General features: G+C 42.4%; 1 protein-coding gene and 1 pseudogene across 3 annotated transcripts; one reads left to right on the top strand and one right to left on the bottom strand.

Annotated features, from left to right (window-relative positions):
• The first annotated feature begins 9,748 nt into the window (after nucleotides 1-9,748).
• Nucleotides 9,749-65,108, top strand: USP18 (ubiquitin specific peptidase 18). 3 transcript variants are annotated; one of them, XM_019757220.2, is made up of 11 exons: nucleotides 9,749-9,887; nucleotides 23,516-23,621; nucleotides 24,815-24,911; nucleotides 25,902-26,047; nucleotides 56,446-56,525; nucleotides 56,818-56,967; nucleotides 57,340-57,435; nucleotides 57,910-58,077; nucleotides 61,493-61,624; nucleotides 62,194-62,243; nucleotides 64,431-65,108. In XM_019757220.2, the coding sequence occupies exons 2-11, from the start codon at nucleotides 23,618-23,620 to the stop codon at nucleotides 64,474-64,476; spliced, it is 969 nt and encodes a 322-aa protein (XP_019612779.1). In that variant the 5' UTR covers nucleotides 9,749-9,887; nucleotides 23,516-23,617; the 3' UTR covers nucleotides 64,477-65,108. The 3 variants fall into 3 exon arrangements, with proteins under 3 accessions (XP_019612779.1, XP_019612778.1, XP_074181191.1); XM_019757219.2 differs by having other exon boundaries at nucleotides 23,516-23,780; XM_074325090.1 differs by lacking the exon at nucleotides 23,516-23,621 and having other exon boundaries at nucleotides 9,753-9,887.
• Nucleotides 65,109-67,538: 2,430 nt separating this feature from the next.
• On the bottom strand, nucleotides 67,539-69,256 carry LOC109461198 (60 kDa heat shock protein, mitochondrial; annotated as a pseudogene).
• Nucleotides 69,257-126,948: the final 57,692 nt, after the last annotated feature.

The raw sequence follows: 126,948 nt of genomic DNA, 5'->3' as shown, positions 1-126,948 counted from the left end.
TTCTCACTGTGGAAGCAGGGATATACAATTATGGAATGGGATAGAGCAAGGAAGACTCCTGTAATATTGGACAATATTGTAACATTGGAGGCTTCAGTATATTTGCTTCTTATTCTTGTGCTTCTCCCTCTTTCTCTTTCTCTTATTTTCTTTCTCATTCTTCCGCTCCTTCTCTGTCTTCTTAGCTCTGCCATTGAAAGGACCTAGAAGCAATGACACCCCAGTAGCCCAGTAACAATGAGAACATCTAGAGCAGGGGTGTCCAAACTTTTTTCAATGATTTTACCAAGGGCCATATGCGGTAAAATACACAAACAGCCGGGCCACTCACTCGCAGTGAAGTACGTATTGCCTCACCTGGTTTATTTAAGTAAACTAAATATATTTTTGGAATTTGCTGCGGGCCAATAAAAAATGGATCATGGTCTGCAGTTGGTCCGCGGGCCGCAGTTTGGACACCCCTGATCTAGAGCCTGAATCTTGGTTTCTAAATACCATTCCCCTCTAAAAGGAACCATGATTCATTTCAGAACTGTCGGATTTCAGGACTGAAGCAGGAAAGGCACAAGATGAACCTGGAACATCCTGTGCAAGATGGTAAGGAAGTGCTCAAAAAATGATGGGGGACATGTCCTAAGTACACAAGTGGCAGTCAGATAGAGCTTTTATCAGCCAGATGAGCAGCAGAATTAATAATGTCAGTACATATTGAACACAAAAAAATTCTTGAGTCCATAATGATAGGAAGAAACAAACAAGCAGAGAGGAAAGGATAAGGGAAAGTGCTTCCTTTAGTAGAACGTCACCTAGTAAACCTAGAAGGATCACGATAGAATCATTAGGAAAAGCTAAAATCATTAGGTAAAAGTTTCTTGGGTGAAGATAAACAAAGCCAGATATTAGCTAAGACTGTGAAAACAGATTTTACTCAGTAACTACTGACAGTGGGAAAAAGAGCTGAGCTCCATTCTGATTTGCACTGAGATGACATGGCATTTCAGAGGGAGAATGAGGGTATAGGGAGGTCCGGGACCTAGTGGGGAGCTCAAGTGAAAAGTTACAAAGGTCTGGTTAGTGTAAATGTGATTAGGCCAGCTGTGTCTGCTGCTGGCAATTATCAGGATTCTATCCCACAGAGGGAGAGGAAGCCCTATTCTTCCTGATAATTGTATTTCAATTTCACATCCTTGAGAAAGACACTCTGGAGTTGTCAGAGATACATTTACAGCTTGAAGGGACAGAAGAACGAGTCATAATGATTAGCCCTTTTTAGTAATGCTGTAAAGGTGTAGTTACACAACAGCCTAGCCAACTGTCCCCCCCGTGTCTTTCCTTAAGGAAAAAAGAGTCTGTGAGACTGTGCCTTTCTGGGTCTTTGTTCCATCCTTATGTTTACACCTTATGTCTCTCTGTCTGGTCCCCAAAAGATGGTTTGCAGCCAAAGACGGGTAAGATATCTCACGAGAGATACAACCTAAGCCAGGCGGAACCGAGTGGGGACCCCCAATGAGCTGCCTTAGGAAAATATGGGAAGGGGCCTTGCCTCCCCTTCCCCCTGCCTGGGAAAAGCTGTTGCTGGCTCTGCCTTTTCCCTGGCACCTATTTGTGAGAGAAGTTACAAAAACAATAAAGATCAGTTCTCTCCACTTAGCTCAACGGAACTTACAAAATAAGAGACTTGACCCTTCTGACCCTGAGAAGGTACATACCTTAATTAGGACACTGTGGGACCTTGTGCTTCAGCTGTTGACTGACAAAGGGTGATTGAGATAAATATTTTTCTGTTATGATGTGTGAGTTTCAGAGACCGTGTACGAAACAATGTTGCTTTCTCTTGTTTTTGCATACCTATTCAATAAAAACCCCCAGCCGGCCATATTCTGGGCTCCAGTCCTCTGAGACCCCTGGCCTTCGGAGAGATTTAACTGCATTAAGTCTCTGTTTGTTTCTTTCTAAAAAACTTAACCCAAACCGCCCCCCTTCTCGCACCCTCACTGCCCATGTTGTGCTGCACGCGACATAAAGGTAGGTCAGGGGGCCTATGCCAGACGTTGGTTAGAACAAACAGGAAATTATCTGGACAGCCCTAAGCTTTTCTGAACAGGAGCTGAAAATGAAGCTGGGTTGTCCTAGCATGCAGCTTTAGGCAGCTAGAAGCCATATTCAAGTCAAGTGCAGGGGTCTGAATAGAGTGTTCATGCGAGAAGCTTCTGCAGTTCTCATGGATTAAAAGAATATTTAACATTCTCAAAGTATCTCCCCTCAGATTACTTATTAAATGGGAGGGAGGGAGGGGGAAGTACCTATATAGTGGAGAAATCTGGTAGGCACCCCCTAACCAAGTGATGAAAGTTATCATCATTAATAATAAGACAAACTGATGTCAGGTGGCTCCTAATATGATGCTCAGAGGACACAATGTCATATATAGCACTATTGTCAAACATGTGTAACCTGAAGGAAATCATGAGGAAAAGGCCAACAAACCCAAATTAAGGGACATTTTAGGAAACAGCAGGCCTGTGATATTTAAAAATGCCAGTATCATGAGAGACAATAAAAAGTCAACTCCAAATGAAAGAGACATTTTAAAGTTAAATGAAAAACAATGAGATATTACTACACACTTAGCAGAATGGCTACAATAAAAAAGTAGTGATAACACTAAATGCTGGCAGGGATGGAGTGAAATTGATTCCCATATACACTGCTGGTGAGAATGGAGAATGGCACAGTCACTCTGGAAAAGAATTAGACACTTTCTTAAAAATAAGCATGCACTACTATACCATCTAGAAATTGCCTTCCTGGGCATTTATCCCAGAAAAATAAAAACTTATGTTTCCACACAAAAAATCTTGTATACTTGCAGTTTTATTTGTAAGAGACAAAAATTGGGAATAACCCAGATATTCTTTAATAGACAAATTGTTAAACAAACTATGGTACATTCATACCATGGAATAATACTCAGCAATAAAAACGAACAAACTATTGATATTCTCAACAATCTGGATAAATCTCCAGAGAATTATGCTATGTGAAAAAAGTCAATCCCAGAAGGTTACATACTGTGTGATTCCATTTACATAATATTTTTGAAATGAGAACGTTATAGAAATCAACAACAGATTAGTGGTTGCCAGAAGTTAAGGGGCGGGGGCAGGAAGAAAGTGGGTGTGGCTATAAAAGGGGCATAGGAGGGGTACTTGTGTAGTTGGAAATGCTCTTTGTTGACACTGACTCAATGCCAGAATTCGGTTGTGGTGTGTATTAGACATTTTACCAGTCGGCAAAACTCGAATCTTTCTGCATTATTTCTTACGAGTGCATGTGGCTCTATAATTATCTCAAAATAAAAAGTTTAATAATAAAAAAACCTAAATGAATGAGATTATGGCTTGGATTATGCACTGAAAAAAAAGTTGATATAAAAGACAATATTGGAATAATTGGCAAACCTTGAATATTGTGGGGACAGAGCCCCAGAGAGTAGTTTACAGGCTCTCGGCCTCATGTGGAAGGGTGCTGCCTCGGGTGGTGGATGGCCGTCGGCTGTGGCTGATTGGCCGTCGGCTGTGGCTGATTGGCCGTCGGCTGTGTCCGGTTAGCCGATTGGCCACTGGTATAACTGCTGCGGCTACGAGGATTGCCGAGGAGCCGAGCAGAGCCGAGGAAAGTGGAAGAGGAGAGCCGAGAGAGAGGAACAGAGGAGAGAGTGGAGGAGAGTCGTCGGTCGGTCGGTTGGCGGAAAGGCAGACGGCAGGTCGCACGTCCGGTGAACCCAGCCTCCAGTGAGACCATAGTGGTATGACTCCCCTACCTATGGCTCCGTGGGTGTTCCTTTTTGGCCTCACCATATCCTGCGTTCTTGTGTGTGGAGCGGGAGCAGAGACCCCACAGGCCGCCCCGCCTGAAAGATGGCGCGGTGAGAAGGCCTCCGCGCACGACAAATGGCACAGCGAGCAGGGTCTCCCGCACGACAAATATTGACTATACATGTTAGAAAATTATATTGCATCAGTATAAATTTCCTGAATTTGATAATAATCGCAATGGAGTTATGTAAAAAAAATATTTTTGACACTATCAAATACACTGGGTTATTTAGGGCTGAAGAATCTTTTTTTTTTTTTTAATTGGGGAATGTTGGGGTACATTGTGTTTTTCCAGGGCTCTTCAGCTCCAGGTCAAGTTGTTGTCCTTCAGTCTAGTCATGAAGGGCGCAGCTCAGCTCCAAGTCCAGTCGCAGTTTTCAATCTTTAGTTGCAGGGGGCACAGCCCACCATCCTATGTGGGAATTGAACCGGCAACCTTGTTGTTGAGAGCTCGCGCTCTAACCAACTGAGCCATCCGGCCACCCTAGGTCTGAAGAATCTTAACCCAAGCAATTTCTTCTCAAATAGTTTGGCAACCCCCCACCCCCCACAAAACTGATTTAACACGTTGCGAGCGGCGGGGTTTAAATCCCTCATACCCCTCTGTTCCGGCAGGTTTTTAAAAGAAACTACTTTAAAATGCACTCTTCTCTTTAAAGCGTAAATGCTTCTATGTCATTTATTATTTTTCTATGGAATTTTTTAGGATTTACTCACCTATGATGTTAGTAATCCCTCCTGGTGTGATACTGCAGAAAGCAGCTTCCTTTGTGCAGTGGGACACGGAAAAAACGAAGATTCTTGTGATCTGTATGCAACGTGTTAATATGTATACCTAGAGGTGTGTGTGTGTGCGCATGCGTGTGTGTATGTGTGTGTGTGTGTGTGTGTGTGTGTGTGAGAGAGAGAGAGAGAGAGAAAGAGAGAGAGAGAGAGAAAGAGAGAGAGAGAGAAGCAATAAAGCAACTGTGCCAAAATGTTAATGAGTGAAGAGTATATGGGGTCATTGTAATATTCTGGTAACTTTCTGTATGTCTAAAATTTATTTTCCAAAATAAAACATTTAATTTAAAAAGTCCTCCATTAAGACAATAAATTGCTAGAGGATAGAGAATGATTAGAAAAGGTAATAGATGCCAAGTCATAGTCTACCCTGAAACCCATGCCAGGAAAATGAAACTTAGAGTTCTGTTTGACTGTTTCAGTTTATCACCACCCTCTCCTTCTTAAGATAGTGTGTTTAATCTGTGAGGCAGATTCAATCAACATGCCTTTAAAGCAAATAACATTATTTATTTTTGGAACCATACCAAATAAAGTAAAATTTAAAATAAAAAAAGCACATATTGACAAAATGCAGAGAGGAAAATAGGCAAGAGAAAAAGTTGTGGAGAGGGAATGAACAAACAAGTCACATGAACTACATGTGTTTATAAAGAAATGTGCTTTTTAGAAAGTACTAATACTTTACCAGTTGCTGATTTACCCCCCACCCCCATTTCTTAAAGCACCATTTGCCCTTATTTCATGCAACAAACCCTCCCCTTTTCCTAGAACAAGAATTAGCATCAGGTTCTATAAATTGTTCCTCACCTCGGACAAATAGCTTTTCTCTAAAGTAGCTTTCCTCTGTGAAGGAGAACCAGATTATCTCAGAGTCAGCCAAGCATCTTCCTCTGTGACCAGTTTTTAGGCAGAATTTTCAAGTGAGGCAGTTAGGTGGGGCTTCTTGCCTCACACTTCAAATTTATATTTTTTTAAAAAAGGAAAAATAGAAAGAAATTCAGCTAATGAGAATTTCAGTGACACTGAAAACATTCCAAATAGGCAGAAATATTATGCAAGCTACAGAAAACACTACTCAGGGCCCAAACTTTCTTTTGAAACAAATATTATGCAGATTCATTTCAAACTCTTTCTTGCAAGGTTTTGAGAAATCCTTCAACCAACACTTTCAAAGAGTACCATCTTAATAATCTTCTGACAAAACTATTAACTCATACTATTTTTTTACTTAAAAAATTTTGAAACATTAAATTTACATAAAAGTTGCAAGTACGGTATAATTTTTTTCTTGAACTATTTGAAAGTAAATTTTCTGCACGATAGGTCATTCCCTCCTAACACCCTAGTATGAAATTACTGCTCCTTAATTTTCAAACCCCATTCAAGTCGCACCAATTGTCCCAATATTGTCCATTATAGCAAAAGGATCCAGTTCAGGGGCTTCTGTTGCATCTAGTTGTAATTATCTTTTAGGTCTGGAACAGTTTCTCAAGTCTTTCTTTGATTTTTCATGACCTTGACACTGTTGAAGATTACAGGCCAGCTATTCTGTAGAGCGTGCCTCAATATGGGTGAGTCCCATGTTTCCTGGTGAATGGATTTAGATCCTGCACATTGGACAACAAAGCACAGAAGTGATGCTGTGTTCTTTTCATTTCATCCTAACAGGTGGCACATAATTTCAACTTTCCTATCACTGTTGGTGTCCAATGCTACTGTGAAAGTATATCGTTTACCCTTTGTAATTAATATTTAAATTAATTGTAATTATAATGTAATATTAATAATATGTATTTTGTGGGAAAGAATTTTGAAGTTGTATAAATATTCTATTCCTCATGAAACTTTGAATTGATTCAATTATTTTTATTGGTATGGACTATGGTTTCCTATTTTCCTTAGTGGGTTATAATCTGTTACTATCATTATTTATGTTGATGCTCAGATTGTTTCATATTTGGCTGATGGGAATGCCCTTAAGTTGGCTTCCATGTCCTTTTGACATATTCTCATCTTTTTCTGAGCATTTCCTTACCTTCTGGCAGAACAAGGTGTCTTAGGCTCATCTTGTCATTCATCTGGAAACAGCCATTGCGTTAAGCAACTCTGGTTCCTTTTATTAGAGGATGGTAATTAGGAGCCAAGATCTGGGAGCTATACGTGCTCATGGCCACAGAGGTGTCACTGCTTCGAGCCCCTCTCTGTGGACAGTTAGGGAATACATGTGTGTGTACACATATTTGCCTCCACATTGATACCTTTACCTGTCTCTGTAAACATACTGAAAATCGTGAATTCACACTGACAACTCCAGTTCCTATTCAACACTACAGGGGTCATCTTCCCTTTCTTTATTTGCAACTCCCTTCTCTGACAGTCACAAACCTGGCCCATTATCCTTAATATAGCTACTTATTTGATAATCCCTCAGTATATAACCAGTCTCTCGTCTCCCCAAGCACCTCTCCTAGATGGACACCCTCCTGCTCCTGCCAATGTTCCAACACCTCGCATTGCATTCCCATGGACAGAAGCCCACCTCAGACCACTAGCCCAGGCTGCACCCCCTGCCCGTGTGGATGTTTTCGGCACCCGTGTGGGTTCTGACACCCAGGCTGGGCAGCCTGCCTGTGCTGACACCCTCCTCACCCTGCTTGGGCTCTGACATTATGTGCTGGGCTGTCCCCCAGGCACGTGTGGACAGCCACCTTCCTCTCCTACTTGGAGGCCAGAACCCTGCTCAGGCAGCTCTTCCATGTGGACGCAATTCTCATCCTGCTCTGGGCCACTGAGGAAGCCTACTGCATGAGGCCTACATTGTTTGTCCCACCCAGTGGCTTTAGCACTGAATCGTTTAGGAAGGTAAGGTAAAGAAAGGGAAGGGAAGAGAAAGAGCCCTCATAATAATTAATGGATCCTTAGGCAGTCTAGTCTCTGGCCCCAAGACTGACTTGTGTCCATTCTCCAGGGGCAGCGATGCCAATTACTTTGCTCTACTATATGATAAGATTCAAGTAGAATGAACCGATTGACTAGAAATAGCCATCCGCCAATATCACTGGAAGCAAATACAACCTGTTCCTTAGAATCCTACGAACTTGAAATATTAGGCAAACTGTATCACACTGTACTACATCCTCCCCCATTTCCCTCACCTCAGAATGTATGAGTTTCCTGTTTATTGACAAGGCTTGACAGAGATATAATGTTGGTTATACAATTGATTAGTCAGCAAATATACTGAGGACCCACTCTGTGCTCACCACTGTGTACCTGTGTAAACATCATGTACCAGCAAGAACATGCTGGGCTGTGCATGGTACTGCTTTCCGTTCAGACTACAAGGAAGGGCGCCTTAGCATAGATGAGTTACAAACGCAGGCACGCACATGGATGTATATACACAGCATGTGCACACATCTGGGCTCATGCTTCTAATGTCCACCTCCACATATATTATGGGTATGTATATCTTCATGCCGTGAGAGTCTCAACAGAATACGTACCTTACTGCAGGCCCTACCAGCACGTCACGAAGTCCTGGCAGCTTTGGGTTTCTGGAGCCTCTCACCCTCACATCTGGCCAGTGGATGGCTCTCAGAAAGAATGAGCTTGTGAGGAGATCTCATGCTGCTTCCCTGCACGAATTTACCCCTGCCCAGCAGCTAGAACCTGAGGCAGGTAACCCTGTGCCCCCCCACCCCCCGCCCAGAAGGCTCCATACATGAGGTAATAAGCATTTCACACATGCGTGTTACAGACCCTTTAACCTTATATATATCTGATGCCCACCTGGTGAGCCCCTAGTTTCACTGAGCTTGTATTTTACATGAAGGGTGAAATTAAATTTAGTTGGTGGCAGTGGTGGTTAAGACCAAAGTTCTGAAATCAGACCCCTTTGGAATCCTGGCTCTGCCACTTGTAATCTTCTGACTTTGGGCAGGTCACTTAACCTTTATTTATTTTTGTTTATTCTTTATTATTAGTTTCAGGTGTACAAAACAATGTACTATTTAGACATTTCACCCCTCACAAAGTGATAACCCCCCCAATCTATTGCTCTCTTGCATCGTATATATCTAATACAGTTCCACTGACTCTATTCCCCATGCTGTACACCACATCCCATGACTATGGATATATTAAATTACGGTTGACATTATTATTCAGCTTCAGCTTCAGGTGTACAGCGCAGTGGTCAGGCATCTACACTGTCCATGAAGTGGTCTCCCTAATAAGACATGTGCCCATCTGACAACCTACAAAGTCTTTACAGCATTATTGATTATATTCCCAAAATTGTCTTTCATTTCCCCTTGGCAATATTGTAGTTGCCAATTTAGAAGGGGAAGGGATTAGACAGCACTTAAGCTTTTTGAAATTTAATATTCCCACCTATAAAATTGGGATAAAAATAGGGTTTACATTAAGAAGCTGTTGTCTAGATTACATTAGGTTTACAGTTTAGAAGAGAGCCTCGCACATCTCAGGGATCCAGTGAACATTAAGTCTAAAAGTTAGACCTTGCATTATAAGTTCTACTGAGGAATATAAACAGTTCACTGTTTTTTCCCGTTCTGCTCTACCATTCACCACGTGGATCCTATTCTGGGGCTCTGCAGAGCAGCTGGACAAAAAAATAACGGCTTTATTATACCTATGTGCCATATTTCATCGAATCTACAAACCATCGAGTTTAAGATACACACTTTAAGAAATTGTATTATGGTATTAAGAAAGAAAAAAAAAATGCTGTCATGTCTCCTACGAAAGGCCAAGAGATTGTACGAGTCATACTAATTGCAGGGATCTTAAAATGTCAAATAAAAAGAAGCGTGTCTTCTTGGAATCATGGACAAAATGCATATATTGAAAACATAGCATACATCTGAAATGCTAAAATGCACAGTGCAGATGCACGAGCTCCGCGGAGCGGCTGCCTTTGGGGTAGTCAGGCTCACCTTCTCCAGCGCAGAACTTCGCGCCCGGCCTCCCGCTGAGTTTCACTTTCCTTTCGGTGGGAAACGAAAGCCGGCGGCGGGCGGGGCGCGGTGGGCGGGGCCAGGGGCGGCAGCGCGGAGAGCGCAGCCAGATGAGTGGAGGACACGGCCAGGCTCCATCTCCCTGGCGCGTCCTCCGCAAAGCTCAGCGACTGCCGCACAGAAAGCCTCGTCGGAGTTTCCAACTCAGCAGTCGAGATTTGACGCTGGCTCGCCGATTAAGGCAAGTTCGGTGCTAATTTGGAAGTTTTCTTTCCAGGAGAGATATCTCATGGGGCTCTGCTCGTATGCCATCTGAATAATTTAGGAATTTACTGGGGCTCTGCAAATTTCAATATGGTCTGTAGTCATTACACAAATATATTGGACCAATGATTTTTTTTTCAAGCTGATATATTTATTTGGACTTTTTGCGTGACTGTGTTTAGTTAAAAACACAAGCTTGTAAAAAATTCAGACCATGCAGACAAATGTGTAATGTAGAAACAAAAGTTTCTCTTACATCTCAACTCAGTATCATTTTTATGTATATACCTTACCAGAAATTTTCCTATGTGCAAGTCTTTAAAATTGTTTTATAATTTGGTTTTTCCTTCTTAACAGTATGTTAGGGACATCTTTTCATGGCAAGACATATAGATATCTCCACCTAATTTTTCAAGATTTGTACATAATATGAGAAGAATATCATTTGTTTAAACAACCTGAGGGCATTTCGGTTGTTTCCAGTTTTTATTGCTGTAGATGATACAGCGATGACTGTCATTTCATGTGAATACACAGATGTATTTGTGCAGAGCCCCATGGAGTATCTCTTCTGGAAATTCCTAGTAGTGGATTGCTGGGTCGGGCATACTCACTGAGAAATTTGAAAGATTTTGTCAAATTGTGCAAATTAGAGTATTTTAGTCTTTGTCCCCCTTTTTACTTCTTCCCCCTTTTTCCTGGAAGAAAGATAAATTTAGATCTTTAAACATAAAACTCCACTTACGACTCCTGAAAATTTCTGTTCAAAGCATTTGAAAATTAAATCAGAGGCATACTTTACAGCACTGAGGTGGTTACACTTTGAATTGTTCCAGAAAACCAGGCAGATATTTAAAAACATTTCAGTGTTATATTGTACAGAGTGAGGCAGAGAGTTAAATCTGGATATCTAGGTTATCTGTGTTCATTGGAAAAAGTGCGTAGGAGACTAAACCAGGTATACAGCTCCATCTTGATTTATGGTGTTCTATCAAAGAACTACAGGAAAGGCTTTTTTCACCATTAAAAGATGTGTTGCCCAGTTTGGGCACTTTTGCACAATGAGGGGCTTGCAAAGGGGAAAATGTTTAACACATACACAGGCTCCAAGAAGGTAAGTCCGAATGCTTTTTGCACGGGCCGGTTTTTTTTTTTTTTTTTTTTTTGAATAGCCCCAAGATTCCCTCTTACTTTGGGTTTTATGTGGTATGTTCTAATCTGCCTGCCCAGCACATAACCATTCTTCAAGAAGCACTTAGCAAATGGTTAAGAATGACATGCTCTTGCCATTATGGGTTGGATTAGGAAGACTGCGAGGCAGCTCATGTCATGTTACAGGCATGTTAATTTTTTTCCTTAGGGCATTTAAAGACAGAGTCAATTTTTCTTGCAGAGAGTCTAGTTGTGAGTGAACAGCCTAGTTAGAGCCCGGAACCACACTAGGTTTCCTGCATCGTGACGTTTATTATTTCTCTAAGACTCTGATTGGTTCTGTGGCTACAGTGATGGTGGGCCTAAGCCAGCTGCTTCTATATCATTCACATCTCCTACTTAATTTAAGGATAAAAATTTCAGAAAGAGTGGGAGCTAAGTTGTTTTAGCTCTTTGAAATATATATTTTAAATAATAGACTCTATTTTTTAGAGAAATTTAGGTTCACAGCAAAATTGTGTGAGAAGTACAGAGACTTCCCATACACTCCCTCCTGCCCAGCCTCATTACTGACAGTCCCCACCAGACGGTACATTTCTTACAATTGATGAATCTACATGGACACATCATTATCATTCCAAGTTCATACTTTACATTAGGGTCACTCTTGGTGTTATACATTCTATGAGTTTTGACAAATGTATAATGCCATGTATACACTATTATAGATCGGACCGAATAGTTTCATTGCCCTAAAACATGCTCTGTTGGAGCCAATTTTTTGGGTCAAGGATTGAGTTTAAAAATTCAACTTCCATCCTCTTTTCTCTGGTGGGTGCTTGTCGCCATCTGCTTAGCTCAACTGCATGCTGTCTGCCTACTCTGCCTTTCCCCATCCTTCTTAGATCTCTGAGTGTCACTTGCCTTCCTTTTGTTGCCCCACCTACCTTTCTCCCATTTGTGATCAGCTCTGAAGGTTGCTGCCTTTTTCTGTTGCCCTTTGGGATCTGGCCTGCCAGCCTGCCCAAATGATACACTTCAGTGGGTTTTACTGTCCTGTTTGGCTGGTAAACATTTTCAAGGTCTTGGCAGACTGTAGAACAGTGTCTCTGGAAAACACAGGCTGGTCCCTTTCTACTCTGTCAAATGCTTTTTCTGTGTCTATTGATGTGATGATATGATTTTTATCTTTCATTTTGTATATGTGGTGTATCATGTTAGTTGTTTTGTGGATATTGAGCCAACCTTGAATCCTGGGAATAAATCCCATTTGATCATGGTTTCTTGACCTTTCTAATGTATTGCTGAATTTGGTTTGCTAATATTTTGTTAAGGATTTTTGCATCTACGTCATCAGGGATATTGGCCTATAATTTTCTTTTCTTTTCTTTCCTTCCTTCCTTCCTTCCTTCCTTCTTCCTTCCTTCCTTCCTTGTCTGGTTTTGGAATCAGGGCAATGCTGGCCTCGTAAAATGAGCTTGGGATCCTTCCCTTCTCTTGAATTTTTTGGAATAGTTTGAGAAGAATCAGTGTTAATTCTTCTTTGAATGTTTGGTAAACTTTACTTTTGAAAGCATCGGTCCAGGACTTTTATTTGATGAGAGGTTTTTGATTACTGATTCAATTTCAGTCTTGGAAGATTGTATGTTTGTTGGAATTTATCCATTTCTTCCAGATTGTCCAATTTGTTGGCATATAATTGTTCATAGTATTTTCTTATAATGTGAAAATCTGGCTATTGCTGCTAGACCTGGACCAAGAGATTTCTACCTTCCAAATAAGAACATGAGTTTGCACTAACGACTCCATTAAATGGAAGTAAAGCACCTGGGAAATCATGCACCTTTAGGGGGACTAACACTGAAAACAGTCTTCACGAAACTAACTGAAGGTGCTTCCTGAGCATGTACTGTAAGGATGTGAACAAAACACTTCATGCAAGACAGGCTATGTAATTTGCGGGTGCTGTGGTAAAATAAAGACATGGGGCTCCTTATTAAAAAAATGAAGAATTCAAGACTGTAACAGGAGAGCATTAAACCAAGCCTGGGCACACTTCTAAGTGCTGGTCTCTCTAACTACACAAGTCAAACACTCATGAAACCAGCCCTGACTGTAAGTTTGTGATTCCTAAACCACTCATAGCCTTCATCTTGTTTGTTCTACTACTGATGACAATTGTATGGTATTGCTGTTTTAAAAACTGGTTTTCCAGTCTGTAAATATTTCCTCAATCAGATTTGCAAGGAGAGAATCCTGCTAAATTCATCATTAATCCATCATGCTGTTAAGTTTAAAAGAGACTCTGGTTGTTTCTGCTGTTCAGATGCCTAATGTACATGATATAGAAGTAGCACATCTAGAATTATCACTGTGGGTGTGTGTGCATGTGCACACAGCAGAATACAACTCAGGAAAATTATTTTTAAGAACATATTTTCCAGAGCAATGATTCATAGTTTGGGCAGCTCTAGAAAGCTGAGCCGTTTGTTTCCAATTATTGAATTGAGTGACAATCTAAAGCCATCATTTGGACAATCATTTTTAGCCTCCAGAAATAGACTATACACTACAAAGATGTATGCTTGATCCATTTGTGCAGTTTGTGATTTTTGAAGTTTGGCTGAGAACAAACTGTGTTTTGGGTACTTTGTTTTTCTCTAAACATTTTTTTTCAGATTATTTTTATATTCTTTATTACACTTGAATTGAATGATATTTATTATTTTATTTTTAATATATATGTTTGGAGTTTTTCCTCATGATAATTTGAGGTGATGAAGTTTCACTTTAATTCTTCTTCACAAGATGTGACGAATTCATAAATAGGATTTTTTTCCCCTCAAAGACTCATGGCTTAATTGGGACTAAATAATTAACACTTAAATGCAATTCTTAAAGATTATTTTGTTTAATATTATGAATGCCGGTGTACCAAACAATATTAAAAAGCATAGAACTGATACAAACTTAACTCTGTTATTCTAAATTACTTTTTAAATTCAATAAATAAATTTAATAGTCATAAGCCCCAAAGATATAATATTCTTCACAAACTGCTTACAAAATTTATTCGCTCTTTAATATATATATATTAATTTTCAATTTTTTAAATAAGATTTTAAAATAATAGTTTTATATGTAAAATAAAAGGCCCAAACCGTTAATCATTTCAGGATCTTACTTTTGCAGTAAAATTATGCATTTATATCTCAACATATAAAGTATATGAGATTTTCTACCCTAAGTTATACGTGGAATATTTGTAACTGGCTATTGAGATAATCACAGTTAACCCGAGTGACCTCCCCTTTTGTTACAGTGATTATGTGTGGTGGTAACCAAAGTGATCACTCAGTCATGCCCAAGTGCAGGGACAGAGGAATTGCCACTGAAGTGGGCATTTGCTGACTTGGCCTTTCAAGGGCTAAGGCAGAGTTGAAGCCAAGGAGCAGGTCTTGGCTAAACAATAATGTCAAAGCCACACTCGGGGGCTTTCCTGCTTCATCTGAAAAATTTAAATCTTCACACAAGGTGTAGAATGCATTCGGGGGCAGCACCACTCACATTATGGGCCTTCCACGTGATTCAAGGTTTTCATACTGTGTCTTTTGTTATTTGTTGTTTAATGTGTACTCATTTTTATTTACTTGGTACAGTGCTTGGCAGTCTTCCTTCAACTCATTTCAACCTGGATGTTCTTCATATATCCCACTAGGGGACAGTGCCGCCATGCCCAACTTGGTTTGGCTGCTCCTTTTCTCCACTAGGAGACGCTACAAGTGAGAGCTTTGTGAAGGACTTCTGTCGTTAAGGACTCCTCGCCACCTTCAGTTCAAACTGTTGTTTGGGGAAAATCCACAAGGCGATTTGTAATTGAGATGTCATCAATTGTGTGAGCTCTGCCTTAACTGCTTGAGCTGAGCATGTGCTCTGCTCAGAGAGAAGAATGATTCCTGTGTTAGTCCCTGTCTGTTTTCCTCGGGCCATTGGCCTTGACTCCAAGTTCCAATTCATTGATTAACTAGTTAATCACAAAATATACACTTATCAAACCCCTTCACCCCCAAACTGGAACATTACTAGCAACTATATGTTCTCCACTTGTCTCATACCTCTGACTCCCCATAAGGTAATCACATGATCTTTGTGATTTTCATGATTGATTTAAGCTTTATTTCTCTCTCTTTCTCTCTCTGTCTCTCTGTCTCTCTGTCTCTCTGTCTCTCTCTGTCTCTCTGTCTCTCTGTCTCTCTCTCTCTCTCTCTCTCTCACACACACACACACACACACATTGATGCCTAAACAAGATAAGGTTCTATTTTTGAGTTTGAATATACACAAAGAAATATTCTATATTGTTGTCATGCAGGGGATCCTGCTGACTACGCCATGTGTTGTGCGGGGCGGCCTGTGGGGTCTCTGCTCCCGCTCCCCACACAACAACGCAGGATATGGTGAGGCCAAAAAGGAACACCCATGGAGCCATAGGTAGGGGAGTCATACCACTATATTCTCGCTGCCGGCATCCGCCTCTCTGTAATCCGCCCTTGTTAGCTCAGCCACCATCTTCTTGCTAGCCCCCATCATTTTTTTGCTAGCGTAGCCACAGCAGTTATATTACTGGCCAATGGCTCACTGGTTACAGCTGACGGCCAACTAGCCACAGCTGATGGCCATGCAATCACAGTTGATGGCCATTTACTACCTGAGTGAGCACCTTTCCATGTGAGGCCAAGAGCCTGGAAACTACTTTCTGGGGCTCTGCCCCCACAATTGTCTTCTAAGAATTGCTTTTTGACTCAACATTTTGTTTCTAAGATTCACCATACTGTGACATACGCTGTATATAGGTCACTCACATGCTGCTGCTGAATATTATTTTTGTGTGTGTAAATTTATTACAGCTTATACACCCATTCTTCCATCAGTTGGGCTGAGCACTTGGATTGTTTCCATGTTGTTGCTATTACAAACTGTGCCACTCTGAACATTCTTGTATGTGTCTTCAAGTACATGTGTAAGAATTTCTCTTGGGATTTTTGGGTTGAAGTTAAGTTACTCTTTAACTTTACAAGATGATGCCAAATTGTTTTCCAATGTGGTTGCCCACATCTCCTCCAACACTTGGTTCAATCAGAACTCTTAATTGTTGCCAATTGAATAGTGTAAAATGGTATCTCATTGTGGTCATGACTTGCATTTCCCTGACACTAGTGGCCAGTTACTTCTTACAAATATTAAAATTCTGGAACTTTCACATTTTATTCCAGTGCTATTATTCACCTGTGGAAATCTGCTTGCAGTCTTATGCACACTCTTCCCTGCATCCTCCTCCCTCAGCCACTAATCTTTTCTTGCCCCTCACCTGCCTTCCCTCAAGATGCCCCTTATTTCAAACCATGCCCTTTCCTCTTTAATAAACTTAGTTCCAAACTTACCTGTTCCATAAAAATCTGTCCTTGTAAACATCAATGAACTTAGGCTACTTCATTTAACCACTGAGCCCTGACAGGCCTCTCACATCCTAGTGGTCAGAGTATAAACCGGTGCAAGGCATTTAGCAACATACGAGTATATTAAGAACCTTAAACTTTTTACACTTTGACTTTGTGATTATAATTCTAAGAATATCTCCTGTACCTTGATTTGGTGTCTGGTTGTATCTGATGGTTGGGTAAGTTAGAGGGCCGCAGATTTATTTGCATGTGGACAGGGGGACAATTGAGAAAGTCTTGCTTATATGCCCCTGAGTGGAGAGAACAAAGACAGAGAGAAGATAGTATGGTTTATGCTCTCCAGCTTAGACCTGGGGACAGGACTGAGAACTCTGGAGAGAGCACAGCTGCAGGCAGAAGTTAGAGCACTTTCAGAAGGAACCTGGTGAAATCAAAAGGCACAATGCAGTGGGAGGAGCTGGGCTTGTTTCCCACTTCCACGTGGAGATGTGAGGGAACCTTGGCGGCTGATTGCTGAGTCTGGCTGTGCCCTGCAGACACTCTGAGTGGAGAATGGCAGGGTACAGTGGTTGCGACCTTGTTCCAAAACACATGAGAAACTCCTGAGATTTCAGAACACACTTGGGGAGAAATTTTAGGCAGCTGAAGTCTGTGTTGTCAGGGAGAAGTAAAAGACTGGGGAAGTTGGGCATTGTGGCTAACATGACCTCATTTATAGCTACAGTGTTGTGTCCGTGGGCTTTTGGTTTGCATGAGGAAAAATCAAACAGGTAGAGAAAAAAATTTTGCCTAAATATATTCACGATTGTATTTTTTATAATTGTAAAAAATTGAAAAAGAACCAGAATATTCCACAATGTTTTGTTGCTATATCAGGTATCAAAAAATATTTAGAAAGAGCTTGTAATACTTTGGAAAATTCTTGTTATAGTGCAAAATAAGCAACACAATATAATATCAAGCACGTCAAAAATACGTAGGAGAAAAGATTGAGGAGATACATACCAGTGCTGGTTATCCCTAGGTGCTGAGATTAATTTATACTTTCTGCATTATACATTTGTGCACTTTGCAAATTTTCTTCATAAGTTAGTCATTTGAAAAAAATATTTAAAAAATTTTTAAAAAATATATTTTCCTCAGGGGGAGTGTGTGTGCAAGGGTCCTGTCCTGTTTACTCCAGGACTAGCAGTGACTTATCTTTCCAACTGCCACGGTAATTCTCCAGAATATGAATTTCAATGGGACACATTTGAATGCTTCTAGTTGAATTAAAATGACTGTCAAGATAGAAGAATCAGTCAGAGGCTTCAGGTTTGGAAGGAAAACGAAAGATCTCACACTCCCCCCACCGCTCCCCAACTGTTCAATCCCTTTCTACACTCACCTTCCTTCAGGGCTGGCCTCGCAGCCTCTGCTTAAACACGTCCATGCGGGACACATTAGTGCTGCGGGAGCTGGCTCACTGGCTATGAGAAAGTTTTTGTTTTATAATGAAACCTGCTTCTTTGTAATTTTCACACATTTGGTAGTTTGATCCCCCTACTCCCCAGGTCCCAAAGACAAGAAGTCTAATTGTGTCTCTCCCACATGATAGCCTTTTAGTTATTTGGAGACAATTGTTTTGTTCCCCATAAGACCTTATTCATTCATTTATTCTTTCATTCATTCATTGAATGCTTGCTATACACTGTGCAAGGTGTAACGGAAGCAGGTGAAAATACACAGTGCTCACTGTTTAGGGTCTCCGGTCAGACACTAAGACTCTGAGACATGCATGCAGGATGTTTATTGGGCAGTACCCTTGGGAATAACAACTGGGAGGGGTGAGCAAAGCAGGGATGGTAGAGGGAGGAGGTGACCTGCCAGACAATTGCAGGAGAGGCCTCAGCCACTCTTAACATGTTGCGTATGGATCACGAGAATCTTCACGAGGGATTTAAACCCCGCCGTACGCAACGTGTTACGGGGAGCTCTGGGGCTGGATGACCCATCAGAGCCCTTTCACCGTGAGGAAGGCGGTAACGCCTTTATATCCTCTCATTGTATGGTCACTGGCTAAGGATTGGGCCAGCTTTCTTCACTGGGATAAATTCCTGGATGGACTCAGTTGTGAGTTGTCACCACTAACTCTCCCCTCAGCCTGGGGAATAGGATCTGTCCTGCAGGAATCTGAGTGGCACTCATTTAGTTGCCACACAAGCATGTAATGAGCCAAATACTTGAATAGCTCTGTGCACAAAATGCCTGGGGCGTAGACAACACTCAGGCCTGCCTGTGAGCCAGGACAGGCTTCCCCAGTATTAACCTAAAATAAAAGGCCAAAGTGAGAGATAACAACATTTCTTTGCAATAAAAAAGAACAGCTATTGAGGAAGCACTGATTCAGGCAGAAACCCAGCTAGTGTTCTGATTAGGAGACAAAGACAAGGGATATGTATGAGGCAGGGGAGGGGCAGCTCCCGTGAGCCAGCTCCCGCAGCAGTAATGTGTCCCGCATGGAGGTGTTTAAGCAGAGGCTGCAAGGCCAGCCCTGAAGGAAGGAGAGTGTAGAAAGGGATTGAACACTTGGGGGTGGGGTGAGGTCTTTCGTTTCCCTTCCAATTACATCAATAGAAGGAAGATATTTATTTTTCCGCTAATATTTGTAGTGTGTTTTGAAATTTACAAAGTGCATATTTTTGACATTCAGTATTATTTTATATTAGTTTCCAGTATACAGCATAGTGGTTAGACATTTATATAATTTAAGAAGTGATCCCACTGACTAGTCTAATACCAACTGGCACTATACATAGTTATTACAATATTATTGACTATATTCCCTATGCTGTACTTTACATCCCCATGACTATTTTGTAACTACCGATTTATACTTCTTAATCCCTTCGCCTTTTTCACCACCCTTTCAATCTGGCAACCACCAGTTTGTGTTTTGTATCTATGAGTGTGTTTCTGTTTGTTTATTTATTTTGTTCTTTAGATTCCATATATAAGTGAAATCCTATGGTTTTTGTCTCTGTCTGACTTATTTCACTTAGCATAATATCCTCTAGGTCCATCTATGTTGTTGGAAATGGTAAGATTTTATTCTTTTTTATGGCTGCGTAATAGTCCATTGTATATATGTACCACATCTTTTTTATCCAGTCATCTGTTGAGGGACTTTTAGGTTGCTTCCATATTTTGGCTGTTGCAAATAGTGCTACAGTGAACATAGGGGTACATACGTCTTTTTGAATTAGTGTTTTGGATTTCTTTGGATAAATACCCAAAAGTGGAATTGCTGGGTCATAAGGTAGTTCTATATTTAATTTTGTTAAGACTCTCCAAACCATTTCCCATAGTGGCTGCATCAATTTGCAATCCCACCAACAGTGCACGAGGGTTATCTTTTCTCCAACACTTTTTTTGATATATCCTCACCAACACTTGTTTTTGATATATTGATGATAGTCATTCTGACAGCTGTGAGGTGATATTGTGGTTTTAATTTGCATTTCTCTGATGATTAGAGACATTGAGCGTCTTTTCATAATTCTGTTGACCACCTGTATGTCCTCTTTGGAGACATGTCTGTTTAGGTCCTCTGCCCATTTTCTCATTGGGTTGTTCTTTGTTTATTTGTTTGTTTGTTTAGTGTTACATTGTATGAGTTCTTTATAAATTCTGGCTATTAACCCCTTATCAGATGTGTCATTGAAGAATATCTTCTCCCAATCGGTAGGTTGCTGTGCAAAAATTTTTTAGTTTGATGTCATCCTATTTATTTAGTTTTTCTTTTGTTTCCCTTGCCAGAAGAGATGTATCAACAAAAATATTACTAAGAACAATGTCAGAGAATTTACTGTCTGTGTTTTCTTCTAGGAGTTTTGTGGTTCTAGGTCTTACATTTAAGTATTTAATCCATTTTGAGTTTATTTTTGTATGTGGTATAAGAAGGTCGTCCAGATTTTTTTTTGGCGTATATCTGTCCAGTTTTCCCAACACCATTTATTGAACAGACTATCTTTCCTCCATTGTATATTCTTGCCTTCTCTTTCATAGATTAATTGACCATATGGGCGTGGGTTTATTTCTGGGCTCTCTATTATATTCCATTGATCTATATGTCTGTTTTTATGCCAGCACCATGCTGTTTTGATCACTATAGACTTGAAATATAGTTTGATATCAGGAAGCATGATACCTCTAACTATTTTCTTCTTTCTCAAGATTGTTTTCGCTATTTGGGGATCTTTTGTGATTCCATATAAATGTTAGGATTATTTGTTCTAGTACTGTGAAAAATGCCGTTGGTATTTTGATAGAGATTGCATTAACTCTATGGCTTGATTTGGGTCGTATGGACATTTTAACTATATTAATTCTTCCTATCCATGAGCATGGGATATATTTCCATTTATTTGTATCTTCTTTAATTTCTCTCTTCAGTATCTTATCATTTTCTGAGTGCAGGTCATTTAACTCCTTGGTTAAATTTATTCCTAGGTATTTTTTGTTTGATGCAATTGTCAATGGTATTATTTTCTTAATTTCTCTTTTTGATAGTTTGTTATTGGTGTATAAAAATGCAGCCAATTTCTGAACATTAACTTTGTATTCTGCTACTTTACTGAATTGACTTATCAGTTATAATAGTTTTTGGTGGAGTCTTTAGGGTTCTCTCTATATAATATCATGTCATCTGCAAATAATGACAGTTTTTATTCTTCCTTTCCAATTTGGATGTCTTTTATTTGTTTATGTTTTCTGTTGTGGCTACAACTTCTAATACTATGTTGAATAATACTATCCTTGTCTTGTTCCTGATCTTAAGGAAAATGCTTTTAGATTTTCCCTGTTGAGTATGATGTTAGTTGTGGGTTTGTCATATATGGCCTCTATTATGTTGAGGTATATTCACTCTATTTCCACTTTGCTGAGAGTTTTTAATCATAAATGTATGCTAGATTTTGTCAAATGCCTTTTCTGTATCTACTGATATGATCATGTGATTTTTATCCTTCATTGTGTTTATGTGGTGTATCACGTTAATTGATGTACAGACATCAAACCAACCTTGCATCCTGGGAATAAATCCCACTTGATCATGGTGTATGATCTTTTTAACGTATTGCTGAATTTGGTTTGTTGATATTTTGTTGAGGATTTTTGCATCTATGTTCATCAGGATATTGGCCTATAATTTTCTTTTTTTGTAGTGTTTTTGTCTGGTTTTGGAACCAGGATAATGGTGGCCTCGTAAAATGAGCTTGGGAGCCTTCCCCTCTCTTGAATTTTTGGGAATAGTTTGAGGAGGATAGGTGTTAATTCTTTGAATGATTGGTAAAATTTACTTTGAAGCCATCTGGTCCAGGACGTTTGCTTGTTGGGAGTTTTTTGACTAATGATTTGATTTTGTTTTTGGTTATCAGTCTGTTCAGATTTTCTGTTTTTCTTCACTCATCTTGGAAGATTCTTTGCTTGTAGGATTTTATCCATTTCTTCCAGATTGTCTATTTGATGGCATATAATTGTTTACAGTATTTTCTTAAAATCCTTTGTATTTTTGTGTTGTCAGTTGTCACTTTACCTCTTTCATTTCAGATTTTATTTATTTGCATGCTCTCTTTTTTTTCTTCATGAGTCTGGTTAAAGGTTTATCAATTTTGTTTATCTTTTCAAAGAACCAGCTCTTGGTTTCATTGATCTTTTGTATTTTTGTTTAGACTCTATTTCATTTATTACCACTCTCATCTTTATTATTCCTTTCCTTCTACTCACTTTGGGCTTGATTGTTGTTGTTTTTTTACTAGTTTCTTTATGTGTTAGATTAGATTATTTACTTGAAATTTGTCTTGTTTTTTGAAGTAGGGCTGTATTGCTATGAATTTCCTTCTTAGAACTGCTTTGGTTGTATCCCGTAGATTTTGGGTCATTTTCTCAAAGTATTTTTTGATTTCTTCCTTTAGCTCATCATTAACCCGTTCATTTTTTAGCAGCATGATACTTAGCATCCATGTGTTTGTGTGTTTTTCAGTTTTTTTCTTGTAATTGATTTTTAATTTCATACCCTTGTGGTGGGAGAAGATGCTTGATATGATTTCAATCTTTTTAAATTTATTGAAACTTGTTTTGTAACTTAATATGTCGTCTATCCTGGAAAATGTTCCATGTGTGTTTGAAAAGAAAGTATATTCTGCTACTTTGGGGTGAAGTGCTCTAATAATATTAATTAAATCCATCTGGTCTAATTATCATTTAAGGCCATTGTTTCCTTGTTCATTTTTGGCCTGAATGATCTATCCATTGATGTTAATGGGAGAAGGAAGACATTTCTATTGGTGTGCCTAAGCTAACACAGTGAGGCTAAATTTAAACAATGTTTTTAATTTTTAGTCCAAGTAATCAGCAGTCCCTTAGTTATAATATCTGCTTTCTTGTTTCTTTGCCAATAGTTCTTTGAGACACAATGTTGCTTTAGGCCCAGTCCGAAGGTTATTTTGCCCAGTTTTAACATTCCAAAGTTTTGATGCATAAAACATGCAAGGCAGTTCCTCTGGAATTGCAGCACTGACTCCATTTTAAAGTGGCTCCATTTATATTATTTGTTTCCACCAGGAAGTTAGGGCATGGATAGCAAGGAAAGTTCTTGTGAGGAGCCTTTAGGCAGTAGAATTTAACAGCCCTCATGGTTGTTTGGGCCTGGGAGCAAGGACACACTAGGCTTCTGGTCTGAACCTATTGGTGAATGCTGTGCCATTTACCAGAATAGAGAACTTGGAGGGAAGAAGATATGGCAGTCTACTCTGATAAAATAAAAGTGGAGGCATGTGGGACGAAGGAGAGGGGGTGTCTAGCCTAGTTCTCTTTTCTAGCCCCAGAGCTTTTTGAGTCAGTCTCTCCAAGCATTTATCTCCCTCCCAGACTTGGCTGTTTGGAAGTAGAACTGATCACATGAATACTTGTTCTCCTTCTCTTATCCTTAACTGCCTATGGTGTATTTTCACAGAAGTCCTACCAAGGCTGTCTCATGAGAGCTCTTCCCGGAAGTGGGGTCTGCAGTCCTGAAGACTGGCCAGCCAACTGTCTGGAAATTTTGGAGTGATCACTAATGGGCAAGTGTGTTTGGGTTCCTGAGAAAATTTGCTAGTCAATCCTGACTGAGTCTCGGCAGTTCTCCACAGACCCTGTTGAGAAGAAGGAAGAAAACAGCAGCATGAAGAAGAAGAGGAATCAGCTACCAGAACGCCTCACGGCCTGGGACTGCCCTCAGGGTCATTACCTCCCTCCCATCGTTCTCTTCTTGACTGTGTAGAAGTGCTTTGCTCACCCACTATACTCTGAAGCTGTAGAGCTTTGTGGCTAATGACTCCTGATCTTTGTGTGTCCATTTCTTCTCCTTTAAATGGGAATAATCATAGTACTGAGTGCATAGGATTGTTGGGAAGAATAAATGAGATAATCTGTGGAAACTGCTTTAAACTGGTGTTCAGCATATAGTAGCACTCAGCATTAGTTTCTTTCTCTGTTGTTGTATCTGTGTGCTAGTATATCTAGAGGCAAGTGGAAGTCTGTGCTTACCCGCCATCCTGGATTCTTACATTCTTGTTACCCTGCCTCATGTACACCAAAGCCCTTTCCCCAGGAACCTGAGATTAGTGGTACTCTTCCCCCTTCTCCACTTAAATAACTCACCTTATGGGGTCTGCAGAGCTAAGTCTGGGTTGGAAAAGGAGAGGTTGGTTGCTAGTGGGTCAGAGAGATGTTATCCTTTGGTTTTCTCACCTCATCATAAGTTCCTTCTGGCTTACAGCCTCTCAAGGCGAGTTTAGATTAGTGGATCTTCCCTAAAGGTTTCTTTTGATTACTCCAGCCGTATGGTAGGAACTGAGTAGGGCCTTTCCACTGGAGTCTGAAATTCCTTTTATCCCTGAGCCCATAGTTGCCCATTCTGACTCAAGTCTTTAAGGAACTCATAATTCTCCCAGTTCCACTTTCTATAATGTTCTTCTTTTCCTTTGTTCTTGCAACAATTGCTTGTACTACACATTTGACAATGAGTAATACAATTTCTTGTGACATCTCTTTTTTTCCTAATTGACTACTAAAACTTGTATTACTATTTCACTTTTCAGAGGTTCATGCTTTATGTCTCCTCTTGAATTTGTTGCAAGCTCCTTAGTGAATTTTTTGTACTTCTGAGAGTACTTTACAGGATTTCATGTCCTTTGTAGATTCTAGAAAAGCATGATTTTTGTTAAATCCCTTAGCTCGGCCTTCCCTCAGTGTTTTTTCTCTTCCTTTATAGGCCCAGTTGGCTTACACAACATTGGACAGACCTGCTGCCTTAACTCCCTAATCCAGGTATTCATTATGAATGTGGGCTTCACCCAGATACTGAAGAGGTAAGACTGTTATGCAGGCTGGCAAACATGTATATTACTTTACATTTTCAAATGTTCAGTTATTCACAGTGACTTGGACTTCTAGAAGTGTTCTTTCAAAAGTTGCCAGAGAAAAGTCTTGTTCTGCACAATCTGGACTACACATTCTAATCATCTAATAAGTTTTAAAAAATGCCTGGTCCTACCCCCAGATATTTGGTTTCAGTTGGTTTAGGGTGGGCTCTAGGCATTGGTATTTTTTTTTTTTAAAGATGCCCAAAGTGATTGAAAACTGCAGTCAGGATTGACAACCACTGATTTGATTAAAAGGAAATTGAGACTAGATCAATGTCAAAGGAGGAGTAAACCAGTGTGTAGGTGCATGAGTCTATTGATTTTTCTCAAACAAAACACACACACACATACACACACACACACACACACACACACTTAAAAAACACTGGTGTGTGATGTATGTATTTTATCAAACATTCTTTTCTGCCCTGTGCTTTCTATTTTTTCCCTTCTACTGGCATGGGCAATTGAAAGATGCCTGTAATTAAATAAATCGTTGCCAAAAGGCACTGACATCCCTCCCTGTTTCCCTTTCTTCCCAAGACCTGGATGAGTGCTGCTTTTTCATTTTGGAGAGCTTCAGGGTGGGTGTGGTGCTGCTTGGCCACTTTGCTGTGGGCCCAGGACCTACTGCATCTGCCCTTCATTTTAGTGTGACTGTCGGGCAGGGTGGGGAGAGAGGCGAGGCAGCGGTTGTGCTGATCCCCTCTCAGCAGGGTTCTCTCTATAGTTGATTTGCTCATATGGTGGTTCTCCACCTTGTCCGTACAGTTAAATCATCCAGGAAACTTAAAAATTCTGTCCCACCCTCAGAAATTCTGACTTAGTGTGAAGAGTGGCCTGTACATGGAGATTTTGAAAGTTCCCTCGAGTTGATTCCTGTATGCAATTAACATTGAGAAGAATAAGGAGGTTCGTGGTGTTCTTACTTGGCAGGATAACAGTGCCAAGGGGCGTAGAAGAGCAGAGGAGAAGTGTCCCCTTCCAGCTGCTCTTGCTGCTGGAGAAGATGCAGGACAGCCGGCAGAAAGCAGTGCGACCCATGGAGCTTGTCTACTGTCTCCAGAAGTACAATGTACCATGTAAGACAGTCCTCCTAGCTCTGGCTCCTGATCCAGTGCTCTTAAGGAGGTGGGAGGTTGGAAGAGGGGGGAGGAACGTGAGAGGAGAGGGCAAGGGGAGTGATTAATGTCATGAGTGAACAAGGATGTTAGGTAGACTATGGACCCCTTATATGAGAAGCATTTATATAGATCTGAAATATTTTTAAAAGCCCACATTTTTACAGGCACAGAATTGGTATTATTTATGCATATGTTATTTTCACACTCACTGTTTTTCTGTCTCTCAGAATAAGTAAGCCTAAGAGTCCTCAGAGCTAATTCAGCTGCAGATAAAGAATTCCAGGAAAACAGAATAAAGGATTAATAAGGAGAAACCATATTCTGCATAAGAAAACTCATAAATTAGTTAGTTTAAAAAAACCTGTTTTATTGAGATCTACATCACATAACCATAAAATTGACCCATTTAAAAATATGTAATTCAGAGGGTATTAGTATATTCACAGAGTGCAGGTCAGTGACAGATGTCAGGTTGGATTTAGTCCCACCGGCAGCTCTGGGGCCTTGGCTGTTGGCAAGCACTTATGCGACGGTAGGGGCTTGCTGTGGGCACACACATGCAGTGGAAGAGGTGACAGGATTCAGGCTAGCTGGTGCAGGAGCACAGCTTCAGGGACTAGCCTCGAGTGTGCGACGGGTGGTGGGGGCCAGCTGGCACCGTGCACTGTGCAGCTGCAGAGGCCAAGGCATGCTTCCATTGTGGATCGTGGGCTCTGGGAGATGGGAATATTGTGCAGAGGGACGTAGGTACTGGTGTCTGTAAACACAAACCTCTCAGCAGTGAAATCTGCAGGGTGTCTGGTGGCTGTGCTGGCCATTGGTTTCTTCAGTGGCAAAAGCTGATGCGGTCCTCAGTAGAGCAGGCCACGGGAAGCCATGGCTGTTCCTGCTGCATGGAGGATACTGGGACCACCTGCTCTTCTTCCTTGTTCCCAGCCATCTGTAGCCACCCAGCTTTGCCAGTCTGTAGGTGGGGTGAAAGGAAAATGGGCCCTTCATACAGTGCCCTGACAGAGTGGGGAAGCTGGTCACTCATCCGTCTTCCCTTTCCTGGTGAAGGGAATTCTTTTGAGCTGGGGAGTTCCCTCTTGGGACTGAGCAGTGTTGGCCTGGGGGATGGGATGATGCAGGCAAAATGAAGCTGTTCTTACTACGCTTTTTGTGTGTTTAGTCTCAGATTTTTGTTCCACCGTATTGCTGAAGTTTCTTAAGTGAACTACTAGGCTCTCCAGGAGCTATTTTCATTCATGGATAGCTGTCTAATTGTTGATCATTGTGGGGGCTCAGAGGCTGAGGTCTCCTACTCTTGGTGATATGAGTCTCTCAATCCCAGTGCCTTTTATTTCTTCGTGTGGATTTGAGTTGCCACGCAGTTACCATCTAGTTTCATTTCAGCTGGAAGGACTTCCTTCAGTATTTCTTGTAGGGCCAGTCAATGTCTAAATGTCTCCTCACACTTTTGAAGAGTTTTGCTGGATATGTAATTCTTGCTTGACAGCACCCCCTACCCCAGCACTTTGAATATGTCATCCTGTCACCTTCTGTTCTCCATGGTTTTTAATGAGATGTAAGGTGTCTTATTGAGGATCCTTTGTACTATCATCTAGATATTCATGTCTCCTCAAAATTCATACATTGCAATGTAATCCGCAAGGTGATGGTAGTAGTAGATGGGACCTTAGGGAGTTGATTAGATCACAAAGGCAGAGTCCTCATGAATGGGATTAATGTTCTTATAAAAGTGGCCCGAAAAAGCTGCTTTGCCCTTCTGCAGTGTGAGTACACAATGAGGTGTTGTCTATGAACATGAAAGTGGGCTCTCGCTACCAGAATCTACCGACATCTTGAACATGGACTCCCCAGCCTCCAGAACTGTGAGAAATAAATTTCTGATTTTTATAAAATACCCAGTTTATGGTATTTTTGTTATAGCAGCCTGAGCAGACTAAGACACTTTTATATGGTGAGTCATTTTCTCTTGCAGATTTCAAGGTTTTCTCTTTTATTTGACTTTTGACAGTTTGACTATGATGTGTCTAGGTACTTGGAGTTTATTGCATTTGGAATTTGTTGAGCTTCTTAAATGTGCAGATTAATGTCTTTCAACAAATTTGGGAGGTTATCGGTCATTATTTCTTCAAAAATTTTTTCCTGGCCTTTGTCTTTCTCTGCTCCTTCTGGGACTCCCATTTTGTGTAGCTGGTGTATCTGATGTATCCCACAGATCCGAAGCTCTACTCATTTTTTCCCCCAGATTAACTAGCTGTTTCTTTCTTTCTTTATTTTTTTAAATTAAAGTTTATTGGGGTGACAATTGTTAGTAAAGTTACATAGATTTCAGGTGTACAATTCTGTATTACATCATCTATAAATCCCATTGTGTGTTCACCACCCAGAGTCAGTTCTCCTTCCATCACCATATATTTGATCCCCCTTACATTCATCTCCCCCCCCACCCCCCTTACCCTCTGGTAACCACTAAACTATTGTCTGTGTCTATGAGTTTCTGTTTCTCATTTGTTTGTCTTGTTCTTTTGTTGTTTTTGGTGTATATACCACATATCAGTGAAATCTTATGGTTCTCTGCTTTTTCATGAGTTCCTTGTATATTTTGGATATTAGCCCCTTATCAGAGGCACTGTTTGCAAAAATCTTCTCTCATTCAGTTGGTTGCCTCTTTATTTTGTCGATGGTTTCTTTTGCTGTGCAGAAGCTTTTAAGTTTCATATAGTCCCATTCATTTATTTTAGCTTTTACTTCCATTGCCTTTGGAGTCAAGTTCATAAAATGCTCTTTGAACCCAAGGTCCATAAGTTTAGTGCCTATGTTTTATTCCATGCAGTTTATTGTGTCAGGTCTTATGCTTAAGTCTTTGATCCATTTTGAATTAACTTTGGTACATGGTGACAGATAGCAGTCCAGTTTCATTCTTTTGCACGTGGCTCTCCAATTCTCCCAGCACCATTTATTGAAGAGGCTGTCTTTGCTCCATTGTATGTTTTTAGCTTTTTTGTCAAAAATTATCTGTCCATATTTATGTGGTTTTATTTCTGGGTTCTCAATTCTATTCCATTGGTCTATGTGTCTGTTTTTCTGCCAATACCATGCTGTTTTGATTATTGTAGCCCTGTAGTACAAGCCAAAGTCAGGAAGTGTGATACCTCCATTATTGTTCTTTTTTCTTAAGATTGCTTTGGTTATTCGGGGTATTTTGTGGTTCCAAACAAATCTGATGATTTTTTGTTCTATGTCTTTAAAATAGATGATGGGGATTGCATTGAATCTGTATATTGCTTTGGGTAATATGGCCATTTTAACTATGTTGATTCTTCCAATCCATGAGCATGGAATGTCTTTCCATTCCTTTGTGTCTTCTTCAATTTCTTTCAAAAATGTCTTATAGTTTTCAGCATATAGGTCTTTCACGTCCTTGGTTAAGTTTATTCCTAGGTATTTTATTCTTTTTGCTGCAATTGCAAAAGGAATTGTTTTTTGTATTTTTTTTTTCTGAGATTTCATTGTTAGTATATAGGAAAGCAATGGACTTTTGTGCGTTGATTTTGTAGCCAGCAACTTTACTGTATTCGTTGATTGTTTCTAATAGCTTTTTGGTGGAGTCTTTAGGGTTTTCTATATATAGCATCATGTCATCTGCAAAGAGTGATAATTTAACTTCTTCATTCCCAATTTGGATGCCTTTTATTTCTTTCTCTTGCCTGATTGCTCTGGCAAGGACTTCCAACACTATGTTGAAAAGCAGAGGTGATAGGGGACAGCCCTGTCGTGTTCCTGAACGTAGAGCAAAGGGCTTCAGTTTTTCACCATTAATTATGAGATTAGCAGAGGGCTTGTCATATATGGCCTTTATTATGTTAAGGTATTTTCCTTCTATACCTATTTTATTAAGTGTTTTAATCATAAATGGATGTTGTATCTTGTCAAATGCTTTTTCTGCATCAATTGATATAATCATATGATTTTTGTCCTTTATTTTGTTTATGTGATGTATCACATTGATGGATTTGGATGTTGAACCATCCTTGTACCCGGGATGAACCCCACTTGGTCGTGATGAATAATCTTTTTAATGCATTGTTGTATTCGATTTGCTAGAATTTTGTTTAGGATTTTTGCATCTGTATTCATCAGAGATATTGGTCTGTAGTTTTCTTTTATTGTGTTGTCCTTACCAGGTTTTGGTATCAGGGTAATGTTGGCCTCATAAAATGAGTTAGGGAGTACTGTCTCTTCTTCAATATTTTGGAAGAGTTTGAGCAGGATTGGTATTAGATCCTCTTTGAAGGTTTGGTAGAATTCACTAGTGAAGCCATCTGGTCCCGGACTTTTGCTTTTGGGAAGGTTTTGGATGACTGATTCAATTTCCTTACTGGTGATCGGTCTGTTTAGATTTTCCAGTTCTTCATGGTTCAGCCTTGGAAGGCTATATGTTTCTAAGAACTTGTCCATTTCTTCTAGGTTATTGAATTTGGTGGCATATAGTCCTTCATAGTATTCTTGGATGATCCTTTGTATTTCTGTGGTGTCCGTGATAACTTCCCCTTTTTCGTTTCTGATTTTGTTAATTAGTGTCTTCTCTCTTTTTATCTTAGTGAGTCTAGCCAAGGGTTTGTCAATTTTGTTAATCTTTTCAAAGAACCAGCTCTTTGTCACATTAATTTTTTCTATTGTCTTTTTGTTCTCTATTTCATTTAGTTCTGCTCTGATTTTTGTTATTTCCTTTCTTCTGCTGACCTTGGGTTTCACTTGTTCTTCTTTTTCTAGTTCTTTAAGGTGTAACATGAGGTTATTTATTTGGGATTTTTCCTTGTTTCGTGAGATAGGCCTGTAGTGATATAAATTTCCCTCTTAAAACTGCTTGACCTGCATCCCAAAAATTTTGGTAGGATGTATTTTCATTGTCATTTGTTTCTATGTATCTTTTGCTCTCTCCTCTAATTTCTTCTTTGACCCAGTCGTTCTTTAAAAGTATGTTGTTTAATCTCCATGTATTTGTGTTTTTTCTTGCTTTCTTTTTGCAGTTGATATCCAATTTCAAAGCCTTGTAATCAGAGATTATGCTTGGTATGATTTCAATCTTCTTTTTGCTGAGGCTGATTTTATGTCCCAATATATGGTCCATCCTTGAGAATGTTCCATGTACACTAGAAAAGAATGTATAGTCTGATGTTTTAGGATGAAGTGCTCTATATATGTCAATTATGTCCATTTCATCTAATGTGTCATTTAGGGCTGCTATTTCGTTATTTATTTTCTGTTTGGATGATCTATCCATAGCCGTCAGTGATGTATTTAAGTCCCCTAGTATAATTGTGTTTTGGTCAATTTCTCCCTTTAGTTCTGTTAGTAGTTGCTTGGTATATTTTGGTGCTCCCTGATTGGGGGCATAAATATTGATGACTGTTATGTCTTCTTGTTGTATAGTCCCCTTACCATTATGAAATGTCCATCTTTGTCTCTTGTTATCTTTTTCACCCTGAAGTCTGTTTCATCTGATATCATTATGGCTACACCTGATTTTCTCTGGGTACCATTTGCTTGGAGTGTCAATTTCCACCCTTTCACTTTGAGTCTATGCTTGTCCTTGTAGCTGAGATGTGTCTCTTGGAGACAGCATATGGTTGGGTTTAGTTTTTTGATCCAATCTGCTACTCTGTGCCTTTTTATTGGTGAGTTCAGTCCATTTACATTTAGGGTGATTATTGATATGTGAGGATTTCCTGTCATTCTATCTTTAGTTTTCTGGTAAGGCTGTGTCTCCATTGTTTCTTTGCCTTTTTGTTGTTGTCTATTATTTCTGTGTGGTGGTATTCTATGATGTTTCCCTCTGTTTCTTCTTTTGTTACAGTATATATTTCAGTTCTGGATTTTTTTTTAAGTGGTTACCCTTAAGTTTATGTAAAATAAAATTTGATATTTAGAGTATTCCATTTTCTTCAGCATGCTTACTTTCTCCATTCCCATATTCCAGTTCAGGCCTTTACTCTACCCCTATTTATGTTTTGGTTGCCACAAATTGTCTCTGTTGATGGTGGTCAAATAGCCTCTTTTAGTATTTCTTGTAGTGCAGGTCGTGTATTAGAAAATTCCCTCAGCTTCTGTATGTCTTGAGAGGTCTTCATTCCTCCTTCATATTTAAAGGATATCTTTGCTGGATATATTATTCTTGGCTCATAATTTCTCTTTTTCAATAGTTTGAATATTTGGTTCCACTCCCTCCTGGCTTGTAGAGTTTCTGCTGAAAAATCTGCTGATAATCTAATGGGCTTTCCTTTGTAGGTTACCGTCTTCTTTTCCCTGGCTGCCTTGAGGATTCTTTCTTTGTCGTTGATTTTAGACAGCTTCAATACAATGTGCCTTGGAGAAGGCCTGTTGGGATTGAGGTAATTAGGTGTTCTATTTGCTTCTTGGATTCGAGGATCCAGTTCTATCCCCAAGTTTGGGAAGTTCTCATTGACAATTTGTTTGAATATATTCTCTGTTCCCTTCTCTCTTTCTTCTCCTTCCAGTATGCCCATTATTCTTATATTGCTCTTTCTGATGGAGTCAGAAAGTTCTTGTAGAGTTCTTTCATTTCTTTTAAGTCTCAAGTCTCTTTCTTCTTCCATCTGTGTAATTTCTATGTTTCTGTCTTTGATGTCACTGATTCTTTCCTCCATCTGGTCAACTCTACTACCTAAGCTGGTTATTTCATTCTTAATTTCTTCTATTGAGTTCTTAATCTCCAGAAATTCTATTTGGTTCTTTTTTAAAATTTCTATCTCTTTCGTAAAATGCTCATGTTGTTCTTGATTGTGTTTCTGAGTTCATTAAACTGCCTGTATGTGTTTTTTTGCATCTCGTTGAGTTTTTTTAGAACTGCAATCTTGAATTCTCTGTCATTTAAGTCACATATTTCCATGTCTTTAAGTTCATTTCCTGGAGAATTTTCATTTTCTTTCTGAGCTGACTTGTTTCTTAGTTATTCATGGCAATTGATTAATTATTATTTCTCTTCCTAGGCATCTAGAGGAGTGGGTTCTGCAACAGGTTGATAGGAAGGGGCTTTCTTTTCTTTCTGGTAGGTGTTGGTGGAATGTTTTATTTTCCCTCTGACTGCAGCCTTCTATTCTCTCTCATGCTGCAGTGATATTTTTTCTGCACTGTTCCAGCTTCTCACACAATGGGGGGATTCCCTGGAAGGCAGGCTTCTCCTCTGTGAACAGGTTGCCTGGGTCACAAGGCACCGCCTCCCTGCAGGGTGCGGAGAGCTTTTGAAGTTCCAAAGCTTGTCCTGCACCAGTTTCAGAGCCCATGTGTTTCAGCAGCTCTGTTTATCCCTGCATGGATCCACCCAGATTGGTGGAGGCTCGCGTGGATTGGGTTGTGAGAGGTGGCCCAGAGCAATGGCGGCAATCACCACCACAGCCAGTCCTGCACCCAAGGCTCCCTCCTCTTTACCCGAACTGGTTGGGCTGTGAGTCCATGGCTGCGGGCTGCAGTTCTCAGAACTGCAAATATTCTGTTCTTTTAATCTGACACTGCTACCGTTCTGCTTCTAGCGCTGAGATGGTGGGTTAGGGCGAGCTCAGGGAGGTTGGGAAGGGGTCAGCTAGGCTCTGTGCCTATATGTCTTCTGTCCTCTGCTTGGCAGTGAGGGCTTTAACTACCATTTTCACCCTTCTGTTCTCAGTCTTTGCTCCGAGGTCTCTGCCTTGAGCATTGGGTTCAGCTGTATTATATGGTGATCCCTCAGGCGGGACTGTGGGCCGTTAGGGGAGCACTAGCAGTCCAAATTCTTTCCTTTCCAGCGACTGTGGTAGCTCCTGAATGCAGGGAGCTGGGATCTCCGGTCTGCATTCTGTGCCTGCGTGGCCCATGTCCCCGCATTTCCCCATTCCCTTCTCCCCCGCTCACCCAATTTGCCCACCTTTAGATAATTCCAGTTGTGTGTCTCTTAGTCTTGCCTGTCTGCTGCGCAGGGAGTCTTTTGTGGAATTACAGCTGTTCAATTTGTTGTGAATTCCAGGGGAGATTTCAACAGGTTCACCTCACGCCGCCATTTCTATGACATAATCCTGTGGGTTGTTTTTTATTCTGTGGATAGTGTCTTCTGATGCACAAAATTTAAAAAAAATTTGTTTGAAGTCTAATTTGTCTATGTTTTTCTTTGGTTACCTGTGCCTTTGGTGTCGTATCCAAGAGTCATTGCCAAATCTATTGTCTTGCGCTTTCGTCCTATGTTTTCTTTTAAGAGTTTGATTTAGGTCTTACATTTAGGTCTTTGATCCATTTTGAGTAATTTTTGTATATGGAGTTATGTAAGGGTCCAGTTTTCTCCCTTTGAATGTGGATAGAAATGTTTTCCAGCATCATTTATTAAAGAGACTATCCTTTCCTCATTGAGTGTTCTTGACTCCCTTGTCAAAAATCATTTGACCATATACCTAAGGGTTTATTTCTGGGTCCTATTCTATTCTATTCTATTCTATTCTATTCTATTCTATTCTATTCTTCTATATCTCTGTCTTTATGCTAATTATACACTATTTTGATTACTGTAGCTTTGTAGTACATTTTGAAATGAGAAAGTGTGAGTTTTGCAGTTTTTTTTTTTTTTTTTCAGAACTGTTTTGGCTATTTGGGGACCCTTGAGTTTCCTTATGAATTTTAGGATGGGGTTTTTTACTTCTGCACATGTTTTATTGGGATTTCGATAGGGATTGCATTGAATGTGTAGAATGTGCTTTGGGTATAATTTACATTTACACAATATTAAGTCATTCAGTTCATAAACATGTAATGTATTTCCATTTATTTATGCCTTCTTTACTTCTTTTAGCAATGTTTTGTAGTTTTCATTGTACAAGTCTTTCACTTGTTAATTCCTAAGTATTTTGTTCATTTTGATGCTATTGTAAATGGATTTTTGTGATTTTTTCTTTTTCAGATTGTTTACTGTTTGTATGTATACAAATACAATTGATTTTTGTGTGTTGACTTTATGTCTGAGTATTTTTGATTTCCTTTATTAGATCTATTTGTGGAGTCTTTAGGTTTTTCTTTTTTTTTTTTTCCTAACATAAAAGATTATGGAATCTGAAAACAGACATTTTTACCTTCCTTCCCAATTTGAATACCTTTTCTTTCTTTCTTTTTTCTTTTTCTGTCTAATTGCTCTGTCTAGAGCTTCCAGTAGTATATTGAATAGAAGTGGTCAAAGTGGGCATTCTTGCCGTGTTCCTGATCTTAGAGGAAGCGCTTTCTGTCTTTCACAATTGAGTATGCTGTCTGCTGTGGGTTTGTCATATGTGGCTTTTATATGTTGTTGTAATTTCCTTCTATTCCTATTTGTTGGGTGTTTTTAATCATGAAAAAGTGTTGAATTTTGTGAAGTATTTTTTTCTGTGTCAATTGTGATGATCATGTGTTTTTATTTTTATTTTTTGTTGATGTAACATACTACACTTATTGATTTTCGTGTGTGGCCCTCCTTTGCAGGAATAAATCTCAGTTGATCATGGTATACAATCCTTTTAATATGCTACTCAATTCTGTTTCCTAATATTTTGTTGAGGATTTTTTCGTAAATGTTGATAAGGGATATTGATTTGTAGTTTTCTTATTGCATAGTATCTCTGTCAGACTTTGGCATCAGGTGTATGCTGACTTTATAAAATGAGTTAGGAAAGTTTTCTCCTATTAAATTTTTGGGAAAACTGAGCAGGATTGGTATTAGCTCATTTGAAATGTTTGGTAGAATTCACCAGTGAAGCCATCAGCACCATGACTTTTCTTTCTTGGGACATTTTGGATTTCTGATTCATCTCCTTACTAGTTATAGTTCTATTACATTTTCTATTTCTTCATGATTTAGTCTTGGTAGGTTCTTTTCCCCTAGGAAGGTTTGTCCATTTCATCTAGGTTTATCCAATTGTTCATAGTAGTCTCTTATAATCCTTTTTATTTCTGTGGAAGTGATAGTAATGTCCCACTTTCATGTCCAATTTGAGTCTTCTTTCTCTTTTAGTCCATCTGGCTAAAGACTTGTCAGTTTGTTGATCTTTTCAAAGAACCAACTTTTAGTTTCATTTTCTCTATTGTTTTTGTAGTCTCTATTTAGTTTACCTCTGTCCTAATGTTTATTATTTCTTTTTTCCTGCTAACTTTGGGTTAGTTTGTTCTTTTTCATTTCCTTAAGTCATAAGTTAGGTTGTTAATTTGAAATCTTTCTTGTTTTTCACTGTAGGCAGTTATAGCTGTGAATTTCCCCCTCAGTTTTGCTTTGACTGCATCCCATAAGTTTTGATATGTTATGTTTTCATTTTTATTCATCGCTAAGTATTTTCTAAATTCCCTTGTTATTTCTTTGATCTATTGGTTGTTAAAGGTGTATTGTTTAACTTCCACAAGTTTGTGAATTTTCCAGTTTTACCTTTGTTATTGATATTTACCTTCATCTTGTGGTCAGGATGACATTTATCTTTAAAATCTATTGAGACTTACTATGTGTACTAATATGTGGTTAGGTATCCTGGAAAACGTCCCATATGCACTTGAGAAGAATGTATATGCTGTTGTTGGCTAGAGTGTTTTATATATTTCTGTTATATGTAGTTGGTTTATTGTGTTGTTTAAGTCCTCTTTTTTTTCCCCTTATGTTTTGTGTGGTTGTTCTGTCTATTATTGTGAATGGAGTTTTGAAGTGTCTAACTTTAATTGTAGGAATGTCTTTTTTCCCTTCAATTATGTCAGCTTTTGCCTCATATATTTTGATGATCTGTCATAGGTGCATAAATGTTTATAATTGTTACATCTTTTTTGCTGTATCTGCTTCTAGTGAAAATTTCATTTCAGTTATTGTACTTTTCAGCTCCAGAAGTTCTTTTTGCTTCTTTTTAAGTTTTCTATATCTTTACTGATATTTTCATTTTGTTTAAATATCGATTTATTGACTTTCTGTTTTTTTTTTTTTCTAAACAACTTCCTTTAGTTTCTTGAGCAACTTTAAGACAGTTGTTTTAAAGTCTTTGTCTAGAATATCTGCCATTAGGTGTTTTTCAGAGGCAATTTCTGATTATTTTACCTTTGAATGGGACATATTTTCCTGTTTTTTTTTTTGAATGCCTTGTGATAGTTTTGTTGAACACTGGCATTTGAATATACTAATATGGTAACTGAAAGTAAGTTCTTTCACTTCCTTAGGATTTGCTGTTTGTTGTTGTTGTTATTGTTCATTGCTTTGTAAAAAATCATGTAAAAATGCTTTTTGAATTATTTATTTTTCTCAGTTACAGTTGACATTCAATATTATTTTATATTATTTTTAGGTGTACAGCATAGTGGTTAGACATTTCTATAATTTATGCAGTGATCCTCTTAATTAGTTTAGCACCCACTTGGCACTATACAGGTGTTACAACGTTGTTGACTATATTCTCTATGCTTTACATCCTTGTGACTATTTTGTAACTACCAATTTGTATTTCTAAATCCCTTCATCTTTTTCACCCAGCTCCCCAACCCACTTTCCCTCTGGCAACTATCAGTTCTCTGTATCTATGATCCTGTGTCTCTTTTGTTTATTTTGTTCTCTAGATTCCACATATAACTGAGATCATATGGTATTTTCTTTCTCAGTCTGACATATGTCACTTACAGTAATACCCTCTAGTTCCATTCATGTTGTTGCAAATGGTAAGATTTAATTCTTCTTTATGGCTGAGTAATATTCCATTGTATAGATGTACCACTCCTTTATTCAGTTGTCTGTTGAGGGGCACTTGGGTTGCTACCATATCATGGCTATTGTAAATAATGCTGCAATGACCATAGGGATGCATATATCTTTTCCAATTAGTGTTTTGGATTTCTTCAGATAAATGCCCAGAAATGGAATTGCTGGGTCATAAGGTACTTCTATTTTTAATTTTTTGAAGAACCTCCAAACTGTTTCCCTTAGTGGCTACATCAGTTTGCAGTCCTATCAACAGTGCCTGAAAGATCTCTTTTCTTCGCATCCTAACCAACACTTGTTGTTTGTTAATTTATTGATGATAGCCATCTGACAGGCTATCTGATGATAGTCATCTGATTGTGGTTTTAATTTGCATTTATCTGTTGATTAGTGGCATTGAGCATCTTTTCATATGTCTATTGGCCACGTGTATGTTCTCTTTGGAGAAATGTCTCTTTGGGTCCTCTCCCTATTTTTTAATTGGATTGGACTTTTTTTGGTGTTGCATTATATGAGTTCTTCATAAATTTTGGGTATTAACCCATTATCAGATGTACTATTGGAGAATATCTTTTCCCATTCAGTAGCCTGTCTTTTCATTTGTTGATGGTTTCTTTTGCTGTGCAAAGCCTTTTTAGTTTGATGTAGTCTTATTTGTTTATTTTTTCTTTTGTTTCCCTTGCCCAAGGAGATATATCAGTAAAAATATTACAAGGATAATGTCAGAGAGTTTACTGCCTATATTTTTGTCTAGGAGCTTTATGGTTTCTGGTCTTACATTTAAGTCTTTAATCCATTTGGAGTTTATTCTTGTATGAGGTCTGACAGTTAAGTTCGTGAACTTGTTGCAACAATGTTGCTAACCTTTTCTGATATCAGAGAAATTATTCATTATGAATTGGTACCAACTGGACAAACAGTTAACCAAGTTGACTATTTGGAAGTGCTGAAAAGGCCACGTGAAAAAGTGAGACGACCTCAACGTTTCGCCAACAAATCATGGCTCTTGCATCACGATAATGCACCAGCTCCCACAGCACTGTCTGTGAGGGAGTTTGTAGTCAGTAAATAAATAACTGTATTGGAATACCCTCCCTACTCACCTGATATGTTCCCCAATGACTTCTTTCCTTACCCGAAGGTAAAGGAAACATTGAAAGGAAGACATTTTGATGACATTCAGGACATCAAGGGAAATACAACAACAGCTCTAATGGCCATTCCAGAAAAAGAGTTCCAAAATTGCCTTGAAGGGTAGACTAGGCTCTAGCATTGGTGCATACCTTCCCAAGGGGAGGACTTTGAAGCTGAACATAGTGATATTCAGCAATGAGGTGTGTAGCACTTTTTCTAGAATGAGTTTGTGAAGTTAATTGTCCGACCTTGTATAATCCATGACAGTGATCCAGTTTCATGTTTTTGCATGTATCTGTAGAGTTTTCCCAGCACCATTTATTAAATAGACTGTCTTTACCCCAATGTAAATCTTTGCTTCTTTCGTCATAGATTAAATGATCATATGATCATATAGGCATGCATTTATTTCTGGGCTCTCTGTTTGTTCCATTGATCTATGTGTCTGTTTTTATGTCAGTACTATGCTGTTTTGATTTCTATAGCCTTGCAGTATAATTTGATATCAGGTAGCATGGTACTTCCAGCTTTGTTCTTTCTCAGGATTGCTGTGGCTATTCATGTCTTTTATGGTTCCATATAAGTTTTAGGCTTATTTATTCTAGTTCTGTGAAAATGCCATTGGTGTTTTGATAGGGATTGCATTGAATCTACGAGGCTGGACAATTAAGTTTGTGAACTTATCCTAGAAAAAGTGCTACATACCTCATTGCTGAATATCATTATGGTCACATTTGAAGTATGCCCCTTGGGAAGCTGTGTACCAATGCCAGTGCCAAATCCACCCTTCAAAGCAATTTTGGAACTTTTTTTCTGGAATGGCCATCAGAGCTGTCGTCATATTACCCTTGATGTCCTGAATGTCATCAAAATGTCTTCCTTTCAATGTTTCCTTTACCTTCAGGTAAAGAAAGAAGTCAGTGGGGGCCAGATCAGTTGAGTAGGGAGGGTATTCCAATACAGTTATTTGTTTACTGGCCCCTAAGTACTCCCTCATAGACAGTGCCGTGTGAGTTGGTGCATTGTTGTGATGCAAAAGCCATGAATTGTTGGCGAAACGTTCAGGTCGTCTAACTTCTTCAAGCAGCCTTTTCAGCATTTCCAAATAGTCAACTTAGTTAACTGTTTGTCCAGTTGGTACAAATTCATAATGAATAATTCCTCCGGTATCAAAAAAGGTTAGCAACATCGTTGCAACAAGTTCACGAATTTAATTATCAGACCTCGTACAGATTGCTTTGGGAAGTATGGACAGTTTATATTAATTCTTCTTATCCATGAGTATGGTATTTGCATCTTCTTTAATTTCTCTCTTCAATGTCTTATAAGTTTCTGAGTACAGGTCTTTTATTTCCTAGGTTAAATTAATTCCTGAGTATTTTATTTATTTATTTATTTGATGCAATTGTCAATAGGATTGTTTTCTTAGTTTCTCTTTTTGATAGTTTGATATTGGTGTATAAAAATGCAACTGATTCCTGAATATCAATTTTGTATTCTGCCACTTTACTAAGTTCATTTATCAGTTCTATAGTTTTTTGGTGAAATCTTTGGGGTTTTCTATATATAATATCATGTCATCTGCAAATAATGACAATTTTACTTCTTTCTTTTCTATTTGGATACATTTTATTTCTTTCTGTTGTCTGATTGCTATGGCTAGGACTTCCAATACTCTGTTGAATAAAAGTAGTTGAAAGTGAACATCCTTGTCTTGTTTCTGATCTTAAGGGGAATGCTTTTAGCTTTTCCCCATTGAGTATGATATAAGCTGTGGGTTTGTCATATATGGGCTTTGTTATGTTGAATTACGTTCCCTCTATTCCCACTTTGCTGAGAATTTTTATCATAAATATATACTAGATTTGGTCAAATGCTTTTTTTACATCTATTGATATGACCATATGATTTTTATTTTTCATTTTGTTTATGTAGTGTATCACATTAATTGATTTGAGGATATTGAACCAGTCTTGCATACCAGGAATGAATCCCACTTGATCATGGTGTATGATCTTTTTAATGTGTTTCTGAATTTGGTTTGCTAATATTTTGTTGGAGATTTTTCCATCTATATTCATTAGGGATATTGGCCTATAGTTTTCTTTTTTTGTAATGTCTTTGGTTTCGGAATCAGGGTAATGGTGGCCTCGTAAAATGAGCTTGGGAGCCTTCCCTCTTATTGGAAATTTTGGAATAGTTTGAGAAGAATAGGTTTAAATTCTTATTTGCATGTTTGGTAAAATTCACCTGTGAAGCCATCTGGTCCAGGAGTTTTGTTTGTTGGGAGCTTGTTTATTACTGATTCAATTTCATTGGTAGTAATCAGTCTGTTCAGATTTTCTGTTTCTTCTTGATTCAGCCATGGAAGACTGTATTTTTCTAGGAATTTATCCATTTCTTCCAGATTGTCTAGTCTGTTGGTGTATAGTTGTTTGTAGTATTTTCTTAAATTTTTTTTTGAATTTCTGTGGTGTCTGTTGTCACTTCTCTTTCATTTTTTATTTTATTTATTTAGGTCCTGTCTCTTTTTTTCTTGAGTCTGGTTAAAGTTTTGTCAATTTTGTTTATCTTTTCAAAAAACCAGTTCTTGGTTTCATTGATCTTTCATATATATATATATATATATATATATATATATATATATATATATATATATAATTTTTTTTTTTATTTTTTTTTCCTATTTTGTTTATTTTCCCTGTGATCTTTATTATTTCCTTCCTTGTACTCACTTTGGACTTCGTGTGTTGTTCTTTTTCCAGTTCCCTTAGGTGTGAAGTTAGACTGTTGATTTGAGATTTTTCTTGTTTCTTGAGGTAGGCCTGCATTGCTACGAATTTCCCTTTTAGTTCTGCTTTTGATGTGTTCATAGATTTTGGGTTGTTGTCTTTTCATTGTTGTTTGTCTCAAGGTATCTTTTGATTTCTTCCTTGCTCTCATTGTTTACTCATTCGTTATTTAGAGCATGTTATTTAGTCTCCATGTGTTTGTATGTTTTCAGGTTTTTTTTTCTTGTAATCAGTTTCTAGTTTCATACCATTGTGGTCAGAGAAGACTCTTGATATGATTTCAATTTTCTTAAATTTATTGAGACTTGTTTTGTGGCCTAACACATGGTCTGTCTTGGAAAATGTTCCATGTGCACTTGAGTGTATATTCTGCTGTTTTGAGGTTAAATGCTCTAAAAAATGTCAATTAAATCCGTTTCATCTAGTGTGTCATTTAAGGCTGCTGTTTCCATGTTGATTTTCTGTCTGGAAGACCTGTCCATCAGTGTCAGTCTTGTAGCATTAAAGTCTTCTAATATGATTCTATTACTGTTGATCTTTGCCTTTATGTCAGTCAATGTTTGCTTTATATATTTAGGTGCTTCTGTGTTGGGGCATAAATGTTTACAAGGGTTATATCCTCTTGTTGAATTGATCCCTTTATCATTATGTAATGTTCCTCTTTGTCTCTTATTATAGCTTTTGTTTTAAAGTCTGTTTTGTGTCAGTATTGCTGCTCCAGATATTTTTAGTTTCCATTTGCATGAACTATCTTTATCCATCCCTTTACTCTCAGTCTGTGCATGTCTTTCGATCTGAAATGGGTCTCCCCGGTCACCTGTACCAGGTGCTCCAAGAATGTCCCTTGTGTGCCTATAACACCCTTCCTGTTATAGTTGAGCCTTTATTGCTGTTGGCCCTTCCGTGAATGGGGTTGACCTACAGGCTGGCTGGTTGTGAGGATTGGCTTAGCGCTGCTGTGTTGGGGCTGACTCCATGGAGCAGGATTTGCCCCAGTGGGCTCTGGTGCCTGCTGAGACTGCCCTTTGAGTATGCCACTTATTGGGCTAATTGTTTTGGTGCTTTGCTGTGATTCAGAGCCGATCTTCAAGTATATTGTTTCCAGAGCATCCTGGGAGAGGTTCTGGTGCACGCCCAGGTCAGCCATTGCCGGTGATCACCTGGTAGGAACTACATAGCAATACACAATTGGTCGATTCCTGTGCTGGAACTGGAGGCACACGGGAGTGGCCACACGAACTGAGAATGACTGCCACCAGTATCAGGCCTGGAGTAGCTTCACAAAAAGCCAAGGCACCCCAAGGCCTTCTGCCACCTGCTGGCTCCTGTTAGGCTCAGCTGCTGATAGAGCCTTGTGTGGTATGTGAATTGGGTGAGGCAGGGTCCCAGAGAGTCACTAGGGTGGGACAAGTGGTATTCACCATGTTAATGTACATTCTGGTTTGGTGCCAGTGCTGAGCCTGGAGCTACTTTGCAAAAATCTTGGAGCACATCTCTGCGCTGTGAACGCCTGAGAATTGTTCATGAAAGTGCAACGCTGGGGGTGGGCTGGCTGCTGGCTGAAAAATAGCCTTCGTGTTGCCTGAGTTGGGTGGGGTAGGGTTCTAGGGAGTCACCCGAGTGGAGCAAGTGGAGCTCACCAGACCAATGCTGATTCAGATTCGGCCTGTGGGGGAGGGCTCAACACAGGAAAGATGGTACCCCCCTGCTGGCCGCACAGGAGGAGGGTTCTACACAGGGAAAATGGCAATTGCCCCTCTGGTCCTCACCCTGAGGCCACACAACTCTGTCTCCCTGTATGTCTCTGATGCCTTCTGACTTACTTTGCCTTTACCAGAGTCCAGAGTGAGTGCCTGTGAGTGAGTGAGTCTGTATGTGGGCCCTTTAAGAGAACACCTGTGTTTCCCACAGCCTTCCATCCCATCCGAACAGTCAGAATCCCCACTGTTTTTCACAGCCAGATGTTGTGGGGTCTCCCCTTTCTGGCCCTGGTACTCCTGGCTGAGGAGCCTGGTGTGGGGCTGGGGTCCCTCACTCCTTGGGGGATGGGGTGACTCTATGGCTGAGATATCCCTCCTGATTCTCAACTGCCACATGCAGGTGTGGGACCAGCTGTTTCATGAACCGCCCCTCCTACTAGTCTCGACATGGTTTCTTCTTTATATCTCCAGTTATAGGACTTCTGTTCAGCTAGTTCTCCAGGTTGATTGTTTTATAATTTATTTGTAATTTTAATATGGTCATAGAAGAAGGCAATCACAGTGTTTATTTTGCCATCTTGGGTCCTCCCTGCTTTTTTGATTGTTGGAGGCTGTGCCCAGAATCAGCTGAAGGTGTTAATTTCTTATCAGGCCTTTTTTGAGCTTTTCCCTTTGCATGCATGGTTATTTTCTAATTTTCCCTGTGTATGCAGTTGTTTTGGGATGTCATAGTCTTTAATGTCTGGCTCCTGAAAGGGGAAAAGTGAAAAATTAAGGGGTGGATATTAGGATGCTGGCATTTTAAGCCTCTGGAAATCACTTGAGCCAGAGGGGTAGGGGCATGCAACAAGGGGAGTGGTTCAACGACAGTGGCTGCCCACCTCTTTGTCTGAACCCTGTGATCAGAAGGATCAATGAACAATCAGAACACAGATCTTCAATATTTGGAGGATAGTCATTTTTGCCCAACCCAGCTTTGACATGCTATATGCAAACTGCCCCAGGAACATGTGCACAGCTGGCTCTCATGTGGCTGGTGGTGGAAAATGTGTAGCTGCTACTATGCTAAGAACTGAAATTAACCACAATTTATCTTCTAAATCTTCCACTGGAAATTGTAAGCCTTCAATAGACTCTAAAGTTCCAAAATAGTTAGATCAGGCAGATTGTGTCAGTTGAAATTGTTGTCTACATGGGTTTTTTTGGTGTTTCCTACTCTTCCATATTGCTAGAGTTGTCTCCAGCTAATTTTTTTGTAACACTGAATAATATTCCATTGTCTGGATGTACCATAGTTCATTAATCCATCCACCTACTAAAGGACATCTTTGTTGCTTCCAAGTTTTGGCAATTATGAATAAAGCTGCAATGAGCATGTGTGTGCAGGTTTTCATATGGATATAAGTCTTCAACTCCTTTGAGTAAATGCTAAGTAGTGCAATTGCTGGATGTTATTTAAGAATGTGTTTAGTTTTGTAAGAAACCACCAAATTGTCTTCCAAATCAGCTGTACCATTTTGTTTTCCTAACAGCTATGAATGAGAAGTTCCTGTTCTCCATACTCCTGTTCTCAGCAGTATTTGCTGTTGTCAGTGTTTTGAATTTTGACCCTTCTGATAGGTGTGTAGAGGTATTTTGTTGTTGTTTTAGTTTGCCGTTCCCTAGTTGACATATGATGTTGACCATCTTTTCAAATGCCTATTGGCCATCTGTATATCTTCTTTGGTGATGTGTCTGTTCAGGTTTATTACTCACTTTTTAATCAAGTTGTTTGTTTTCTTATTAAGTTTGAAGAGTTTTTGGTATATTTTGGATAATGGTTATTTATCCAATATGTCTTTTGTAAATATTTTCTGTCAGTATGTGGCTTGTCTTTTCACGCCCTTGACGGTGTCCTTCATAGAGCAGAGATTTTTAATTTCAATGAATTTTGGCTTATCAATTCTTTCTTTCATTTATTGCACATTAGTGTTATATCTAAAAAGTATTCGTCAAACCCAAGGTCATCTAGATTTTCTCCTGTATTATTTTTAGGAGTTTTGTGGTTTTGCATTTTACATTTAGGTCTATTACCTATTTTTAATTAGTTTCTTTTTTTAAAGATTTTATTGGGGAAGGGGAACAGGACTTTATTGGGGAACAATGTATACTTCCAGGACTTTTCCCAAGTCAGGTTGTTGTCATTTCAATCTTAGTTGTGGAGGGCACAGCTCAGCTCCAGGTCCGGTTGCTGTTGTTAGTTGCAGGGGGCACAGCCCGCCATCTCTTGCGGGACTCGAGGAGTCAAACCTGCAACCTTGTGGTTGAGAGCCCACTGGCCCATGTGGGAATCGAACTGGCAGCCTTTGGCATTAGGAGCAGGGAGTTCCAACCGCCTGAGCCACCGGGCTGGCCCTAATTAGTTTTTTTAAGAATGTAAGGTCTATGCCTAGATTCTTTTATTTATTTATTTATTTATTTATTTATTTATTTATTTTTTAAAAATTAAATTTATTGGGGTGACAATTGTTAGTAAAATTACATAGATTTCAGGTGTACAATTCTGTATTACATCATCTATAAATCCCATTGTGTGTTCATCACCCAGAGTCAGTTCTCCTTCCATCACCATATATTCGATCCCCCTTACCCTCATCTCCCACCCCCCACCCCCTTACCCTCTGGTAACCACTAAACTATTGTCTGTGTCTATGAGTTTCTGTTTCTCATTTGTTTGTCTTGTTCTTTTGTTGTTTTTGGTTTATATACCACATATCAGTGAAATCACATGGTTCTCTGCTTTTTCTGTCTGACTTATTTCGCTCAGCATTACTCTCTCAAGATCCATCCATGTTGTCACAAATGTTCCTATATCATCTTTTCTCACTGCCGAATAGTATTCCATTGTGTATATATACCACAACTTCTTTATCCATTCATCTATCGAAGGACATTTTGGTTGTTTCCATGTCTTGGCCACCGTAAACAAAGCTGCAATGAACATTGGAGCACACGTGTCTTTATCTCTAAATGTTTTCAGATTTTTTGGGTAGATACCCAGGAGAGGGATTGCTGGGTCATACGGCAATTCTATTCGTAATTCTTTGAGGAACCTCCACACTGCCTTCCATAACGGCTGCACCAGTCTGCATTCCCACCAACAGTGTATGAGGGTTCCTCCACAGCCTCTCCAACATTTGTTACTATTTGTCTTGTTGATGATAGCCATTCTGACTGGGGTGAGGTGATATCTCATTGTGGTTTTGATTTGCATTTCTCTGATGATTAGTGATGTTGAGCATTTTTTCATATGTCTATTTGCCATTTGTATGTCCTCTTTGGAGAAATGTCTCTTCAAGTCCTCTGCCCATTTTTCAATTGGGTTGTTTGATTTTTGTTGTTGAGTTGCATGAGTTCCTTGTATATTCTGGATACTAGCCCCTTATCGGAGGCACTGTTTGCAAAAATCTTCTCCCATTCAGTTGGTGGCCTCTTTATTTTGTCAATGGTTTCTTTTGCTGTGCAGAAGCTTTTAAGTTTCATATAGTCCCATTCGTTTATTTTAGCTTTTACTTCCATTGCCTTTGGAGTCAAGTTCATAAAATGCTCTTTGAACCCAAGGTCCATAAGTTTAGTACCTATGTTTTCTTCTATGCAGTTTATTGTGTCAGGTCTTATGCTTAAGTCTTTGATCCATTTTGAATTAACTTTGGTACATGGTGACAAATAGCAGTCCAGTTTCATTCTTTTGCACGTGGCTATCCAATTCTCCCAGCACCATTTATTGAAGAGGCTGTCTTTGCTCCATTGTATGTTTTTAGCTTCTTTGTCAAAAATTATCTGTCCATATTTATGTGGTTTTATTTCTGGGTTCTCAATTCTATTCCATTGGTCTATGTGTCTGTTTTTCTGCCAATACCATGCTGTTTTGATTATTGTAGCCCTGTAGTACAAGCCAAAGTCAGGAAGTGTGATACCTCCATTACAGTTCTGTTTTCTTAAGATTGCTTTGGCTATTCGGGGTCTTTTGTGGTTCCAAACAAATCTGATGATTTTTGTTCTATTTCTTTAAAATATGCCATTGGGATTTTGATGGGGATTGCATTGAATCTGTATATTGCTTTGGGTAATATGGCCATTTTAACTATGTTGATTCTTCCAATCCATGAGCACGGAATGTCTTTCCATTTCTTTGTGTCTTCTTCAATTTCTTTCAAAAATGTCTTATAGTTTTCAGCATATAGGTCTTTCACATCCTTGGTTAAGTTTATTCCTAGGTATTTTATTCTTTTTGCTGCAATTGCAAAAGGAATTGTGTTTTTTATAATTTCTTTTTCTGAGATTTCATTGTTAGTATATAGGAAGGCAATGGACTTTTGTGCGTTGATTTTGTAGCCGGCAACTTTACTGTATTCGTTGATTGTTTCTAATAGCTTTTTGGTGGAGTCTTTAGGGTTTTCTATATATAGCATCATGTCATCTGCAAAGAGTGATAATTTAACTTCTTCATTCCCAATTTGGATGCCTTTTATTTCTTTCTCTTGCCTGATTGCTCTGGCAAGGACTTTAACACTATGTTGAAAAGCAGAGGTGATAGGGGACATCCCTGTCGTGTTCCTGAACGTAGAGCAAAGGGCTTCAGTTTTTCTCCATTAATTATGAGATTAGCAGAGGGCTTGTCATATATGGCCTTTATTATGTTAAGGTATTTTCCTTCTATACCCATTTTATTAAGTGTTTTAATCATAAATGGATGTTGTATCTTGTCAAATGCTTTTTCTGCATCAATTGATATAATCATATGATTTTTGTCCTTTATTTTGTTTATGTGATGTATCACATTGATGGATTCTTGGATGTTGAACCATCCTTGTGCCCCGGGATGAACCCCACTTGGTCGTGATGAATAATCTTTTTAATGCATTGTTGTATTCGATTTGCTAGAATTTTATTTAGGATTTTTGCATCGGTATTCATTAGAGATATTGGTCTGTAGTTTTCTTGTTTTGTGCTGTCCTTACCAGGTTTTGGTATCAGGGTAATGTTGGCCTCATAAAATGAGTTAGGGAGTACTGTCTCTTCTTCAATTTTTTGGAAGAGTTTGTGCAGAATTGGTATTAGATCCTCTTTGAAGGTTTGGTAGAATTCACTAGTGAAGCCATCTGGTCCCGGACTTTTGCTTTTGGGAAGGTTTTGGATGACTGATTCAATTTCGTTACTGGTGATCGGTCTGTTTAGATTTTCCAGTTCTTCATGGTTCAGCCTTGGAAGGCTATATGTTTCTAAGAACTTGTCCATTTCTTCTAGGTTGTTGAATTTGGTGGCATATAGTCCTTCATAGTATTCTTGGATGATCCTTTGTATTTCTGTGGTGTCCGTGATAACTTCCCCTTTTACGTTTCTGATTTTGTTAATCAGTGTCTTCTCTCTTTTATCTTAGTAAGTCTAGCCAAGGGTTTGTCAATTTTGTTAATCTTTTCAAAGAACCAGCTCTTTGTCACATTAATTTTTTCTATTGTCTTTTTGTTCTCTATTTCATTTAGTTCTGCTCTAATTTTTATTATTTCCTTTCTTCTGCTGACCTTGGGTTTTACTTGTTCTTCTTTTTCTAGTTCTTTAAGGTGTAACATGAGGTTATTTATTTGGGAGTTTTCTTGTTTCTTGAGATAGGCCTGTAATGAGATAAATTTCCCTCTTAAAACTGCTTTCGCTGCATCCCAAAATTTTGGTAGGATGCATTTTCATTGTCATTTGTTTCTATGTATCTTTTGATGTCTCCTCTAATTTCTTCTTTGACTCAGTCCTTCTTTAAACGTATGTTGTTTAGTCTCCATGTATTTGTGTTTTTTTCTGCTTTCTTTTTACAGTTGATATCCAATTTCAAAGCCTTGTGATCTGAGAATATGCATGGTATGATTTCAATCTTCTTAAATTTGTTGAGACTGATTTTATGTCCCAATATATGGTCTATCCTTGAGAATGTTCCATGTACACTAGAAAAGAATGTATAGTCTGATGTTTTAGGATGAAGTGCTCTATAAATGTCAACTATGTCCATTTCATCTAATGTGTCATTTAGGGCTACTGTTTCATTATTTATTTTTCTGTTTGGATGATCTATCCATAGCTGTCAATGATGTATTTAAGTCCGCTAGTATAATTGTGTTTTGGTCAATTTCTCCCTTTAGTTCTGTTAGTAGTTGCTTGGTGTATTTCGGTGCTCCCTGATTGGGGGCATAAATATTGATGACTGTTATGTCTTCTTGTTGTACAGTCCCTTCACCATTATGAAATGTCCATCTTTGTCTCTTGTTATCTTTTTCACCTTGAAGTCTGTTTCATCTGATATCATTATGGCTACACCTGATTTTCTCTGGGTACCATTTGCTTGGAGTGTCAATTTCCACCCTTTCACTTTGAGTCTATGCTTGTCCTTGTAGCTGAGATGTGTCTCTTGGAGACAGCATATGGTTGGGTTTAGTTTTTTGATCCAATCTGCTACTCTGTGCCTTTTTATTGGTGAGTTCAGTCCATTTACATTTAGGGTGATTATTGATATGTGAGGATTTCCTGTCATTCTATCTTTAGTTTTCTGGTAAGGCTGTGTCTCCATTGTTTCTTTGCCTTTTTGTTGTTGTCTATTATTTCTGTGTGGTGGTATTCTATGATGTTTCCCTCTGTTTCTTCTTTTATTTCAGTATATATTTCAATTCTGGATTTATTTTGAGTGGTTACCCTTAAGTTTATGTAAAAGAAAGTTTGATATTTAGAGTATTCCATTTTCTTCAGCACGCTTACTTTCTCCATTCCCATATTCGGTTCAGGCCTTTACTCTCCCCTTTTTGAGTTTTGGTTGCCACAAATTGTCCCTGTTGATGGTGGTCGAATAGCCTCCTTTAGTATTTCTTGTAGTGCAGGTCGTGTATTAGAAAATTCCCTCAGCTTCTGTATGTCTGGAAAGGTCTTTATTCCTCCTTCATATCTAAAGGATATCTTTGCTGGATATATTATTCTTGGCTCATGATTTCTCTCTTTCAATAGTTTGAATATTTGGTTCCACTCCCTCCTGGCTTGTAGAGTTTCTGCTGAAAAATCTGATGATAATCTAATGGGCTTTCCTTTGTAAGTTACCGTCTTCTTTTCCCTGGCTGCCTTGAGGATTCTTTCTTTGTCGTTGATTTTAGACAGCTTCAATACAATATGCCTTGGAGAAGGCCTGTTGGGATTGAGGTAACTAGGTGTTCTATTTGCTTCTTGGATTCGAGGGTCCAGTTCTGTCCACAAATTTGGGAAGTTCTCATCGACAATTTGTTTGAATATATTCTCTGTTCCCTTCTCTCTTTCTTCTCCTTCTGGTATGCCCATTATTCTTATATTGCTCTTTCTGATGGAGTCAGAAAGTTCTTGTAGACTTCTTTCATTGCTTTTAAGTCTCAAGTCTCTTTCTTTTTCTATCTGTGTCATTTCCAGGTTTCTATCTTCGATGTCACTGATTCTTTCCTCCATCTGGGCAACTCTACTACCTAAGCTGGTTATTTCATTCTTAGTTTCTTCTATTGAGTTCTTAATCTCCAGAAATTCTATTTGGTTCTTTTTTAAGATTTCAATCTCTTTCGTAAAATGCTCATACTGTTCTTTGATTGAGTTTCTGAGTTCATTTAACTGCCTATCTGTGTTTTCTTGTATCTCATTGAGTTTTTTCAGAACTGCAATCTTGAATTCTCTGTCATTTAAGTCACATATTTCTGTATCTTTAAGTGCCTTCTCTGGAGATTTTTCACTTTCTTTCTGAGCTATCTTGTTGCCTTGGTTATTCATGGCGATTACTGGTTTACTATTTCTCTTCCTAGACATCTACAGGAGTGACTTCTGCAACAGGTTGATAGAAAGCGGTCTTTCTTTTGTTTGCCAGTACTTGTTGGTAGAATGTTTTATTATTTCTCCAACTGCAACTTATTTTTCTCCCTCACACTGTAGTGCTATGTTTTCTCTGCACTATTCCAGCTTCTCACACAATGGGGGATTCCCTGGGAGACGGGCTTCTCATCTGTTAATAGTTTGTCTAGGTCACAGGGCGCAGTGTCCGTGTGGGTATGTGGAGAGCTTCTGAAGTTCCAAAGCTCTTCCTGCACAAGATTTAGAGCCCGTGTGTTTCAGCAGTTCTGTTTACTCCTGCAGGGATCCGCCCAGATAGGTGGGGTCAGGGGCGGGGTGAGTTGTGAGAGGTGGCCCAGAGCAATGGCGGCGACCACCAGCACAGCCGATCCTGCTTCCACAGGTCTCTCCCCTTTGCCGGAACTAGTTGGGCTGTGAATTTGTGTCTGCGGTACACAGTTCTCAAAATAGCAAATTTTCTGTTGTTTTGATCTGACACTGCTACTGTTTCGCTTCTAGCACCGGGCAGGTGGGGGCGGGGCGAGCTCTGGGAGGGGAGGGAGGGGGCGGCTAGTCTCAGTGCCTAAGGCTCCGTTCTCTGCTCGGCAGTGCGGCTTAAACTACCGTTTTCAGCCTTTTTCCCTCAGTCTTTTCTCCGAGGTCTCTGCCGTGAGCGTTGGGTTCAGCCGTGTTATATGCTGTCCCCTCAGCCCCGTGGGCCACAAGCGGAGCCCTAGCAGTCCGAGTTCTTCCCTCTCCCGCAGGTGCGGTAGCTCCGGGAAGCAGCGAGCTCGGTGCACTGAGCTGGGTCTGCGTCCTGTGCTCACGCGGCTCCCTCTCCGCACTTCTCCCTTTCCTCCTCCCTCCACTCGCGCGAATCTCCCACCTGTGGGTGATTTCAGTCGGTAGTGGGCCTCTTCGTCTTGCCTGTCTGCTGTGCAGGGAGTCCTTTGTGGAGTTTTTGTTGTTCGATTCTTTGTAGATTCCAGGGGAGCTTTACAGAGGCTCACCTCACTCCGCCATTTTTCCGGAACTCTATTTATTTTTTGCATGTGGATGTTTAGGTGTTCCAACACAGTTTGGTGAAGACTGTCTTTGCTCCATAGTATTGCTTTTGCTTTTTATGTTTATTTTGGTGTATTTCTGGGCTCTCTGTTCTGTTCCATTGGTCTGTTTTTCTGTTCTGCAATACCACATTGTCTTGATTACTGAAGCTTTATAATAAATTTGAAATTAGTCCTCTGACTTTGTGCTTTTCTTTCAATATTGTTTTGGCTATTCTGGGTCTTTTGCTTCTCTAAATAAACTTTAGAATCAATTTGTCAATATCCACAAAAGAACTTGGTGTGATCTTGATTGGAATTGCATTGAGTCTATGGATCAAGTTGGGAAGAGCTGACATCTTGAAAATACTGAGTCTTTCTATCCATGAACATGGGAGATCTCTCCATTTATATAGTTATTCTGATTTCCTTCATCAGAATTTGTGGCTTTCCTCATATAGATCTTGTACATATTTGGTTAGATCTATACTTAAGTATTTCATTTTCCTGAGTTCTAATGTAAATGGTGTTGTGTTTTTTATTTAAAATATTACTTGTTCATTGCTGATATATAGGAAAGTGACTGACTTTTATATATTTACCTTTTATTCTGCAACCTTGTTATAATCGCCTATTAGTTCCAAGAGCTTTTTGTTGACTCTTTTGGATTCTCTACATGAATGATCATGTCGTCTGCAAACAAGGACACTCTTAGTTCTTCTTTTCCAATCAGGATGATTTTATTTCCTCTTCTTGTCATAATGCATTAGCCAGGACTTCTAATACGATGTTGGAAAGGAGTGTTGAGAGGGACTTTCTTGCCTTTTTCCTGATCTTATTGGGAAAGCTTCTAATTTCTCACCATTAAGTGTGATTAGCTGTAGGTTTCTTTGAAAATGTTCCTTATCAAACTTCAGAAGTTCCTCTCAGTTCCTTGACTGAAAGTTATTATCAAAAATGAGTGTTGAGTTTTGTCAAATGCTTTTTCTGTATCTATTAAAATGATCATGTGAATTTTCTTTTTAGCCTGTTGATGAGATAGATTATATTAATTTATTTTCAAATGTTGAAATAACCTTGCATACCTGGGATAAATCTCACTTGGTTGTGGTGTATACTTTTATATTTTGTTGGATTCTATTTGCTAATATTTTCTTGTGGATTTTGAATCTATGTTGTTTACGAGAAATATCAATCTATAGTTTTCTTGTAATGTCTTTGTCTGATTTTGGTATTAGGGTAATGCTGGCCTTATGGAATGAGTTAAGAAGTATTCCCTCTGCTTCTATCTTGTGAAGATATTTCTGAGAATTGGTATATGTCTTACATAAATGTTTGGTAAAATTTATTACTGAACCCATTGGATACTCTATTCATTTTTCCTTTCATTTCCAGACTGTATAATCTCAATTGACCTATTATCAAATTTGATGATTCTTTCTTCTGCTTAAATCTGCTGCTGACTTCTTCATTTCTGTCATTGCACTCAACTCAAGAATTTCTATTTGGTCCTTCTAAATAATTTTCTCTTTATTGATATTCTTTATTTAGTGAGACATTATTTTCATACTTTAGTTATTTTTAACATGGTTTTCTTTAGTTCTCTGAAGATATTATATTAAATAATCTGAACTCTTTGTCTACTAATGCTAACATGTGGGGCTCTGTGTGACAATTTCTACTAATTGCTTTTTTCCTGTTTGTGGACCATACTTCTGTGTTTCATTGTGTGTCTGGTAATTTTTTTGTAAAAAACTAAATATTTTAGATAAAACAATGTGACAACAGTGAAAATCAGAAAACCCCACAGTAGGGTTTGTTGTTGCTGCTGTTGGTTTTGTTGTTGGTCTTTGGATTAATTCTGTAAAGTCTATATTTCCCGTAGTGTGTGGCCACTGAAGTTTGTTTGGTTAACTTCATGTCAGCTAATGACTGGTCAGAGATTTCTTTAAATGCTTTGAACCAATATGTTTTCCAGTCTTTGCTGAGTGGCTCTGTACTTACTGGGACACACCTTGAAAGATCAGGCAGTTTATGACACTTTTAACCTTCATTTCTTGCTTGCACAGGGCCTCAAAGTCAGCCAGATCTAAGAGACTGGGGACCAATCAGGTCTTACCTGGACATGCAAATGGTCTTCTAGATCATCAGGAATATGTTGCAGCTTTTAAAAGTCCCCTTCGGACAACTCATTCCCCAGATCTTTGTTTTAAGTTTTTGGCCTGGCTCTTTTTTGCCTCAGCTGGTAGTGCAGCCTTAGGTAACTGCAATATTAACTGTCACTGATTGTTTTCCACAAATGCCCTGGGGAGAGGGCTTTGAGCTCTGAGTCAGGTCAAATAATGATGTCCTTCAAATGGGGCTTTTGCACAGAGCTGCAAGACAGATCAAACAATGAAAACGCCCTCCTGATGGGACTTTCTGAACATCCCCAGGCCTAGTCCACTCCTCTGGCAAGGCTTCTGGTTCTCATAGCTTCTATGGTTGCAAGGTTTCTGGTTGTGAAGGCTACTGCAGAGCTGTGTAGAAGGAAATGGGAATAGGCCAAGTTGAAATAGCCTTAAATCCTGCTCTTCTTACTTAGATTCTACAGTTTTTCTTGAATAAACATTCCTAAGATTTTTGTCAACTTTTGGTTAATTTCCAGAGTTCTGAAAAAATTTATTTTGACAAATTTTGCCAGTATATCTATTGCTTTTATGGAGGAATAGATTAATGGAGACCTTCAACCTATCATTCTAGTTGTATTCTCACTTTCCTTTAACTTTCCATAGCAGTTTGTACACCTGTATGAAATTTCCTTATTCTTCTTTGAATTATGATTACATGGATACTTGTCCTCCACTAGAATGTAGGTTTCTTTGGGACAGGAGCTTTCTCTGGCATGTGCAAGGCTTTGCACATAGCAGGTATTAAGTCAACTATGGGCTGGGCAAATATCTCTGTATTCCTTAGATGAATTGGGACTTTGGTTCTGGTATGGTCAGATTAGGCAAAATACCTCTACATGGCAAGGTGATCCAACTTCCTTTATGTCCAGTGTTGGCTCTGTAGCAGGCAGCCATCTTTAAACAATTCCCTGGAGACAACATCAGTTTAACACTGCTGTTTGTCTGTATGTTTTGGGATTATTATCTTAGAATATTTAATCCATTTAACTAACATAAAATATTCACCTGTTATATGCCAGGTATTGTGCTGGTGCTGTAGATGAGGGAATAAGAGTAATAAGAAGCTTTGCCTCTGTGGAGCTTACAGTTCAGAGGGGAGACAGGCCAAAACAAAAATAAAACAAAATAAAACCCCAAAACACTAAGTACAAAGATGCTAAGTATCATGAAGGGAATAAAGTGATATTGAGATAGCAGATATGAATATTTAGTACATTTACAATAACCAGCCTTTTTTGCAATGTCTTTGCATATAGGCAGACATCTGTCCTTTTGTAAAATAGTCCTCAGTGTGTTTTCATTTTCTTTGTCTTCTAGGTTTCTTTCCGGTGTCTGTACACACCGTTTTAGCCATACATCTACTTATATAACATATGTGGAATTCACGGCTTAATTCTTGCCTCTCAGTTAGCATCATCTATTACTGCGATGGTCCTTTCCCTCTTGTTCTCGTAGACCCCTTTGGGGAAGACCTGAGTCAGATGTGAGTGTTGGGAAACTGCTCAAATTTTAGGGGAGTGAATAAAGAAAATACATAAAGGAACAGAGAAATGAGTGGCCATAGGAGTTCATTAGAGTGTTGTCTTGGCATAGACATGGAAGGGAATCCCCTATTGACTGTTGGTTTTGTCTAACTATGTCTCCCAATGGAGGCCAGTAGGGTGGGTGGCAAGTCAGAGGACAGAAAACTTGTGAGATGCAATGGGACTGGATTTGAAGTTTTAAGAGGAGCACACAAAAGTCAATACCAAGCTTATTTTCCACTTCTGACACCCAGCATCTAGTGGAAACAGCCTGGAAATGAGACGAAGGCTAGGAAAATGCAAAGTGGTGAGTGTTCATGTGCATGTAGGTAACTAGGGCACCAGGGCATGACAAGTGTCCCTGGTGACCTCACTAATTGGGCTGTTACTTTTCTCTTTGGCCAGTGTTTATCCAGCATGATGCTGCTCAGCTCTACCTTACAGTCTGGAACCTAATTAAGGACCAAATCACTGATGTGGACTTGGTAAGATTCAAGCACTAGAGAACTCAGAAGTTTAAGATGCTGCTCATGGAACTCATTCAGCGATTGTTAATGTAGTATGTAGAGAAGAGGAAAAGAGAAAATCACATAAACTGCTTCTCATACTGTTTCATACTATCATTGTTATTTTGCACCTTGTTGAGTAGAGCAAAGAACTTTAGTGCTGCCATTTCTGGAGATTCTGTCCAGTGGCTCCAATTTCTGGAAATTGTCCTGACCTGATCTGTTTGTGGCTTGGCACCCTTTTTACCTCTCCCCGCTCTTCCTCTTGCAGGTGGAGAGGCTGCAGGCCCTGTACGTTATCCAGATGAAGGAGTCCTTGATTTGCCTTGAATGCACCACGGAAAGTAGCAGAAACAATAGTAGCATGCTGACCCTCTCTCTTCCTCTTTTTGATATGGACTCAAAGCCCCTAAAAACACTGGTGAGGGATTCCTTTTGGTGAATTTGCTATTCCTACACAACCCAGTACCTCCAGTGCCCCCTTGCTTCTTTAGTCCACCCTGGGCTTTTAAAATATTATTTCTATCTCCTTTACGTGGCTCTGGCTAAGTTCTCCTATGTTTTGGCAAACAAATGTTTTTCCTCCTATTTCCTCTTTCAGGTGCCCCCTCCTGTTTTTTTCTCCAATCAGCAGGCACTTTTTGAGATCCTGCCCTGTGCACCACTCTGGGCAAGACATTCAGGGGGACATAGAGAGAAGCAGAAGAGAAGCTGCAATCCCTGTCTACAGGGTGATGGGCTATACTCTAGGTGGGAAGTGCCAACCCTGCTTCTTCCTTGTTCTCCTGCACAGGAGGACGCCCTGCACTGTTTCTTCCAGCCCAGGGAGTTGTCAGGCAAGAGCAAGTGCTTCTGTGAGAACTGTGGCAAGAAGACCTGTGGGAAACAGGTACACAGTCCCCAAAACCAGATTCTTGCCCCTTGTGAGTTTCCTGGTGGACTCTTCCCAGAGCCCCCAGGGCAGCTCATGACTGTTGATGGAGGGATCCTGGTCAGGCTAGATCCTGATCTGATGGGATCCTGGGACTCCTCAGATCACATCAAGAGAAGGGCAGAGCCTTTTAAAGGTAAGAAGAGAAGGTCCAAGATCAGGGGCCAGAGTTTTTCCCCTCAGGGCTACACCAGCTCCTTAGAGCAGATTCCATTGCTCACCTGGCATCCAGGGCCCGTGTAGGACCAGGGCTGCTCAGGCCTTGGATAGGAGGGCTCAGTTGATGCAGCAGATGGGGGCTGTCCACTGTGTGTTGCATCATTCTGTTCCCTTTGTGGGAAGAAACACATATTGCTGGCCCTGGTATTGCTCTGAATCTGCCCATTTGAAGTGCCTTAGGACTTCATCTCCACAGTGATTTTGCTTTTGTAGGTCTTGAAGCTGACCGATTTGCCCCAGACCTTGACAATCCACCTAATGCGGTTCTCCATGAGGAATTCACGGACAGAAAAAATCTGCCACCCACTGTATTTCCCCCAGAGCTTGGATTTAAATCAGGTCCTTCTGACTGAGAACAACCTCTGCAATGCTGAGGACCAGGTGAGACACGCCTCACCTTCAGTCCCTCCTCACCTCATCGGACACCACGTCCTTTTGAGTTTTGCCTCCCTTTCCCCCTAAGCTACTTGAAGTCACCCAGTCATCAGAGATGGCATGTTTGGGATGCCTTGTTTGTATCGTTCTCTCATCTCATAAAGTATGTCCTCTGCTGGCTATACTTAGGATATGCAAAGGGAGGAAAACTCACCAGCAGCTGGGTGTGGTTCATAGAAACATTTTCATGTATTCAAGAAACATTCATTTTTTTAAAAACAGTGTTTTAATGATGGAAACCTGTGTGTTCCCGAATAACAATGATGAGTTGTTACCTACACCACCATTTGCTCTTTGTAGCTGCTTTTCTTCCCTTTTAAGATTCAAAAGACTATTTCTAAATATTGGGTCTGTACTCATATGCCTCACAGCACTGACTGGGTGAAGGAACCCATAATTCAGGACCTTCCTTTTAAATGAGATGTGTGATACTTACTTGTACATAGATAAACACAACAGCTTGGGTTCTAAATATAATATCAACCAAACCTTCTTAAAACAGCTTATGCCCACTTTGAGGATAATAAGGAAGTAACCAGTTCATTGGGCCAAATTTAATCAAAGTCAAGTTGCATTCAGTTGTCCTGAGTTAATAACTTATTGGAAGTTTCTGAGGAAAAGTGACATAAATATTTTTTCTCCATGTACTAGAAATTCTACATTTAGCAATATATATATATATATATATATATATATATATATATATATATATATATGCATTTTTGAACTGTTTTGTTTCATTGGTCTATTTACTATTCATGCTCTAGTATTTTAAATATTGAGGCCTGATAATATGTTAGAATAGCTCCTATTATAATATAGTTTCTTTACCAGTTCAGGGCATATACACTCATAAGAGTGTCATTTTTCTCTCCTGGTTTTCCTTATTTCTACTTGCACAGTCTACCTGATGAAGTATATCTTAATTTTTTTCCACTTAAAAATGACTTTGTTATGGAAAACTTTGAATATATACCAAAGTAGTGAGGGATTATGCAATAAATCCCCACATCCATCAAGGAGCGTAAACCATTATCGAAACTCCCGGCCAGTCTTGCTTTATCTACAGCACCTTCTCTTCTTTCCTTGACCCTCTACTGAATTATTTGGGAGCAAATCCCAGACATCAAACCATTTCATTACGTCACTCTAAAGAAAAAGCACTTTTTCTAAATGTAATCAATTCTGTCTCGTATTTCTTTAGTGTCATCTAATATCCAGTCAATATTCAGAGTCCCCTGACTGTCCTATAATTTCTTTGGCTTGAATCTAATCCAAACAAGGTCTACACTTGCATTTGCTTAAGTTGGTTCCCTCCCTCCCTCCCTCCCTCCCTCCCTCCCTCCCTCCCTTTCATCACTTAGGTTAAGTGTCTTTTATGTTTCTTCTCTTTTTCTTTTCATTGCAATTCATTTGGTTGAAGGTATTTTTTTTACATACTCATATATTTAGAAGTGGCTGGTTGGTGTTACTTAACATGTTGTTCTTCTAAGCCCTTGTATTTCTTCTAAATTAGATAATTAGATCTGGGTGTTGCACTGTATTTTTAAAATCCAGCGTTAAGTCCACAAATGAAAATAGAAAATGCCGTGAGCTCTCCCTTTTGGGTGACCTAGCTTCATTTGCACTGCCCTCACCCCGGTCCTTTCTCCTTGGTCCTGTCTCAAAGTCTCAGGTTAGGAACATTATTTCACGGTGTTGGGAAAATAGTATATTCCTGACTAATGTGGAGATCCTGCTCACAGTTAGTCAAAGCTCTGTCTCTCCCTTCACTATTCTTTTTTTCACAGAGAATGATTTCTTATCTTCACTTTCTAAGATTTTAGGGAGTAGAATAACTTACTGCCAAATCTAATGGATACTTTCTGGGCTTTCTCTCTTACTTGATCTTTCTGTGCTAGTCTGTGTTACTGATTCTACTCTACTTCAAAATTGGTCTACCCTCGGTTTCTCTTTTGCTGGATCCTTTCCTGCCTATCTTTTGTTGGTATATAGTTTTAATACCATTCTTTCTTCTCCCCTTTTTTCATATGTCGTCTTATTAATACTCGTGGTTTCAATGATCACCTCAAACTAAAGACTTGCAAATACGTATCTCCTGTCCAGGTCTTTTCCCTTGACCTCCAAACAAGTATACTCATCTCATAGTGAATATTGTCACAGTCCCAAATTCATTATCTTCATTCCCAGCAGCTCCGCTCAGTATTAACTTTTTAGTGCCGACATCTCCCTAAATCTCCAACCCAGAAACCTGGGATTCACCCTTACAGTGCCCTCTACTTACTCTCCCACCTCTGCCTCCAGTCAGTTACAACGTGTGTACCTTTCATTATTTCTCCCTAATTTTGCACAAATCTGTCCCCTCACCTTACATTCACCCTCGCTTCCTCAGTACAGTAGAGGGGTTAAGAGCTTGAGCTTTGAAGGCAGACAGGCTGACCCATTTATAAGCCCTGACCCATGGGTAGATTACTTTACCTCCCTGAGCTCAGATTCAATCTCTGTAAAGTAGGATTTATACTTGCACCCAGCTTCCAGGTTTGTGTGAATCTTAAATGACACAATGCACATAAAGTCTTGGCCAAATGCATAGTGAATGCTAAAAGTTAACTAATAATTATGTTAATAATGATAATTATCGTTTTATTGATTACTACTGATAGTAATTATTCAAGTTACCACCACTTCTTCCTTGCACTATTGTGGTACCTAATTTATCACACTGGCTTCTGTCTCAATTGAACTCTCCATCCAGTTTTCAAGCCACATTATTTCAGTGTGTTTCTCAAACACAAATCTGATGATGTTCCTCTGCTGAAAACTTTCTGAGGGCTCCGCACTACTCATGAGACAAAGTTCTAATTCCTGACTTGGCCTCGGAGCCTGATCGCTAATGACTTCACAGCACGCTCCCTGACTTCATTTCCTCCGTGTGCTCTGCTCTGTTATGCTGCCGAGCCTTTGCAGTTTCGGGATCCACATTCAAGGATACACCTTTTCCACAGCTTGTCTGCCAATCTTGTTCATTCTGCAGGAGCAATTCAAGCATGTCTTCTCTGGGGAGCGTTCCTGGCTCCTCAGCCATTCCTCAGCTGGTTGCTCCTCTCCTTTTTGGGGGCAAAAGTTAGGTCTTCCCAAATTTACCTGTAAATTCACCTGGAATAAAACATGGCATTCTAATTATGGCTTACCTTGCTTTGAAATTCTTGAAGTCAGGGACTGTTTGCTGGTCCTGTCGAAGCACCAGTGCCTGGCATGGAGTAGGCACTGAATAAAGGTGGTGAGATGTTTCCTTTTTCTAAAGTAGGCTTAGGAAAGGAGGGATGATGGGCAAATCATGCTATGCCTTGTGTTCTTCCAGCTCGGGGGACAGTATGAACTCTTTGCCGTGATTGCCCACCTGGGGCTGGCTGACTTCGGCCATTACTGTGCCTACGTTCGGAATTCTGTGGATGGAAAGTGGTTCTGCTTCAATGACTCCAGTGTTTGTTGGGTGAGGAACATCATCCAAAATTGCCTCTTGCCCTGGATTAGCTGCCTTTAATATATTCTGAGCCCAGGCCCGGATGGGTCCTCAAGGTTAAGCCACATTATGGTCCTGTTCTCTGTGGGTGGGTGGGACTTTTATGAGGTTTAAAGCTGTTTTCTGTATGAAGTCCCCATCTGGTTTACAGTTCTATAATACCACATAGCTCAGTGTCTAGGTTTTTGGTGTTCTAGGCTCAGTGTCCTGCAGCTTCATGCTTTATGGGAAACTGTACTTGATCTTAGCCAAAAGACCCAGAAGCAATGCTTTATGGGAAACTTATGGAAAAGGAAGAAGAGTTAGAAATACGTAAGTTAGAACTCTGGGCTGAGCATAGCCAAGTTTAAACAGAGGGACAAGGGTACTGAATAAGATTTCATGTACATGGCATCTGTCACTAAATGCTGCAGGTCTTGAGGATTCCTAGGGGTGGGTTTTTCTGTGGAGTGAGGGAGGGCAAATTAGCAGCCTGGATTCTCTCTGGATGCTTAACGAAGGTCAGCTGGATGCTTCACTTTATGTTTATGTACTTCTAGGTATCCTGGGAAGACATCCGGTGTACCTATGGAAATCATAACAGCCGCTGGTAAGAGAAGTGTTTGAGTGACAGAAACCCTGTCAGCTGGCACAGGGGTTTTATTGCTGTATGAAACTTTCATGGATTCAGCTGCCACTAATATTTGCATAGCTCCCCTGTGACTCACTGTTCATCCTCATCTTTTAGTACCCATCCCACTGCACCATGATTTTCTCACAATTTATACTCCAAAAGTACTGAGTGTAAGTAGCTCCCCAAACATTAGGTCCTCTCTGAGGCTTTGCACATGCAGCTCCTGGCTGGTGTTACCCTCTCTTATAGTCAAGGCGAAGTCCCATCATACGCCAGTATCTCTGCTCAGGGCCTTTTCCTGCTCTGTAAAGCTTCACTGATGCACCCAGGTGCACCTGTAGTGGCTTCTCATGTGCTTTCACTGCATTTTGAGCATACCTTTTTTATAGAAAGGATCACACTGTTTTGTAATTGTTTGCTTATATAACTTTCATGTTAGACCATGAAGTCTTTTGGGTCAAGAATCACTCTTTTCCTCTTTCTTTGTCTGGTAGAGTGGTGTCGTGCGGGGGACCCTGCTCGCTGCACCATTTGTCGTGCGGGGCGTCCGGCGGGGTCTCTGCTCCCGCTCCCCATACAAGAACGCAGGATATGGTGAGGCCAAAAAGGAACACCCACGGAGCCATAGGTAGGGGAGTCATACCGCTATATTCCCGCTGGCGGCACTATACTCTCACTGGAGGCTGGATCCACACTGTCTGCAAACCGCCATCCACACTTGCCAGCCCAGCCGCCATCTTCTTGCTAGCCCCCATTCTTCCTCTCTTTCCTCTCTCTCTGCTAGCGTAGCCACAGCAGTTATATTAGTGGCCAAGGCTCACTGGTTACAGCTGATGGCCAACTAGCCACAGCTGATGGCCATGCAATCACAGTTGATGGCCATTTACTACCTGAGCCAGCACCTGTCTATGTGAGGCCGAGAGCCTGGAAACTACTTTCTGGGGCTCTGCCCCCACAAGTGGCTTGTATTTATAAATAAATATCAATAAATTTATCAGTAAATATCAATAACTGTATTTTTAAAAATCAGTACAGAGGGAAAGCTGGAAAGAAAAAGGCTGGGTGAAGTTAAATCACAGATTTTGTAAGTTGTTGTAGGGACAGAGCCAGGAGTGCAGTTTCCAGGCTCTCGGCCTCACGTGGAAAAGTGCTGGCTCAGGTAGTAAATGGCCATCAACTGTGATTGGATGGCCATCAGCTGTGGTTAGTTGGCCATCAGCTGTAACCAGTGAGCCATTAGCCACTAATATAACTGCCGTGACTACGCTAGCAGTAAATGGGGTGCTAGCAAGAAGATGGTGGCTGAGCTAGCAAGAGCGGATTGCAGCTAGCAAGTGGGATTGGTTGATTGGCAGAGAAGTGGACGGCAGATTGCACATTGTGTGGCTCCTGCTTCCTGTATCTCCATCCCAGCCGCCAGCGAGAACATAGTGGTATGACTCCCTTATCTACGGCTCTGTGGGTGTTCCTTTTTGGCCTCACCATGTCCTGCGTTCTTATGTGGGGAGCGGGACCAGAGACCCTGCCTGAGTCCCTGCATGACAGTTGTCCCAGCTGAGTTTCTGGGTTAGGGGTGACATTGTATATCACAGTGATATTTGAGATGATTTCAGCTGCAGAAGCAGGCCTGATAATTTGAAAAAATAATGAATTAGGTAAAATTTGTGTTTGAAATTTTCCTCTAACCTACTTTTTCTCTTTCTTCTAAGCATCTCCCTTTGTCACTTTCTGGTTGTCAGTGATTTCCCCCATTATTTAGGTCGTGGCTGGCAAACGTTTTCTGTAAAGGGCCAGGGAACAGATACATTGGGCTTTGGGACACAGTCTGTGCTGCAACTGTGCCCTTGTAGCCAAAAGCAGCCACTCACACATGAGTGAATGAGTGTGGCTGTGCTCCAGTTAAATGTGTTTGCAAAAGCAGGGTTGGATTTGGCTCATAGGTTTGTAGTTTGTCGGCCTCTGATTTAGATGTTAACTAACAGCAGCTTAGCGATTACTTTTCCAGGTTACCTGTCTTGTTCTCCTCGGAGGTGATGGGTAGATGAACACTTGAGCCAGCAATTTGGAAAGTTTGCTGATGTTTGTCCTATCATGAATTAATAATGTGTCAATTAGCTATGAATGTTTCCTATATGCTGTCATGTTGCATTTTTTTCTTTCTAGGCGGGAAACTGCATATCTTCTGGTGTACATGAAGACTGAGTCCTAATGGATATACCCCAAATCTGGGGTATATATCCCATATCCTAATGGATATACCCCAAAAATGACAAAGTATCATTTTCTTTTTCTATTCCTGAATCTGCTCTTTAAGAGATTTTGCAATTAAGAGAAGTACTATTTTCAAATTGTATAATTTAACTTTATTTATAATCAGGGGTGATTATCAAAATACTGAACAGTGAGATACTGCATAGGTCTTGATCAATCAGAATGGACACTTCCACCAGTGGACCCCAGCCAGATGGTTGGAGCAGGGTCCTGAGTGCTCCTTGCTGTACAAGCCATTGACCCTTTAGTTGCGAGATTGTGGGAATCCAGATGTTTTCAGAGGAGGAGAGAGCTTGCCAGCAATGGTAGCGGGAAGCATTCGGGTGGCAAGGGGCAGTGGTAGGGAAGGAAGTACTTCAATATTTTACAACTAGTATGACCATACTGGTATGTACTGGCTGAATATCATTTCTGTCTATAATTATTTTATTTTTAGAACCCATATTAATTCCATAAAACTCAAGTGTTTTATCATTGTTATTCATTTATTTGACGAATATGTATTGATCACCTACTCGCCATAAGATAATGTGCTAGGCACAATGATGAATAAAATTATTTCTCTCAAAAGGTGTTTGCAGTTTAATGAGTAATTAAAATACATAAGATACAGAGGGTTTGTGTTACAGAATTCAAAGGAAAGTGAAAGTACTTCCATTGTGTGGCCATGGGAGCAGCCTTCAGACTGGAAAGGGGCTTAGGGTGGAAGACAATCCACTTACAGGGAAAAGCACATTCAGTGACATGGTTGAAAAGGGCAAGGCTCAAGGTTCGAAGATTGCCTACAAACCTGGCTTCTCTCTACTTAGGAAGAAAGTGCTGAGTGACAGTGATGGCAGGTAGTTTGGGCTCTGAATGTAGAGAGTCTTGAACTAAGCTAGAGTTTGGATCTAATTTAACAGGTGATGGATGAGGAGCTGTTGAAGGGCTTCAAAAAGGAAAGGAACATGTAGTGGTACTTTGGTAAAATGAATCTGCTGGCGGCTGGGGACATGGATTGGAGACATGGTAGGGTGAATAGAAAGGCGTTCACAGTCACTAGAGCCATTTTGGAGGTAGAACAGATGTGGACAGTGAAAGAAGAGGGCCCAGGGAGACTCCCAGTACCAACCTGGGAAGTGAGCAGGGTAGGTGTTCAGATCCCCATTTTCCAGACGAAGCGATTGAAACCTGCATATATTTAATGACTTGCTCAAGATTTCATACTTGATAAGAGCCAAAACTTCCAAAATAAAATGTGGGTAATTTCTTTATCAATTTATTTGGCAAAAAATTAGCCAAGAAAGAATAAATTCTTACTGTAAAATAGTCAAACAATTTAGAAGTATATAGACTGTCTTCCTTAGAGCTAACCATTGTTAAACAGGTGTGTATTAGTTTTCTACAGCTGTTTTAACAAATTATCACAAAATGAGCGACCTAAAACAACAGCGATGTATTTTCTCACAATTCAGGAGGTGGAAAGTCTGAAATCGAGGTGTCAGCAGTGTTGGTTCTTTCTGGAATCTGCGGAGAATATGTCCCATGCCTCTTTCCTAGTTTCTGGTGGTTGCCAGCAATCCTTGTCATTCCTTGGCATGGAGCTGTGTCACTCCAGCCTGGGCTTCCATCTTCATGTGACCTTCTTCCCTATGTGTCTTCACATGGCCTTTGTATAAGGACACCACCAGTCATTGGATTTAGGGCCCGTCCTAATCCAATATGACCTATTTTCACTTGGCTAATCACATCTGCAAAGACTCCAAATAATGTCACATTCTGAAGTTCCAGGTAGACGTGAATTTTGGGGGGACACTATTCAATGCAGTAAAAGATGTGCATCCCTCTAGGCCTTTTTGTGTGCATTTGCATGCACATCTATCACAGATATAAATAATTTTTGCATCTGTCAAAGAACTCAGAAGGAGTCTGGAAACTTTGCCAGAAATAAATCATTGAGACTTACTCGTTTTCAAAGATTTTAGAGTTTACAAACTGGAAACAGCTAGGCAAAAACCCAGAAGTGTCCAAAGAAGAGAGAAAAGTTAAAAGTTCTAATAGTAAAATGTGCATTCCTGAGAATTATCAGTCCTGCATTCTTAGCCCTAGGGTAGGTCCAGGACGTTTATCAGTCAGGATGATGAATGCCAGGTGGTCCAGAAGATGGACGCCAGGAGGTCTGGTCATATCCAGCAGTCTGGATAATGGATGTCAGGTGGATGTATGTGTCAATCCTCTAGGGGTAATTTGAGTGTTACCTGGCGGTCCAGATGTATATATCCAGGCATTGATGCAGGACTAGAGAGTTCAAAAATTTAAGTTCCTAGGCTAGTGAGAACAAGGATGGAGTCTTTCCTCATGCCTCAAACTTCAAAATGTTAACAATTTTAGCAGCTCGGTTAAAGTGACCCCATTTTATATATTTCTTATCTTTACTCTTTCCTAACATCATAAATTATACTGTACCAATTCTGCTCATTGTGTTTTTCATTTTAAAATGTCTTAGAATAATTTCCAAGTTTGTGTATAGGTAGATAGTATTCATTTATTTAACACATTTTTTAAACTTTAAACAAATTTTTGTGACACAAAGGTTGTCATATAATTGGATATTACTACTTTGTACACAGTTCTTACTCTCCACATATAGGCTGCTTCTTAACTTCTCATCGGGTGATAGCAAGTACTGAAATCCTGTTTTAACAGAATAGTGAAATAGTAAAAATGACTCAGTGACTTAAGTTGAAAACAGTACATTGGTACATGGCTCTTGCACTTGGTTATCAGGAATGTACAAATGTCTTTATTCAAAAATACAAAATAAATTATCTATAGGCATGGACAGTAGTAAACCATTGTATGTTGTCAACTGAAACCAGTAACTGATGGTCATAGTGATTTTCTTAAACGTCAGCCTTTTCTCTAGTCATTTCCTTCAGCTGACTTCTCTGAAGTTATAGGTGAGGCGCACTGCCTTGAACTCCCTCTCACAGTTCCCATTAGTAATGGTAAAGCACTGCTCTAGGAATTAGAACACGCCGCTTCCCATACATGCCGCTGCCCATGCATACCACCTCCCATTCCATCCATTCCACCAACTCCAGGGTCTTTCTCTTTAGGAATTTCTGTGACTACAACTTCTGCTGCAGTTAACAGGCCACTCCAGCAGTGTCCAATAAAGCAATTCTTACAACGTTAGTTGGTTCAATGGTTCCTTTTCCCACTATATTCACCAAACACATCATTATAACCAACTTCTGAGGAACTTTGCATAGCTTTTCTCAACTATCAATGATCCCTCAACACCTGCATTCTTAAGCAATGGTCGTTGCAGGAATTTTGAGTGGTTTTAAGAAATAATTTGTATACCGATATGTTTTATTTTCATTAGCTGGAGTTAATGAGTCCAAGGCTGGAATGCACCGAAGCAGGGCACGACCCCCTCCCAGAAGAACACCTTCCTGAACAGCAGCTCGTGTGGCATTGAGGGCAATTGTTACTCTTTCTTTTCATTCACTTCAGCATCGCTTGTCCCACCAACCTTCAGCACAGCTACTTCATCTGATAGTTTTGCCAGATGTTCATTTAGTTTTTCCTTTTCATATTCACTAGTTGTGATATCTAACTGCTCGATGATTTCTTGAATACGTCTTTCAGTTTGAGCCTTGTCTCCTTTTCCTTTCAAGAGCATGACATCATCTTTGGTCACAGTGACTTCAACTTTTTGTAAGTCATGAGGCTGAATGTCCTCAAGATTTAGAATCAGTTCTTCTCCAAACATTGCACCATCAGTAGCAATAGCCATGTCTTTAAACTGGTTCTTTCTATTGTTACCAAAACCTGGAGCTTTGACTGCTACAACCTAAAGACCAACTTGTAGCCTGTTCAAAACGAGTGTACTTAGCCCCTCTCCTTTGACATCTCCCCCAATTATGACCGAGGACTTACGGGAGCCCGGGAAATTTCCAGGGCAGGTACAATGGACTGGACACTTGAAATTTTCTTTTCACTCAGTAGAACACAGGAATCTTGGAATTCACATTTCCAACCTTTTGCTGTATTAATAAAGTATGGATAAATATAACCTTGATCAAACTTTATGTCCTCAGTAATTTCTAATTCATTATACAGGGTTTTTCTATCCTTTACCGTGATGATGTCCTTTCTTACAACCTTTTTCATTGCATCACAAATGATGTCGACAATTTCTTTATCTCCATTTGCAGATCATAGCAACCTGAGCATTTTCTTCAGGAGTTGTCATAGGTGTGGACTGCTTCTCAAGTTCAGTTATAGCATCAGCAGCTGGCGTACACCCCTCCTGATCTCCATTGGATTAGCACCTTTGCTAATCTTCTCGAAGCCTTCCTTGGCAGTAGAGCATGCAGCACTGTAGCAGTAGTGGTGCCAGCCCCATTCTTCTGTTGTATTCTTGGCAACATCTTGAACAAGTTTAGTGCCAATATTTTTATATTTATCTTTTAAGTAAATGGACTTTGCAACAGTCACATCATCTTTTGGTACTTGGGGACTTCCCCGCTCTGTTCAATAATCACTGTCCTTCCCTTAGGCTCCATAGTAATGGCTACAGCATCAGCTAAAAGGTCTACACCTTAAAGCATTAAGGCTTGGGCATCTGCACCAAATTTTACATCTTTGGCATAAACCCACGTGAGATGAGGAGCCAGTGCCCTGGATACTGGCCTCATCTGGTGAAGGACTTCGTATAATTGAAGCATTTCTGTGGGTCAGCTACAGGTGTGCAGGCGGTGAGGCAGGCCATTCCGAGCAAGTGAGGGACAGAGCGCAGGGCACATACATCAATGAACTCGTGACCCCCAGGTGAATAGTATTCTTTTAAATTGTGGCATTTAATTCCATAGATAGACTATTTTTTTATATTCTGATATTGATAAATATTTAGCGCATTTCATTTTTTTACTATTTTAAAAATGCAGAATGAATGAACACCGCTAGACATAATTTTGTGCATGAGCAAATATTTCTCTAGGTACTAGGAAACAAAATTATTGGGTGTCTGAAAATTGTGGTAGGTACTGCTAAATTGGCTTCAGTTAGCACCAATTACATTCCAAGTTTTAACTTTGGTAAGTTTGATAGATAAAAATATGTGATGATTAAATTTGATCTTTACAGGTTATTAACACAGTTGAACATCTTTCCAGTTTTGACTATGACTATTTCATCTATGAATTTCCTATCTTGTCCTTTGTTCTTGTTGTGGTGTTTGACTTTTTCTTACTGGTTTGTAGAAGTTTTTATATATTTTGGATAATTTTATCACATATGTGGTGAATATTTCCTCACAGGCTGTTGCTTGCTTTAACTTAACTATTATTATTACTTTAAGGTGCAGAAATGAAAATTTTACCTAGTTATATCTGCTAGTGGGTGGAGTCACTGTGGGGAGTTCAAAGTTAGTGTGCATGTACCTATGGTCTTTTTGGACGATTTCATGGCTAGACAAGATGTTGGAGGCAGCTCCCTTCTGGGAGTCTGTCTGTCCTTCATACCAGGGTTGGGGCAAACTTGCTGTTTATCTGTCCCTCTTCCTTTTGGGTCTAGTAGATTGATAAGAACTGAGATTGGACATCAGGGTGGACATAACAGAGCAGCCTCTGACCTTCTTTGAACAGTGGATATGGAGACCTGTCTGATTGTGGAAAAATGAGTCCTCCACGTAGCTTGGCTTCGTTCACTGGAGTCCCATACTGGTGTTTGGGACCAAAGCTCCAGCTAATAGTGAAATGTTACTTTGCCTTGTTCATTTTGCGTAAATTTCTTTTGGGGTCCTTGAGAGGTGGCTGGATCCAGGTATTCAGGAGTCCCTGGTCAGATACCATCAAAATATCACCCTTTACCTTTTAATAGCATCCTGTTATCTTTATTACACTCAATGGAAATAGCATCAAAGGAATAATTTATAGTAGGGGGAGTGAGAGTCTGTAGCAAGGTAAGGACTCCTTAGAAAGGAATAGAAGGAAGGAAATGGACGCTAGTTGTTGGAACAAGGGACTTGGAGAAAACAGGAAGGAAAGTAGTTAAAGCACCTGTGGGAGTAATTATCTTGGAAGAGATGGGAGCAAGGAATAGGAGACAGAGACAGAAGGGAACTGAAGATGGGAAACATTACATAGAGATTCCAAGTTAAAGAGGAAGAATAATAATAGATATTTTTTAATGTACTGGATGGAAGGAGAAGGAAAAGAAATCAACGACTGAGTTTTCAGATGAAGCTGATTTATCCTGGAAGAGGATGGTGTCATCATCATCATCATCCTTCATGATTACAGTGGCAGCTTCCCCTTAGTCTGCCCTGTCTCAAGCACTCTACACTTGAGTCAATAAGCCATGGCCCACAGGCCTTGTTAGGCCCACCATCTGGTTTTGTAAGTTTTTGTTGAAACAGCCACACCCATCATTTACATATCATTGATGCACAACTGGGGAGGAAGGCAGGTGCAAAACAAGCTCTTTTTGTCTCTGGAAGATGATAGGCTTGAGGGCCTGGTTTTGGGCAGTGCCAGCTACAGTGCAGGATGAGAATGGAGCTAGCAGTGCCCAGGCCACAGGAAGGAGGCGCTCCACCACACAAATGCTGAATCAGTGGAGCACCCGCCAGGGCTGGGCCCTGGGCCAGGCCTGCTGAGCTGCAGGTTCCCACACTGAGGGAACAGAGCAGGGGCTGCCTCAGGAGCTGGGTGTGTACAGCAGAGCACAATCCTCTGGAACTGCCCCAGCCTCAAGGCACTGCTGAGGAATAGGAGACTGAAAGGGGCCCCCCATCTGGGCTCAAATCTCAGGTCATTGATCGACCTGCTGAGTGACCCTGAGCAAGTCACACAATAGTCCTAAGGCTTGGCTTTCTCCTAAAATGGGCATAGAAACAGCATCTCCTTATGGGGTTGTGAGGACTCTCAATGAAACGCTTAGACCAGCGCCTGGTGCATCACAAGGCTGTGGAAGTGAGCTGTTGTCATCATCACTGCCATCGTCATAGGGCATGGGTCAGAGCCACTGCAGGAGCCTCAAAGGCTCCAGCAGCCTTTCCCTGGGCAAGATTGTACAGGGTCTGCCCTCGCTGACCCTGAAGGAGCCTGGGAGCCAGACGGGTCAGGCGGTGAGGGGAGCTGGAGCAAGTGCCTGCTACTGGTCAGGGAGGGGCGGCTACCTCACTTCTAGGCTCAAGACCTCAGAGTGGTGCTTAGGTCAAGGGCCCAGGAGGTAGGGATGAGCTGAGGTGTGTAATCAGAGCCCACAACTCTGTAGCCCCACAGCATGGGTGGAGCTTTATTGGCAAGGACAGACTCTCTGTTTTGGGCTTGAGGGTGATGGTGTGCTGCTCCCACAGTTCTTTCTCCTCACTACCAGGCGAGGAGCTGGTGGGGAATGCGAGGAGGAGTATATTAAACCACAGATACTTCATCATTGAAATGACACCAGGAGGGATGAGGTCAGGGAATGAAAAGCAGGAGCAGTAAATGCCTTTCAAGCCTTTAGGAGAAACGTGCCAGAATGGTCTTCATGATGTCTCAGCAGAGCCCATAGGAGGGAAATGGAATGCAGGCTATCGGGTCTGATCTCTCCACCACCAGCTCCAGGGCCCTACTATGCACAGTCAGACACTGAGAGGAAGGGTCACAGACATTGCGCTCGGTGAGTCCCCGCCAGACTCCATGTCAGGGTCACCCCAGCATGATGATTACAGACAGCCCCTCCTCTGTGATTGCATTTCCTTATCCTCCCAAAACCATCCTTGGGTTGCTACCTGGGTCTCCTGAGGTGTGCACATACCAGACATCACAATGGTAAAAAAAGAGAGAAGGGCAGAAGACAGACAAAAGGCATGACTGCAGGGTACTCTACAAATACCAAAGATCTAAAAGCCTCATTACTTATGATTTTTAAAAAGGCTTCTAAATATGTGACTTAGAAAAGGAGGCCCATTTAGTGAATGGAGCTGGAACAATTGGGTATCCATACGGAAAAATGAAGTTGGATCCCTACCTCACACTACATCCCCAAACCAATTGCAGGCACACTAAAAACCTACATTTGAAAGGGAAAACTTTAAAAAGAATTTTTATAAGGGACTATCTGTTCAAATTGTCATCATCATTATCATCATCATAGAGTATGAGTCAGAGCCACAGTAGGAATCTAAAAGACTGATAGCCTTTTAACAGCACTCCATCACCTTCAAGCCCGGAACAGGACACCAAGTCCTTGCCAATAAGGCTCCACCCCTGCTGTGGGGGTGCAGAGTTGTGGGCTGGGAACAACGTCTTAAACAAGAAACAAAAAGCTCACTAAGCATAAAAAAGTTGGTAGATTTGACTTCAGTAAAACAAATAATTACTTTTTACCAAAAGACAGGTGAAAAGACAAACTACAAACAACAAGAAGACACTTGGAATATGCAGAACCAGCAAAGCATTAGTATCCAGAATACATAAAGATCTCCTACAAATCTATAGGAAAAAGAAGCATTGAGCAAAAAGACTGGAGCAGGCATTTCTTAGAGGAGGAGGCAGGTACACAGATGAACATACCATGTTTCCCCAAAAATAAGACCTAGCTGGACCATCACCTGTAATGCATCTTTTGGGGCAAAAATTAATATAAGACACAGTCTTATTTTAATACAAGACTGGGTCTTATATAATATGATATGATGTATGATGTGATATGATATAATACAGGGTCTTATATTAAGTTTTGCTCCAAAAGACACACTAGAGCTGATGGTCTGGCTAGGTCTTATTTTCGGGGAAACATGGTAGCAAAAGATGCTTAACTTCAGTAGTTCACAGGGAAATGCAAACTAAGATCCCAATGAGATGTCATTTTGTGCCCACTAGACTGGAAAAAGGAAGACATCTGGACAGTACCAAGGGTTTGAGAGGGTACAAATAAACTGGAATACATCAATACTGTTGGTGAGAGTGTTAACTGGTACCACCACTTTATAAATCACTGGCATTTTCTTGTTAGGTTGACTGTTCACATACCTTATAACCCTGCAAGTCCACACAAGGCACATACAAGAAGATCTCATAGCAGCATTGTTAATAATCGGGGGGGGGGGGGGACAACAACCCAAAACAGAAATCATCCAAATACTTATTGACAGAAGAGTGCAAAAATAAATTGTGGAGGGGGCAGCCAATTGGCCCAGTTGGTTAGAGCACGAGTGAGCTCTCAACAAGGTTGCCGGTTCAATTCCCGCATGGGACGGTGGACTGCGCCCCCTGCAACTAAAGATTGAAAATGGCAACTGGACTTGGAGCTGAGCTGTGCCCTCCACCACTAGATTGAAGGACAACGACTTGGAGCTGATGGGCCCTGGAGAAACACACTGTTCTCCAATATTCCCCAATAAAATTAAAAAAAAAAAAAAAAGCAATTTAGAGAATTTCATGAGAAAACTCATGAAATTAAAAAATAAAAATAAATAAATTGTGGAATAGTCACACAATTTATCATCACACTAGTGAAAATAAACTACAGCTACATATGACAACATGAATAAAGCTTAGAATTGTAAAATGCTGAGTAAAAATTACAAATCTTAGAAGCCCACACATAGTATAGCATTTTTATAAAGCTCAAGAACAAACAAAACAATACATTGTTTAGACATACGTAGTAAACCTATGAGCAAGAGAATTACAAACAAACACAAAATTTAGAATTGTGGCGACCTCCAGGGTAGGACAAGATGCAAACACACCAATTCAAGTTATTGAGAAGGTTCTAGTTCGGGAGTTGAGTGGTGGGTTCACAGATGCTCATTATCTTATTATTCTTTATAATGTATAAAACACATTAAATATTAAAAAGATATCGGCAAAGGAGAAAAAAAGAGGAGGAACAGTGTGTGGATCCAGACAGACCCACCATGACTTCCCTGTCACACAATTCACTGCTTTCACTTTGTGTCACAGTGGGTACCTAGTGATCTGGAGAGGCCAGACCAGGAAGTGAAAGAACTGAAAATTGGATCAGGGCATTCCTCCTCCTAGGCCTCAGTTTCTCCAAATGCAAAATAAGGGTGTCCCAGGAATAAGACATGGCTGGCATGCATAACACAATGTCCCCTGCCTCGCCCACTTCAGACATTACTAGTGGATTGCAGCACTCTTTCACGCTGAGCACACAGTACACGGCTTTGGACTCCTCAGCTTGGCACTGCAGACTGCCAGGGACAGTCGGTCAGAGGTGGCACACTATGATACCTACTTGCTGACACTATGAGACCTACTTGCTGACCTGGAGAGCCCATTCAGCTCTGGCCTGGGAGTTTTGAAGCCAGCTAGCAGGTACTAGGTACTCTGTAAGGCAGTGCCTCTCAAGGAGCAGCCCACTGGCCTTGGAGCTGGCCCTGGCCAGACTCTGGCAGCACGAGACCTCAACTTCTACAGTGCCCACCCCTGTGGCTGCCAGTGTCCTGGAGCCTCTCACTGCCCACCCACCTTCCTTCCGGGGCTCCGTTCTCCCACCTGTCTGGGGCAGGCTTGTGACTACTCTATGCTGGTGAGCTTAGGACTGAAGAACAGCCAGACAGCCAGCACAGAGGGCCAGGCAGGAGCTCATCATCACTAACGCAGAGGGCAGCCAGGAAATGGCCCTTTGAGCCTTATCAGACCCGCCTCCCTGAGGCAGAAGGACAGCATTCCTTCACCACCTTTGCCTACTCAGGCCTGCAGGCCTTTGCTCTTGGGACACCCGCTGCCTGGAGGGTCCCCCTCTCCTTCCCTTATGCCGAGGCTGCAGTGTCCTAGCCCTTTCCTCCCCAGCAGGAGTTCAGGACCCCTCCTCTAGGTGTCCATGACACAGAGGTCAGCTTTGTCATAGAGAACTTGTGCACTGAGTCAGGATGCAGGTTCTGTGGGTGTCTGTCCCCCATTTCAGGGAGCCCTCAGAGACTACCTCTCAACTGGCACGAAAATAATAATACCATCAGAAACAACAATTCCTTGGAATAAATAGACTTTTCCAAGCACTCTCCAGTAAAGTTGGCAGTGAGGATAGGGCTTCACTCCCCACTATCACAATGAGAAAATCAAGGGCCACAAAGGACAGTGACTTTTTAGCATCACTGCCCACTTTCCCACCTTCTGGGAGACTGGAGGATCTTTTGCGACGTTCCATCACAGCCCTGAAACCCCAGTCCTGTGTGGACACGCCTTCTCCCCCAAAGCAGGGAACTGCTGAGTGACCACAGTCCATCACTGAGCAGCAGGACTCATTTGGCCTTATCCTGCTACCCACAGATCATTTTAATAACAAAATAATACTGAGAGATTATATCTAGTGACATGGTGTTTTTGCTGATTCATCTTTCTTCCATTTTATTTATCTCATGCAAATTTTAAATGACTGCTGGGGCTGTGTGAGCAGGAAGTCTTGATTTACTAGAAAGAACTGACTATGGTGGGCTCTTGAAAACAAGGACAGGAACTTAAGGCATGAGACATCTCCAATGAGCAGAGTGGAGACAAAGCTGTCTCACTGCTTCCTGCCGGAACAAAGCTCCAGCAGGCACCCAGAGGTGGCCCACCAGACTCCCAGATCACAGTCTGTCACTGACACCCATTGTGTGGAAGGCCTGGCACCTGCTATTATCATCACTGTCTACAGACCCTGAGAACCAAACACCACAAGCCACTTTTCACTGCAAAGGCGCTGAAACAAAAACACTTGTGTTCACAGGAATACAGATGCCAGATGTTCACTCTGGTCCCACTGCTCCTGAGCTCATCCGCTTTCAAGCCTTGGCAACTTTGGACACACTGCATCTTGCTCTATAATCCCCCCCCCCCACTTTCCCCCTGAAAGCTCCCCACTTGGACAACTCCAGCTCTTCCTCAAAACCCACTCTGACACCACCTCCTCCTCCAGGCAGTCTCCCTGGCCTTCCCTCCAGCCTCTTTTATACTAACTTCCTGCTAGAACAATCACAGTGGGTTCAAATGCTGCTGTTTGCCTGTCTCTCTGCCCTACCATGGGGCAGGTTTGTGGAGCAGTGCCCTGACATGGTGGAGATGGAGCAGGGTCTCAAAAGAGCAGGGGCTAAATTCCTAGGCTCTGCCTTCATGGAACTCACAGTTTAGTGAAAGAGAACTAATGACAAAGAGGGTAAATTCAACGTACTTGAACACAGGTCAGACAATCCTTTCCTGAGTAGTTCACATTTAAGCTGAGATCTCACTGGTGAGTAAATATGGACTGAGCAAAAGAGGGTGTCAGGAACTTCCCTAGGAGAGAGAACAAGAGACACGTTCTGAGGTGGGAGGGAGTAACTTGTGAAGTCCTGAAAGGCAGTGGGCTCAGCAAAGACATGGACATGAGTGACAGAGCGTGGGCCATGTGTATCGAAGGACAGGCTGGTCATGCTGAGTAACAGGGGGCTCCCCAGAGCTCAGTGGCCTATAGTGGGCCTTATTTATCCCTCACGCTTCCTGTCCACATGGCTCTGCCTCGTGTCACTTCCCTGGGACTCAGGCTGCCACAGCCATCTCTATCTGGACTACTGCCATTGCCCGGGAAGAAGGAAAAGGTAGTAAATCACACTCTGGTTCTTAAAGTGAGTGCTCACATTTCTGTCACCGTACATTAGCCCCTTTGCCACACCTGAGAGTAATGGGGGCAAAGGTGTGTATAATGCCAATGAGACAGGTGCCACAGCAAGGCCACTGAATGGGGATGAATGGTAACCTGGTTCCACACCACACTTAAGATTTGGATGTTCACCCTTGGAGCAATGGAAAACCATTGAGTACAATTTCCATTTTCAATAAATCACTCTGGTCGTAGTGAGGAGAACAGATTATAAATGGGCAAGAGGCCATTTTCAGTTTTACAGGCAGGAAAACTGAGAGAAACTGAGAGAAACCAATAGATTTAAAGGACAGGAGGATCTAGTGGTGGTGTGCAGAGAAGTAGACAGCGATTCTGTGGCACTGGCTGATGAAGAAAGGCAACAGACTTGGTGTCTCATGTCTTACGAGTTGCTGGCTTCAATGTTTTGAGAAGTCCAGCTACTCTAGGCTCTGCTTTTTGGTCCCCTCTGTTTCCTAATAAATCTTCCCCTCACTTTAAAAAAAAAAAAAAAAAAAAAGGGACGTCATAAAAATGGCAGCGTGAGGTGAGCCTCTTGAAATCTCCCCTGGAATTTATAACAAATTGAACAGCTATAATTCCACAAAGGACTCACTGCACAGCAGACAGGCAAGAGTAAGAGACACGCAATTGAAATCATCTAAAGTTGGGCAAATTGGGTGGGTGGGGGAGGAGGGAAGGGGGAAATGTGGAAACGGGGCTGCGGGGGCTCAGGATGCAAACTTAGCTGGGAGCTCCGAGCTCACTGCATTCCCAACTACTTCAGTTTCGGGAGAGGGAAGAATTCGTACTGCTAGGGCTCCGCTTACAGCCCACAGGGCTGAGGGGCAGCATATAACATGGCTAAACCCAATGCTCACAGCAGAGACCTCGGAGCAAAGACTGAGGGAAGAAGGCTGAAAACGGTGGTTTAAGCCCTCACTGCTGAGCAGAGAACGGAGCCTTAGGCACTGATACTAGCCGACCCCTACCTAACCTTCCAGAGCTCGCCCCGCCCCTACTTGCCCAGTGCTAAATGTGCAACAGTAGCAGTGTCAGATCAAAAGAACAGAATATTTGCAGCTCTGAGAACTGTGGTCTGCAGAAACGGAGTTGCGGCCCAACTACTTCTGGGAAAGGGGAGGGAGTTGTGGAAGCAGGACTGGCTGTGGTGGTGGTCGCAGCCATTGCTCTGGGCCACAACACATTACCCACCCTGCATCTGTCCCCACCTAGCTGAGCAAATCCGTGCAGGAGTAAACAGAGCTGCTGAAACACACGGGTTCTGAATTAGTGTAGGAAGAGCTTCAAAAGTTCTCCACATCCCCCCACGGAGGCGGCACCCTATAACCCAGGTAAACTGTTCACAAGGACCAGCCCGTCTTCCGGGGAATCTCCCCATTGTGTGAGAAGGCGGAATAGTGCAGAAAAATATAACACTACAGTGTGAGAGAGAATGAGGGGCTGCAGACGGAGAGAAAATAAAACATTCTACCAACACCTACTGGAAAAAAAAAAAGAAAGACCTCTTTCTATCAACCTGTTGCAGAAGCCACTCCTGTAGATGTCTAGGAAGAGAAACAATAAATCATCAATTGCCATGAATAACCAAGGTAGCAAGACAGTTCAGAAAGAAAATGAAGTCTCCAGAAAATGAACTTAAGACATGTGACTTAAATGACAGAGAATTCAAGATTGCAATTGTTGAAAAACTCAATGAGATGCAAGAAAACACAGTTTTATGAACTAAAAACACAATCAAAGAACAAAATGAACATTTTACCAAAGAGACTGAAATTTTAAAAAAGAACCAAATAGAATTTCTGGAGATTAAAATTCAATAAAAGAAATGAAGAATGAAATAGCCAGCTTAGGTAGTAGAGTTGACCAGTGGAGGAAAGAATCAGTGACATCGAAGATAGGAATCTGGAAATGACACAGATGGAAGAAGAAAGAGACTTGAGACTTAAAAGAAATGAAAGAACTCTACAAGAACTTTCTGACTCCATCAGAAAGAGCAATATAAGAATAATGGGCATACCAGAAGAAGATAAAAGAGAGAAGGCAACAGAGAGTATATTCAAACAAATAGTCGATGAGAACTTCCCAAACTTTTGGAAAGAACTGGGTCTTCGAATCCAAGAAGCAAATAGAACACCTAATTACCTCAACCCAACAGGCCCTCTCCAAGGCACATTGTATTGAAACTGTCAACAATTAACGACAAAGAAAGAATCCTCAAGGCAACCTGGGAAAAGAAGACGGTAACTTACAGAGGAAAACCCATTAGATTACCATCAGATTTTTCAGCAGAAACTCTACAAGCCAGGAGGGAGTGGAATCAAATATTCCCACTATTGAAAAAGAGAAATTATGAGCCAAGAATAATATATCCAGCAAAGATATCCTTTAGACATGAAGGAGGAATAAAGATCTTTCCTGACATACAGAAGCTGAAGGAATTTTCTAATACACGACCTGCACTACAAGAAATACTAAAGGAGGCTATTCGACCAGCATAAATAAGGATAATTTGTGACAACCAGAGCATAAAAGGGGGAAGAGTAAAGGCCTGAACCGGAATATGAGAATGGAGAAAGTAAGTGTGCTGAAGAAAATGGAATACTCTAAATATCAAACTTTCTTTTACATAAACTTAATGGTAACCACACAAAAATATTCCAGAACTGAAATATATAAAACAATAAAAGAAGAAACAGAGGGAAACATCATAGAATACCACCACACAGAAATTATAGACAAAAACAAAGAGGCAAAGAAACAATGGAGACACAGTCTTACCAGAAAACCAAAGATAAAATGATAGGAAATCCTCACATATCAATAATCACCATAAATGTAAATGGACTGAACTCACCAATAAAAAGGCACAGAATAGCAGATTGGATCAAAAAACTAAACCCATCCATATGCTGCCTCCAAGAGACACATCTCAGCTACAAGGACAAATATAACCTCAAAGTGAAAGGGTGGAAATTGACACTCCAAGCAAATGGTATCCAGAGAAAATCAGGTGTAGCCATACTGATATCAGATGAAACAGACTTCAGGGTGAAAAAGATAACAAGAGACAAAGATGGACATTTCATAATGGTGAAGGGGACTGTACAACAAGAAGACATAACAGTCATCAATATTTATGCCCCCAATCAGGGAATATACCAAGCAACTACTAACAGAACTAAAGGGAGAAATTGACCAAAGCACAATTATACTAGGGGACTTAAATACATCATTGACAGCAATGGATAGATCACCCAAACAGAAAATAAATAACGAAATAGCAGCCCTAAATGACACATTAGATGAAATGGACATAATTGACATTTATGGAGCACTTCATCCTAGAATATCAGACTATACATTTTTTCTAGTGTATATGGAACATTCTCAAGGATAGACCATATATTGGGACATAAAATCAGCCTCAGCAAATTTAAGAAGATTGAAATCATACCACGCATATTCTCTGACGACAAGGCTTTGACATTGGAGATCAACTGCAAAAAGAAAGAAGGAAAACCCACAAATATGTGGAGATTAAACAACATACTTTTAAAGAACGACTGAGTCAAAGAAGAAATAAGAGGAGAGATCAAAAGATAGATAGAAACAAATAACAATCAAAATACATCCTACCAAAATTTTTGGGAAGTAGTGAAAGTAGTTTTAAGATGGAAACTTATATCATTACAGGTCTATCTCAAGAAACAAGAAAAATCCCAGATAAATAACCTCACGTTACACCTTAAAGAACTAGAAAACGGAAGAACAAATAAAACCCAAGGTCAGCAGAAGAAAGGAAATGATAAAAATCAGAGTAGAACTAAATGAAATAGAGAACAAAATGACAATAGAAAAAATTAACGTGACAAAGAGCTGGTTCTTTGAAAAGATTAATAAAACTGACAAACCCTTGGCTCCCAAAGATAAAAAGAGAAAAGACACTAATAAACAAAATCAGAAATGAAAGAGGAAAAGTTATCATGGATGCCACGGAAATACAAAGGATCATCCAAGAATACTATGAAGAACTATATGCCACCAAATTCAATAACCTAGAAGAAATGGACAAGTTCTTAGAAACATATAGCCTTCCTAGGCTGAATCATGAAGAATTGGAAAATCTAAATAGACCTATCACCAGTAAGGAAATAGAATCAGTCATCTGAAACCTTCCCAAAAGCAAAAGTCTGGGACCAGATGGTTTCACTAGTGAATTGTACCAAACCTTCAAAGAGGATCTAATACCTGTCCTACTCAAACTCTTCCGAAAAATTGAAGAAGAGACAATACTCCCAAACTCATTTTATGAGGCCAACATTACCCTGATACCAAAACCTAGTAAGGATAACACAATAAAAGAAAACTACAGACCAATATCTCTGATGAATACCGATGCAAAAATCCTAAACAAAATTCTAGCAAATCGAACTGAACAATGCATTGAAAAGATTATTCATCACGACCAAGTGGGGTTCATCCCAGGGGTACAGGGATGGTTCAACATACACAAATCCATCAATGTGATACATCACATAAACAAAATAAAGGACAAAAATCATATGATTATATCAATTGATGCAGAAAAAGTGTTTGAGAAGATACAACATCCATTTATGATTAAAACACATAATAAAATAGTTACAGAAGGAAAACACTTTGACATAATAAAGGCCATATGTGACAAACCCTCAGCTAATCTTGTAATTAATGGTGAAAAACTGAAGCCCTTTGCTCTACGTTTAGGAACATGACAGGGCTGTCCCCTATCACCTCTGCTTTTCAACGTAGTGTTGGAAGTCCTCGCCAGAGCCATTAGAAGAGAAAGAAATAAAAGGCATACAAATTGGGAATGAAAAGTTAAATTGTCACGCTTTGCAGATGACATGATGCTACATATAGAAAACCCTAAAGACTCCACCAAAAAGCAATTAGAAACAATCAACGAATACAGTAAAGTTGCCGGCTACAAAATCAACATACAGAAGTCCATTGCATTCCTATATACTAACAATGAAATCTCAGAAAAAGAAATATAAAACAATTCCTTTTGCAATTGCAACAAAAAGGATAAAATACCTAGGAATAAACTTAACCAGGGATGTGAAAGACCTATATGCTGAAAACCATAAGACATTTTTAAAAAGAAATTGAAGAAGACACAAAAAAATGGAAATACAGTCCATGCTCATGGATTGGAAAAATCAACATAGTTAAAATGGCCATATTACCCAAAGCAATATACAGATTTAATGCAATGACCATCAAAATCCTAATGGCATTTTTAAAAGAAATAGAACCAAAAATCATCAGATTTGTTTGGAACCACAAAAGACCCTGAATAGCCAAAGCAATCCTAAGAAAAAAGAACAATGCTGGAGTTATCACACTCCCTGACTTTAGCTTGTACTACAGGGCAATAATAATCAAAACAACAAGGCATTGGCAGAAAAATAGACACACAGACCAATGGAACAGAATTGAGAACACAGAAATAAACCCACATAAATATGGACAGATAATTTTTGACAAAGAAGCAAAAAACATTCAATGGAGAAAAGACAGCCTCTTCAATAAATGGTGCTGGCAGAATTGGAAAGCCACGTGTAAAAGAATGAAGCCGGACTGCTATCTCTCACCACGTACCAAAATTAATTCAAAATGGATCAAAGACCATTTTGCATAAGCATAAGACCTGAAACAATAAACTGTGTAGAGGAAAACATAGGTATTAATCTTATGGACCTTGGGTTCAAAGAGCATTTTATGAATTTGACTCCAAGGGCATGGAAGTAAAAACTAAAATAAACGAATGGGACTATAGCAAACTTAAAAGCTTCTACACAGCAAAAGAAACCATTGACAAAATAAAGAGGCAACCAACTGAATGGGAGAAGATATTTGCAAACAATGCCTCTGATAAGGGGCTAATATCCAAAATATATAAGGAACTCATACAACTCAGTAACAAAAAACCAACAACCCAATTAAAAAATGGGCAGAGGACCTGAAGAGACATTTCTCCAAAGAGGACATACAAATGGCAAATAGACATATGATAAAATGCTCAACATCACTAATCATCAGAGAAATGCAAATAAAAACCACACTGAGATATCGCCTCACCCCAGTCAGGATGGCTATCATCAACAAGACAAATAGTAACAAGTGTTGGAGAGGCTGTGGAGAAAAAGGAACCCTCATACACTGTTGGTGGGAATGCAGACTGGTGCAGCCGTTATGGAAGGCAGTGTGGAGGTCCCTCAAAAAATTATGAATAGAATTACCATATGACCCAGCAATCCCTCTCCTGGGGTATCTACCCAAAAAATCTGAAAACATTTGTCCATAAAGACACGTGTGCTCCAATGTTCATTGCAGCTTTGTTTACGGTGGCCAAGACATGGAAACAACCAAAATGTCCTTTGATAGATGAATGGATAAGGAAGTTGTGGTATATATACACAATGGAATACTATTTGTCAATAAGAAAAGATGAAACGGTACCATTTGTGACAACATGGATGGATCCTGAGATTATAGTGCTAAGTGAAATAAATCAGACAGAAAAAGCAGAGAACCATATGATTTCACTGATATGTGGTATATAAACCAAAAACAACAAAAGAACAAGACAAACAAATGAAGGAACAAAAATTCATAGACATGGACAATAGTTAGGGGTTACCAGAGTATGAAGGGGGGAGGGGCTCTAGAAGAGGGTAAATGGGGTCTATTATATGGTGATGGAAAGAGAACTGACTCTGGGAGCTATGTAACTTTACTAACAATTTTCACCCCAATAAACTTTAATAAAAAAAACACAAAACATGACCTAAGTAAAGGAGCTAAATGAATTAATGAGGTGACGCGGGGCTAAGTGAACTGACAAATGAGTGACAGAGTGACCTGGGGAATTAATTCATGTCCCCAAATATTGAAAGAGTGAAGAGAAACTAGACTCAACCAGAAAAAAAGGAAAGTCCTCTCACTGGGTGTGCCTCAAAGGGATCCCTCCCTACCCTACCAACACATCAGGGGTCACTACTCTTTGGGGAGCCAGGACCACTTTCAGGTGCCACTGAGAAAGAGGGTTGGGGTAGAGGAAGAGGGGACGGAGGGAGGTACTTGACGGATGGGCCTGTGGAAGCTCTGCACCGTCCTCTCCTCCCCTCCATGAGGCCTCCCAACACCTCCCTTTCAGAGTCCCAAACTTGACTTTCAGTCAAGGCCTTGGGATTCACAAAACACCCCCAAAAGAGATTTTGGGTAGCAGTAGCAGCATTGGCAACCTCACAGGAACTTGGAACCTGGGGTCCGATGTGGGGAGCCATGGTTACAGGAAACTCTGAGCTTTGCAGAATGGCTCAGTTTATGCTACCTGTTTCCTCCCCCTGAGGCAATTGTCTCTTCCTGCACCTGAGGGGAGATTGAGCTTGTAAGCTGCTGAGGAATTTGGTGGGAGTGGCCAGTTCCCAGACACAGAAGGCTGATGCCTATCAGGGCAATTGATAAGATAATTACTTGTGAGTTTCGGTGAATTTTGTATCCTCTATGTGAAAGCTAAAGAATTTACATTTGTTATGTTAATACATACTTGCACGTGCTCAAACTGCTTATATGGGTGCAGTAAAATAAACTTAGTGTCTTCAGGATCACTGAAGTCCCGCGATCGCCATCATATGTGAGAGTGTCTTTTATTCATTCCCACTCCCCCATTCGGGAACCCATCGACTCATGACGGCTGGCCCGTCACAGTCCTCCCAGACCGGAAAGCCCCAGCTCCTCCTTGGCCCTGGGCTGACTCCCAGCTGGAGAGCTGTTCTAAGATCAAACCACAGTACGTCAGAGCTGAGGGGGTTCCAAGATCTCATTTTCCCCAGTGCCTTGCTTTGCAAATGAGAAAGCAGAAGGCCAGAGAGGGGGAGGAATTCTTTCAGGGCCACACGAGGAGTGGCAGATGGGACTGGAAGTACCTCCTGATATTTGCTCAGATGAAAATAATTTCCTTTGAAAGACTCCTGGGTGATGCCCATTCTCGGGATGATTACCAGTCCTGAAAACTCATAGTAGCATATAGAAGATCTCGGTGGATGTTTGTTGACTGAACAAATGATTAAAATTGGACACTAAAAAGCAGACCTTGAAGCTGGGAAGGGACCCCAAATCCTATCTTTAAACAGGAGGTTTTGCTCCTTATTGCTCTGGGTGAAATGGGGCTTGGAAAGGGAAGAGGTGCCACCATGAATTCTTTTGTAAACAAGACGTGAGTGGGGTGTGGGAAGAGGATGTGACCAGGTTCATCCCAGGAACTTAAGCCCAGAGGAATGCAGCAGCTGGACGCTTAGCACTGTTCTCTCAGGCATCACACTATCCCCCACCCTAGAAATAGGGTGAACAGCTCATAGGCTTCCTTGGACAGGGTGGTCACATGACCTTGAGCTGGCCAATCAGCATATTCCATGGCCACAGTGATTGTTCAGGGCTGGGCATGTGACTAATCAGGTCTCAAGGGTCAGGCCTTACTGCTGAAATCATGGGGGAAGAGAACCTCTTTTTCTCTTGGGGAGTTGAGAGGGTATGACATCACCCTGTGTCTGTTGGTGGCCATCTTGCCTTCATAAAGGGGAGAATGACACCAGCACAGAGGGAAGGAAGCAAAGCCAAGAGGTGAGGAGAGATGGTTCCTGCTGACATTATAGAGCGCCAGGTACAGCTTTGCCTGAAGCCATCTGCCTTTTAAGCTTCTTAGTTTTATAAATTATTTCCTCCTGCTTTGATTGTTTACTTGTTTAAGCCACTTAGGGTTTTCTGTCACTGGCTATCAAAAAAGTTTTGGCTGTTCCTTCCAGCTGGCTACATGGAGCATGCTGGAATTACAACAGTATGGATACAGGCCAGATTCTAGGAAGAAGTTACAGATAACACTGCCAGTCTCCAATCTAATCTGGCAATCCAAATGGATTTCAGCAGGGTCTGTTGAGGGCCAGCTACAGGCTGGGCCACTCATATTACCCAAATTAACCCTCATGGGATTAACCCTGTTAAGATAGAAACTGATATCCCCCTTTTAGAGGACAAGACTAAGGCTCAGAGAAGGGACATAACTGGGCCATGGTGAGGAAGTGTGAAGCCGACTGCACCCCCAGATTCTGCTGCTCATACTCTGGGAGCCACGTGATGTGGCTTGTCCACGTGATAGGAGCTAAGGCACCCAGGCCACACCCAGATTGCTGTGGGAGCCTGAGACTTGGTAACTGACATGTGGCCCTTAGGTGACCCCCAAAAGCAATTTGCACTGAAGGGAAGAAGGGGACCTGTCTTCGTCAGCACCACCACATCCTTCCAGCTCCCCCACACCCAGCGTCCGTTTCGCTTGCTTTGCTTGGCAATTACAGAGTCATGCTCATGTGACCACAGGGGCAGTCCCCCATTCACAGTCTGGCATCTGGAGTTCGTACCGGGGAAGAGCCTTTACCCCCACCATACCTGGAAACACCTTCTTTTGGGCCTTGGGAGACCCTACTCCTCACTTGCTCACTAGCAGCCTTTTCCAGACATTCAGAGAACCTCAATCAGTTTGGAATGGGGTGGTCTGTCACTGCCCTTCCCACATCTCCCTTGAAACTCAGCTCATGAACTCCTTCCTGTATTGTGGCCTCCTGTGTCTGTGGCAGGAGAAAGAGCTGACAATAAACCAACAGCTCAGCACTTGAAGGCATGTGTGAGGTGGAATCTGACAGCTGGGCCTTCCCACCTCTCACTGCATGCTCAAGAGGCTGCAGAAACCCCCAGGGTCCAGAAGCAGTGTTTGGGCCAAAGTGAATCTGAAGGCTTTTTGATGGCTGGAGGCTTCTGGCCATGGAGGGGAGGTGTGGTGAGGTCCCTGAGGTGTCCTGAAGACCCACTGTGTGCAGGCTTAGAGGACATGCAGGAGAAAAGTCAGATGCCTGGCCCAGGGGTGTTCACAGACCAAATATAGACAAGTCAGTCAGACAGAGCACCATAGCTCATGAGTGTCTTTCGTGGGTGAAGGGCAAGGGGACAGAGGGAGAGACCCAAGTTGGCTGGGTCACTAGTTAAGGACAGAGAATTTTCAACTGAGACTTGAAGGCTGAATCAATTAGATATGTGTTTGGCTGAAGTAACAGAAAACTCTACTAAAGGAGGCCAAAATTACTGCATCTGATGCTTAACAGATGGCCCAACAATGTCATCAGTGACTCACATGCTACCCACCTCTCTACTTCACCATTAACAGAATGTTGGTGTCACCCCCTCTTGGTTGCACTATGGCTGCCTCCACTCCAGCCATCACATCTGCATAGCTAGCCTCAAGCCGGAAGCAAGGGGGCACCTTCTTCCCTGCCATCTCTTTCTTTTCAAGAAGAAAAATCTCTCACAGAAACCCCTGTAGACTTCTAATATCTCATTGTCCAGAACTGAATCACAAGTCCTTGCTCCAACCCATCACTGGGGGTGAGGGGTCGTTGCTATGCCTGTCTTGGACCAACCGTGATTCCTCCAAATTGAGCAGGAAAACGGTGGGGTAGGCAAAGGCTGCTGTGTGAGCAACCAACATTATCCTGCCATAAAGGAGAAATGGACAGGCTACGGTAGCTGAGGGTTTAAAGCCAAGGGAACAGAACAGGAAGAACAGCACATGCAAATGTGCAGAGGTGTGGCAGACACCCCAATGCTCTGGGTTACCGGTGGTTCATTACTGCACGAATGCAACACATGTGGGGAAATGTGGGCAGAGCCTCACATTCCACGAGACACGTTGTGCAGGAGCAGATGGAAAAGAGCAGGTGTGTGGATGTCCCCTGTATATTAGAAACTGAGCACAGCTGCTAATAAACTCTGGAGGCTTCTGTTCAAAGAGATGGTTATAATTGACTAGGGAGAGGAAACATGAATTTGCTGATGGCAGCTACCTGTTTCTGGATATCAGAACACACACACTCAGCCCAGTTCTTTAGACAGCTATGCTGTCGCATTTGTGATGTCCGTACTTCACCTCTCCCACCTGCCCTGGGCCCGGCCTTTGCGCCCCCACACTCCCAGAGCACCCAAAACAGCCCAGTACTTTGTGCTGTAATTTACACAGGATGGCCCCACCTCTGAGGGTGGGGGTGACTGTGTCCTGGTTTACAGAGGAGAAAAGAGAGGCTGGAGTGGCTAAGGGGCTTGCCAGTGAGCTGTGGGGGTGGGATTTGAACCCAGAGCCTGTCTTTCCCAATCCACCATGCTGCTTTATGACTCCAGAGCGGGCACCCCTCCAAAGCCCCAGCCAGGATGTTTGCTAAACCCAGGGGGGCTCAGAACTCCTGCTGTCTCCAGCACTCCCCCAGGGGTGAGCTGGGGGAGGATAAGGGCTCTTCCCTATGAACTGCTCATGGAGAGGGACACACACATGACCCCACAGACATGTCATTCGTTGCCTATGACCTGGGGCCTCCTGGGCCAGACACAAGGAGTGCCCTGCACCGGCATCCATGGGGTGCACACGTGGGCAGGTGAGCAGCTAGTGAGGCCCCCACAGCCCTGACCTTGACAGATAGGTAGCACTCCCAGTTAAGGCCCCCCATGCCCAATCACATCCTGGAACTGAGGGGCACCTGGGGGTCAGGTTGGCCAATTCCAGCCTTAAATGGCAAACTGTTATCCAGCAGGCTGATTTTTAAAAATTAAATTATACATTTCCAACCCATTAGTCAAGTCCCTTCCCCCACTCCCTTGTAGCCCTCAGCCTCTCAGCTTGTATTTCTCCCAGGGACCAAATTCTTAGCTTCGAATCAAGTCCCATATGGACATATATGCTGTTCTTTTCATGTGTCAACTTCAGTGTAAGAGGCCACTCCAACTTTCCCTCCCTTCCCACTGTCCGTGCATGCAGACCCTGTCAGCAGGCTCTTTTAATGCAGTGCTGCAAATTTAGGAGCTTAAGATTTTGAATGATGAAGCTTGGAGGGGCCAGGCCCACACGGCAGGGGAGGCAGGTGGTGAAGACCCACCTATAACACCTCAGTTGCTGAAGTGTGGGGCAGCAAAGAGAGCTGCAGTCAAGGGCCCAGTGAACAACTAGATTAAATGTGTTCCTCCAGCCACCTCTGGGATGGTGGGCCTTGGAGCATGGCTGTAAGTGTGAACGATGGAGGGCCCCAAGTGCCCGGGCCCCTCTATCCAGAAAGCAGGGGTTGAGATGTGAGGGCTTTGAAATCAGAACACAGGGGTTCAAAGCTGGCTCCCCCACCTGCTTTAACTAAGAGCAAAATAAGCCTCAGTTTTCTCATCTGTAAAATGGGCATATTGAAATTGCTTCTCACTGGGGAGGGGAGAGTGGGATTAAATAACTAACAGGAAGAGCAGGAAGCCTGCGTGGGCTAAGCCCTGCACCAGGTCCGCTGTGGCCGCTGCTGTGGTTCCTGCCTTCCAGGGCTGGGTCAGCACACTTTGTTTATAAAGGCCCAAGAGTAAATAGGCTTTGAAGGACTATGGTTTCTGTCACAACTAGGGGACTCTGCTGTCATTGTGCAAAAGCAGCATCAAGGATAGGTGGTCCATGCTCTCTAACCTGCTGTCTGCATGATGGGAGTCCAGGCATTCGGGACCCTTCATCTTGTACAGTTGTGTTTCCAATAGTGGGTGGAGCTGTGATCCCATAAACTCAAACTTGGGCCTGGATCGCTAACCCTGTTCAGAGCCTGGCTAAGAGGAGGTATGCAAGGGGTGGAAGGCATGCAGTGGGTGTGAGCCCCCTGAAGTCACTGGGCAGATGGTCACGTGCTCTGGATTCACATCTCCCAGACCATCAATCACTCTCAGCAACTGTGTGCCTAACTAGGGGGGTCTCTGACCACCCTCTGCAAAATCAGATAGGCTGCCCCACCAATTCATCCCTCTCAAAGCAGCCTGCCTGTTCCCCAGTCTGCCCCTTATGTTTCTTTGATTAATGGTTTTATTTGTTAAACACACAAAAAAATTTAACTTTCATGGCTGAAAGACTTTTTGTAAATAAAGTTTTTATCGAGCCAAAAATGCTAGCCAAAAAGAAGATGGGTCTTGGGGCATGGAGTCTAAACCACTAACAGGATGGCTAGGTAGAAAAGACAACATGTCCATTGCCCCAGAGTTTTGCAAGCGTTTTTATTTTTATCTTTTTTGTTTATTTATTTTTTAATTAATTTATTTTTATTTTTTATTTTTTTAAGGAGGGCACAGCTCACAGTGGTCCATGCGGGGATCGAACTGGCAACTTTGGTGTTATTAGCACCACGCTCCAATTGAGCTGACCGGCCACCCGTGCAAGCATTTTTATACATCAAGTGGGGGTGGGGGGAGAAAGTGGTGGTCTGAAAGAATTTACATGAGCTATAGGCCAGGGGTGGGAGAAGGGGAAGTGGGGCCAGCTCTGGGATGGGTACAGAGTCCGCATAAACAAATGTACGCTCTTGTGGTTTGGCTGGGGAAGCATCCAGAACACCCCCATGCAGACAAAAAGTGGAGGCTCCTGGAGTTAGATGGGACCTGGCTAAGATAATCTACAGATACAGATGATGTAATACAGAATTGTACACCTGAAATCTATCTAATTTTACTAACAATTGTCACCCCAATAAATTAAAAAAAAAAAAAAAAAAAGATAATCTACAGAAACAGCCACCTGGAAATTCATCTGAAGTTCCAACAGGCAAAACATGAATGTGACGCCTTTTGACCCAGAAGTTCTGCTCCTCGGTGTAAACATGTGAAGTATGTGACACAGCCTGGGGCTGTGTGCTCCTAAAGCCAGAGCTGGGATGGGCCCAGTGTGTCTAACAGGAGGGTGGATGAATGTGGCCCATCCACACAAAGAACACTAACCAGCCATGGCAACACATGAGCCCCAGCAACCCCTAGCAGCAGGGTGAGCCGCCCAGGCAGCCAGTCCCCAAAGAGGGCACACATTACAATCCATCTAAATACAGTAAAAACAGTCATACTCAACGCTCCAGCTGAGAGGTGCCCACTTGGGGGTTAAACTATGAGGACCTGTCCCAAAAGTGAGGGCACTGGTCACCCTGGGGAGAGGCTTGTTGTCAGGAGGGACACCAGTGGCTCTAGGCTGCTGGGAATGTCCCACGTACTGACTTGAGTCGTGAATACAGGGGTCTAGCTTATACCGTGTTTCCCTGAAAATAAGACCTAGCCAGACAGTCAGCTCTAATGCATCTTTATAAGACCTGGTCTTATTTTACTATAATATAAGACCCGATCTTTTATAACTTTTGTTCCAAAAGATGCATTAGGGCTGATTGTCTGGCTAGGTCTTATTTTCGGGGAAACATGATAGCAAACCTTTAAATTGTGTACATACACATACATACACATATGTATGTATATATATTTTGCATGTATCTTCTGTGAGTATAAACCACGGTTTTAAAATGGAAAAAATGAGCAGTTTTTCAACAAAGTAACAAATTATTTTAAAAGACGGGACAGAATCCCCACTATGCTCCTCAAACATCCAGGACAATTGTCACAGACGAATCCAGACCTCTCCTGGCAGCACCCAACCTCCCCCATGCTCTCGCCAGTAGCGAATGAGTCGAAAAGCAGGTAGTTCTCAGTACCACGTGTTTCCACTGCCTAAAAGTAAATCCCTTGCCCTAGAACAGGGGTGTCCAAACTTTTTTCAACGGTTTTCACCAAGGGCCATATGTGGTAAAATACACAAACAGCCGGGCCACTCACTCAAGGTGAAGTACGTATTGCCTCACCTGGTTTATTTAAGTAAACTAAATATATTTTTGGAATTTCTGGGGGCCAATTAACAATGGATTGCGAGCTGCAGTTGGCCCGCGGGCTGCAGTTTGGACACTCCTGCCCTAGAAGGACACTGGGTGCCCTGTCCAGCTGTCCCAAGCAGGCATCAGCGCATGCCAACACAGGCCTCACTGATGGAAGACCAGAATGGCTACAGAAACCTGTCCTATCTCCCTGCCCAGGGGACAGGGACAAGGGACAGATGAGGCCCCTGTCAGCTGAGAGACTCTGCAAAGCCATTGTCAGGAAGCCTGCAGCCAAAGCCCGCCAGAGCCGGGTGAGCAGTAACAGAGAGTTCCTGTCCTTGTTCCGTTTATCATAGCCATGACAGAAAGGACAACAGACGGGTCCTGCATGTGTGTGCATCTCAGTGCACATGTCAGTCTCTCACCTGGGGAAGCCAGCTGCCATGTCCCACCATGTCCCCCAATGAGCAGCCCTGTGGAGAGGCCCATGTGGCGAGGACCTGACATCTCCTGCTACCAGCCACGTGAGTCAGCTCAGAAATAGATTTCCCAGCTCCTCAGATGAGGTGGCCTCAGCCAACCTCTTGACCATGACCTCCTGGGAAACCGTGCGCCAGAACCACCCAGCCACGTTGCTCCCGGGTTCCTGACCCACAGAGACCCAGACAATAAACATTTGCTCCTGTAAGCTGCTTAGTGTTGGGGTCGTCTTTTACGCAGTGATAGATGACCAACCTATAACTCCTGCTCAATGCCTTTCCATCACGCCTCCCTGCGTGGTAGCCTTCACTTGGTACCACTTTGAAGTGGTCTTATGGATGCCTGTCTACTGTCTGTGTCTCCCTCATGAGAAGGAAAAGCAATGAGGACAAGGGATTTGTTAGGTTCACTGCAGGGTCCCCAGGGCTGAGACCATGTAGAGGCTCCTTGTTAAGTGGCTGAAGCAGTGCAGCCATGCCAGGAACCCCATCATTCTGGTATGTCCCTTGTCTGAGATGCCACACCAGGAACAAGCATGGACCCTGAGCCAGACCATTCTGGTCCCAGCCCAGCCCTGATCCTTATGGCCCATCAAGTGGCCTTAGAATGTCACTCAATCTCTGTGAACCTCAGTTTCCTCATCTGTGGCTTGGGAATGATAGTAACAGCCCTCAAGAATGCTGTAAGGAGACAAGGCACACACCTGGCACAGTGTAAATGGGTCAGTAAGCTGCCTCTCTCACCTCTGCCTGAAGGTGTAATTTGAGGATGTGAGCTTCCCGCCACTGAGCGGCCGGGCTGCTACTGGCAGAGTTGCGGTACCAGCAGAAGGCTGACTTCCGCAGCTGACGCCGCACCTCTGCGTCTGCCGGCATGGGGCCTGGCCCGAGCAGGCCGCGGGGAACCCATGACAGACTTGGTGCAAACCCCTCGTGCCAACAGCAGCACACAGCAGAGTCCACTTTTGTACAAGGATGGCACATTCAGGGGATGCCCTTAAATCCCATGGCAGATCATCACCGGTGGGTGGGGGCGGAAGCAGAAATGAAGGACGCAGGGACAAGCAGAGAAGTGTTGGCAGAACTCTGGGGCGGAGGACGCCTGTGTGTGCCCATTGTCAGGAGGTCAGTGTGGACGAGGTAGCAGGCAACTGGGAGCATCCTGGAGCCCTCTGGTTTCCTGCCAGTGAGCACATGAACCAGGAACAGGATGGCTCTCTGAACTGGTGTGAACAGATGTGAGGTCACAGAAGCACCCCCACTCCTAACCCACACCCAGGGCACTGTCCCGAGCAGGTCTTCCAGAGCCAGGGCAAGGCTTTATGTGAGTGCATGCGTAGGCTCCCGTGCCTTAGTCTGGGCTGCCCCAGACATTCCTGGTGCAAGGAGTTTATCTGGAAGGTGAAGACAGGAGAGAGGGAGGTGAGAGGAAGGAGAGAAGGCCTGCCCACTGCAGTGGAACCCATCACCGGGGGGAGCCTGCCACTGTGGCCATAGGCGCGTGGTACCAGGGCCCTGTGAGCCAGTGCAGAGCTATCCCACCCAAGGGGCGAGGCAGCTGTCAGGGGGACCAGAAGCCTCCACACTTCAGCCTGCAGCACAAGCGGCCAAGGATCTTCAGCAGTAAGGAAAGGCCCCAGGGCAGCAGTGCTGGCAGCTGAAATCAGGCTGGTGTGCACTCAGGGGACTAAGACTAGGGGCTCAGAGAGCCAGCGCTCCCTGGACAAAGAGAGCCTTCTTGTAACGGAACAGGTGACTGAGCTTTCATGTGGCCTTCAAAAGGTTAAAGGATCGTTTTTGTCACTCTTGCTTCACTTCTCTGGTGAATCCTGCAGATGGACTCATTCCACATGTGTGCCAACCTCTCCTTCCACGCCTTGCTTGTAAATTAATCTCTGGAAAATTGAAAGCGATGTTTTACTTGTAGCTAGGGTTCTGCCAGTGGCCTCCGCTCCTCTGGACAGATACCTGCCTGAGATCTAACACAGGTGGAGGAGGGATGAGACTCCGGGCCGGGAGCAGACGGGTTTGCTTCTCCCCCAGCAGCAGGCTCCGGTGTCCAGGCCTGAGTTGCACAGGCAGTGGGGTTTCCAGGGCAACATTTTTGGATTGAGTTAGGTGATTTTGCAGACTGTGTTGTCCCTGGCTATGGGGCATCAGCTTGGTGCCCTGGGAGTCCTGGAATCTCAGCTGGAACACCCTGGAATAAATAAATCCCCCTCTGCTCAAAACAGAAAGGGTGATTTCTGTCACCTGCAGCTAAGCACTGTGACTGTTACAAAGTCAGATTCTGAAATCACCTTTATTGTTTTCCCTGTGTGGAGAAATACAGAAAAGCATAAAAAAAGCAAGTAAAAATCATATGCAGTCCCACCACCTGGAGGTAATTGCTGTATTACTTTTGCATGTTTATTTCTAGGTTTAAATTCATATTTTATCTAGTCAAAATGACAGCTTATATCATTCTGTGCCAGTTTTGCTCACTTAACACCGATTATAAATATGTGCCAGAGACCTTGTCCACGAGGCCTTTAGCTCCCTAGACAAAATCAGTTTCCATTCTATCCACTCTGTTTTTAAAACCACACTATTGCATTAGAGTTGACATACAAAAAGCTGTAGCTGTTTAATGTACGCAGCTTGATGACTTTGGAGATAAGTACACAGCTGTGAAACCATCACCACAATCTGTGTCATATACAGACCCATCATCTCCAAAAGTTTCTTCCATGCTTTTTATTTATTATTATTTTATTTTTGTGATAACAAACTTAACATAAGATCTACCACCTTAGCCAAGTTTTAAGACTATAATACAGCATTTTTAGTCATAGTCAAAGCCACCGGCCCTCTTTAAATGCTTCTGTTCTCCCCTTGGCAAGAATTACAAACTCTTTTGGACACATCATTTTCAGAGAGGGAGGATGGGTTTAAAGTAAGAATTATGTATCCAAAGATGCTCCATTAGGTCCTGAGCAAGCATTACGTCTTCAAGGGCACTGATTTAATCATCGCACATCAGGCCTCCTGGTGTGTCCGTGGGCTGATCTGCTGGAAACTCTCCCCACAGTCCTCACTCACTACTGCATTGGGAAGGCTGTGGGAATGGGTCCCTGTCAGTGCCATCTGGACATCTAGAGGCTTCATTCCCCCAAGTCATTTTCTTAGCCATCAAAATGAGCCCAGCACAGAGCTCATTATCTTTCCTGCCCCCAAATTGCGATTGGTCAGGTCTCAGGTGGTGGCAGGATCAGCGTGTGTCCTGTGGAGACCCCTAGCCCAGTGGGGAGTGGCTAGGGGCTGCTCCCTAGTCTCGGCCAGGCAGCCTCAGGGCAAGGGAGCATGTGCAGTCAGGGCCCCACTGGGGGAGGCAGAGATCGTGGCTCCCCATGGCCAGGTCTGTTGAATAACTACAGGCAGCTCAAGCTGGAATGGTTGTGCCTAAAACAGAGCTCCCTGTCTTTGGAGGAATGTAAGAGTGAGTTGATGGAGAGGGTATGCAGAATTAAACGAGGTACTGGACTGTCTCCGCAGTCCCTTCGGCCACCAGGAGATGCCAGGATGCTAAGATGTGACTATTCCTCCCTGTTAAAACAAATACAGAAACTCATCCTGGCTAGTCGGCTGAGAGCAAATTGTGTTTAAGAGGTAAATTAGTCCACATTGCATGCACTCTGTTTGTGGGGCCTTATCAGTTCACAGGAAGCATTTGCAAAGCCCAGCTCGGTGCTTGGTCCTGGGACAGATGTCATTAAAGAACAGCAGAGAGCCGCCTACTCAGGGCCCTGAGTGTATGAGGCTCCATGAGGGGGACAAAGAGGGGGGTCAAGTGTCCCAAGCTGAAAGGGCCGGGGAGGCAATCAGAGAGGCAATGGGAGAACTGAGGGCGACCCCCCCTGGGCAAGAGCACAAAACCTATCTTCGCTCCTCCAGAACCCAGGTGGGCTACACAGGCCCTACCCCATATGCCTGCAGGCAGGGAGGGTTGCCACTCACCCATAGTGGCTCCTACGCAGGAAGCACTGTATAGAAACTGTCTCTGTGTGTTGGACACACCCTTCCTGTACAAATTAAATTTTAGGGAAAAAGTGTTTGACATTTTCTTTTTCCCTCCTTCCCCAGCCAAGTCCCTGGAGGACAGCAGGGTCTCAGCTTCCAGCCTGCCAAGCTGGGCTGCGGGGAGGGGCTGGGACCAGATGCTGGAGCAGGGCCAGAGACAGCTGTGGAATGAAGGAAAGAAGTGAGGAGAGCAAAGCTGTTTGAGGGGGGTCTAAACAGAGCATGCTAAGAAAGAATGGGGGTACTGTGGGCTGGGGGGTTGGGTTTGTCCAGGCAGTAGGGAGCCATGGCAGGATCTTGAGCAGAGGAGTGACAGGATAAAAATGACATTTCAGAAGGGGTACTTTAGCTATCTAGCAGTGCTGTGCAAAGCAGACTAGGATGGGTGTGAAAATAACAGAACTCATATGACCAGCACTTACTGGGAGTGGGAGAAGTGCCAACATATTCTGAGCTCTTTGTATTAATTACTTCCTTCTTTCCTCACATGGTAACTCTATGCGGTGGGGACAGCCATTGTCCCTTGTACAGATGAGCAAAGTGACCCGCTGAGGACACAGGAAGGATAAGTGGTGGCACTGGGACTCCATGCCTGGGATGGTCTGTTCCAGGGCATGGTGTGTTCCAGGGCATGGTCTGTTCAAGGATGGTGTGCTCTGCTGCTTCCTGGTGTAAAAAATTATATGAACGGAGCTACTTTAAAATGGAACTGGAGCTGCCATCCCAGATGAACTGCCTTGCATGTCTTATGCCTCAAACCTTTGGAATGTTAAAACTGGGCAAAATAACCTTTGGACTGAGCCTAAAGCAACATTTTGTCCAAAAGAACTGTTTGCAAAGATAACAAAAAAGCAGATATTATGACTACAGGACTACCTGACTAAAAATTAAAAACATTGTTTAGAATTAGTGTCACTATGTTTGCTTTACTGCACCAGTAAAAATGCTTTCCTTCTACTGATGTGATTGTTCTCCTTTCCTTTCTATAAACACCCCTGGCCTTCGCCTCCTAATCAGAGCACTATTTGGGTTTCTGCCTGAGTCAGTGCTTCCCGAACAGCAATTCTCACTGATTTCAAATAAATGCTTGTTGCCTCTCACTTTTAAAAGCTTTTATTTTTAGGTCAACACTGGTGTGTCTCTGGGGAAGTTCCTCAGCCTTCTGGGCCTCAGTTTCCCCTCTGTGAACTGGGAGTATTTAGGGCCCACCTCTCAGGGTGGTTCTCTCTGATCCCAAAGACTACGTAAGGTCTTTCCACTGCTCTGCAGGCCAAGACAGTCTTGGAAAAACATGCTCCTTATTTTCAGAAGGAAGAAAAACACTTCAAATCATTTCCTTGAAAGACCACTGAAACCCAACTGGCTGGTATTTTGATTTTTTTTCCCCCTAAGAAGAGTCTGAAAGGAACTATCTAGTGCTGACGAAATTAGGGAAACGTCTGAGCACTTTAGGATTCAATTCTTGATCAGTCAGTCACCTCAAAACAAAGTCCAATACTCTCTTCCGATGGGCACTCTTGGGGAATTTTTAATGTACTTCAGCCATGTTAAGTGTGTGAGGAAGAGGGGCTGACCCCCTGGCTCCATGCTCCTGCATCCCCTCCAACTGGCATGGTGAAGCCACTGACACTCACCAACTCCCACAAACCGAGCCCTGACAGAGGGTGACGGCCTTGGGCCCTCCCTGCCTTTGGGCGCTGGCACTGTGTGAGGCAGACATAGTCTCAGCCTCCATGTCGACCCTGTCATCTAAGGCCCTGGGGACTGGACCCCAGCAGCCTAGCCCAGCTGCACGGAGGCCCTCATGCTCCCAGAAGGGAGCAAACTCCTGGAGTGAACCCTCCTCTGGGCTGAAGATGGCCCTTGGGCATTTCTGAGGGCTCCAGTGCAATCCCAGAGCCCTGTGCTGTCAGCCTGGCTGGGTGCTCTCATCTAGGGCCACCTGGCCCCTGCCCTACTCCAGGAAGGCTCTGTATCCATTTCAACAATAGGTTTCAATCTCCCAAGAGAATCGACATGGGTTGAAAACTAAACATACGTGATTGCCCCCTGCTATCTCCCAAACTTGAGACTGGCTTGTCCACTGACCTCGGTACACCCACTTACATGTCTGACAAAGGTCTCAAACTCACCTGGCCAAAGCTGAACCCACCATGGCCTTCCCATCTCAGTTGGGGGCCTGTCCACCTTTCTAGGTGCTCAGGCCAAACATCTAGGGCTTTGTTCTTCCCTATATCTTGCAAGTGCATCTCATCCATCAGCCAATCCCAGCAGCTCTACCTTCAGTATCTCCCAGGACCCCCTCCCTCCCCTCCCCTCCAATGCCCCACCTGGGCCACACCACCCACTGCCAGCCGTCCCTCTCATGATTGTGGTCCCCCGCCTTGCCCTCACCTCCACGGTCTGCTCTCCACACACATCTAGATGGATCCCATTCAGACCAAGTCAGGTGGCATCCCTCCTGTGCTGCCCCTGAGGCAAAGCCAGGCCTTAATGACAGGCTGACCTCATTTCTTGCCACCACTCTCCCTCTTGCCAACCCCACTCCCCATCTTCTCTCATACACCAGGGCTATTTCTGCCCTTGCTCTTGCTGCCTCCTCCTCATAGAACATTCTTCCCAGGGTCCACATGGCTTCTTCACCTCCTTCAGGTCTTTACTGAAATGTTGCCTTCTCAGTGAAGCTTTCCCTGACTCCCTCTCACCACCCTGACACCTAGCTGGTCTCTGTCTGCATGCGACATGCTCTCCCAACCATTTGTGAGCCATCCAGGAGCTGTCTAGAGTGCCAGGGTTTGAATCCTGTCTCTGCTACTTCCCAGCTATATGACTCTGGGCAAGGTACTAACCTCTCTGTGCCTCCATTTTTTCATTTGTAAAATGGAACTTCACACTAGGTTGTGTGGGAATTAAATGAGTTAATATGTACAAACTGTCTGGAACACAGCAGGTGTCCAATGAGCTATTATTAGAATCATTATTACATACTATGAGCCAAGGGTTCCTGGCCAGCATTCAGGAGACCTGGGCGCCAGCATTCAGGAGACCTGGGCTCTCGTCCACCTCTGCCTCCCTTTTCCTTGTGACTTTGGGAAAGTCCCTTTCTCTAAGTGTCATTTCCTATAGCTGCAAAATACAGGGATTAGCCAAGAAGTGGTCTGAGCGCCTATGTGGTTTTAAAATATGCCCACAAAATGTTAGACACTCCTTTTTTTCAAAAGGTGGGGCTGAATTCCCCCTTTTTTGGATGTAGGTTAGACTCAGTGACTTGTTTATAATGAACAGAATATGGCAGAGGTGACGATGGATGATTTCTGGTCACGACAGACACTGCAGTCCCGCCTTGCTCTCTGGGATCACTCACTCTGGGGAAGCCAGCCGCCATAGTGTGAGACACTCGAGCAGCCTATGAAGAGGCCAGCGTGGGGAGAACTGCCTCCTGCCGACAACCACGAGCTCCGAGGAGGCTCCTCCCACCCTAGTCAGGTCTTCAGGAACTGGGCTGCAGTCTCAGGGAGACTCTCAGCCAGGCCCCCTCAGGAACTGTGAGCATAGTAGATGTCCATGAAGGTTTTGTACCACTCAGTTTAGGTCGTTTGTAATGCAGCAAAAGACTGCAATATGGCCCCTTCCCTGGACATTCCAGACCCTTGAAAGCCCCTTTTGTACTCACAGCCCCAGCCTGAGCACCGGGGTCTCTGCTTAATGCCACTTTGTGAGATCAATTGGGATACCTGAAAACCTGTAATGGGCTCTCTCTGACTAACCTGTAAAGCAGCACAAAAAATTTGTTTTTCTTGCTAAGGACAGCTTTAACGTTCTCATTCCTGAAGCAAGCCCCAAACAAGCCCCAGGTCCTGGAGTGGGGCCCACTGGACAGGATGTCCCTCCCAGAAGGGCTGTGTGAAACACTCCTGCAGCGCCAGGAAGCATGGGGAGAATAAAGCCAGAGCAAAGTGGACAAAGTGGGAGCCCAGGGCAACCCAGAGGCCCGAGAGCAAAACACAGATGGTTAGATCTTTTAAAATGCATGTTTGAGCTATCACAAAATTAAGGAAATAGTTGAGACAAAAACAAGTAAACTGATGAATGGATAAACATGTGGTCTAGCCATATAATGGAATATTATTCAGTCATAAAATGGAATGAAGTGCTGACCCAGGCTACAACATGGTGAACCCTGAAAACATTGTGCTCAGTGAAAGAAGCCAGTCACAAAGGACCACGTATTGTCTGATTCCATTTATGTGGAATGTCTAGAATAGGCACATCTACAGACACAAAAAGTAGATTAGTGGTTGCCAGGGGCTGGGGAAAGGGTGGAAAGAGGAGTGAGTGCTAACGGTACAGAGTTTCTTTTTGGGGTGATGAAGCCCACCCTGGGAGGATCTGCCTAACTGGGCAGAACAAGTTACAAGGCTCTTTCTTCCTCTCCGCCTTCAGGTCTGCACGAAAGGCCAACTGAACAGCTTCCTTGGCCCTTCTCCATTCGGCCTATCTGGATCTTGTCCCCATGTGTCCCAGTGCTCTGGGGTAAGAAATACACAGAGAGATGAAGCCAGACAACTGGCTGAAGTGGTCTACTGAATTCCGTCTTCCTGCCAGTCCCTCTCACAATCTAGCTCGGTGAAGGGACCCTCCTCAGCAGGAGGCAGCCCCAGATATTATTAAATACCACGGAAAACAAAAGATTGACAAAAGCAGGAATCCAAATGAGAGTGGTCTCACTCAAGAAAAGCTTATTATATAGTGTGGCTCTGCTAGAGTAGGAGCCCAATGTTTCTTGCCTTGATTTGCTTCAGAGGTCCTCTTCCCTGGGAGTGGAGAGGAGTGGGGACTTTTAACTTCCCTTGTGGGTTAGACTGCACTCCAGTGATGTTTGCCTACTTAAAGAAGGCTATGAATTCTATAGACTACGAGGATATGTAGGGTCTGGTTAAGTAAGAATCTCTCCATATTACTTAAAAAACAAAAGATCCAAAAGAGAAACATATAAATTCCCTCAGAGCCCATTGCTTCTGGGCTGAGAGTTTGACATCCATGTAAGAGTCAGCCCCAGGGTCCCGGCAGACCTGAGTGTCAGGTGGGACTGCGTGGAAAGGAGCCAAGTGTGCTGCGACCTGGTTGTAGGTATAGGTGAGTGTCATAAAGGGGTACTCACCCCCAGAAGAGTGGGATCCACCCTGAGAGGCGAAACAGTGAGAAGAGGTCTCACATTTGAGAAAAGTTCTCACCAGGAAGTGCCTGTTCCAACTTACGCGTAGGTCAGAGCCATGGGGTGAGTGGTTGCACCGATGATGAGGGAGTAGACAGCTCCTTGAAGGGTTCTTTGCAGGCTTGTGGTAAAAGCAAAGGATGCTGCTAAAGATAAGGATCATGGCACCTAAGATATTAACAAGAAACAAGAAGACAGACCAGGAAGAAAAGTGGCCCCATGTATAAAAGAACTACAGGGCAGCCATAAAAGGTGCTCTTCAAATAAGAAGATGAGTCACCACCCAAATGCCTCTTTACCACCTTATCTCTTACAAGGCTTGTAGATATGAGGCTGAGGTTGAATTTAAAGTCTACATGGACGGACATCTATAACCCATCAAATGAATCTCTGCTCATCACACAGAACAGCTAAGAGACTCATGCAAGGATTACTTGAAGGTGGGCAAATTGGACGAGCAGGGGAAGAGGGAAGGGAGTGGAGTGGAGACGCAGCCCGCATCTGCGGCTGTGGAAACACTGCTGGTATTCGCAGCTGCAGACACGCAGGGGATCCCAGGAGGGAAAAGAGAACACAAAAGCCAGGAGGTGGTCTCTTTCCCTGCATCCCACAGCTGATCTCTCCCACCGAGGGGGCAGCCAGTTGGGCCCTAGGTCGGACAAAGGACACAAACTCCATACCTGGGCCCCTCTCCCCTCCCCCTTCCTTCCAACCCTACCCCCACCCTTCCAGAGACTTAAACTGGCCCCTGAACTGAGGAGTAGTGTCAGATTACAGAGGAGCCTCAGTGCTCAGGCTCTGGGAAGACCAGCGTGCAGCTCTGACCCAGGGAAGAGGCTGGGAAGAGTGTGATTTTTGCTGGGCTAGGAGAGAAGAGACTCCTCCACCCCCAGCCACCACCTTTTCTGGCCGGCGGGAAGAGTGTGACATGGCTGGGCTGGGAGAGAGAAGACCCCTCCATCCCCAGCCCCCACCCTTTCTGGCCTGCCTAGGGCGGGGCAATTACAACTGCAGAGGCACTCCCAGGGATCAGCAGTAAGCAGCAGACGCAGCTCTGGGCTTTCAGCAGCTCAGAAATCTCCCTCCCGCCACACACACACACACACACACACACACACGGAAGAAGTGCCTTAAGACTCAGGAGAACTGGGCACAGGGCTGGTGGTGCTATTCTCAGTGCGCATATGTGCAGGCAAGGGCAGAACCTGCACTGACTTTGTAGAAACTACCATCCAAACCCCTCAGCCCCACGCATTTAAATCTGTAGTCCCAACATCATTCTGGCCACCAGGTGACCGGCTCTGTGTGCACAATACACAGAGGACTCTTTGGTACAGCAGAGGACAACCTGGAGATTATTTGGTGGGCTTAAGCCAAGATGCAAGGTACTACTTTTTTTTTTTCTTTTTCTTTGTTTTGTTTTGTCTTTATATCTTTGATATCTTTGCCTGTACTGAGTGTGGTTTGTCAGTTGTTTTTACATGTGAATGTATTTGATTTTTTCTGTTGTTGTTGTGCTTGGTGATTTGCTTTGATTTGAAAGTGCCCTACTAGGGCCCAGCTTAAGAGGCATAAGATTCAACAGACCCAGAGGCCAACTCCAGACCAAACCAGAGTACCACTGGGTTTGATACGCCCAGAGGGAATTCTCTATAAGCACAAGAGCCTATAGAGGACAAACCACATTTAAGTGGTCAACCATCACACAGCAGAACACCCTGCGGTGGGCAGAGCCAAGTCTCACAACTAGTCAGCCTGGGAGTTAACCCCACCTACTCACAAGCGAAAAACAATTAAAGATCTTCTTTGACAGGACAATATACACAACACAAGAGTCACCTTTGGAGCACACGCAGAGGAGAAGAACGAAGTGGTGCAAGTCAAATATAAAGGACACATACTACATAAGATAACCCAGCAAGAACTAAGAACTCTAGGGGATCTACTTAATACATCGAAGCAAACACAGAGAGTCAGCCAGAATGGGGAAACAAAGAAACATGTCCCAAATAAAAGAACAGAAGAAACCTCCAGAAATGGAACCAAATGAAACAGAGGTAACCAACCTATCAGAGACAGAGTTCAGAACACTGATGATAAGAATGTTTAAGGAGCTTAGAGATGACATAAAGAAGGATAGAGAAATCATAATGAACAACCAGTTAGAAATAAAGAACACAATTACTGAAATAAAGAACTCACTTGAAGGAATTAACAGCAGGTTAGATGAAGCAGAGGATCGAATCAGCGACTTAGAAGACAAGTTAGCAGAGATCACCCAAACAGAACAACAGAAAGAAAAAAGAATAAAAAACAATGAAGATGGTTTAAGAGACCTATGGGATAACATCAAGCGCAACAACATGCGCATCATAGGAATACCAGAAGGTGAAGAGAGGAAGCAAGGGATCGAGAACATATTTGAAGTAATAAAGTTCAAAAACTTCCCTAACCTGGTGAAGGATACTGACATACAAGCCCAGGAAGTGCAGAGAGTTCCAACCAGGATAAACCCAAACAGGTCCACACCAAGACACATTTTAGTTAAAATGGCAAAGGTTAAAGACAAAGAGAGAATCCTAAAAGCAGCAAGAGAAAGACAGCAGGTTACATACAAGGGAACTCCCATAAGACTATCAAATGACTTTTCTACAGAAACATTGAAGGCCAGGAGGGAGTGGCAGGAGATACTCAAAGTGATGGAAAACAAAGGCCTACAACCTAGATTGCTTTATCCAGCAAGGCTATCATTTAAAATTGATGGAGAGATAAAGAGCTTCCCAGAAAAGAATAAGCTAAAGGAATTTATTACCACCAAGCCAGCATTGCAAGAAATACTAAAAGGACTTCTGTAAATAGAAGAAAGATGAAAACAATCTAACTACAAATTTAAAAATGGCAATAACTATGTACCTATCAATAATCACTTTAAATGTAAATGGATTAAATGCTCCAATCAAGAGACATAGGGTGGCTGAGTGAATAAGATAGCAAGACCCTTGTATATGCTGTATACAAGAGACTCACCTCAGATCAAAAGACACACAAAGGCTGAAAGTGAAGGGTTGGAGTAAGATATTTCATGCAAATTGAAATGAGAAAAAAGCTGGTGTTGCAATACTTACATGTGAAAAAATAGACTTTAAAATAAAGAACATATTAAAAGACAAAGATGGGCACTATATAATAATAAATGTATCAATCAGACTAGAGGACATAATCCCAGTAAACATCTATGCACCCAACATAGGAGCACCTAAATATATAAAACAGATATTGACTTACATAAAGACTGGGATCAACAGTAAAACTATCATAGTAGGGAACTTCAACACACCTCTGACAACAAGGGACAGGTCTTCCAGACAGAAAATCAATATGGAAACAACGGCCTTAAATGACACATTGGACCACTTGGATTTAATCGATATTTTCAGACCATTTCATCCCAAAGGTGCAGAATACACGTTCTTCTCAAGTGCACATGGAACATTTTCCAAGATAGACCATATGTTAGGCCACAAAAAAAGTCTTGATAAATTTAGGAAAATTGAAGTCATACCAATTGTCTTCTCGGACCACAGTGCAATGAAATTAGAAATGAACTACAGGAAAAAAACTGGAAGACACACCAATTCATGGAGGCTGGATAACATGTTACTAAATAATGAATGGGTCAACCAGGAGATCAAGGAAGAAATCAAAAGATATCTTGAGACAAACGAAAATGAAAACACGACAACCCAGAATCTATGGGATGCTACGAAAACAATCCTAAGAGGGAAATTCATAGCATTGCAGGCCTACCGAAAGAAACAAGAAAAATCACTAATCAACTGTTTATCTTCACACTTAAGGGATCTGGAAAAAGAACAGCAAAATAAGCCCAAAGGGAGTACAAGGAAGGAGATTAAAAGATCAGAGCAGAAATAAATTATATAGAAACCAGAAAAACCATACAAAAGATCAATGAATCCAAGAGTTGGTTCTTAGAGAAGATGAACAAAATCGACAAACCTTTAGCCAGACTCATTAAAAAAAAGAGAGAGAGGACCCAAATTAATAAAATCAGAAATGAAAGAGGAGAAGTGACAACAGATACCACAGAAATACAAAAAATTTTAAGAAATTACTATGAGCAAGTATATGCCAACAAATTTGACAATGTGGAAAAAAATGGACAATTTTCTAGAGGCATACAACCTTCCAAGGCTAACTCGAGAAGAAACAGAAAACCTGAATAGACTGATTACCACCAGGGAAATTGAATCAGTAATCAACAATCTCCCAACAAACAAAAGCCCTGGACCAGATGGCTTTACAGGTGAATTTTACAAAATGTTCAAAAAAGAATTATCACCTATTCTCCTCAAGCTCTTCCAAAAATCCAGAAGGAGGAAGGCTCCCAAACACTTTTTACAAAGCCACTATCACCCTGATCCCAAAATCAGACAAAGACACCACAAAAAAGAAAACTACAGGCTGATATCTCTAATGAATATAGATGCAAAAATCCTCAACAAAATATTAGCAAACAGAATTCAGCAATACATTAAAAAGATCATACACCATGATCAAGTGGGACTCATCTCTGGTATGCAAGGGTGGTTCCACATCCACAAATCAATTAATGTGATACACCACATTAACAAAATGAAAAATAAAAATCATATGATCATATCAATAGATGCAGAAAAAGCATTTGATAAAATCCAACAGCCATTTACAATAAAAACCCTTAAGAAAATGGGAATAGAGGGATCATATGTCAACATAATAAAGGCCATATATGATAAACCCACAGCTAACATCATACTCAATGGGGAAAAGCTAAAACCATTCCCCTGAAGATCAGGAATAAGGCAAACTTGCCCACTTTCTCCACTTCTATTCAACATAGTGCTGGAAGTTCTAGCCACAGCAATCAGACAAGTAAAGAAATAAAAGTCATCCAAATCGGTAAGGAGGAACTAAAATTGTCATTATATGCAGATGACATGATACTATATATAGAGAACCCTAAAGACTCCACCAAGAAACTATTAGAGCTGATAGATGAATTTAGTAAAGTAGTAGGATACAAAATTAATATTCAGAAATCAGTTGCATTTGTATATACCAATAATAAAACATCAGAAGGAGAAATTACAAAAACAATCCCATTTACAGTTGCTTCAAAGGCTATAAAATACCTGGGAATAAATTTAACCAAAGAAGTGAAATATCTGTACTCAGAAAATTATAAGACACTGAAGAAAGAAATGAAAGAAGATACAAATAGATGGAAACACATACCATGTTCATGGATAGGAAGAATTAATATAGTTAAAATGTCCATACTGCCTAAGGCAATATACATATTCAACGCAATTCCTATCAAACTACCAACGACGTTTTTCACAGAAATAGAACATATAATCCTAAAATTTATATGGGACCATAAAAGATGCTGGGTAGCCTCAGCAATCTTGAAAAATAAGAACAAAGTGGGAGGTATAACAAAACCTGACATCAAATTATACTACAAGGCTACAGTAATCAAAACAGCATGGTACTGGCATAAAAACAGACTCATAGATCAATGGAACAGAATAGAGAGTCCAGAAATAAATCCATGCCTATGTGGCCATTTAATCTACAACAATGGAAGCAAGAATGTATGGTGGGGTAAAGACAGTCTATTCAATAAATGGTGCTGGGAAACCTGGACAGACAATTGCAAGAAAATGAAGCTGGACCACCTCCTTACACTATATAAAAAATAAATTCAAAATGTAAGATCTGAAACCATAAAGTTCCTAGAAGAAAATATAGGAAGAAATTTCACAGACATTACCCGGAGTAAGATTTTTATTGATATATCCCCTCGCATGAGGGAAGTAAAAGGAAAAATAAACATGTGGGATTACATCAAACTAAAAAGTTTTCTCACAGCAAAGGAAACCATCAATAAAACAAAAAGAGACCCTACTGAATGGGAAAAGATATTTGCCAATGATATATCTGATAAGGGGTAATATCACAAATTTATAAAAAACTCACTGAACTCAACTCCAAAAAACCAAACAACCCAATTAAAAAATGGGCAGAGGACATGAAGAGACATTTTTCTAAAAAGGACATACAGATGGCAAACAGACATACAAAAAATGCTCAAACTCACTTAATCATTGAGAAATGCAAATAAAAACCACAATGAGATAGCACCTCACCCCAGTCAAAATGGCTATCATCAATAAATCAACAAACAACAAGTGTTGGCGTGGATGTGGAGAAAAGGGAACCCTTGTGCACTGTTGGTGGGATTGCAGATTTGTGCAGCCAATATAGAAAGCAGTATGGAGGTATCTCAAAAATCTGAAAATGAACTACCTTATGATCCAACCGAAATGCCCATCAATAGATGACTGGATTAAGAAACTGTGGTACATTTATACAATGGAGTATTACGCAGCCACAAAGAAGAAAGAAATCTTACCATTTGCAACAACATGGATGGACCTAGAGAACATTATGTTAAGTGAAATAAGTCAGACAGAGAAAGACAAATACCATATGATCTCACTTATATGTGGAATCTAAAGAAAAGAATAAGTGAATGAACTAATCAGAAAAAGTTTTGGAGACATAGAGGAAAAACTGAGGGTTGCTAGATGGGAGGGGGGGTGGGGATAAGAGGGGAGGTGAGGGGATTAGAAAACAGTCAGTAACCACAAGATGGCCACGGGGTTTTGAAAATTAATTTGAGGAATGTAATCAATAATGTTGTAAAGATTTTGTAGGTTATCCGATGGACACTTGTCTCATTAGGGAGACCACCTCAGGGATGATATAGAGGCCTGATCACTGCATTGTACACCTGAAGCTGAAGCTGAACAATAACGAATGTCAACTACAGGTTTGTATGTATATGTGTGTGTGTGTGTGTGTGTGTGTGTGTGTGTGTACTTACAAGAAGCAGATTACAGCTTTAGGAATAGAGACAGTGGAAATGTAATGGCTGTGTGAGATGTCAGAGGGATAGTGGATGGGGGAGGGGGGTTCACACAGTGTGAGGGATATAAAAGATAAACGTCTAGTATTACTTTGTCTCTTGCACCTGAAACTAATAAAAAAACTTAAATAAATTAAAAAAAAGGTCTGCATGGACGGTGTTAACTTATCGGGCACCCAAGTGGCCAATACATGTTTTTGAAAGAGCCAAAAAAATCTGGTTTCTTTTTCTGGATCTATGGATAAACAATGATACTTCTGGGTAATGTTAACCTCTCACATTTCCATACACCTATCTATAAAGTGCAATTCACACTATCTTTTAGGCCAGCAATGATACTTAAAGTGTAACCCACTAACAAAGTCCTCAAAAACTTACAGAATTGAAACAGAGACTCACACATGGTCGTTCACCCCATAATTAAATTGACTGCATGTGCCACTGCCATTGCATGATTCAAACATGAGACATTTCATTTGCCTGAATTTACAAATGTGGGATAGGGGTCACTTTCAATATATGGAAAGTAGACATTTAATGGTAATTATAAAAGGTATGCCAAATTTCATCTCAGCCACTGGCCTAAATGGAATTTCTTTTTTTAGTTTGAGAAAGAAAGTGGACCAGAGGCCATCAGGTACCCATCCTACTTATCCCTGATTTTCTTTCATTCTGCATAACCTTTTACCAAAAATGAAGTAAAAATGAAAGAAATTGGAGCTAAATCAGAGTGTACAAGGTCAGATAATCAGGCACGAGAACTCATCCTAGAAAAAGTGCTACATACCTCATTGCTGAATATCACTATGGTCACCTTTGAAATACTCCCATTGGGAAGCTATGCACCGACGCCAGCGCCTAGTCCACCCTTCAAAGCAATTTTGGAACTCTTCTGGAATGGCCGTCAGAGCTGTTGGCGTATTACCCTTGATGTCCTGGAAGTCATCAAAATATCTTCCTTTCAATATTTCCTTTATCTTCTGGTAAAGAGAGAAGTCATTGGGGGCCAGATCAGGTGAGCAGGGAGGGTGTTCCAATACAGTGATTTGTTTATTGGCTAAACCCTCCCTCACAGACAGTGCTGTGTGAGCTGGTGCATTGTCGTGATGCAAGAGCTGTGAATTGTTGACGAAACGTTCAGGTCGTCTAACTTTTTCACACAGCCTTTCAGCACTTCCAAATAGTAAACTTGGTTAACTGCTTGTCCAGTTGGTACAAATTCATAATGAATAATCCCTCTGATGTCAAAGTACGTTTAGCAATGTCACTGCAACAAGTTCGCAAACTTAATTGTCAGAACTTGTATGTACAGTGAAGAAATGCCAAAAGGCAATATATCCTCCCAGTGTCATAGGAGCTAGGCATCTGTTGTCGGACAAGTTTCACCACCATCTACTTTCACCCAAGGACAAGTGCTGGGGTCTCTTCCTTCAATATCCTGAGCTTCCTCTGAGTGCCAAGGTCCCCATCCCCTTTTGCAGGGGTATTGTGGGTGTTCTGCCATTTGAAATAGGGAGTGTCCACACGAGGCAATCCCAAAGGGGCTCAGCAGATTCTCAAGTAGAAACATGGATTCCCATATATGCCACTTATATCTGGAGCACCGTCTCAGGCCCATCAACCTAGACTCCTCAGTTTAGTAAAAAAAAAAGTTCTCATTATATCCTCTACTGAGTAAATTTGTGTCCATTCAAAATGCATTTAATCATATAAGTGATCTTCTCCACTTTCTAAAAAGGTACGTAATTTTCTCTATCCCACTCTTCCCACCTTCATGTTCCTTATTTTCCCAGAAAAATCTTCTTCCCCCAGCACAGGTCCCACTGACTCTGCTGTCTCCATCAAGGGAGCTCAGGCATCACCCACAAATTCAGGTAGACTTTCCCTCCAACAGAAATACCTGGCAGGTGATCTGGCAGCCACAGAAGATGAGCAGCCATCACTAATGCAGTGGGAACTGTGGGCTGCTTCCCAAGCCTAAACCTCCTGCCAAACCGTCCTCCTCTGAGAGTCATTACCCAGTGTGTGGACATCACCTGCCTGGAAAAGGAGACTGGTGCCAGAGGACAATACAGCCCCATTCTGTCCCCAGCAACTCTCATTGTGGTTTCTGCTTCTTATTACCAGCCATAGGTTCTCTTTCCAGCCTTGCTATGGATCCTAGGACCTGCTTCAGAGTAGCTCTTCAGATAAGTCCCAAGCCATCTTACATACTAGACTTCCCTTCTAAAACTAGGTTCAGTTTTTTTCAAAAAGTTTATGTCCAAAGAAGGATTTTTGGAATGACTTTCCAGTCCCTTTTGTTTCATTCTTCTTCTGCCTATCTTGTATCTGGCGCTGCAAGACCTTTGAAATGCTAACAACACTACCAGCCACTGGCTAGGGGAAATTTCCATTTAGGATTCAAAAAGTCTCAGGGAGCGGGTGGGCAGCTGCGTTGACCAAAATCACCAGAAACCAGAAACCGTGAGGAGCAGAACAACCAGTGTGCCTGCGATACACAGTGTGTGCTCACTTGGCAGCTGAGGGTCCTAAAGCCATGGTTGGGCTTCCTGCTGCCCCCACACTGCTGTGAGGGGTGCTGTTGAGTCTGATTCCCCACCAGGTCCCCTTCTCCCGAACCCACAAATCCTTCTGAGATCAGTCCTTGGTCCACCCTCTTCTCCACTATCAGCCAGAATGAGCTAGTCCCTTCTCCCAGGACAAGGGTCTGTGTCACTCTATCCTCTTTCCTTCGATTACCGGGACAGTTTATTTCAATGTGCCACTCTTCTTCCACAGTCTTGTCATTTGTATTTTCAAGGGCATTTTCTTCATTCAGTACATTCCATCTCTTTTAAATTAAAAGGATTGCCTTTCAAAATGACTGCTTCTGATCTGGACGTAAAAAGCCTAATTTGAAAACATGAAAAAGCAGAACATCAGACTATTTCCTTGTGCTGTATTCCTGTGATAACAACCTTCATGACAACACGAACACCTCTTACGCTACCTAGAGGAAGGGTCACATTGAAGGAAATGATAACAGGAAAGACAGAAAATTATTGCGTACTATCTCACTATTATGTTTATAATCCAATTTATGGGAAATCAAGGGAGTCAACACCAAGAGTAATCTTCAAATCCAGCCTTTTAGTTTGGGAAACAGGATCAAAGCCATCGGAAGGTTTCCGGTGTGCAGCTCTTTGTACGTCATTCTTCAAGCCAACGATCCTGGTAAACGTGGAAATCCTGTGCTGCGTCCTCTGTGAAGCGTGTCCACATTCTGTCAGCCAGGGGCTGGGTGTACGTGATGCTTCACCCAGTTTTTATGTCCCTAAGTGATATGGAGCTAGATACTATCAACTGTCCATTTTTCATGGATGTAATCTTTTTAAAAGGTATAATTGACATACAAAGTTGTAAGATAAAGTGTACATCATGGTGATTTCGTATATGTAGATGTTGACAAAGGATCCCCCTATCTAGTTAACTAACACATCTACCACCTCACCTCTCTCTCTCTCAGCATTTAAGTTCTACTCTTAGCAAATTTTAACTATGCAAAACACTGTTATCAAGTATAGTCACCATGTTGTACATTAGATCCTCAGGCCATATTCATCTTATAGCTGAAAGTTTGTATCCTTGTACCAATCTCTCCCCTTTCCCCCACCTGCTAACAGCCACTTTTAATTTCTGTTTTTATAAATTTAACTTTTCCATGGATGTAATATCTGAGGCAGTTCTGAAATTTCCTCCAATTACAAAGTTGCTTTCTAAAGTCATCACTCCAGTTGTGTATTATTTTCTATGTTATGGAAAAATACTCTGAACCAACGATATATCAGGTGTAGCAGGCTGTGACCCAAAAGGACTTAGAAGGTGGCATTCATTTGCTTTTGGAATTGATCATGGGATTGAACAACCTAATTTGACAGCACAAAAAAATAAATATATTTACTAGTAGAAGACTGACATTAACTCATATAACTGATATATAAAACCAGTCATCAAGGGAGATTGCCTATTTCCAGGACCAGATAGGATATACTTCTGTAGGGTAACATGTGCGTCTTTTCAGACTGGAGACATCTGTTCTGAAGAGTCAGCCTCCAGTTGAGCCCGTTACATTATAAACAGCCACAACAACCTATCACATGGCAAAACATCCCAATTACGGCGTGTGCTGAAAAAGAAGCTCTGGTCACAAGATTTGTTTTTAAATTATAGAAATAAACAGAATAGTGATGGCAGAGCTATGGTTTTATTTTGTGTTTTTTGTTTTATTTGTGTCACTGAAATTTAGTAGGAAAACGTTTACAGAAGTAATACTTAATAAGCTAGGCAGGCTTGTTTTATCATCTCATTACTTGATCATTATGACAAGACCAAAGTGGAAATCCTGCACTCAGTGGAGTACATTTAATGGAACACTTAATAGTCACTTCATCACAGAGGAACATACTTTGAACCAGCCAGCACTGATTACAAGATCAAAAATAGTCAGCAGATATAGCCAAGAATGACTTTGTTTGAGACTCTCAGGGGTTCACCAGCAATTAGTGGATAGGCTTTTTATCCTGGTCTACGACAAAAGGATATGACTATCCTTCCAAATGTCAGACTGTTGTGCCAGGTGTGGGGTTAATCTAAGCATGTCACCCACTCTGTTGAATGGGTGAGTGATCACAGATCTTGGAGAGTTTATGGATGAGAACAGGGTCTGCTGTGCTGCGGTTAGAGAGAATGCATCAATAATGTGGCTTTAAAGGGCAACCAGGAAATGATTTTGGATCTTCCAGAAGAAAATTATAAGGTAACAAGCTTTGGTTCAATTATTTGTTTTGCCATTGAGTTGCCAAGTTTAAATGTTTGGACTCTGAATGATAATTTCTGTAGTCTTAATAAGTATATCTGCTGGTTAGCTACCTTTGTTAAAAAGACAACAGGCTCAAAATGGAGCTGCTGTGCTAAGTCCCATGCCACTAAACCAAGACTTGGCTTAATTACATTTGGGCTTTCCCAGAACCAGAACCTTAAACCAGTCAATGAGGATTTTCCCGACGAGCACCAGTTAGGGAACCTGCCTGACAGGCCCTGCTACCCCTATGAAGAAAACAACCTTGCAGTAACCAACCAACTTGTTTGCCTGGTGTAACTTCCTTGTTCCTCTGCCCTTCTGCCTATAAAATCTCTTGCCTTGTATAGCTTTTTGGAGCCCCTTTCTATCTGCAAGATTGGACGCTCCTCAATTCATGAATTGCTTAATAAAGCCAAAAGATCTTTAAAACATACTCAGTTGAATTTTGTTTTTAAACATTTTGAAAGAAAGTCAGATAATTTGCCAACATATAGAGCCTCCAGTTACATAAGCCTGTGTGAGGAAAGACATCTAAAATACCTCCACGCTAAGCCATCTGTGAAGGACTCTCAGGTTCTACATGAATACAGGCTTCACAAAGGTCCTGGGTAGAAATGGAGGCTGCACACTGGCCTCCTGGGGGACGGTGACAAGGCTACACAGGCAGCTGAAATGAGCTCCAAAACTTCCCGTTTTACAAGATGGCCAGTCCCCACCTCTGCTTAATCTTGGTCAGTGTTCCTACGGGGAGGGGATTGAACATTTAACACTGGCCACAATGGGGTACAGAATTCAACACTAAGAAGAAATCCACATCAGAGGCAGGGAAGAGGAAAGGAAAGGGGAATTGGACAGGAACAAGAATGCCAGCCATGATGGAGAAGAGTAAAGCTTGAGTGAGGCTGCTTGCTGCCTGGGATCCATCCCAGGGAGGTGAAGAGAATTTATTATGTCCCGTTATCAGGATGCCCTTTGCAAAAAGTCTCTGACTTCACACTGAAAATATAAAATTAATAATAAGTATGATAACACTGCATACCTATTATGTCCCAGGCGCTTTAGAATTTCAGATGCACTTTCTTACTTAATCTTCAAGTCGACATTATCATGCCCCATTTACAAAAAAGGAAATAAGGCTTAGGTGGGGTAAGGCACCTGCCATAAGTCATAGGTAACATGAGGCAGAGCTGAGATTCAAACCTAGGTCTATCTTTTATTCTAATTGCCAGATGGGGCATGAGGTCAATGTTCAGATCTTTATACAAAAAAGAAACTGAATGTAAGTACCTATATGAACTTTTCAGAAACAAAGGAATTACTTGAGAATAATGAAAGATTTAGTATTATTAAGTTGTATACTGCCTTGCCATGTTTCATTACTCCACAGGTGGCAGACCGGATAATGGTGCCAGTCTCCTCACCGAGCGTGGCCGAGCTCTCTGCACGAAACTCACTGTCCAAGCCCACCCTCTTCTGTCCTCTCCACTCTGTTCTCTTTCTGATGTGGCTCCTACAATACACACGCCCAGATGCTTTGCACTGTGCCCTGTCCCTGTGTTGCTTTTCTTTCCCTAACTCATTTTCCTCTTTGCCATCAATGTATCTGACTCACATTCAAGACTCAGTTGTCAAATCCCCCTCTCCCTCTGCTTTGAGGGCTCTGCCTGTTCCTAGGCATGGTCTGCTCTCAGGAGTCCTGAACCTCTGGGGACCCTCACTCATCCTGGTCCTTGGTCCTACTGTGTAAGACTTGTCGTGTCTCAAGAATCTTTGCCCACTCTGCCCACCCTGACTACATGGCAGTGCTGGCCAGGTCAGGGCTGGCCATATCACTCACTGTTGCAGGGATTCTCAGTGTCAGAAAACAGATATCTATTTCCTGCACTTATGATGAAGAACAGCAGTGACTATGACATGGAGGAAGTCCCAGTGAGATGTGGCAACAGGCAGAGTCAAGGTTAAAATGACAGGAGGCTGTCTGTAAGGCGAAGATGACCAGGACAGCAGGGCCAGCCATTCTGTCCAGGGACAAACTGATACTCTTCTCAACTGAAGCAAACTCAGATCTACCAGGGTCCTGGGGTTCCTTCCAACTTCAGGAAGGTAATGACTTCAGTCCTTCAGTTCACTGTATCTGGTAACCACCTGTGAGCCAAGGGGAGAGGTCAAAAACAGGTGAAAGGTCAACTCACTCTGCCCATCAGCCTCAACAGCCACAGGGCAGAGCACAGAGAGATGGAAGGGCTGGCCAGTCACCAAGTGTCACTGAGGGGAGCTGGCTGGAAGCTGTGGCCTGGGGCTCATTCCTAAGATGTTTCTATATAGGGAAAGGCAGAATCAACCATTTCTAGATTCTGTTTAGCAGTGACCCTGGGCTCCTGCTACACTCAGTTACCACTGGGTCTAGAGGCAGACAAAAGAAATGTTACAGTGACTCATTCTTGCATTCATTTGTTCATTTATTCAACAATTACTGAGCAGTAACAATTCTTACCACTAAAGATACAAAAATAAAAAACAGAACAAAATCTGTCTCTAGTAATCTCAAGGACTAGTGATAAAACAGAACATAAAGTCATCACAATGCAGCAGACTCTGCCTTTGCCTAGGAGTCACAGGAAGCCCCGACAGTTTTCTCAGATGGGGTGACATTTGAGTTACTTCTTTAAATGCAAGACGTTTTCCAAGCATGTAGGGGGTAGAGACTGATCTGGAGGGGAGCAGCTTGTGGAAATAAACCAGATGCTGGCACCCTTCTCTACCTCACTCTGCATTCCCACCACACTGGTCACCTGGCCATTCTCTGATGTCTCCCAGCACCCTCCTGCTGCAGAGCATTTCCATTTTCTCTTTGGTTTTCCTGAAAGGTGCTTCTCTAGGGTGACAAAGCTCATTCCTTCACCATCTTTACAGCTTCCACTCAAATGGGCCCTCCTTAAAGAGAGCTTCCGCACCACCCGTGCACCGCGCGTGCAGACCCCACCTCTCTTGCCCCCCTTGTCCTACTCTGTCCTTCTTGTAGCTCTATGGCCTCCAGAGCTGGATCTTCAGTCCACATCGCAGCTGTGGGAGAAGGAAAATGTGAGGAGGGGTAATTATGGCCTCATCCCCTACAGGCTTTGCCAGATTAAAAGCTGCTTTTCATCAGAGATAATGAGTAAATATCAATTTCAGGTAAACTGATATTAAAAGTGAAAGACAAAAACCATGAAATCTTTAGAAGCATACATTGGAAAATCTTCTAATGATGTCAGTGTTACTGGAAAAGAGACCCTTCTCAGTGAAGTGTCCAGGTTCTTGGTATCCCAAACAAAGAATTGAGTGGGACACCAAAGGGCAGTGGTGAAAAAAGGGCAGTTTATTAGAAGTGAAAGTACACTCCAAAGAGATAGGCGTGGACCTGAGCAACAGAGTGGCTCAAAGGCGCTGACTGGCGAGGACTTGGAGTTTTTATTTCCTTTTTTTTAGAATGGGCTATTCCTCTCTAGATATAGGGCCACTTGATTGGCACCTGTGATTAACAAGGGGCTATTGCCTCGTCTTTTTGGACAGTGCATGTTCCTTCCCAGAATTCAGTCTGTTATAATATAATGATATTAGTGAACTTCTGGGCATATGTATGATATTATAATAATGGTATAATGAGGCCCAGGTGAGATGAAGGTCATTGTAACCTTTATTGTGCACATGTGAGTGACCAGTCTAATCTAGTTAGGTAGTTTGTGTCTTCCAATGTTCACAGTGGTTAATGGTTATGGCAGATAAGACAAAAATTTGGGCATAGAGGGGAGGTTTTGGGGAGGTCTCTGGCTGGTTGCTCTCCATAGGCCGTGTTGAACGTGCAGGAATGTCTGGAGACCCCATTCCTGTCTCTAACTGCCTGCCTCATTTCCCCGAGAGGCATGATCCCCGTAACTCTCTATGGGAAGCTGAGGGACAGGAGGTCTCTTCGTCTGCATCTGCTTCCTGCTGAATGTGGTCATTGTCCCTGCCTATTGGGGCTCCATGGAACTCTTGCCCTATCTGATCTTAGATGAGGGGCAGGGGTCTCAGCATTGCCTGGAAGACCATGTTGGCCTCCTTGGTTGGGGTGCACTGGAAGCCTTGCTGTGGCCTCACTTCTATCCCGATGGCCCCTAGATGAGGAGAGATCGATTTGGTTAATAGATTAAAAGCGCTGGCCCAAGGAGCAGGACTCAGAGCTCCTGACGCAGGGTGAAGCCCATTTAGCTTCATATTAGTTATTCAGGTGGCGTTGTTTACCCAGGAGTTGGGTCTGGAATGCCCTGGGGAGGATGCTGGGCCACAATGATTACAACCAACAAGCTTAAATCACAGGCTTCTGGGTAGTTATCTGAAGCAGGGGGTGAGAGACATTCTACGATTCAGGCGGGGAGCAGTCTTTAGTTTAAGATTAAGAAACTGATTTAAAAAGTGATGAAGACCAGGGAGCAGGGACCTAAGAAACTAGGGAAAAGGAGACTTAAAATTCCTACAGTGAGGGGCTCTCCCGTATCATCAGGAGAGTGAAGAACTTCTTTAAAATGTCACACAAAGTATAAATCACAAAGAAAAAGATTCATAAATATGATTACGTAACTCAGAACTCCTGATCAAAAGACGTCTTTAAAAAAGCAAACAAAGAGGGATGTGAAAAGCCATGAAGTCGCAACATCCTGCATATCTTCTAGAATGGAGGGAGCTCCCACACCAACTAGAAATCCTTGAGAGTAGCAGCTTTAAAGTGGCCACAGTCCAGTCAGTCCCCATTTAGACCTGATGCTTGAAAAGTCCTCGGTTTCTCCAGTCATCAAGTGTCAGGTGCCTTTCATTGGAAGGAATCTTGACCTGGCCACCTGGCCTTACCATTGCAATGAGTCCTGATTCTCCCAGCTAATCCTTAAGGGGGGAAGTGTGCATGTGTGTGACTGAGGGCTTTTTAATAAGGCTTATGCCTTGTTTTTCCACAGGCCAGCTCCTGGGACCTGGCCTCTCCCCACACCTGCCTGATTCCTGTGCCTGCTGCCCAAGTCCATCGTGGTCTGCACAAGCCCAAGAGGCGCCTGTGCAGCTAGGGTCCCTCCAGGACTGGCGGCTGTTTTGAAATGGGTGCTGACCCTTTGTATAGCCCCATAATGGAGGGAGCCCCTACACCTCATGGGAATTGTTGTGAGAAGGCAGCTATAAAGTGACCAAAGTGCAGGCAGTCCCTATTTGGACTTGTTGCCTATTGTGGTCCCGGCTTCTTCAGCCATCAAGATTTTCAAGTGTCAGTCATTAAAGGGAACCTTGGCCAGGCAACTCAGCTTTGCTCTAAAAAGTCAGGCTAAATTCTCGCAGCTCAGCCTTCAGAGAGAAATGTGCATATGTGAACATGAGGGCTTTTAAATAAGCCTATGCCTTTTCCCATAGAGCCTGCTCCTGGGAACCAGCGTCCCCTGCACCTGCCTGGTTTCTTGTGCCATTGCCCGGGACCTGCTCAGTCTGTGTGTGTATAATAAGCACATGGGGCAGGGGCTTCCCAGGCCTGGGAGCTCTTTGGATGGTTCCCAAACCCCTGCCAATCTCCCAGTGTAAAGAGAGTTCCCACCCTTCTTGGAAATCCTCGTGAGTGGCGGCTTTAAAGTGGTCACAGTCCAGACAGTCTCCATTTGGACTTGCTGCCTGAAAAAGTCCCCTGTGTCTCTGAGCTAGTATAAAATAGCTAAAAGAAGAGAGACTCCATCTTATGTAATACCAAGACTTCATTTTTAACTGTGGTCTGACCCCTTCCCTCTTGGCTGACATTTTAGTTAAGGTTTAACTCAGCGCCCACAGCCTCTGAAGAAACCGATATTTAAACTCTGCAATTGAGGACTGGTCATTTAAAATACAAGAGCTAACCGACGTTTGTGTAAACCTTTGTGTTACAGGACTTTGGCAGGGATCATGAACCATGGAAACAACATCTTGTGATCACCTTGAAACCTATGACAACTTGCAGACATCACAGGACCAGGAGCCACGTCCTCATTCTTGAGCCCCTCCCACTTGTCACAAAAAGTCTTCAGGGAGCATGTTTTTTTCTTTATGCTCTCTTGTGTACAAGTCTCTCTCTTTCTCTCTCTCTCTCTCTCATAAAGTCTGTCTGCTCAATTATTCTGAGTTCAGTGTTCATTTTTATGACATTGAGACTCAAGAACCCGGTTTTACAAGTCCGGTAATGTCTCCAGCAATCAAGATGTCCAGGTGTCTTTCATTGATGGGAACCTTGGCCTGGCTACGCTCCAAAAAAGCAGGTCATATTCTCCCAGCTAAGCCTTCAGGAGGGAAATGTGCATATAATAGATGAGGGCTTTCAATAAGGCTTGTGCCTTATTTCCTCAAACCAACTCCTGGGTCCTGGTCTCTCCCACACCAGCCTGGTTCTTTGTGCCCTATGACCAGGACCAAAGTGGTCCATGCATACACAATAGGCAGTGTACGCATGGCAGCCAGGTGCCCTCCAACACTGGAAGACCCTTTGGAGGTGTTCTTCCAGGCTCTCTTGAGGCTGTGTTCTCACAGAAGACATGGGAGAGGTTTTCCTTTTTAAAAAAAGTCACCCCTGGGCTTGGTGAAGAAATAATTTCCTCACTAGTGCCTGCAATGGCTTTCAGCATGTGTGATTGCAGGAGATAGAATTGAGTGAGGGCAGAAGTTCCTAGACCAGTGGGAGGCAGATGTCTCATCAGGTGAGTACTGCCTCACAGGTGCTGGGAGGAGGCTGTGCAGCCTTGGAGTGGGGGAGAGGATTGGACCAGGTGCAATGGGGAATCATTTTTTCCCTAATTTTACACATATTAATTTTTATAGGTTACACTTGGAGATTTTTGATAGCTTCAAAAAATATAAATAAAATTTTTATCAAACTTGTTCACAATAGCCCAGTTTCCGTCTGTGTTACTAACTTTGGTTCAAACTTGAAAATTGAATGTACTGTATGTAGAGTATGCTTGCTGAATTTTGACTGTGTATTGAGAAGGAATACAGTAGACACACTAAAATTAGGACACTGGTCAGCAAAATGGCAGACTAGGAAGCTCCAAGCTCTCACTGCCCCACAGTAAGACCAATAAAACAACCAGAATCTGCCTCAGCTAGTGCTGTCAGCCCAAGGGACCCAAGAAGAGTTAACAATGATGATCTGTTTTTTACTCCCCCTGGGGATCGGCCCTGGCAGGAGTTCTGACTGACTCTGTGTGTGTGTGTGTGTGTGTGTGTTGTGCCTGAGACCCTGCTCACTGCGCCATTTGTCGTGCAAGGTGGTCTGCGGGGTCTCTGCTCCCGGTCCCCACATAAGAACGCAGGACATGGTGAGGCCAAAACGGAACACCCATGGAGCCATAGGTAGGAGAGTCATACCACTATAGTCTCACTGGCGGCTGGATTCACAAGATATGCAACCTGCTGTCTGCTTCTTTGCCTGCCAACGAACTGACAACCAATGCAGCCGTGGCAGTTATATCAGTGGCTAATTGGCTAACTGGTTACAGCTGATGGCCAATTAGCCACAGCTGACGGCCATCTACTACCCGAGTCAGCACCTTTCCACATGAGCCTGGAAACTGCTCTCTGGGACTCTGTCCCCACAGTGTGTGTGTGTGTGTGTGTGTGTGTGTGTGTGTGTGTGTGTGTGGTGTTTCTTTCTTCCTGGCACTCCGGTGCACCTCCATGTTTCATGGGAGCAGTGGCCAGGAATGTCAAAAGAGCCTGAAGCCTCAGCTGGTCTTGTGTCCTTGGGAGTTGAGTGCACCTGAAGTTTATATGATGGGACCAGGTGCAAAGATTCAGTTGTCCCTGTGGCTCATACCTGCTATGTGAAGGGAATGTCCTTCCCACAAGAAAGCAGCCCACTGCTCATGGAGAGAAGGACCACACTGGCATAGGTTGGAGCTGGCGCCCCTGGCTTTGATGGTTGGAGCAGCTGAATGAATTGTTACCGACTCCTGGTATGAAGGAAGAGGCTGAGGATTTAGGGGGCAGAGGCCTGCAGAATTGGGGTCCCACTTGTAGCTGGATGGTTCTGGGTCGGGGTGTAGTAGGGAGGTTGAGGGGCTGGGATGCCAGGCGCCTGCCTGGGGACTGTAGTAGGCCTAGGCAGAGGAGCAGCAGGTGTGGTCCATCTTTGTTTCTGAAGACACTCTTCTTTTTGCTCCAGTCACCAGGATATATGAAAGATTTTTTTATTTTTTTTCAAAATTGCTGTAGCTATTCTAATTCCTTTCCCTTTCCATGTTTTCTTTAAAAGAAAAATGCACGTACTTTTTTTTACACCACTGGAAGTTCTACAACTTATTTTCATTTAACAATTTATCATCAATATCTTTCCATGTCAGTGATCTTCCTCATTTAAAAAATGTAAATAAACCAAAACATAAATTGTTAGTGTTCTATTGTGTGGATGTACTGGAATTTGTGGAATCTGGTCCATCTTAAAGCTAATTTTCCCCCAACTGTTATTGCAAGTAATACTACAATCAATAATCTGATTACATATGCATTTGTACAAATGTGCCCCACACCTGTTTGTTGCCATTTGATTTTGCTTGTGGTATACGGAAAGATCAATTTTGCTTCAACTTTACGGGGTTAAGTTTATTAATCTTTCCTTTATGACTCTGGGCTTTTTTTTTTTTTTTTTTTAGTGTGCTTTAGAAAGCTCTCCATTTGAAATTACATTACAAAAATGAGTCACCCATGTTTCCAGGAGTACTTTCATAGTTTTAGTTTAGTCTACGTCCCCCACCCCTGAAGCCCCGCAGCATTTTCCAAGTCCGCAGGGGATCTGGGAACGCTCCAGCTGCTCTGGGAAGCCTGGGCAGGCGTCCCCGCTTGCCGATGTCTTTGGTAAATTTTCCACGTCCCCTCTGGAGCTCGGAAGCGACCGGCGCCGGCCAGGGAGTCGCATGGAGAGGCTGTCCCCTTTCCAGCAGCCATCCCTGTCAGAAAAAAGCACCTCTTGAAAAAAATGCCCAAGTTCCCCTTCTGCTGCCGGGGTCACGCCGTGCCAGCCAAGAGCCCGAGGCGGACGCCCCCCGCCTACGAGGGACCGACAGGCGCTCTCCCATGTGGGCCCGGACGAGGTCGGCGGCCGGGCGGCCGGGCGGCCGGCGATCCGGACGCCCCGCTGACGTTCGCGCTGGTTGTCGGGCGCAGTCTGGCAGCCGCTTTTACAGCGCTCCTTCCGGAGCGCGGGCGAAATCCTCAGCGAACGGATTTGACTGCGGCGCACTGGGCGGAGTCCCAGGAGGCCGGCAGCGTCTGCGCCGGGGCGTCGGCGCCTCATCCATTCGCTCGACGCTGGGTTTCCATGAACAGGGGTGCTAGGCGGACCCTGCGCTCCGGGGACCGGGAGTGGCTGGCCAAGCGGGTTCACCCGCACGCGCCGGTGTCCCTCCGCCCGCGGGGACCGGCGGAGGCCGCCGCGGGGGAACCGGAGAGGGCGTTCGGGCTTGAAGCGGACCGGCCTCGGATATATGGCGAGGCCACCACTTGGTCGCCCGCTGTTCTGGTCGCGGGAACTTCAAAATTGCCACAAGTCCTCCATCGGGAGCTGGGGACCCGCCCAGGATGGCCGAGGCGAGGAGAGCGGAGGGCGTCCTCAGGCCTCCAAGTCTTCCTTCCGATGGGGACAGTGACTATCTGTGCCCACAGAGCGCCGGAGGTGCGTCCTTGACGGCCTGGGAACCCACATCCACCCCTGTGCCATCTTCGTAGGTAATGCTGGTTACTTGGCAGAGTTTTATGTTCCTTGGAGCTCCCAGCGAAATGGTCGTAGGAGCGGATCTGGCCGCGGTGCCCTAGGCAGTTTGGAAGGCGCACAGCGAGGGCGGACGGTCCTGGTGGTGACATTTCTCACACATGCATTAGGTGCGGTAGCAGCCACAGCGCCGCGATTCTGTAGCCTGGTTGGGTGGTGCCTGAAGTTCAAACAACACACGAAGGTCCCCTCCACCGCGGGTGACCGACGCTAAGGGCCCGGCTGCGGTCCCGCGTGGGGCCTGGTGGTCGTAGGAGCCTAACACATTTTTCCGTCTCCTGAATCATGGACCCGCACAGCCGTCCTGTGAGGGTTGAGGAGGAGAGCTGGAACCTGACCATGGTCCCACAGGACCTACGATTGTCGGAGGATCCTCCAGGGAATTTTAAGTCTCACTCCGGAAACAGGGAACGGCCTCTGCGCGCGCGGGTGGCCCTGGAGGACGCCCTGGACAGAGAAACGCGACCGGGGACAAGGGCGGGCGTCTGGCCGTGCGGCGGTGCGCCCTTCCCTGCCTTCGATCGGGATTCTTCCGGGCTATGTTCGCAGCAGCTGGGTGTCCTCTGGCGGCTGTCCTACAAGGTCGACCCGATTGGCTGGACGGCGGTGGGGAGTGGGGGGAGAAAAAAAGACAGTAAGCTGAGAATTAGATATGGTTGTTTCTTTGTGTTTTTTGTTTTAGGGGGCGTTGTTTTTTGCTATAATTGAGATTCACTACAAGATGGAATCACCCAAGTGAAAAATCCTGAGGTTTATAGTAACAACAATTACCATTATCATTGTTATTCATCATTATTGTGTTTGCAGTTAATTATAAAAACACTGATTAAAGTTTCTCTGTCGATAAAGCATCTGACTGAAGTTGATGAAGAAGGGGTTATGGTATGCAGAATTTTCTAAATCCCCCCTGGGAGCCAGGGAACCTCGCCTTCCAACACACGAGGCCCTGACTCACGACCAGCAGCAACCAATCCAGAAAGCCAGACCACAACCTCTGCAATAATAGGCCCCAAATGCCAGGACTTGATCAATGACTGACAGCTTCCTCATTTTTAGTCCTGCTTCCAATCTAGAGCCAAACTGCGGAAAGCCAAATATGTGCCCCCAGGCAATCAGGTAGGATGCTGCCCTCTAGTCAGCCAGCTTCCAGCTTCCCCAGATCACAACCTCTGATCCAGAGTAGGATGTGCCTTCCTTTTGTTTCCACCAAAAAGCTCTCCGCCTCCGCCTCCGCCTCCGCCTCCGCCTCCGCCTCCGCCTCCGCCTCCGCCTCCGCCTCCGCCTCCGCCGCCTGTCTTTGGGTCAGCCAACTACACTTGATGTGGCTGATTCACTTGTTGTATAGAGCAAGCTGGGAATAGATAGTGCTCATTTTCATTTGGATGGTCTGTGTTTGTCTGCAGAGGTTAATAGAGTGGGAACAAATAAAATACTCAGGATATGTGTTTCCCATATTAACTCTTTTTTTTAAAAAACCATGTATTTATCACACAATTTAAAAAGTTGAGATAATTTATGTACCACAAAATTCACCATTTTCAAAGTGTACAATTCATTTATAGTCTACTCACAGTTGTGAACCATCATCACTCTTTAATTCCAGAACATTTTCATCGCCCCAAACAGAAAACTCCATATTCATTTAATACTCGCTTCTGTTCCACTCTCCTCCCAGCCCCTGGCAACCGCCGATGTGCTTCCTGAGTCTATGGATTTGCCTGTTCTGAATATTTCATGTAAATGGAATTATACAATATGTGGCCTTTATGAGGTCTGGCAAGTAGGTTTGGGAACGCATCCTAGAAAAAGTGCTACATGCCTCATTGCTGAATATCACTATGGTCACCTTTGAAGTATTCTCCTGGGAAGCTATGCACTGACACCAGCGTCTAATCCCCCTTCAAAGCAATTTTGGAACTCTTTTTCCGGAATGGCTGTCAGAGCTGTTGTCCTGTTACCCTTGATGTCCTGAATGTCATCAAAATGTCTTCCTTTCCGGGCAGCCGGATGGCTCAGTTGGTTAGAGCGTGAGCTCTGAACAGCAGGGTTACTGGTTCGATTCCCACATGGGCCAGTGAGCTGTGCCCTCCACAACTAGATTGAAGGACAATGACTTGGAGCTGATGGGCCCTGGAGAAACACACTGTTCTCCAATATTCCCCAATAAAGGAATAAAATAAAAAAGTCTTCCTTTATCTTCAGGTAAAGAAAGAAGTCATTGGGGGCCAAATCAGGTGAGTAGGGAGGGTGTTCCAATACAGTTATTTGTTTACTGGCTAAAAACTACCTCACAGACAGTGCCGTGTGAGCTGGTGCATTGTCGTGATGCAAGAACCATGAATTGTTGGTGAAAAGTTCAGGTCACACAGGCTTTTCAGCACTTCCAAATAGTCAACTGTTTGTTCGGTTGGTACAAATTCATAATGAATAATCCCTCTGATATCAAAAAAGTTTAGCAACATTGTTGCAACAAGTTTGTGAATTTAATTGTCAGGTCTCATATGTCTGGCTTCTTATACTTAGCGTTATGTTTTCCAGGCTCATCCATGTTTAGCATGTATCAGTGATTCATTCCTTTGTTTGGCTTAAGAATTTTCCATTCTAAGCCATAGGATTTTATATATACTATATTCAAATGTTACCAAGTTTTTTTGGTGTGGTAAATGCACATAATTTTTGCCACTTTAACCAATTGAAGTGTGCAGTTTACTAGCATTAAATACTGCCAATCTGCCTGGTCACAGCTTGCCCCACCGACAAGCATGGAGGGCATCAGCCCAGCCATCCTGCCCTTCCTCAGAACTCTTCACAGCATCCACTCCAACCAGGACCCAACCTGTGGGTGCATGGCAAAAGAGGAAGGCTCCTGAGAGAGAGAGAGAGAGACTCTGGCGAAGAGGGCAGCACGCTAAGGGAGGTGATTGTGCTTGGACAGGCCCAAGACAAGGAGGCAGTACCCTGAGGAGTGCAGTGACGATCTCTGGAAGGGGGTTTTGCTGTGATTTCTGCCAGGTCTCTGTGAGGGTAGAACACTGGGCATCTGTGATGTCTTCCTTTCTTGTTTCCTTCCTCCCTCCCTTCCTTTTTTTTCCCCTTCCCATCAGGAAGAGGTAAAGCTGGAAGATAAAGGAATGAATGACTTTTTCTAGACCATCCATATAACATTGGGCCACCTTATGAACCTGTCCTTATTTTCTGAATAAAAAGTCTCTAAGGAACCAGGGCGTGTTCCTAGTCCAGGGCACACTCACTCTTGTGCCTCCTTACACAGTCAGTTGTCCTCCCTGCCCTGCCCTAACAGGTCAATCCCCTTGGAAGCTTATTCAAACCCAGGGATCTTCATGAGTTCTCTCCAGTGCAGATTGTTCTCTTGCTCTAACAGCCGGTCTACCATCCTGGTCATTTCTAGTTGTTCTATGTATGTTTGGCTGGTCTTGCCAACAACAAACTAAGATTCTCAGAGGAAGGACCCCCTGGCTTATGCTAGCCCACAACATGCCTCCACTACAAATTGCTCACTCTCCCCAAACACAGAACTTGTTTTTTAAACCATATTCCTGTTGAGCAGATATGCAACTGGCAAATTATTGCTGGGTCAGCAAGAGATAGATGCCTCCTTTTTTTCCAGCTGGGTC

Source organism: Rhinolophus sinicus, linkage group LG02 (genome assembly GCF_036562045.2).
Source record: "Rhinolophus sinicus isolate RSC01 linkage group LG02, ASM3656204v1, whole genome shotgun sequence".
In the NCBI taxonomy this organism is placed as follows: Eukaryota; Metazoa; Chordata; class Mammalia; order Chiroptera; family Rhinolophidae; genus Rhinolophus; species Rhinolophus sinicus.
This window is presented reverse-complemented; position numbering and strand designations above follow the sequence as displayed.

Bases quoted from the DNA above. Each gene is read 5' to 3' on its own strand.
- USP18 (XM_019757219.2), top strand. From the start codon at position 23,723: ATGAAGAAGAAGAGGAATCAGCTACCAGAACGCCTCACGGCCTGGGAC. The intron at 24,912-25,901 runs GTAAGACTGTTA...CTTACTTGGCAG, and splicing joins TTCACCCAGATACTGAAGAG to GATAACAGTGCCAAGGGGCG. The intron at 57,436-57,909 runs GTACACAGTCCC...TTGCTTTTGTAG, and splicing joins AGAAGACCTGTGGGAAACAG to GTCTTGAAGCTGACCGATTT.